This window comes from Setaria viridis, chromosome 7 (assembly GCF_005286985.2).
Source record: "Setaria viridis chromosome 7, Setaria_viridis_v4.0, whole genome shotgun sequence".
NCBI lineage: Eukaryota > Viridiplantae > Streptophyta > Magnoliopsida > Poales > Poaceae > Setaria > Setaria viridis.
Genome location: NC_048269.2, coordinates 16,486,451 through 16,595,060, shown reverse-complemented (window position 1 = coordinate 16,595,060; position 108,610 = coordinate 16,486,451). Strand labels below are relative to the sequence as shown.

The following is a 108,610-nucleotide window of genomic DNA, read 5'->3' as shown; positions in this document are numbered from 1 at the left end:
ACGCTCAACATAAGCTGGTGATATGCGTTCCTTTAGTAATCTGCTGGGTTGCTCCTGAGCCAATGTATTTCTCAAGTAAAATTAGCTTTTTAATTCACATATAAACTATGAAGTTAGATTTATTACAAGAGGCACAGCACCCCCTTTTGATTGATTCCGGCTCCGCTCCTGCCTCTAGTTGATAAAAGAATTCAATTCTAAAATTAGTCAAACTATACTTCATGAATACTGACATTATAAACATTGGTATCTTTTTTACATAAACTTAGTCGTTCTTTAGATAGTGTGACTTAGGATAAAGTTATATAGTTTTATTTCAGTTCACAATCTTATCCATCTATCCGTCATCTAATTGTTCACCTTATTACATACTTAAGGGCGTGCTTGTAAAAGTGTAAAACCATCTATTTTGTTGCTTCCTGACATGCCACAGCTCAAGATTTCTCGCTACACTAATAAAGATTATTTTGTTGCTTTCCAATATGCCACAGCTCAAGATTTTCTTGCCACACATTTGGTGCTGGATTTTTGTGCCATGGTTTTGGTGCCACCGTGTGGCGTGGCTGGATGCCGCCAGAGACCAAGCACGCCCTACATCTCCCTCAGGATGGCCAAATACTATACATTGGCTTTCCTCGTGCCTAGGGGTCGTGTTCCGCCAATGCATGCACATGAATACCCATACTAGCACCATCCAGCCACAGATGATCCTAGATCTTCTACCATACCCCTGTGTCCCAGTCTCCAATCCATAGTGTTTTCTTTTTCCCGGTACATACTTTTAGTTTCATTCCAGTGCAACATCTCCATGTTCTGATAGGGCCAGCAGTAGTTGAGGCTTTGATCACGGTTCAGACGAATCTTGCAAGAATGCAACGCAAAGAAAGGACTTTTCAGTAGCGCGTTACGGACCAAGGGGGAACACCCAAACGTGTGACCCTGTGGCCGGCGTACTTCCAGCACATGCCCTACTCTGCGTTCTGTAGCAGGGGCAATCAAGCTGCAACTGCAAATAGTAACTCAGGAATGTTCAGGGTTCACATGGCAGTAAGGCCACATGCGGAATGAAGCCAGGGAGAGCTACGAGTACCATGGCTAAAGTTTGAAGAGCCAAAGCTAATTGTAACGTAGCATAGCAAGCAAATATGTTCCGGAGTTCAATCTTTTTTAAAAGAATGCAAGTACATGAGAGATGCTCCACCCACCCCCGCATTGCTCGAGCCGGGCGACTCGGGCAGCCACCGCACCTCCCCGCCGCTAGGCCCACCTCCACCGCTTCCTGTCGGAGATACATCCCAATACCTGCGAGGAAGGAAGAAGTCAGACTCCTACTAGGATTCCCCTGTAATCCTACTAGGACTCATCCCGTGTAATCCTACTAGGACTCCTCCTTGTAATCCGACTAGTACTCTGCCCCCTGGAGTATATAAAGGAGGGCAAGGGTACCTAGCTCGGCAGGTCACACCTCAACACCCAAGCGCAGGACGCAATATACGGGTACCTCCAAACAGGACGTAGGGTATTACGCTACTCCGGTGGCCCGAACCTGTCTAAATCCATGTCTCGTGTCCTCGCTTTTACCTTCAAGTTCCAGGTTCGGCGTCCCCCGCTACACATTCTGCTACCTCAGGTACCCCTTGGTAGACGGTCGGTATAAAACACCGACATTGGCGCCACCGTGGGGCAGATCGTCGAGATCATCGGGCGAGCTTGAAGGACCTCATCTTCAAGCCGGCGTTCGCTTTCAAAGCGGGCGCAACCTTCGTCTTCAACTCCTGACTTTGCATCACCGACGGCACTGGGTCCTTCCAACCAGGAGTCGACAACCAGGAGAAGAAGCGCCTTGACGGGAACTCTCTTCCACAAGAAGCAGAAAATCTCGTCGAGAAAATCGACAAATTAAACCTCGGATCAAGGTTCGACTACAAACTCGTACTCTGACGGCGACTTCGGGTTCGACCGTGATTCGAACTCGAACTCCGACGGTGGCTACGGGTCCGACCACGACTTGAACTCGGAGTCCGACGGCGACTCTGGGTTCGACTACAACTCGGAGTCTGACGACGACTCCGGGTTCGACCGCAACGCGGAGTCCGACGGTGACTCCAGCTTCAACTCTGACTCGAAGTCTGACAACGACTCTGAGTTCGACTACAACTCGAAAGTCTGACTACATCGCGAGCTCGCCGACGACTACAGGCGGATCGCCGATGATTTCTTTGACTATGTCGCGGGCACGCCGACAACCACGGTCGGCTTGCTGACGACTCCGTCGACTACGGGCAGCTCGTCGACAACTTCAACTACGTTGCGAGCTCGCCGACTTCAACTATGGGCGGCTCGGCAACGACTTCGACTACTCTCCTCGACTACTTCGCTCGGCAACACACTGACGATTACTTCGTCATGACGCTCGCCGACGACTTCTCCGAGTACGTTGCGGCGCTCGCCGACTACTACGAGCAGCTCGCCGACGACTACTCCGACCACATCACGACGCTCGCTGACAACTACTTCTACTACTCATCTCGACTACAAGGCTAGTCGAGGGCGGACTACTCCAATTCCTCGTCTCGACTAAAAGATTAGTAGGGGCAAACTTCGCATCATCGACAACTAGTCAGAATCTCCTCCGACTAGTCGACTTCGTCAACAACCGTTACGGCTTCATCAATGACCGTCACGGCTTCGTCAACAATCATCTACGAATCAAGCTAAGTCACTTTTCTAATTATTTTCCGGCTTACTTTCCGCTTGCGCGCGACACGCGCTCTACTCGCCGCAAACTCTCATGCACAACACGCGTTCTATTCGCCAGAGGGCAGCAAACTCTTTTCACGCTACCGCGCTCTCTTTTTATCGCAACAACGACTATTCCTTTTTGTCTTTTCTTAAGATCACTACTCTTCTCAAGCAGAACACGCCTTAACTCGTGAAAGCCTCGGGTGCACTTGTGACGCCAAATGCTAGCACACATACACATGCAAACAGCAATGCCCATACGCGTACACGAGACACAGCTCTCATACACGCAGCGGCTACGGCTAAACGGGGACTGAGAGCCTAAAACGTAACATGCTAACTACTCAGGAAGAGTATGACTGGAACAAGAGCATGACACACAATGTTTACATTGATCGCTGAATAAATTTTAGCAGTTTCAATATCCTACAAATATGCTACATAATGTACGCATCTTTTCTTTCAGGTCAAGCTTTGGCGACGACGGTCGTCGTGACACCAAGCGTGCCTCCAGAGGCACAGACTAATTCCCGAACTCGGGGGCTAAGCACCAATCACTACTCAGAATATCTCCAGTGGCTCAGCTAGCTCCCAAGTTCGAGGGCTGAACGCTGCAAAGCTACTCGACGTGGCTCCTACAGTTCACTTGGCGCATAAGCTCGGGGGATGGACGTCGCAAGACTACTTGGATGATGACTTCCATGAAGATTCAAGACCCTCGAGTTGATTATTCAATCAATCCAAGGCTCGGGGGCTGATAAGCTACACCCAACAATCGATTTTTTCAAGTCGAAAGAGGAAGATTCAAGATTTTGACCCTTAGCCTGATTCTACGATTCAACCTAAGGCTCGGGGGCTACTCCATATGGAGTGCGACTTTCGCCGCCCTCCAGACATGAAGACTACAATATCATGTTGATCAAGACTTTGAGCACACCATAGCCTCATGGCATCTTTGAGAAGCATCGAAAGATTTAGCCTGACAAAGTACTCGAAGAGCACCAAGACTAGTCAGCGAATATCTCAAAACTACTCGAAGATTGCTGCATTCGACTATGAAGCGCTCGGGGGCTTGTCGGGGATACATCCCCAATACCCGCAAAGAAGGAAGAAGTCAGACTCCTACTAGGATTCCCCTGTAATCCTACTAGGACTCATCCCGTGTAATCCTACTAGGACTCCTCCTTGTAATCCGACTAGTACTCTGCCCCCTGGAGTATATAAAGGAGGGCAGGGGTACCTAGCTCGGCAGGTCACACCTCAACACCCAAGCGCAGGGCGCAATATATGGGCACCTCCAAACAGGACGTAGGGTATTACGCTACTCCGGCGGCCCGAACCTGTCTAAATCCGTATCTCGTGTCCTCGCTTTTACCTTCAAGTTCCAGGTCCGGCGATCCCCCGCTACACATTCTGCTACCTCGGGTACCCCTTGGTAGACGGCCGGTATAAAACACCGACACTCCCTGCCTCCACCGCCGCTGAAGTCGCGAGTCGGAAGTCCGGTGAGCGGCGAGAAGGGTGGCGGCGGGGCCACCTCTATCTCTCCTGAATCCCACTCCTAACCCTAGATCCCGTGGCTGCCGCCACTGTTGTCGTGGCTCGGAGCGTCGCTCCCCTCTCCGCCGCGCCATCGGCCCTACTGCCCGCCGCCGCCTGGATGCCTCCTCCGGATACCAGTTGCGCGGGCTGATCTGGCGCGGCGGCGTAGGACGCCGCGTGGGGGCGTTGCTACCACGGCACGAGGAGGACACGGGGGGTGCGGCGGCTCGGGCGGCCACGGCCAAGTCCACCATCCCAACTTCCTGCCTCCACCGCCGATGGGTGATGCTCGGCGATCGGATTCCGGCGGGGCCTTGCCTCCGCCTCCCTCTCCCCCTCCATCGTCGCTGCCGCCGTGGGGTGGCTTGCGGGCACGGGAACCGCCTGCCCCTCCTCCGCCACCATGCCTGGGGCCGGTGGCGGGCCATGGGATGCGTGTGTGGCGTGCTATGGGTTCAGGAACCCATACACCGTCGTGGCCGCCTCTACAAGGCTCAGCCTTTTCTTGGGCGCGTTGCCGGATGGTCGCAGGGGTCGCCATTGGTGGAGGTCGCGGGGGTCGCCGGGCGGCCACACGCGGGCATGGAGGCGGCGCCCTTGGTGGGATCATGCTCCGCCCCTGGATCTAGTGCGGCGGGACTCACGGGCATAGTCAATCTGCGCAGTGTGCTCGTCGGTGGAAGACATCCCCTCACCCCACACCATGGTCGTTGGTCGCTCTTCGCCGGCTTGGGCTCCTACCTGCCACACGCGATCCTAACCCCTTCGCCCTACCCTTCCCTTCCTTTCCCCCATCCCTTCACCCCACCTCACCCTCGTCGTGCTCCGGTCGCTCTTCATGGATGGCCCATGGATGAACCACTTGCCGCCGGAGCCTCTACCCTACCGCAGTGGGTCGCTTGCTCTTCTGCCGATGGTTGTCGTCGAGATGGCGGTCGTTGACATGTTCCCCATCATTGTCGTCGTGGATTGCTCGCTACCATCCCATCGATTTGCCTCTCATCCAGTCCTTGGCAGTCGGCTGCGTGGAGTTGGTTTTGGAGGCCTTAGTGAAAGATTTGCCCGGCATTCGCTGGTGCTGACAATGGTTGCGTTCCTTAACGTAGATCACCTCGCTGGGGGCGTTGTTGCGGCCACCAAATCCATTTGGTTTTGCCAGGTGAAGACTTGGTCTGCTCCTCCATGGGCAGACGAACGATGGCGGCGTTGGCGTCGCTTCCCCCTTGGAGGCATCGTCTTGCATGACATTCGATGCCTCGCATGACATTCTTTCTCTACCTCCGCTAGCTCCGGGTTGTTAGGCTATCGGTGATGTGCGTGTGTTCATGGTGTCCTTATCTCCTGCAGGTTTCAGTCGTCTTAGGTCACGTTTAGTGTAGTGGCGATGTTGTGGTCTCCTTTTAGTATTGTTGTTTGTCGCAGGTGGTGGTTGTTGTAACTCTGCGCTTTGGGGTCTCTCCTAAAGTTGCATCGTTGTAATTCTCTTCTTAATGAAAAACGTGATATACACATCTTAAAAAAAAAGAATGCAAGAATGCAAGTACAGATCTGGTACAGATTTAATCTCACAAAACTTGTATTGCAAGGGAGTATCTATGGGCAACCCTAGCATGGATACATAAGGTTGCAAAAACCAAACAGACGTGATATCTGCTGAAACATACAAAAGCATGATCTGTGTGATACTTCTGTTGTCAAACAATGAGGGCATAAACTAAACACATCAAAACTCAATGCTGGAAGGTGCAGCACGGTCTAAACAGCATTTGCCCGGAAAAATGGGCTGCCGGACACTGAGTATTTACAATGCCATGTCAACAAAAACTCACAGCATGGATGAAATAGGCAAGATAGGATGACCCGGTACATGAGGGAAACTTGCTATCTGTACCTCGACCTGCTATAACTGATGGACGCAGGAGCGCACTCGCACATCATCAATCGTCGAAGAAAGGGAGAGAACACCATACAATTGCTGTACAAGGCGAAGCAGTACAAGTGGTCCTTCCCTATCGCCCGTTCTCAGGCGGTACGGTTGTCTGGCTCACTATGCCCTTGCTAAAATAGTCTGCGATCACGGAAAACCCATCCTTCGAACCCCTCAACTGCCTGAAAAATAGGTCATGGTCCCTGGCGTTTTGTTCTAGCTTCTGCTTTGCCTCCATAACAGATCTATATTCAGGTGCACATTCCGGGCATTCTTTTTCATTGTCCCAAAGGCAGCGGAGGTGGAATGAATGCATGCACATGAAATGGACAGCTGGAAGATCAAGGGTGAAAGTACAAGCAGTACACTTGCTGAGTTGGAAAACTTTCGCATTTGTCTTGAGATCTTCAATCTCCCTTTTCATCAATTCCGTCTCCTCCAGTAAAAAAGTATTGTTTGAGAGCATGTTCGATTTCAATCATTGTAGACTAATTCTTGCTTATCACAAATCATGCTACATCTGAGAATGATTATGATAATCCCTCTTTTATACACGAGAAATATAAAAGATTTACTTGTGCATGTGCTTGATATAGGACTATTAATCTTTAGACATGCTCAAATTGCAGTATCAATAGGACATTCTTCTATTCAAGATTTCAAGTGAAACTTTGGAGTGGGTCATCATTAATTTCAAGAATTTCAATGCTACAATGCAAGCAAATTTTTAATCACATATTCTGATTTCAATGTCATACTGCCAAAACTAAAAGAAATGGGAAACTCAACCATCGGGAGAAAATGCCCCCCTTTGTCTCAAGAAAGGGGAGTACCGAACCATTTAGGGAGGTACTCACGTCACAATAAAGGGAGTAGTGAACCACTTAGGGAGGGATACTCACAATAATGCAAGCACCCAGGTTCGATTCAACCCCTAACCATTTAGGGAGGTACTAACACACCTGCGAGCACCCAGGTTTCTGCCCGCAGCGGAAGGCTATAACAACCAAGCTATTGTAACATAACTGTCCATATTAACCTCTAACTGTATGTTTGACATGAGAATCATTGGAGTTCAGAATCATATTTGATATATTATTACAAAAAATGACTGTCTAAAATAAACACGAACAGTTATTTAATATATTATGATGTATGATTAAATAAAAGTAAAAAAATAGAACTAACTTATAAAATATTCCCATGGTGCATGGTATGCATAAGAGAATTTTAAAAATTCAGGGAACTGAGAGAATGTGGTTCTGTACAAAAACCTTTTTTCTATTAAAGAAAACCTAGTTAGTGTGGAAATGTGGTGTTTAGATGCATCCGTACAGTTCATCACATGTAAAGGAGCTTGGTGGTAAACTGAGAGTAGCTGAAGAACAATGTGCTACCTCCAGCTAAATTGTTCGGTATATCATGATTGCAGGGTACAAGGGGAAATTAAATAAATTTACAAGAGCTACATTTGAGGCATCATCTCAGTAACACCTTCATTGCATGTGTTAATGCCAACAGCCAAGCAACAATTTCCCACATACTTATTTTAAACTGATCTGCAATGCATTATACCTAAAATCATTTTCTTTATCTTCTACTTATCAGATATGATGGCTTCTCCTAGATATTTTCAAAGTACAAAGAATGGCAGTGAGAAACAAATGCCGCAATAAATTCACAAAACAAATAAATTATTAACCTGATACTTGTCAATGGATTTTCTGTCATCTTCAATTAACTTCAAGGAAGCCACCTACCAAAGCTTTGCTTGCCTTCAATCACGTGACTGCGGGGCGTTGTTTCGTTTGCCTAGCGACAGACCACCGCACCGCTTCGTGCCAAGACCCCGTGTGTTGCTTCCGGTGCCGCCGCTTCGGCCACAAGGAGCGCACCTGCAAAGCGGCACGGCCTCCGGCGGCGCGAGCCTCCACCGCCTACTCACAAAAACAGGCTCCTGTTACACCCCGCCCCAGAGCTTCCACCAGCCACCACGCCCGTCGCTTAACCACACCCCGCCTCCACTGCACCACGCCCCAAACCAGCTGCCCGCCCACGCACCTCCACGCTCATCGCCAAACCACCCCATGCCTCTGCTGCACCGTGCTCCAGACCCACTGCCCACCCTCTGTCTGCACCATCAGCGCATCCTCCCCCGCCGTCGCCACCAAGCCACACGGCAGCCAACAACATGGCCATTGGGGACCCTCACACGTGGCCAGAGGTGGAAACAATCTTCGTCTCCAACTCCTTCCACCTCGAGCATGACGCGTGGGAGTGGGAGGCCTGCACACTCGTCCCGTGGGCGCTGCACCTGCCACCGGATGCCGGAGCTCGAGACATTGCAAGTCTCATCATCAGAGAGCTTCACTTGCGCCCCGGCGACATCGCCGTCACGCTACATCAACCGGAGCCCTACCTCGTCCGCTTTGACAGCGCGGCCCACACGGCGGAGGCGCGCCGCCACGGACGCTTCACCGGTGGGGGCATCGACATCTACCTCCGCCCGTGGCGCAGCCTCATGCACGCCCTCGGCTTCCGCATTTTTTACAGGGTACGTCTCTATCTCGACAGTATTCCGTCCCACACATGGACATTGGAAATCGTTGAGAGAGTCATCGGCCACAAGTGCGCTCTGCAGCACATCGTCACTGACCTCATCCAACCGGCAGACTCCAGGCACATTGAGCTTTGGGCGTGGACGGTGGACCCGAGCGAGATCCCAAAGAAGGTCTGGCTCGCCTTCACGCACAGTCCGGCGGCCAAATTCTCCATCTTCTCCGTGTCGGCTGAGCCTCCGTCGGCATCTTAGCGACAAGGCACTCGCTACGAGGTCTTCATACATATGCCTCTACTGGAGGACTACACGGCTGCTGCACGCAATCTCCAGCAGGCCGTCGACAACCTGGAGAGCATCACTTCAGTTCGACGTCGATATGAGTGGCGATATGGCCTCGTTGATGGTGCTCCATAGGATGCGAGGTCGCGCTTCCCGACTCGGCCGCCGTGGGAGCCGGAACAATGGAACCACGATGACGACGATGACAGGAACCCCAGTGACCGTGGACGGGGAAGGAGCAGTGCCTATGGAGCCACTGGCGCCAGGCGCGACGCTCCCGGTAAGGGTGATGCTGAAGATGGTAGACGCGGTGAAAGGATCTTGATGTTGCCTAGAGGGGGGTGAATAGGTGAATTGATAATTTTTACCCAAGTTCAAACCACTTAAGTTTCTGCTGCCTGGACAGGCCGGTCCGACCGGTCTGTCAGATCGGTCAGACCGTTTTGGTGCAGTGCAGCTGACTAACAGCTGCTCTACCCCCTCTTCAACTTCTAGCAATCACCAAACTTGAGGAGTGTTACTTGTAGATGATATTCAGCAGAGTAATGATACACCCAAGTAGATCAAGGCGGAAGCACAAGTAAATTGCTAGAATCCAACAAGTAATGCAAACCACAATGAAGACACGAGGATTTGTTCATCTGAAGTTCAGATTCAACCCAATGAATCCTACGTCTCCGTTGAGGAGCCTATTGGAATACGAGTCTTTTCCAACTCCCTTCCAACAAGCCGGGTCTCTTTCAACCACTTTCCTCATCTCCACTAGTTGATCTTTTCCCTTTCGAAGGCAAGATCACAGCCCTCACAAACTTGCCGCTGCTCACCACACCTTGGGAGCTAGCCGGCAACACCTAGCCATCTAGGAGGCAAACCTCCAAGAGTAACAAATGCTTCAAATCTTTCTCAACACGAACCACAAGTGCTCAAGCTATGAATTGCTCTTCTCAGCTCACAATTGCTCTCTATTGGCTTCTCTACCACCCAACTCTCAAGATTTTACTAGAATCACACAACATCACAAAGAGGGGTTGGGGAGAGCTTTTCTTGGCTTTGGCTTGGCTTAGAATGAGCTAGGAACACTGTTTTTGCCATAGGAGCAGCAACCCCCAAGAATGGAGGTCGTGGGGTATAAATACCCCAAAGCACAAAAACTAGCCGTTGGCACACTGTGCAGACCGGTCAGACCGGTCTGACTGGTCCAGATTGAAAACTAGCCGCTGGCCCCTAGACCGGTCTGACCAGTCTGGCTAGGACAATTCCAAGTTTCCAACACTCACTTTTGTTTGACCTAAAGGATAAGCCAACCCTTAAAAGGAAGATTTGGAATCTTTTAATTCACTCAGGGATATCTCTCAGGGTGAAACTCACATAGGTCAACTAACAACACTTTTGGTGTTGTCAATTAGCTAATGTTGCATCCCTCTTGATAGTACGGCATACCTATACTCAAGGGTAAATATAAATATAAATACCATAACATCCACTTGAGCTTGTAAGTCTTCATTCTTGCCATACTTTGATATTTAGATACTTGAGGGCTTTCAACCTAACCTTAAACTTGAGCACATCCAACTTGAGCTAGTGACTTGAGACACTCCTTTGTCCATGATAAAGTGTACTTGGAATATTAAGTCACTCCATTTCACCAACCATGATAGATTAGATGTGTTGCATTGCTTCCCTCGGTAAGGCCTAGAAATGATACCTCGAAATCCCCCGGATACTAGCTACTTCACCCTAGCAATATGCACATGGCACAAGCCATCGCTTATCCAAAGCTTTCTTAGTCCCTCGTCTCTAGTATCTCGTTTGATTTCTTCACCCATTCTTGCCACATTGAGTTTAGCTTTGCTTTTGACATCACTAAATGAAATCTCATTTGAAATCCTCTTCAAGTGCTTGATCTAAGTTGATGAAGAATCTCTCATGACTTGCAAGCTTCACTATTGAGACCAATGAATATATCATATGCTCGTGTCTTTTAGCATGTTCTTATGAAGTCTTGCAATTTTCCTTCTTATGAATATCTCATACTTTTCTTGATGACTCCTTTTCTCTTGGTAAGACAAGTTATCAAGTTGCTTGGAGAGTTATAGATCAAACTATGAAACTCATCCCCAAGCTTCATTCAACTCTTGCTTGTTGTTGTTCTTTTATTTGTCTTCAAGAGATCACATACTTTCTTGTTACCTTCATTGTGACCCATATGATACCCATTCACTTGATGAGTTAATAGTACAACATGAGTATAATAATATAAATCTGCTCACAATCTTAGGCAACAAGTTAGTCCTTTAATCGTTTTGTCATTCAATTCACCAAAACCAACTTAGGGGCCTAGATGCACTTTCACGCAAGCGTGGACGGCACGCTCGCCAAGAGGACAAGGACCGCGCCAAGCACCGGGCGGCTAGACAAACATGCAATCCTGACTTTGTCTGGCCGCCCCACCGCGGGGACAACGATGACCACCATGAATACGACCACCCAGGCCACGGGCGCAAATACGGCGATGCCTACTGGGGTTGCACGGAAGTTGTCCATCGTGACCGCACAAGGTCACCGCCACGCCGCACTATGCGCCTCCACAGGGACAACACCATGGCATGGGTGAACAGGGGTTGAACAACCTTGCTCTGTCTCAGCTACGGACTCTGTTCCTTGCCCAGGTGAACGTGTTGAAGACATGCATGCACAAGTAGGTACTGATGGCTACAACTAACCATCTTATTTTGGATGCCAGGAAGCACAACAGGGAGATCGGCGCCGACGACTACATTCGCAAGGTTTCGTGGCTCGCCGACCGCCTCGGCTTCGATGACACCAGCTCCAGGGAAAAAGCCTGGTCCGCGCCCATCCCGCTGCCTCACGTCTTCAGCACTCTACGGGCAGCTCTACTCCCAGCACCACCACCGTCGACAACGGGCGTTGGACGACATGTACATTGGGCTCAAGCAAGCAGAAGCGGCCTGCGGTGACAAAGGCAACTAGCAGCTTAGGGCACCCAGAGATGGGCCAACGGCCCAGAAGATGGCGAGCCTAGCGGTGGCAGCCCCTTCCCACCTAGGCAGCCAGACGGCCCAGTCACTATGCTAGCTAGACTGGGCTGTGGCACACGCGGGAGCACCTGGGCCGAAGGAGCTGGCCCAGGTGATCGCGGATCAGCTACTCGGGGCCACTACCATCCCAGGCGAACATGGGCTGGGAACTGCGGCGGCCCACTCTCCGTCCCACGATCTGCCTTCAGCCCAAGAGGTGGACGCCACAGTGGGGGCCTGGCTAGGCCTGCTGGCGCACGCCGCCCAGCCACGCAGGCCCACGTCCGACACCCAGGCCGTGACCAGCGAGGCCAACACGGCCCTTGCAGCCGATGAAGCCCAGTAGGAGGGGCAGGGTGGCGTAGACCAGGACCTGAGAGAGATAAACTCTCTGTTTCGCACCCCTTCTCCGCCACTGCTCCAGGAACCAGGACAGCGTCGCCAACGTCGGTGACGCACTTTTGACATGATGGCCGTAAGAAGTGCGCAGCTAGCAAAGAAATCATCCATCCCAACGGCTGAAAAAGTGCAAAGGAATTTATGGCACAAGCTGGGGATCTCCAACGACGAGATGGCACCCATCGATGAGGTTCTGTGTGACTTCCTTTCCATGTTCCGTGGACCCCTCCCGGAGAACATCGTGGCAGCCATGACAGCCATCTTTGACCTCGATGACGAAGGAGCGGACATGCTGGATGAAGCAGTAATGCATCATGCAAGTACGGCCGCGGCGAAGATACAATAGGTAAATGGGGAGGCTACAACATAGAGCTGCGACGACGACTTCGAGCGTAAACCGGCACTACACGTATCATTTCCTTTCGTCTTTATCATCAGTTGTACTCCAAAGCCCTGCTGGCTGTGACCTTCGGGCTCTTAAACCTGCACGCCCTGCTGGCTTGGACCTTCGCGCATCTATGTGTACCGTGACCCTACGAACCACTATGCAATTAGGACGGCCTACTGCCAACGTCAAACAAACGCTACAAATAGCAACCGCCAACGACTACGAACGTACAGCCGCCAACGACTATGAACGTACAGATGAACTAAGCGGTGTGCAAGACGGGAGACAAAACACTGCATCATGTTGAACGACAACATAGATATTTTATCGTGGAATGTCCGAGGCCTAAACACGGCAGCCCGATGCCTAACCGTACACAAAATAATGAATTCAACGCCGTGAAAAATCACGTGCTTACAAGAGACGAAATTACAATCGGTCAACTCCACTTAGGCTACCTTCTTGGGAGCCTACAAACTAAACTGTTTTACATATAAACCGGCGACAGGCACGAAAGGAGGAATCCTCTTGCTATGGAACGACACGGCGGTACACATTCAGAACGTAACGATCGGACGCTATTCAATCTCGGCAAATGTAACAATTCGACATTGCATGCATCCTTCACGTTAACCACTGTATACGGCCCAGCGAGACGACTTGAAAAAGAAGCGTTCCTACGACACATGCGGACGCTCAAACCACGTGACGACACAAAATGGATAATACTAGAGGATTTCAACTTAATCTACTGCGCAAGAGATAAGAACAATATGAATCTCAACCGGAGGCTAATGAATAGATTCATAAATGCCATCAACTACTGCGGTCTAAAGGAGATAAGCCTGCAAAACAGAAAATTCACATGGAGCAATGAGCGAAGGACACCCACGCTAGTTCGTCTTGACAGAGTGTTTTGCAACCAAAGTTGGGACGTCCAATTCGACAATTGCCACCTCCACGCGCTATCATAATCCCACTCCGACCACTGCCCCCTACTACTAACCAACCATGTCACCCTCAGACGCCCTAGACCTTTCAAATTCGAAAATTTTTGGGTACGACTTCCCCATTTCCAACAGGTGGTTTCCACAGCTTGGAATGCCCCGACACATCACACGGAACCTTTCCACAGGCTGGGCCATAAGCTATATGTAACGTCGAAGGCGCTAAAGCAATGCAGCACGTCAATGCTATCCGACGCAAGAATGAAGATGCACATGGCTCAGGAGGTAATATTGTGTCTCGATGAGGCACAAGATGTCAGGACGCTGTCCACTGTAGAAACATGACTAAGGGAAAATTAAAACAGCGACTTATGGGATGGGAAGTCATCGAGAAGGCCCAGAAAAAGCAATGCTCCAGGATCACATATCTAAAAGAAGGAGATGCCAATAGAAGGTTCTTCCACTTAAAGGCAAACGGAAGAAGAAGAAAGAACTTCATACAAAGACTATGTTTTTTGGGTCTTTTCCCATAACAACAAACAACGAGTTGTGTAGGAATATTTTGATAGTATTATGTGGGAACTGCCACTCAGAACGCTCGATTTAAACTGGCTAGCACTAAATTACCCACGGTCGACCTCTCTTCACTTGACAACCCTTTTACAGAAGAGGAAGTCCCGCGTGTGTGACAACCCTGGTCAAATCCTCCGAGTTGATCTTGATCCGAGTCCCGAATCCCACTGACTCAGCTCCCCTGAGCTTAAGTGCTCAACCTCCAATTTCTGGCCCCGACCCCTGAAAACCCAACCAGGACCACCAAATTCCTTCTAAGTCTCCACATCAGTGACCCTTTCAATCTTGAGCAGAGGATAAACCAAGACTGACCGGTGGACCCGCAATCTTTTTCCTGGATCTCCCGAGGCAGACGCACTTGAGCAGCATGCGCCGCTTCAGAGCTTCCCTGCCGCGTGGCTCAACTTCTCCGACGCCCGCCGCTTCGCCCAGTCGCCGGCCGCGACCGGATGGATTCCCGCGCCCTCTTCCCCAATCGCAGCGGAAGCTCCTCTACGACCCTTTTCTGCAGCGCCTCGTCTCGCTCGCGCCCTTGCCGGCCGCGCCATGGTGCCCCGACGCCGCTGTGGCAGAGCTTGCCGCCTGCTGCGTCCAAACTGCCTCGCTGCTCGCGCCCATCATCATCTCACCGGATCCCCGGCTGCAAGCCCCGATGCCTTCCGGCTTTTCCGCCGCCTCTCCACAGTCACGCCGCCCACGAACTCGCTACGCGACGATTCCTCCATCGCCAACCCGACTCCGACCGTGACAGCTCCTTCCGCCTTGCCAGAACTGTGCCCCGGCAAACCGCTATTTCGCGCTCGCCCGCGCAGCCGCAGCCCGCCTGTCTTTTCACCGGTTGCAACCTCGCTTGTAGCACCGTTCTCCCTGTCACACCAATCAGATCTGCCGCTCGACGACGCCCGCCTCCGCCAAACCTCAACCACCAGCAAAACTGCGCCTGCGCCGCCCTGTCTCCAGTGCCCAATGGCCGAAGGCGTCATCTCCGAAGTCCTGTTCCGCCGCCCATCGCCGCTCAATCGCCACCATGGCAACGCACTCCATCCTTTTCTTCCCGATCTTCGTGCTGCTCCAACCCTGTCTCTCCCGCGCAGCTATAAAAGGGAATGCCCAAGTCCTACCGGAGATTCCCTTCACCGTCGTTGCCTTGCCGCCTTTTCCCCTGTTTCGTGCTTCAGCGCTGCCACCTAAGTCTTGAGGAACTCCCATCCCCGCTCAACACCCGCACCTCCCAATCCACCCAGCCGCCTACTCCTCTGCGCAGTGCTAGAGCTTCCTTGCTGCTCACAAGAAGCTCCGCCGCCGCCGGAGCACCGCCGGACATCGCCGCTGCCCAAGTCTTAGTGCTTCAGTCCTTCCGCCCAAGTCTGCTCCTTCCCGATCCCAAAGCTTCACCTATAAACCGAAGGTAAGCTACCGACCCCTTTTCCGTCTCGCTCGACCCTATCTGTTCGCCCGACCCCTTTTCCGTCTCGCCCGACCCTATCTGTTCGCCCGACCCCTTTTCCATCTCGCCCGACCCTATCTGTTCGCCCGACCCCTTTTCCGTCTCGCCCGACCCTATCTGTTCGCCCGACCCCTTTTTCCGTCTCGCCCGACCCTGTCTGTTAGCCGACCCTTACCTGCCTCGCCCGAGGACTCGGCTGTATCCTTTCCTTGACCCGAGGGTACCTGTGTAATAGAACGGGGACTTCTCTACATTAAGTCTGAGGACGCCCAGCACAGCTATTCCTCTAGTCCAAGGGTCAGATCATAAGTTTCTTCCCATCCGACCCTTTTATCTTGCTCTCCACCAACTCAAGTAAACTTCCCCACCTTTTCTATAGCCTTGCTGCAAAATGTCCGAGCTTAACTGCAAGTGTTGTTGAAATAACCGTCTAAACATTAACTCCTGCATTGCATTCGTGTAGAGTTGCACCTCGCTGACGGCGTCTACGAGCTACACCCGGAGCCAGAAGACGGAGCTGTAGCTGAGCTGCCAGTTCCAGAAGCCGACGTCGCCCCAGCTGAAGACCAGTTCTCCTCCCCTCCACTTGAAGGCAAGCCCCGGAGCATGAACCTTTTTTTCTCTAAACTTACACCTGCCTTCCTTCGTTTGTATGTGCATTTACGTTACAGGAGTTGTTTGAAACCTTAGATGCATGACATAGTTCCTTCGATCTGAACACTAGTTTGTTAGGCCGAGTAGTGGCTATGCTTACATAGGAAACGGTAAAAGTCGAGTGATTTCCTGTCACTCGCGAGATATAAGAGTTGGTTGTTTTTCTTCTGCTACAACTATAAGGACGATGGACGGGGCAGGGTTTTGGTTAACTCTTTTGGTGGTCGGTTGATCGCCCCGTCTGTCTATGGAAGCTGTTAAGGCCCGACAGTGGTGGTGTTCGTGATCAAGTGTTTGAAAGTACTAATCTCATACCTAGTATAGGATGGGGAAGCCTAGTACCTGATTGAACTAGGGCGTGGCTTATACCCCTGTTGTCCCTGGAATGAGGTTCCCATGGTGCATCATGTGGGTGCAAGTGCAGTCACAGTACGGTAGAGGCCGGGACTGTGGAGCATTGCATGCCAAGGGAAGTTTGGACCTGACACGTGCTTGGGAATTGATGGGGACGGCCGACACAGGAAGCGACCCTTGTGGTGCGCGGATGTCGTGAGATTAGGTTCGCCATGCATGGTTAAGAAACTCGAATCGATTCGTCTGCCTCTCACAGTTTGAGACTGCTTGATCGCTATGCTACACTGAGTAAAGATGGAACATGATGATGCTATGAACCCGATGCTTGTTCTATACTTTGTTGTTGGAACTATGGTTGTTTAGCATAAGTCGCCAATGTAGACTGGTTAATGAACTTAGAATCTGAGCTAAAATATTGAAAGCAAGGACCCACTATAGTTGCTTTTGGCAAACAAAACCCCTCAGCCAAAGAGCCTAGCATGTCTAGACGTGGTGGAGTAGTTTACCACCGGTCAATTAAGTCTTGTTGAGCTTAGAAGCTCAGCCTTGTTTGTGGCTCTCTTTTCAGGTGAAGTTGCAGCTCCTGAGTTTGCTGCTGTTGGCACTTGGCCGCCCCAGCTCCCTCCGGGTTGGACGGTCGAGTGGGATCCCTCCTCGGATGGCGAGGAAAGGGATCACTGATGTCCTGATCGGCCTCATCAAGGACATCCGCCCTCGGCGCTAGCATCCGCTTGTTTTACCTTCTGTCTGTTTTCTTCAGAACTTGTTAAACTCTGATTTACAACCAAGTGTGTAACAATTTGTTAATCTTTTGGTGGATCTGTTGTATTCTCTGGAACCACTCACCTTCGTGTGAGTTTGCTAAACTCGGTCCTGTTAAGTGGTTTAATCGGATGAAATCCGACGGCACTTCGAGTTAACTTGTCTAAGGCATGAGTGTCGCATGTCAGGCGACTTAACCGTGCTTTAATCAAGGTAATCCGAGGTGGATCCGCCACAGCGTGCCATCACACAGATGCCAAAAAACAAAGCACCGGGACCTGACGGCTACACAGGTATCTTCTTCAACACCTGCTGGGAGACGATTAAGTACGACCTCATGGCGGCAGTCAACTCCCTACACAACTCTCGTTGCGCAGACTTAAACTTGCTAAACAAGGCCACAATCATCCTAATCCCCAAAAAGGATGGCGCGGAGGACATCGCAGACTTCAGACCCATTAGCCTAATTCACGCTATTACGAAGATCATAACAAAGATCCTAGCCCTACGCCTAGCTGCATTCATGCACCAACTGATCTCACCCTGTCAAAGCGCCTTCATCAAAGGAAGAAGCATCCATGACAACTTCCTTTACTACAAAACATGGCACACCGATTACACCGAAACAAACAACTGGCTTTGCTCATGAAGCTCGACATATCCAAGGCTTTCGACTCAGTACAGTGGGACTACCTACTCACGATGATGCAACACAGAGGATTCCCACAGAAATGGAGGGACTGGATCACGGCCATCCTGACCACATCAACATCATGAATTTTGCTGAATGGGATCCCCTTGGACCATATACAACATGGAAGAGGACTTCGACAAGGTGACCCGCTCTCACCGCTACTTTTCATCCTAGCGATAAACCCGCTACAACGCCTCTTGACGGTCGCCACGGAGAAAGGCCTGCTTAACAAGATGAACAGCCGAGCGTCAAGAATGAGAACATCCATGTATGCCGACGACGCGGTAATTTTCATCAAACCCACCACACGAGACGTCACGAATTTGAAGAACCTACTACAAAATTTTGGGGAAGCGACCGGCCTCAAGACAAACATCCAAAAAAAACAAGCGCTGCACCGATAAGCTGCACCAACATTCACATACACGAAGTGCTACGCAACCTCCCGGTCGCGCGGAGGAACTTCCCGATAAAATACCTGGGCCTACCTCTAATGGTCACACGCCTACGATGAATAGATTTCCAACCAATGATTGACAAAGCTGCGAGCAAACTATCAAGCTGGAAGGGAAGGAACCTCACACCGGCTAGCCGTCTATGCCTCACCAAAGCAGTCCTATACTCACAACCCGTTTACATGCTAACGGCGCTCAAAACACCCAAAGAAGTTCTGGAAGAGATCAACAAAATAAGAAAGCGTTTCCTATGGACGGGAGACAGGGAACTCACGGGAGGAAAATGCAAGGTTAACTGGACAAGGACAACTTTACCGAAAGAGCAAGGCGGCGTGGGAATCCTGGACCTCGACAAATTTGCGAGGGCACTCCGTATCAGATGGCTATGGCATGAATGGGTTTCACCCGACAAAACATGGGTCGGAACAGAAACACCATGTGATGACCAAGATAGGCTATTTTTCACCGCATGCACGACAATCCATCTCGGCAACGGAGAGAAAACACATTTTTGGTAGGACGCGTGGATACAAGGCCGCCGACCAAAAGACATCGCCCCACAACTGTACGTAAAAACAAAGAAGAAAAAGAGGACGGTGCACAAGACGCTCCAAAATAACGAGTGGATCAGAGACCTTCATCACACAACAGGCTTCACAATAACTCACTTGAGCGAGTTCATAACACTATGGACCCTGATACAACAATATGAGCTACTACCGAACCAGGAAGACAGGATTACTTGGAAATTCACGCAGAGCGGCCAATACACCACTGCTTCAGCATACAAGGCGCAACTTCTAGGCTGCACGAGGATGACTAACCTCGCAATAGTATGGCAGGCTTGGGCCCCACCAAAATGCAAAGTTTTCGCCTGGCTAATTCTACAAAACAGGGTCTGGACTTCAGACAGATTAGCAAAATGCAGATGGGACCACACCCTAACTTGCACCTTATGCCGATGCACGATGGAGACTGTGCACCACCTTCTAGCTGAATGCAGATTCACAAAACAAATTTGGAAGCACGTGGCTTTGTGGCTAACACAAGAAAGGCTGCACCCAGAACAATGGCAACACAGCATAACGACCTTGGAGTGGTGGACCAATATCACATCGACAACAGGAATCTCGCGTAAAGCGACTAGAAGCCTCACTCTCCTTATTATGTGGGAAATATGGAACGAGAGAAACTCCAGAATATTCCATCACCAAGGTTCATCAGCACCATCACTGATGGCCAAAATCAAATCCTCGGCCAACCTTTGGATCGCAGCGGGAGCAAAAAGTCTAGCGGGCCTTCTTGCGCGAGTATAACGCCTCTGTTTTTTCCCGCTTTCTTTCCTTTCATTTTTCTTTCCGGTTAGCTGGATGTAACCTCCATCTTTATCATTGAAATAGGCACGCTCTCGTGCCCCTTCCGTTCAAAAAAAAATTAACTTTGATTCTTGCTCAAGTTTGCGAGCAATGTAATCCTTGACTACTGAGAGCGTCAAGCACAGGTTTTTTGATAGTGTCTGTAGCACAACAATTGGAGTTACAACATCCTCCTTTTCAATGTAGGTCAAGACCTCTTTAACTTCTTTAGAACAATCTTCCCCAAGCTCCCCAAAATACTTCAACAGGTCACCCCACAGAGATGGATCCCCTCCTTGAGATGAGTCCCCCAGCTTCTTGCAGCATGCAATTAAACCTTGATGATCATGAGCTTGCTTGTAACAACTAAAAACTTCTTTGTAAAGTTTTCGTTTCTCGTATAGAAAGAGCAATCCATCTTTGAATGCATGTGTATTACAAAGAATAAGAGCAAGATCAACATCATACAAAGGATCTTCCATCTCAGATGTCCAAGCAGACTTGAGTAATGCAAGCCCTTTCCTTCTCCTATCAACAATATTCTTTGCTATTTTAGTATCTTCTTTTCCAAGATTTGCTTTCTCCCTTGTTCCTGACTTATAACCATTTGCAGTTTCTTTACCTTTTGTTTCTTTGTTATTGTGATTGTCAAAGCCATTTTCTTGTGAGATAGATGGGAAGCTCAAATCATTTCAAATATAAAGCTCCAGAAGGGTGTTATGAATTTCTGTTTGCGCAGGCGAGTCCTTGACTGCTTTGATATAATTTTCCAGAAATTCCATCAGATATTGTGGGCTGTGCACAAATATATTCACGAAATCCATGGGCGACGGTATCATAAGCAAGTGCATGCTGTTTGAACCTCTTCTTGTCGTAGGATCTCCAACATCCGTGCAGAGCCTTAACAGTATTTCAACTGTTTCAGCAGGTCTATGTTCCACAAGAATTTTCCCATATTCTTTTATAGTAAGACCTGCTTGATTTGCCTCAAGGCTAGATATATATTGCAGTGCCTCATCATATCTACCCAGATCCTCAAGTAAAATCTTCAAGTACAACTCATGCCTCCCAGCCTTTTTTGCCACAAAGCATGTTCATGATATCCAGCAGCACGGCATACTCTTATGGCAGTTTCCACATCAAACTTGATTTCACCTATCCCATCTTCATCTTTGATGAAATCATTAAGTTTCTCCACATCTTTCAATTTGGTATAGCAGTTCAACAGAAGGGTGGTGTGGTCTTTGGATGCTAACCCTCTATCATGTAACTTCTCTAAATAATTTGTCAAGTTGTAGATGCGCTTTGCATCAAGGAACTTCTGTATAACATATGATGGCTCAAGATGACCAATAGTGTGGATATACTGGGACATAACCTCATCATATTCCTGTTTCCCATACAGATGGTCTTCCGCAGCACCTCAGCAGTTGAAGCAGGATCTGCCTGCTGATTTTGTACAAGATTGATTGCAACTGTATAAAGATTTTTCTTGAACAACATATCAAGCTTACTTTCCATGTCTTTTTCTCCAATGCACAGAATTTTGTTGTCAGCCATAATAAGAATAATATAACCCCATTCACAGACCAAGTGCGAAACATCCCCCACAGGCATGCAACGTGCAATAAGCCGATTCCTAAGATCATAAACATTAAGGGTACCCTTCTGAGTCCTCTGATCTTCAATAATGCAAAGTAAATAACCTCAAAACCAACCTACAAACTTCTTCTCACCATCAAATGCCCAGCAAGGATCCCTACCATCGACTTCATAGAAATACACAGCTTCAGGTCTACCAATAATCAGATCCTGTTGATTGAATATGGAATAGATAAGGTTTGCAGCTAAAAAGATCAAATTATAGTAACAAATATATTAGAATAACACAGGTATGATGGATAAAGAAGTACATGAGCAACAAAATAACTGATTGCCCGAAACTATAAAACCAGCCTAAAGTTTTCTAAATTTGTTGTATACATTGTCTTATGGACAAAACCACATGGCCAACGTCTGTAACCAACTGGATAGTGATTTTGTGGATTAGGACCCCGTTTTTAGTACTGAGCCTATTTGGACAATGCACACACGTTACCCGCCAAGGGTTTGTTGTTGCTGCAACAGCGTTGTAGTTGGCAGGTTACAGCAAATTCAAGGCTAGACAAATTAACCACAAAGTTCCTGCTAGTAAAACATCTTTTGGTCATGAACTGCACCCTGGTCTGTCTAAATTATTTGCAAGTCAAGCAACTGACCAAATAAGTCCTAAAGCATATTAAATTGCACAAAAGTTTGCAAAATGAACCGGTAAAGCTACATGATTAGAAAATTAGCAGAGGAACATGTGCAAACCCCTACCATTCGGTCACTCATTGCCACAGCATTGGTCTGGCAACCAATCTGATCAAGTGTTTGCCTCCTTGGTGGTTGAACATGCAAGCTGAACAAGGATACAGAGCTAGGAGTTACAGCAAAGAGCTGATGTGCTTGCCCCTCAACTCGGAAACCAAGACCAGTGATAGGCAAACTAGTGCTGCCATCAGCCTCAACCTGCAACTTGAAGCGTGTAACACGCTCACGTGCGATGTCTCCTTTGATGCAATAAATGAAACCATTGTCCAGTCCAATGGCAATCAACACTATAGGTGGTGCTTCTTCTAGAACCATAAATGATGTAATCTGCAAAAGTCAGCAAAATAGCCAATTAAACTAGAATCATATGCAAACATACATACGTATAATCCATACAAATCCAGTAACAAAAGATCATCTGAAATGCATTACACTGCGGTCAGAATGAACTAGGACAATTTACCTTTGCTTGAGGAAATTGGTCAGTGAAGACGCACAGAATTTGAACACAGAAAGGAGTTGTTGTACTTGATCCCTCTTCTTGTACTTTATCAGGGATATTTACATATTTACCACCGTTGCAAATGGCACTCCTTCATTTGCCACTTTTACGGGAGCTTCTATGTTTTTTCCATCGCGAACGAAACGAAGCAACAGACCGCGACAGCGTGTAAAAGGGGTACCAAAAGACCTGTGTGCCCTCACCTTTCTCCTCCGTTAACCTCCCGCTAACAGACCCGACACCATCCATCTACCCGTCCCCATCTCCACTTCTCCCCCAGGCCTCCCTCCTCCCTGCCTCCCCGACGACAAACCCTAGGTCAGAGCGGCAGCGGCGGAGGCCATCCATCTCCCCTTCTTCATCTCCCCCGTTTCCCATCTCCGTGGTCTCCGTGCGCAGCGGGTCAACAATGGAGCCTCCTCCCTGGTAAGCCGCAAACCATCCCCTCTTCATTAAGTATAGTGTTTGCCACAGAGGAGTTGGATGTTTCTAACTCCGTATTTTCATTATTATACCAGGATTGATCCTGGAAATGCGTTTAGAATAGTGGTTAAGGTTGAAAAGTATAAGGTATTTGCGGAGTTTGGTATTGTAGAAATTGATGAACAAGAACATGTGCTGTGGTTTGATAGATGCAGTGGCTATAATCTAGATAGTTTGGTTGTTGAAATGGCTAGCAAGATATACCGGGGATCTAGTCAGACAATTTCAGTGTGGTCTGTGGATGTTGACAGTGAAGCTGAGTGGAAGGTTAGGAAAAATGCATCGGAAGTAGGCTGCGACACGACAACATCGTAAAAAAAATGAGATCTGGTTTGGGGGCTTAGAATTTCGCTAAAACGGTCTAGGGATTTCACTAGGAGAAAAACCCTTTCATTGGAGATAATATGCAGTGGCGGAGGCAGAACCGAGCGCGCGCTGGGGGGGGGAGGGATGCACCTACGGAGCGTGGGTTAAAGTACCCCGACTCAAGTGCTATATTATCCAAAGCTAAACTAATTATTTGCATTGAAAAGTATGCGTAACGCACGAAGTTGTAAATGAATTGCCGGCAGTCATAAACTACCTTGCATACCAGCAGACTAACCGTGAAGGGAGAGAGATTCTGTATGTATGTGTTATGTTCCAGCCTCTGCTTGGGGTGGACGGGGCAGCCGCTTTGTACAATGTGCAAAATGGTCCTCACGTACATATACGAAAAGTGGTATATGTATTTCATACGGCCTGACAGAAAGTACCATACTGACAGGACATAGGTCCCCTTTGGCAGGACTTCTTGAGCGGCTTCTCCACCGGCTTCTCACGAAACCCTACCCAACGGGTAGAAACGAAACGGCTCCGCTCGAGAAGCCCCACGATTCCCGCTAAGAGGAGCCAGGAGAGGAAGGAGAAGCCTAAAAACGGGCTTCCCGCGGCTTCACCTCCGTCGTGGGGCCAAAGTCCCCATCTTGCCCATGGGTGCACGGGGGCCGGAGGATGGCGCAGGCGCGGGTGCAGGGAGGCCGGAGGACGCCGTCGGTGGCGGCGCTGGTGCGGGGAGGGCGGAGGGTGGCGGCGGCGTGGATGCGCGGGGACCAAGGGAGGTGGGGGCGGGGGTGTGGGGGCCAAGGACAACAGCGGCACAGGCGCGGATGGAGGACGGCTGGTGGCGGCGGGCGCGGAGCGGAGGGGGTCAGCAGCGTGCGCTAGGGCGCAAGGCGGGACGGAGATGGAGGGCGACGGAGCAGAGGCGCGGGACGGTGGTGGCCACGGGTGAATATGGATAAGAAAGAGAGGAAGGGAAGGAAGGGGGGAAAGAATAGGAAGAGAAGAGAAAAGGAGAAAGGAAAAGGAAAAAAGAAAAGGGAGAGAAGGGGAAATAAAGAGAGGAGAAAAAATAGGAATAAAAGAGAAAACTGAAAAATAAAAAGGACAAGGCCATTATAGACATTTCATCATTTTTATCCATGTTACACATCTACGAGAAACCGTTTTGCCAAACGCTTTTCCATCCAGACAAGCTGAATTCAAAAAAAAGCTGCTTCACCGAAGAAACCGCAGCCGTTTCAGCCACAGCCGCAGCCCTATATATGCACAGCCCGCCTGTGACCTACAATAGCGAGATGGTGAGCAAGCGCGAGATGGTGAAGTTTCATGACAGCTAGTAGTTACTTGTAACTTATGCCCTTGTCTGAGAAAGAGAAGCCAAGCAGTGCTCAATCCAAACCTTAAAAACGCGGCTAATTAGACCAACAATCAGCCGTGGGTGAGAGTGTAGATATGCATGCATGTTGCCTTGAAAATTTATTGCAGCTCTGAGTAAGCATGCAGTAGCTTCTTCACCTCTTCAGAACTTTCCATGATAATATGCATGGGCATGTGTTTCTTTGCAACATGGCAATTTTTGTATTAACCCCTCCTGTACTACAAAGAGTTAAATGCAATGCATTAAAACTTTTCTTCAATGGAGCACACTTTTTAAAGAGGAACTAGATCAACATCAGCAACAAAAATTTTAACTTTTTAAAGAGGAATTAGATCAGCATCAGCAACAAAATTCTTGCAATTGGTCAAAAGACTAGGGGCTACCTCAAATCCAGCCATCGCCAAAGCGTAGGGTCGAGTCTCGTGTAGCCAGCATGTTGCGCCTTGTTGTGGTGTTGTCCGATGTTTTATAGGGGTAGGGCAGCAGCCACCTGTGGCCACAGCTGAAGGAGAAAAGGGCATAGAGCAAGCTAGAGCAAGCTGCAGTAGCGGTAAGAGGTGAGATCTAGCGCAAGAATAACTTGGAGGAGTCCTCATTCTGACACATGGGACACCTGTGATGAGTTTCAAAATCCAAAAATTATATTTTGAAAGTTTAGGGAGTCGGATTGTCATCCGGGACAAATTCAGGAACCTAAAATAATTACGAGAGTTTAAGGATATTGGTGACATACCAGGTATAAATTTAGGGTCCTAAAAATGCATTTTGAAAGTTTAGAAATCTGAATGACACCATAAAATAAGTTTTGGGACCCGGTGCAATTTACTCTTCTTCTTAATTTGTCAAATACATGAGGAATATTTGATAACCACATGATGATTACTACCATAAATATGAATTTTATTATATGGAGAAACAAAAAAGGGTCAAAAGGTAAATCAATCTGGTAGCTAGTAACAAATAAATACAATCCCTAATTTGGCGGCATCATCACGGCCGTCCATGCATGCCAAGCTAGCTTCTCTTCCACTATTTAAGCCTCTGGACGATTTGCTTCACAGAGCTGTAAGTCCCTAGCACAACAATGGCCGTTCCGACCACAGCAATAATCACGCAGGCCGCCGTCTCGAGCCACGGCTTCTTGTACCCGACCTTGGCGCGGACCCGGAGGTAACACAGGCTCGGCAGGAGCATTGTCGCCGTGCAGCTGAGGAGCGCGCCGGTGAGCGCGACGACGTCGGCGAAGAAGGGCACGGCGAGCGCGATGACGGCGGTGCCGACGACGAGCGCCGTTCTGACGAGGGCGCGGAGGAGCCGGCTCTTGCGGACGCCGAGCGTCGCCTCGATGGCCTCGGCGATGGGGGCCATAACCAGCGCGTACTTGGTCAGCGGGTTCACCAGCGTCGTGTAGATGGCGACCTTGGAGCTCACCTTCCCTGACGGGAGGTTGAGGGTGACCTGCGACATGAGCTTGTCGCCGTACATGAGGTACCCGATGATGCCCATGAAGCCGTAGCTCAGCGTGCTCACGGCGAAGCAGATGAACAACACCTGCATGCACACGTGCAAATCCATTCATCAGAAAATGAAGATCCTTCATTATACAGAAGGCTGCTGTTAGTTAGAAAGTTGATGAGACCTACCATTGGGAATCTTTTCTTGTCTTTCATGCCATTGTAGATCATGGGGAAGACGGCATGGCCACTGAAGCAGAAGGAGTAGAGGCTGACGGCGCTGGGCATGCCGGCCCAGTGCACGAGCCTGCCCCGCTCGTGGAATCCGACGCCGTCGAACACGGCGACCCACATGACGGCGGCGATGAGGACGACGGACGCCAGCGCGCCGCCGGCGGCGACGTACGCGAGAACGCTCAGGTTGCTGAACCACGTGGTCGGGAGAACGGCGAGCGTGGCGGCGAGGACGAACCCCTGCTTGGCGCTGACGCGGAGGCTGCCGAGCCGGAAGTCGGCGGCCGGGAACAGCTTGTGCAGGTTGTCGCCCTCGAGGATGAGGAAGTCGACGGCGACGAGGTAGAGCTCGAGGTACATGAAGGCGGCGACGGCGAGGCGGCCCCGGCGGCCGAACGCTAGAGCGCCGACGTCCGGGTAGGTGGCCACGACCGGGCTGGCGTCCATGCAGCGCTGCAGGAGGATGCCCGTGTAGCAGCAGATGGCGGCGATGGCAAGGAAGACGGCCAAGCTGGACCAGCCGCCCTGCGACAGCGCGTAGGGGATGGACAGCAGCCCAATCCCTGCAGCATATATACAGTTAAAGAACATCAAGCAATCATCCGACTAAATCGTTACATGTGTTCATGCATGGCAAATTAGGGTTGATGATGATGCAGCCATGATGTGTGTACCTGAGAGAGCATTGACGCCATTGAAGCAGGTCTTGAGAAAGCCCGTCTTGGCACTTGAAGACGACGACGACGGAGGAGGATCGATATCGGTGTTGCTGGTGCCGGTGGTAGTGGCCATTGTTGAATGCAAGGCTTGCAGTTTCTCGAACGAACACGAAGCTAGTCACGTAAGGGAGAGCTAGGTATCGTTGGCCACATGCACATGTACTAGAACCTGTTGGATCACCAGCTAAGCTTCGCCCTCCTTTTATAGGCGAGAGAAGGGAGCTTTATTTGGAAAGGTGACGGATGCGGTCAAATTCTGCGACCATTCGTCGTAGCATCGCCGCCGTTGAAACGAACCTCAGCTCAGCTCACGAGCGAATGCGATCGCCACCTGCAAGAGAATGGTATCGCCAGCGGTCGGTATCGTATGTGCAGTAGTAGTGGTGAGCTGCTCTTTTTAACCGAAGCGATCGATTCGTCGAGATATGGTCGTAAAGGTGTGTGGTAGCTGAGAGTGAGAATCTGGGATCGCAAGAAACCAAGTCATGGTGCTGAGGTGCAACGACTAGGCCAAGCGCGTGTGTTTGGTGAGCCATGTTGCTAGTCACTGCAAGTGTCTAGAACGTTGCTGGTTTCATCTCTGTGCCACGGCAGGGGGCATGAATCTGCAGAAACATAGCAACAGCATATTTAGGGGGAAACAGATTCGAACAAGCGGAGTCGAATTGAAAATGACTCGAACCTGCGAGCTGGTCGAGCTGAGTGTGTGTAATGGTTGTTGGTTTCCTCGATATCATCCTGTAGAGCTGCTGACTAAAGCAGTCAAGTCCTCCCAGTTTGCTGATTCAAACTTGATCAACCATGGATTCGAAGTGACAAGCACACATGTTATCGCTGTGCATCTCACGAATTCATCAAAGAAGAACCGAAAGAGTGAGCTACACGCCCGTCTATACATCGCTGTCACGTTGTGGGAAAAAAAATATATGTGCAGGGAAAATTAAGAAGCCACATCTTGGCCACTACGTACTGATTGATGATCGAATGTTAATGAGGGAAAATCTCACCACCGTTAATTTGTTATATACATTTTCCTTGTTAACGAAATGATAGGGTCATTTTTGTCTTTTTCTTGTCTTGCATTCGGCGAGGAATTCTCTTCTTCTTGCGCTACTTTTGTTTTGTAGCAAAGGTTCCACACGGCTAGCTGCACGAGCGGTCGAATTTTCTTTGATTGGACAAGGGACTCACGTTGATGATGTAATGGCGTCATTGACGAGTAATTACGCGTGCACGCAAAGTCCGAAATTACCGTCAGTTGATACCTGAACAAGTAAACACACTTGTCTTGCGTTGGCTGATGAGTGGCTCCTGTCGTCCTTGACTAGCTTCCATACTATGGAGGCTTCTTTTGATCTCTTCCAAGGGCAAAAAAGAAGGAATTAAGAAAAAACAAACAGCTTTCGGAAGGGGAAAAAAAAACAAAGTGTGTGCGTGCGTGTTGTGGTGTGCTTGTGCATAAGAGTCTGCTTCTGTACTACATTTCTATAAGAGAGTTAAATGCATCCATTATACATGAAGTTGTATCTTTTTTTTCACTTTGTTCTAACAAGTGGCTAACATTGTCCCCACCATACACAAAGTTGTTCGCTACGTGCATATACAGTACACTATACACCAATTATGTGTATTCCGCTGATGTGGCATAGTGACAGCTGACAAGGACACGGAAAGGTCTAGCGAATGCCGAAAGCACATGGGGGGTTAACACAAAAATTGGTATGTTGCAAAGAAACACATGCCCATATTATCACTGGCGGAGCTAGGTGTCGGGCTGTCAGCCAACCTGGGGCCATACTCCAGTGAAAGTTATAAAGAGGTGAAGAGCTCAGGAACTAAGCTACTGCATGCTTACTCATTGGACTATGGGAGTATATATACCCCCATTCTCTACGAACCAACACTGTCAGCTAACCTGGGGCCATGCTCTATTGAAAGTTCTAAAGAGGTGAAGAGCTCAGGAACTAAGCTACTGCATGCTTACTCATTGGACTACGGGAGTATATATACCCCATTCTCTACGAACCAAGGTGTCACACCCTGAAATTTTTAAATTTCAGGATGTGATTAAAAAGAAATAATTAAACAATAATTTTCTCCTAATTTTAAAATTTTTCCTAACAATTATTTTTCTTTACAGGAAATTTAGTATAGAAAAAATAATTATTTGTCTTTCAAAATTTAATAATGTTGTTCTGTGTTTGCGCATTCATGTCGATGCATCTTGATATTTCTTGAGTGAAAAAATTTTTAATATGCGTTTAGACGATGTCCAGACTATTCTGAGAATTTTCCAACTTTTTATAGAATTTGTTCTCCTTTTTCTTAGAGCTAAATCTATTTATTAGAAAGCTCTAGATTCTTTTCCATAAGTTCCAAGTATTTTATTTGGACTCCCCATATCCCAATATATCTCTATCTCTAGGAATTTTTCTGAAATTTTTAGGATTTCAGAGTATTTTTCGCGGATTTATGAATTATCTAAATTTTTCTGGATTTTTCCTTTCACGAGAAATTATTTCTGAAAATAATCTCACCTATCCTGTCCTACCGGGCCGAGCCCGTGGGCCGACCCGCTCCGACCGGCCAAGCCGCAAGCCCGCCTGGCCCATCCGGGCCCAGCAGCTGCCGCCCGAGCCATCCACGACTGGGACTCGGCCGTGCGCCGCCGCCGCCGATTTTCTCGGCGTGCGCGCCATGCTGCGCCGCCCGTGCCCTGCCCTCGCCATCTGCGCAAGCCGCGGCTGCCGTCCGCCTCGCTCGGCCATGCGCCGCACCCCGCCGCTTGCGCCGCCAGCTGCGCCGCACCGCCGGCCGCGCCACCGCCCGCCTAACTGCCTCCTGGCCGAGCCGCGTCGCGCGCCGCACCGCCCGCACTCCTGCGCGCTGCCTCGCGCCGTCCTCACCCGCCGCCGCCTCGTTGCCGCGCCGCCGCCACCCGCGAGCCGCCGGGGGACTGGAGCATCGCCGCCGCCCCTGTTCACCGCCAGAGACGCCCTCGGGACGAAGGCGATCCCTTCTGGAGCTTCGGGACGTCGCCCCGCACGCCCGTCGCTGCACCCCGTCGCCGTTTGACCGCCGGAGCGTCTCCGAGACGAGAGGCCCGAGCTGCCGCCGTCCATCGCCCGCCTCCGAATCCGGCCACTCCGGTTCGTCTCCGCCCCTGGTGAACACATCTTCCTGACCCCCTCGACCTCCTCTATCGTTTCCCTGCCTCGGCCGAGACGCTCACCGCCAGGAGCCCCGGCGACTGGAGCGCCAGGACCGCCCGGCCGCCATGGGAGCAAAAGCTCCAAGCTTTTGCGCTTAGCCCCCTGAAAGGCCCTATAATCTTTAGTAGTATTCTTGTGTCATGCAAGTTCCCAGAAAGCCCCTAGATATTACCAGATCTTTGCAAACCAGTCCTAGCCCTATCCTTTTAACAGATCTAACCTTGAAATTTACCTCTTTCGCGAGAACTATTCCATGTGTCTCGGGAATTTTCCTTGCTAGCCCCTGTTGTCTAGGGTTCATCACGTTAGGTCCTTACAACCTTGTTTGATCCATATCTTTCATGTTTTAGCTCCGTTTCTATCCGTTCAAGTTGCGTTAGATTCATAACAACATAAATTGCACGTTAGTGGTGATATTTTCCATCATTGTGTATCTTTGAAAATAAATTTAAGATTAATTTGATTAATGCTTACTCTCATATACTTTTCTAAATAAAAGCTAATTAGAGCAACACCTCGCCTTTTCATGAACTAAATGTTAATTTGCTTAATGTTCAACATTAAATCAACTTCCCTAAATAAAAGTTGATTAGGATTCTACCCCGACTTTGATAAATAAATATTAACTTGATAAAATCAACGTGAATATGTTTTCAATAACAATTTGACCAACTTGAATCATAAAGCATACGTTTAGATGTTTCATATAGTTTAGCCTTTCTAAAGTCAAATGTTAAATGGTATAAACTATACTTCAATATTTGTAATTAAAATATTATTAAGTTATAACTCAGTTTTTCTTAATTGTTGATAACATGACTAATGTCAATATGAAATGTTTTTTCTAAATAAAGTTGTTTAGTCAACACGACATATGTGTTTATTCGAGTAGTTGTTCTCACCTTTCTAAAGTTAAGTGTGTAATTGGTATAATTTTACATAAACAATTATGAATAAAACTTGACTAGGATTTACCTCGATCTTTGCAAATAAAATATAATTTGCACTAATTCCAACTTAGGGTATTTTCTTTCTGAAATATCCTTTACATATGATAAACCTAACTTACAGTCTTTTGTGCTCTCATAAATGCAAATCGTTCGATAGCTGTTCTTTGTCAGCTTTACCCCAGAATCTTTTCTGTAGATCTAATCTTCTATAAAGATTTAGATCTTTTCAATTTCAGTTCAAGTTCAGAGCCTGTTTCTTTCATAAATCTAATGAAGCTTTTCCCTTTCAAGCAAGGTTTGTGTGCCTTAGTAAACCAAATAGTTTTTCTTAGAGTTTCTGTTCTGCCTAGTAGGTCTCTATCTTCTTGAGTAGTTTGGTGATGCTCATTTTTCCCTGTCTGAGTAATCTCGTCATGCTTGTTTCATGTTCCTCTAAGAATCTTCTTTCATCGCTATCATGTCTCAGTTGTCTCTTTGTGAGTCAACTATTTTCTTTTAGTTCTTTATGCCCCAAATCTTTCGCAACCATATGTTCAGAGCCAATCTTGTTAATTTGTTTCTCCACCAACTAGTTCAATTTAGCTTTGACTAGTTCGTTGTCCCTGCAGCCTAGTTGTTCTCTCCGTAGACTAGTCTTTTCTAAACCATAATTTATGCTTTTCTTCTACGCTCTAGAGTAGTATGTTTTGTTGTTCTCATTCGTTTCACCTTAACTTATGCGCTAGTAGTGTGAGTTTGCCGGTTGCTGATTTTTAACATCAAAGTTAAATGTGAACTTGACTAATTCTTATTCAATTAGTTTTCTAAATAAAAATTGGTTAGGTTCTATCTCATTTTTCATAAACTAAGGTTTAATTGGTTAATTTCTAATTATAACTAGCTTTCTAAATAAAAGATATATAGTGTTAAACATCGGTTTTCATGAATAAAGTTAATATGCTTAATAATATTATAAATGCCTTTTCCACATTAACATGTTTAGTTGAACCCGAAATACAAAATTATTCGATTATATGTCTTATACATGCTCTGAGTTTCTAAAGTTAATTGTTAAATTGGCATAACTTGTACTTGAATATTTACAAATAAGATATGACTAAGTTTATCGTGTTTTCAATGATTAAATATAACTTGCTTAATTCCAAATAGGGTATTTCTCTTAAATAACCTATGTGCATGTTTTATTTAATTAAAATGGATCAAGCCTATAGTCTTTTTATTTCTTTTATAAATCAAACCTCTCAATAGTTTTGCCTTGTCGATCATAGTTCCGTTCTCAGCGTTTCTTGCGTTCGCGTAATCCTAGAATTGAGCTCTATCCTTTAGTACATTTTTTTAAAGCCTTTCTTTTGTTTTGGTGTATGGTTCTTAGTTGTACTTGTTTGTTTGCTTGTATGTTTGTACCGGTGCTTGCTTCGAATAGAAGGATCGCTGTTCAGAAGATTTGAAGAGTAAAGGTTTCAAGAGAGCAAGAGCCGAAGAGCAGTAAGAGTAACTTTTCGTTGGAGAAAGGCAAGTGTGTCCTTGTGCTTTTTTCCCAATAACTTTATTTAATCACTATTGCATATACTTGCATATAATTTGATGGGTCCTATTAAGGTTTGCCTAGTTTTTATGATCATTTCTTGTCAACCTGGGTTTATCTTTCTGTTGGGTAGCTATGCTTAGCTGCTATACTTGGGTTATGGTGGTTTTAATGAACTTAATCATTACACTTGTTTTATTTATGCTATATCTTTCATTAATACAAGATCACAATGCTTAATTGGAACATGGAGAACCACCCAGGAAAATAGTGCAACCACAAGGACTATCATAGATTTGGTCTTGGCTAATTAATTAGAAACCTTAGTCTGGGGTAACCTTACCGAAAGGGCAAGAGGGGTGGTGGCAAATGGGGTATAGCCCGGTCCTCTTGGGAAGTGGGCTTGGCTAAGACACTAAATCCACTAGGGAGGGCTATGCTCTGCTACTGATCCAGAAAACCTTAGCAGGTTACCACTTACTAGGGAATCTTTGTAAAGGCCTCGTAGCATCCCTATGCAATTACACCTCGGAAGTGTGGTATTGTGCCTGATCAGCACAGCATGGTTGGGTCCAAAGTTCTTTGAACTTTTACATGATTTGTGGGTAAAGTTGTGCAACCTCTGCAAAGATGTAAAACTGATCAATCAGCCGTGCTCACAGTCAAGAGCGGCCTAGACCCTCACATGATTAATATACTTGAAAATAGACTTAAATCGTGGTTATGGTTGTGCCATATGCTTATGGCTAATGTTTATGTTAAATGTGGGTTGGTATACACTTATACCTTAGTAATCAGGTGCTAATAAAATTGACCAACTAAAACTTCTTATCGCAGTAAACCAGTAAACTTTTTGTTGTTTAAGCGTTGCATACATATTTTCTCCACACTTGCTGAGTACGACATGTGCTCATCCTTGCTATAACCAACGTTGCTCAGAAGAAGAAGCTGCTATGAAGTTGTTGTGAAGATGGTGCTGAGTCCTAGGCGTACGCAACCTCCATTCGACTGTCTATGAAGTTTGGAGCCTTCGTTTCCAGGATTAAGCATAAATCTCTGATATGTTCTCTTATTCCTTTACGTGATACTGTTACTGTTATTCACTTATGATATCACTATATGTATGAAACTAGATCCTGACATACATATAGGTAGCACTTGGTTTTGTTTTAAAACTGTGTGTGACACAAGGGATTCCATTCGCAGCAGAAGTCGAGGAGCTTGTGGGACAACCATCTACAGAGAGCTGAGGGCCGCACAATTGTCTGGAGGCTAGCTTGGGCTAGGCTCTGGTCAGTGTGATCACCCTGCGAGGAAGATCCACGCTGGAATTCTTGAGCTAGGGGTCACAAGTCATAGGTATGGTCTCGGTGAAGATCTTGTGATGGACAATCATTCATGGTAAAGTAATAGACGTGTTCCAATTCAATAGTGATCCATGTTTCTCCTTTTATAAGTTTCAACTACGAGTTTGCTTATTTCTATAGTCGACATAGATTGTATAGGGTGTTCTTGTAGTCGCAGTGACTAGAATTGCATACCCAATCTTTCATAATAGCTAGACGTGTGGCTTATGTTCATGCCCTTAAACTTACACTGAACGGTATGTAGGATCGTGATAGGGTCTGATGCCTAGTAAGGTACAGTTTTCAGGAGTCAGACCGGAGGTGGAGATATAAAGATGATTTGAATCATGTGTTGCTTGCTATCTAGCTCATATCTGCTATAGATGAGTTACCTCTTCTTCATATATATATATCTGCTCATATCTGTTCATGTCTATTCACATGTCTTTCAACCTAAATCATGATTTCCAGTCCTACGTTAGTTTAGAGCTTGTGATCTTATTTCCGCGGATTGATAAACCTTGGTGGAATACTTTAAACAAAGAGCTACAATGAATCCATGTGCTTGCGGTTCACAAACTGGTGGCTAACTGCTGCTAATAATTGACAAGCAATATTTTCAATACAAAAATATGGGAATGAAAGAGTACGATTTCCACAGATAATTATTAACACTTGCAGAAGTATTACTAATTTGTACAGCTAACCTCGGCACAACACATTTGTATAAGCTAGTACACTATGGGGACTATCGGTAGGTTGGGCTAGGTGTTGACGCTCATTATTGACACACTTTTAGTGCCATTTGAAGAGCTTTTTCATGCATTTCTTATACTAACCCGCCACTTGGCACTTGAAATAACCCCATATTCACATATGTGTTGTGCTTTGGACCATATTGCAAAATTACAGGAAATACGATATAAATGAAGGGCTTTTCTATAAGTTGGATTTGGACCTGGATTTTGGACAATACAAGAAATCTACACGAGAAAGACGAGGACCAGCGGAGACCAAAAGAGGGTAGGCCGATCGGGGACCAACTCATCGTCCAAATGCATCCACATTCAATGAACCATCATTTTAGATGACTTAGAGGCGAAGCATGTGGTGATTTGGCAAGTCAATCTCGTACCCAAGCTCGTCTTTTTTGTTTTTTAGCCCTTTTGTGAAAGATTCTCACAAATATGCTCCTGGTAGAACCATTTCAAAATCTGGACCCTCAGCTTGGCGCCATCCACGCTGACGCCAAGCTTACATGTCTCGACGCCAGCCATCCTAGTGCCAAGGTCAATGCGCAGCTGCTGATGCGGATGCCGACGTGGCGGGGGCTTGGCGCCATGCGTCGTGGATCTTGGTGCCTGGCACCGAGCAATTTACCCCATACCTCTTGGGTTTCGAACGAAACAAGTATAATTATTCCGAGAAGTATGCAACAAATTATGCTGCGGTTCAACTGGTTAGAATGTGGACTTCTTATCTCAGAGACCTAAGTTCCAACCTTTGTGTTGAATTTTTTTTCTACATTTTATTTTTTTCTCCCTCCCAGATCGTGCGGCCCAGTCCTCGGCTCCGGCGGCCAACACCTGTGCGGCGGCCGTGGCCGAACCAATGGCGACCGGTCGTCGTCACACACAGCCCGGATCGAACTGCTGCTGCTCACTTTTGGCACCTCGTTGCTTTCTTTTTTTGAGGACCTTCGTTGCTTTACTAGTCATGCGGTTCTTCACCTGTGCGGCGGCCGTGGCCGAACCAATGGCGACCGGTCGTCGTCACACACAGCCCGGATCGAACTGCTGCTGCTCACTTTGGCACCTCGTTGCTTTCTTTGTTTTAGGACCTTCGTTGCTTTACTAGTCATGCGGTTCTTTTTATTTTTCTCCTTTTAAACAAAATTATTAACGCATGCATGTTCTAAGAAAAAGTGCGGTGTCTGTACGTACCTACCTGCTGCATCAATCCAGAGGGGTTCAAACTCAGGTCTTTGAGATAAGAAGTCCACATCCTAGCTAGTTGAACCACAACGTAGTTTGTTGCATATTTCTCGAAATAATTATACTTGTTTCATTCGAAACCCAAAAGGTACGAGGTAAATTGCTCGGCGCCAAGATCCACGGCGCCAAGCTCCCGTCACGTCGGCATCCGCGTCAGCAGTTGCGTATGGACCTTGGCGTCAGGATGGCTGGTGCCGAGACGTGTAAGCTTGGCGCTAGCGTGGATGGCGCCAAGCTGAGGGTCCAGATATGAAATGATTCTACTAGGGGCGTATTTATGAGAATCTTCACAAAAAGGGTCAAAAACCAAAAAAGACGGTGCCCAAGCTAAGGGAAACTCAAGATTAGAAGGTCAGAAGGTCCGCAGAAGCAGCATACCTTGCATAAAGCATATCTCCCTCGTCTGGACTCCGATTGGAGTAAATTTGGTATCTAAATTGCATGGCTCAAAAAGATCTACAACTTTCGTATAGAAAGTTTTGACGTTTGAGACCGGGAAGGTGGTGAAATTGCCTAGGCTGATCGGCCTTCCAATTTTCACTTCAAACCACTTGTATTGGGACTTTGGAAGAGAGTGGAAGTCCTAATCGGGAAATTCCGGTACCACCTAACCTTACCTTACCATAATGTCCACCCAGCCATGACATCCGCAAAAGCTTACACGGCAACAAAAATGATAAATCCTCACAAAAGTGCACTTTTGTCAAAGAAATTATAAACCTTTGGTGCTATAACACTCTAGTATTGCCACGACAGCATTCAAAAGCGTGGCAAGGCAGTCATGCCGCATTTTTGTCCCAATAATGTGACAGTGTTGAATTGGCCAGCACAAGGAGCTCACAGAGTGGTGAAAATGATTCAAATATGGAAACATAAGATACCGGTGAGCATATTTTTGCATACCATAATTACCCTTTATGCATGTACATATGCACACAGACATAATAAGGTCCCTTAATTAATATAATGGTATATTACAGCCCTAGTACCTCAAGGAAGCATGGCCCATGGGAACAAAATGCACGGGAAAAAAAAAGAAAAGATCCACACGTACGGCACTGTGGAATCCTGGCTTGATCACACTTTGCTTGAGCGGCGGTCCAGTCGTGATGAGTCACGGTGCTTGATCAGAATATCCAAAAAAGGGGAGGTCTGAACTGCGTACGTGTACGGGACTTCTGCTACGTGCGCACGCACGTGTGCCTTTTTTTCTCAATATATATGCTCCATATATTAGATAGACCATGCATGCGCACGCACATATATGGCTCTAATGAAGCGTGTGTATGTAGTAGGCCCTGAACAACGTACTCGATCAATCAGCTGCATGCTTTTGTAGATGTGTTCGTACGTACGACCAGCATCTACAGTCTGCCTGCGACAGTGAACATTTTATCTGTTTTCCCTCTGGGAAAGTGATTGTTATTCGCTAGAACTTCGAGTCAGCGAAGCATGTGCCTACGAAACAGAATTGTTGCAAATGTGTGCCATGCTTTGAGTCCCAAATCCATCAAACCTATGCATTACGCTTACGCCCTACGGTCATGAAAAAATGCGAAGATAATTCCTAGATAGCACGTATTTAATTTCTATCGTCTTGAGTTTTCCGGCCTGCCTGTTATATTATATTATTGAAACACACGAAAAATGTAGAGGTAAATATAAATCCTAATAAAGGTACTATTGTATTGTCCCAAGCGATGAGTACTAACATGGATTTTTGTATTTTTTCACTCGGTTAGCAAGTTCACATGGAGTAATAAAAAGATTCGCATCTGCTCTTTCGCAAGGGTAGGCTCTCTGATCGCTTTATTCGCATCCACAGAAACTATGGCCTTTTCCTGCTCCGGGATGCTCCCAAATGGGCACTGGGCCACTGGCCGGCCATTTGGCGCGGTGGAGTGGGAAAAGGCGCGCGCGCGCCGCGCCGCTGCGTGCGTGACCACGGACGGAGGGCAGCGGCTGCGTGGGGCTTTCCGATGATCTGAGCAGCGTTGGCTGGCTGGCTGGCCGGCTGCCCACAGGAGCCTTAGCGGCGAAGGCTTTCCCTATGCGTGGAGTAGTGACGCTAAGCTAGTCCGGCCATCCAGTGCCACTGGCACTAGACGTTGGGTACCACTAGTGCCTTTTCTTTCTTTTTTTTTTGAAACCACTAGTGCCTTTTCTGTTTGTTATTTTATTTAACAGCCAGATCAAAGCTAGGGAGGGCCAAGTTACTGGTTCATTTCATCTGCACAGTCCAGTGAGTTTCTGAAGCATTTCACCCCTGCAGTTTCCAGAGCAGGATGGCTCCATCTCCATCTGAATTGTTATCTGCTTCATTTTCTCTGAAATTCGCACTAAGACGAAAGGCTATTTTGTTCCTTCTTGCCAATGCAAGGAATTTACGTACCATGCATATCCTCGGGAAAAAAAAAACACACGCATATCGCGCGTGTGAAACTATCGAAGCAAGACAGTCCTGCGATGGCATTTGCATCAAAGTAGAGATGCTAAATATAATAGTAGATACCTCACCGAAATTGCTAAGAACAAACCAAACATGGAAACCAGAAAGGATAAAAGAAACTCTCTTGCCCGCTTTCCTTGCCAACTGTTGCGCACGAGCTGGCCGCCGCCGCCACCGGCCAGCCGGCCGTCCGCATCACAGGGCCAGGATGAAATCGGCCGGCGACCCCACGGCTGGGGATCGGCTAGCTTAGCTTCTGGTCCTCCGATATTTTCTCACAACACAACAACGTGCAGGCACCACGCATCCATCAACCTTAGCTTTTCCCATGCATGCACGCGTAGGTGCCCACAGCCACCTTTAGTTACGGCTGCCTTTTGCTTTCGCGAGTTTTTGCCAGCGCCTTTCCTCGATTTGCCCGTTCCTTAGCCGCCCTGTAAACCTCCCTGCTGGCTGCTGCAGCTTTCGTCTTCCTTCGCGTGACGATGAAGCTTCTGGAGCACATGCAACGCAACCCTACTTGCTGACCTCCTCCTCCTGGCTCTCCTGCTCACCGGCCACCACACCGCCACCCTCCTCTATATAAACCCCTGGCGCCCCACAGGCCAAACTCCATGCCCAACCATCCAGCAACGCTCACCTAGAAAACTGTTACCCACCTCTCGATTAATTTGAAGATCATTTGTAGACACCACCACACTCCTCTGCTGTTTCTTAACAGCTGCAATTGCAACCTGCATATACCCAGTGTGAGATTCTGAGCGAGCGGCGTCGATCGATCGCATCGTATCGCAAGCAAGCGAGCAATCAAGATGAAGACGAAGGCCTCGGCGTTCTTGAAGCAGATGGTGTCGACCATCGTGGCGGCGGTGAAGGCCAAGTCCACGGCGGTGCGCGTCAAGACCAGCGCCCTCAAGACGCGCCTCCTCATCCTCGGCATCCTCCGCAACAAGAAGATGCTCATGGCCGCTATCAACCACAAGATCCACGCCATCATGGGCAACCAGCACCAGCAGCAGCTCGCGGACAAGGACGCCGCCACCGGCGACGGCGACGACAGCGCCAAGAAGGCCATCGTGCTGTACGCCGCGCCGAGCTTCTCCGACGCGGAGCTCGTCGCGCACGAGGTGGAGGCCCAGGACGAGGAGGACAGCGACGACTACCTGACGCACACGCTGTTCGCGGAGGAGGAGGACGAGCTGGTGAGCGCGCCGGGGTCGGTCATCGACGTGATGCGCGACGCCAGGGAGAGGGAGGCCGGCGAGGGCGCCGAGTTCCGCCTCGAGGACGAGATCGACCACGTCGCCGACGTCTTCATCCGCCGCATCCACCGCCAGCTCAAGCTCCAGAAGCTCGACTCATTCAAGCGCCTCTGCGAGATGCTCGAGCGGGGCGCCTGACGATTGATCAATCAAGCATGCATGGAGGCCAAGATTCGTACTGAGCTGAAGCTAAGATCAAGTTTATATAATTATCAGTTACTTAATTCACGTGCATGGAGTGGTGGATTAATCCCGTGCATGTAATTAATGTAAGTAGAAGGAAGAATAAAGGCGGGCAGGGCGAGAAGATGCTTTCCTTAAGCAAGGGTTTACATAAGTAGTAGAGGGATGGCAGCTGGGTTTAACAACTGTAGTCATGTTCTTTGGTTCTTTTGGGGGAACATTGGTCATGTGCTCAAAGCTTTCAAGGAATCAATAAAAGCGAGAAAAAAAAAGAGAGAGTGTATAGATTGGACAAATGTGATTGGATGAACCTGAGGGAGTTCTTTCTATTTGTTGCACCTAAATATTTGGATGCACTGTCACAACTCACATCAAGGCACCGAGTCATCATCTATCGATTTATCTGAAGAGGGACAGCCGGATACAGATATTTGTTAGGGAATATTCTTGCAGCATAGTAACATGAATCTCTTTTTTCCTTTAAGAAGCAAAAGGAATAAAGCAAGCACCAGTGAGCCCACCAGAGAGCTTCTGATCAATAATTGGTTAACGCGCGCGTATTACTGTGGGGAGTTTTATTTTGCTACGTGTCTAACATAATATATATATACACACATATACATATATATATATATATACATGTAGATATATACATGTGTGTGTATATACACATACATGTGCGTGCATAGCAAAAGCTGGGTATTTAAAAAATCCAAAACGTTTAGTAATTTGGAAGAAAGGGATTAATTAACAATCTCCTGAAGGACCCTCTGGCTAGTCACGACGAACATGACAAGCCTGTTCCAGTTGTGTTGAACAAAAACAAAACCAATCATGGAAGGCATAAAGCTTCAAGATAGCTGCTGCACATCGCAAAGAAACCTGAAAGTGCCCCTGTGTTCTCCCCTGCTTTTGGTACATCTCCGAGCACTGCTCATAGCTGTACGCCGGCCTGTACGATCGAAGCAGCGTCGGGTCCTGCATCGCACCACACACAGCTCACTCCATGTCCATGGGTCCACCGACACGTTTGCATTATTGTTTGTTCACTAGGGCCGGAGAGAGGAAATAAAAAGAAAAGATGGAACTTTAGAAAAATGGAGAGAAACCCTTAAATCGAAATAATTCATCGTGAGGAGTGTCAATTAAATCGAAATAATTCGCGTGAAGAGTGTCAAATATTGAAAGGTATGCGAATTGGATATCAAATCCAGTGAGGCGTGCGTATTGAGTGTCAAATATCGAAATTTCTCGATAGCCACTCGCTGCTACACACTTTTTATCGTTATTTTACTTCGTAGATGTCTGTTACAAAATCTAGGCCTTGTTTAGTTGCCAAAGTTAGTAGGTGCCAAATTACTGTTACAGCACTGTAGCACACTGTAGCGTTTCGTTTGTATTTGTGAATTATTGTCCAAACATTGATTAATTAGGCTCAAAAGATTCGTCTCGCAAAGTACAACAAAACTGTGCAATTAGTTTTTAATTTTATCTACATTTAGTACTCCATGCATGTATCGTAAGTTTGATGTGATGGGGAATCTTCTTTTTGCATAGTGTTAAAGTTGGGAGTTGGGGTGAACTAAACAGGTCCCTAGAATGTGTGTGATAATAACTAGAATCCGACACATTGCTGGCGTGTCCATCTGATGTGATGCAGCCGACGCCGAGCCTGAACCTGCTCTCGGAGAACGCCCGGGTCACCTGCCGGGAATAGAAGCGGCTGCTCGACAGCGGCGAGCCCCACCTCCTGCTCGACGTCCGGCCGGCGCACCACTTTCGGATCGCCTCCATTCCCCGCTCTGTCAACATCCCGCTCCCCGACCTGGAGAAGAAGCTGCCGCTGCTCCGGGAGGGTCTGAGCAAAGCGGCGGCGGCGCGCGGTGGCAAGCAGCAATGTCAGTGTCCTCTGTACGTGGTCAACCGGCGCGGCAACGGCTCCCAGGTCGCCGTCGCCGTCCTCCGGGAGATTGGGTTCCTGCACGCCAGCATGTCGTCGGCGGCCTCGAGGCGCGGGCGGCGGAAGTCGATCCCAACTTTCTCGTGTAGTATTGGTGAAACTCGAGTACTGTTCGTGTTCATCATGTGTGCTTGGCTCTGCTCTGATCCTTGTCTATCATGAATGAACATGTCGGAATTGAACACGAACGTGCACAAGAATCAGTCAAGTGTTATACGCAGGCACGTCCTGTCCAATTTTGAGTTTTCGACGCAGCAACGTGTCGAAATTGAAGCAATTCATGGATCAGAATATATACAGTGTTATCTATTTAATTTCACGCAAAAACACCTAACGTGACACGGTGTCAGTGCCGGCGGCGTTTCCCGCTGCCGGAGGCCGCCGCCCTCCATGCCGCCACCTTGTCGTAAATCGCCCTCAGGTCGGCGTCTACCTCGTCGTCGGTGAGCGGCCGCCAGAAGTGGAGACTCTCCTCCTCCACGGCTTCCGCCTCCTGGTTCCTGTCGATGTGCTCTTTCACCATCGAATGTAGGGTGGCCATGTCCATCTTCGAGGCCACCTCGAGGCCCACGCGGAGGAGCTCGTCCTCGCTGGGCTCCTGCGGCGGCGGGGGGGCGGAGGACGAGGGCGCCCCGTGGTTCTTGTGCGGTTTGGGAGGGCGATGATGCGGCGGCGGCGGGGCGGCCGGTTCCCGGATAAGCCTCGAAGAAGAGCTCGACGCGGCGGCGTAGTAGGCACCGCCGCCGCCGCCGCCGCCTCCCCACGAGCTGCCGACGGTAGCCTGATGGTATCTGTGCTTGCCGCCGGTGACGGTGCCGTTGGACCTCGCCGTGACCGACGGAGAATCGTACCGGCCGAAGCCACCGGTGAAAGCCCGTGCAGGAACGCCATCCGCGGCGGCGGAGTACGCCCCGTTGGGCTTGGTCGGCCTGTGCGGGCGCGGCGAGGCAGGTCGTCGTTCCCGGACAAGCCTCGACGAGGAGCTCGACGCGGCGGCAAGGTGGTCGTCGCTGGCGTAGTAGGAATTGCCGCCTTCCGTCGTCGAGTAGCTGCCGGCAGCACGGTGCTTGCGCCTGCTGCCGATGACGATGACGGCGGGCCTCGCCGTGGCGGGCGCGGACTCGGAGTAGTGGACGACGGCGCTGAAGCCTCGTTCAGGCCGCACGGATGCGGCGTCGTACATAACGGAGCCAGATTTCGTCCCCTCCGTCGCCGGCGCGCGCGGCCGACGGTGGTGGTGGCTGCGGCGCGCTCCGTCCGTGGCGCCCCCGTCGGCGGCGGCGGCTTCGATCTCGGACAACCGCGCCGCGGCAACCACTACTCCAGAACCACCAGCATCATCGACCTCGTGCTTCCTCCTCCTCCGCTCCTTGCCGTGGCCGGTCACTGCCGGTGCCACCACTGGCAGCGAGTGGTGGCCGTGGACGACGACGGCGGCGTTGTTTGTCGCGGCGGCCGCGTGGCCCTGCGTGGGCACATCCTGCGGCGGCATTCCGATATACCTACCGATCGGCGGCGCACAACACGGCGGAGGGCGTCGATCTCGCAGCTTCGCGAGCAAGAAAAATGTACTCGATCGGGGGCGTGACGCGCTGCAGTCTCTTGTTCATTTATAAAGCTTCTCCTCGCCGACGCGGTGTCCGATTGCGTCTCGCGGGGCAGGCGGGCGGAAACGAATCCAAGGCAGGTATGTAACGGAACGTGGACGAGAAGCCACCGAGTCGCGGTCGGAACGGGAGACCTTGTGGCCTGTGGGGCTGTGGGCTCTGGGGGATGTGGCCACGCGCGCAACGCGCGGTCTTCGGCCCAACGCGTACGTGTGTTTCGGCCGAGCTTACAAAGGCCCACTAATATTTTTCTTCGTGTTTGAATTCGGATGGGCTGGCGCGTTGTCAAAATTCCAAATTCCTTTAAGAAAACCAAACATTATAATAGTCCTCTCGTAATAAATATATAAAATGAAACATGAAAGGAATTGACGTGAGATGTCGTCGTCTCGGCGTCCATTATCAGTCCATCCTTTGATCGTGTGATGGGAACATGGAGGCAGCACCGCAGCAGAGAGATGGGAGATATTTTTAATTAGAGAAGAGGATAAGCATTAAGCCGCCGATGACGCTGCAGATGGCCCACTTGCCCCAGACTGGCCCATCTCACCCCAGCACGCACGGATATACTGCTGTTAGTAGTTACTACGTGTCCATATCAAAAATAAAGAACAGAGAGAGAGTCTAAACTCCTATCGAGAATTGAGATCTCGGGGAAAAAATGTTACGTGTCTGACAGGCGGGGCTTTCTGTTTAATTTTGGCTATGTTCGCTTCAGCTTATCAGCCACCGAATAGTATTTTTCTCTCACAGCAAGTCAGCCGTTTCAGCTTTTCAGCCGGCTTATAAGTCCAGCCGAACAACCTCTTGGTTTTCTCTACGGCGCTTCGCCTGACTCTTTTGCAGTTCACTTGTAGCAATATTTGAAACTCTGTTGTTTCCGACTTCCGAGCATTGGTTTCAAACATTTGTATCGTGCCTTCATACAATACTATTTGCTTTATTGCGTCTGTTAAGTATTTTAAATATAACACTGGCTGGTGTTGATGGGTTCTTCGACAGTGGATACACTAAGATAACATATATGGGTTTTAGATTATGTATATTAATTAATTTTACGTATTTTGGCATATTAATGTTTAGACGACTTAATATACAGGCTTGTGCTATCAACAAAGTTACCTTGTACAGTAGTTAACTCTGTAATCTCTTAATTTGTTCATAGATAAGAAAATAATGAGATCATAACTTTGTAATAACACAACAACAATAAGTTATTAGGACGTTTCAAAAAAAAATTCCTGCAGCAGCTAATTGTTGCCTTGCAAAATAATTTTACAATATGGTAAAATTATGTCAATATTTTAGGAAAAGTATTTATTGTCGTGAGTCGTGATGAGGTTGGAGGTTGGTGTTCTTTTTTTCCCCCGAAGGAACATTGTAGATGCCACTGATGCATGTACCGAGAAGGCGAGAAGGAAGCAGGAAAACCAGCAAACCGCCACGTCGTCGTATACTGCACTCGTATGCCGGGGTTTAGTTGGTGCCGCAGCGGTTTTCTTTACTCCTACCGGGAGGAAACCTGCCGTGCGCTCTGCCTTCGCGTCTACCGCTTCAATGACACGTGGGCCACACCATCAGACGCCCCGCGCTGTCAGTGACGGTAGCTGCGCAGCTCCCACGCGAGCAGCCCCCGAGGCCGAGGGGCCCTGCCCTGCCCCGCCTTCGTCAGCTCGTCCCCCCTTCCGTTGACGCGGACAAGGACAAGCGCAGAGAGAGCACACTCCACCTGCAGCCTGCGCACTGCCGAGAGCAAAGGCGGCTGGTATTTTTCCTAGCACCAGCAGTTGATTGCTTGGCATCGTTATCACCAGCGCACGCTCGCGATTGGGTCCTTCGTAGTTATCTCTAGAAGTTGGAGGTGGAACAGCGGAAGCAGCAATTGAGAGAGAGAGAGAGAGAGAGAGTTCTTGGACGAATCCATCCAAGAAGTCCAGAGGGGACAAGGAAGTAGGGGAGGGAGCAACCATCGTTTGGAGCTGGGAGTGGCCGAGTGGGGCAGGGGATCGATGGAGATGGAGAGCCCGCGGAGCCCCGAGGCGGAGATCGGGCACCGGGTGGAGGACCTGTGGGAGGTGGCGGAGCCGCAGCTCTCGCCGTCCGAGAAGCTCAACTCCTGCTTCGAGGACATCCCCGTCGCGTCCTTCCCGAGCACGCACCCGTCGCAAGGTATTGCCTGCTATCTTCCTTATCAGTTTCACCTCCGCTCCGTTCCCTGCCTTGGTTCAGAGGTCAATTCCAGCTCCATGCGAATTCGACCAATTTTTTTTTTAAAAAAACTTTGATGCAGCGAAATTCACACACCCAATTTATCTTGCTTTATCATCTTTGATCCGCTCCCATTCCGGTCCTGGTTACAGACCGTTAGTTCGCTCTTAGTGCAGCGGAACGCAGAATACTGAAAGTAGCACTGCGTGTGAGCTTGGATGCAACTGGATGCAGACGAACAGTTCTCTCGGTGCCAATTGCATTTACCTCTGTCTTATTGTTCCTATTATCTTGGTGGTGTTAAGATCCCCTTGCTCCATCTGTCGCTGGACACTGGAGTTCTGATAGATCCAACACATGAAAGAATCAGTCCACTTCTTGAGTTCTGTCATCATCTTTCTTTTCATCCTTTTCTAATAACTTGCACTGGACAAACAACTATATCCTTCTTTGTTGCCTTATGTGGCTCTTGTGTGATCAATTTAGTGAGTGTGTCTTTTCTGAAGCAAATGCACCATGTCGAACTATTCTTGATAGGGTGAATCGTGAATGAGTGGTAGTTCTATTTCTATGAGATCAGGATTGCAAATGTACTGTTTCAGTCTGACAGAGAAAGTTCTATTTTCTTCCCGAACCTCTACAGCAGTTTCACTGAACCTCAGAAAGAAAATAACTTTCTTTGTTGTCACGATATGTGGCCGAACATTGTGATTCTGGTTGTTGGTTGAGGGGTCCTTTTCATCTCTTGACCAACTAAGCAAGTGCCGGGGATCACTTTCTTTGTTGTCATGATATGTCTCCCCACTTTGTGAGTTGATGTGGATAATTATCAGCTTCCTCAGAAATGGCCCAACTGACATGATTGCAATAGATATCTTCTCAAACAGTCAGGGTCCATGTTACCTTTTTTTTTTCCGTCCAAGTTGTGATCTTACCTGGTGAATTGTCTTAAAAGAGATCTCATTTGAGCTTTTCTCACCCATGTTCTTTTGTTTGCATAGAAATGCACGTGCTTATATATGCTGGTCGGCATGGATCATTTTGTATGTGTTGTGCCGATACAGTCATGCAGAAATGTACAAAGATGTGTAGGTTTCATGGTGTTAATAATCAACTTTTTGCCTACCTGGTCCCACATCTGTTCCTTTCTTGGACACACTCTTCTGTGATCAGTTTAGTTATTCTGGTGATGCTAGCCTGAACAACTCCCACTCAAAGTCCAAGCAAGTTGGCAATGACAAGGCCGGACCCCCAAAACGAAACTGAATAGCACCAGTGGCCTGCCAAATGTTCTTAGGTGTTGCTGTTCCATTGTATGTCCTAGAGCAAACATCTTTACTCCTTGATGTCCATGTATGCACTTATCTTAATTGATAATTTTCATGCATTTGGATTACCTATGCATTCTTATCCGTTAAATAAATGCATGCTTTCTTGAGTTTGCACTTAAAACTTCCAGATCCTTAGATTTTCTTCAAACATGATTTCAGCTTCTTAGCTAAAAATAATCAAGTCCAAAGGAACAAAACTATTAAACTTCAAACGTTGTTTATGGTACTGGTGGATATCTGGGTGAATATTCTAGGTGATTATTTTGAGGTGATGGGGTACTGGAATACCTCAATACTTTTTTTTAAAAAAAAAATTCTTTATGTAGCCTATGCTATTATTTTTACAGCGGTGAATTTATTGATCATCACACAATTGTATATACTCCCTCCATTTTTAAATATATAATGTTATTAAACATAATCAGATCATAATTTCTGGTTTTGAATGTCAAATGTGATGTTTTTCGTGCAGTAATTGAGATACCTTCAGATGCCAGTCTTGCTGAAACTGTCGAAATATTATCCAAAAACAAAATCTTGAGTGCACCCATAAGAAATGTTGAGGCTCCAGAAGATGCTAGTTGGATGGACAAGTACATCGGTATTGTGGAGTTTGCTGGTATTGCCATGTGGCTGCTCAGTCAGGTCTGTAACCATGGCACTGGAACATATATAAGCGTTCTCAGCTCACAAAGTAGGTAGATTGGCCAGATATGTATAATTAACCTGGTAGTAAGAATATGTTGATCCTCTGGATCTCTCTATGATTTGATGCATTTCTGTTCAGTCCGGATACCATGATTTCAAATATTGGATTATGGGCTAAATTTGAAGAAAATAAGTTCAACGTTGGACTGCATACACGCAGCTAAATTAGATATAAGCTACATAGAACTGTCCATCAAGTCATTCTCTGCAGCTTAGCCATTCTATGGTCTTGTTAGTATAATTATTCAAGTTGATAAAATCTTGGGCCCCCCTTTCCTTTTCTAGGGGAAAACAGTAAGGGACTACTGTATGTAATTCTGACCATTGGCAAACATCACATATTTTGAATGAGAACACAGCTCAGTAGTGTAAAACAAATAGCACTTATGATGGGAGCAGCTATTATTTTTAATAGTATCACCATCACCTATGTAAGTATGTAACTGATATTTTATTCGACACTCATCTTTCTGAAATGAATTGTTCTTCTGCTTGGCAACAGTCTGATGCTGCAGCTAATGGGACGACCGGTTCTGGAAATGGAATAGGATCACCTGTCTCCAATCTAGTTTCTAGACTGGGCTCTTTCACATTCAAAAGGACATCATCCGGCAGGGTAGAAACTACTACTGATTCAGAATCAGATGAATCTGCATCGGTTGGTGGAAGCTTTTTCGAAACCCTCACTTCCTCTGAATTCTACAAGAATACAAAGGTGATTTTCTGTTGCGCCATATTTAAATAATTATAACCTGAAAGCTTGGATCAATCCTTGACACAAGTTCTGCCATTATAGGTTGGTGATATCTCAGGGAGCTTTCGGTGGGCACCATTTCTCGCACTGCAGATGTCTGACACATTCCTTACCATGTTGCTGCTTCTATCCAAGTACAGAATGAAGAGCCTGCCAGTTGTAGAGGTTGGCGGAGATAAGATTGAGAACATCATCACGCAATCTTCTGTTATGCACATGCTTGCAGAGTGTGTTGGACTTCCCTGGTTTGAGAGCTGGGGGACTAAGAAACTTTCTGAGCTTGGACTCCCTATCATGAAGCCATCGAAACTTGTCAAGGTGCCTTTGAATGACCTTTGTTTTCAATTCATACAACTGTCATACATCTTGATCTGCTTTTTTCGCATTCACTTTCCTTTCTGCTCACTATTAATTCAATTGGAAGTTATCCAAATCTAAAGGAAGATCAGATTCATTAAAACCATGCTGTGCTAACAAACCTGCCTGTAAACAAGCACGACTCATGTTTGTGTATGATATGAGACCTATAACTGTAGCCTCCTCTTTTACAGGTAAATGAAGATCAACCGGTTCTAAAAGCCTTCCAACTGATGAGGGAAAAAGGGGTTGGTGGTCTACCAGTCATGGACACAAGTGGAGCAAAAGCAATTGGTAACATCAGTATCAGAGATGTCCAATATCTTCTAACTGCCCCCAAGATATACAAAGAGCACAGGTTTGTAATCCTGATACATCCTTTGTGGATACGGTTGTTGATAGGCTTCCTTGTGTATGATAAGCAATGCCAAAAAAGAAACCCTTCGCTGCTGTTATTGCGCACCGTGCACACTTCACCTGCATTGTAGGAACTATGAAAACCATTGCAACTGATACCCGTTTGAACTGTTGAATGCAACACAGGACGATCACAACAAAAGATTTTCTCACTGCGGTCCGACACCATCTTCAGGAGCAACATGAGGCCTCGCCCTTACTGCACGATGTAATCACTTGCAAAAAGGACGATACGATCAAGGACATTATACTGAAGCTGGACTCTCAGAAGATTCACAGGATCTATGTCGTAGATGACAAAGGAAACACTGAGGGGGTCATCACATTGAGGGACATAATCTCAAAGCTGGTGCATGAGCCGCGCCACTACTTTGGGGATTTCTTCGATGGTGTTGTTCCCCTGCCTGCAAACAGCACTGTATGACACCGCATCACGGTCCAGTTGCACTGATATACCTGCGCAAATGTACATTATGAACTGTTCTGGAGGTTCCTTGCTGTGTAGTCCTTTTCTGAACCTCCTCAAGTAAACAGAGTATTACCGACAAGGACGTACAAAAGACTAAAGCGTTAATGAATGGAAGTGGTGTACCCTGAATAACTAGGGGACTACCTGAGCCTTTTTTCATTTGTTTTTGTACAATCCTGTCTCCACTCTTCTGTTTTGCTAAAGATTTTCACTTGATTTGCCTTCATCTTCATCATGCTGCACGCCAAAGCAAAATTCTGTAGGGCAATGTTGCTTTTAGTGTTCTTTTTAACCATTGAGCCAGACTCTTTCGCTGTGACATGCTTGGTAAATTCATGCTGCTGGTAGACTCCAGCTTGATCCAAAATAAAAATATCAACTCCATGCTTACTCCGATATTCAATGCTCCATTTCTGTTGCCTATGCATCATAACGAAGTACTTTACAAATTCAGGACCCCAAGTAACTCTAGAAAATTGAAATTCAGTATCAGTATACAACACTGGAGATTGTGGTTTCAGTTTCACTAAGTTGTTACTCCTTAGTTTTAGTTTTAGAAAACATTTGAATACTGACTAGAAATGCGAATCCGCAAGCCGAAGAGCAAATAATGCAGCACTACAGTACTTCAATATTAAAGAACCAGTGAACCACCAAGGAACCAAGCATTGTGCTGTGTGAAATTCAGACATTGCTTTGCAACTGGTAGCTAGTTCATACTAAATTGAACCCCAAACAGACTTGCATAATCAGGTAAAACCCTTGTACATTTAACTCACATCCACATTTAATAAATGATAATCAAGTTTACTTGTTCAGTAAGGATTAAATTTGCATTGTTGATACTCAAATTCCTCGCTTCCCCGCATAATGGTAATGCCAGAGAACTCAACCTCCATCTGTCTCTTGCTTGGGAGTCATGATGCGCTTGAGAAATATGAACTGGAGACAAATTTATTTGTTGGTGCATATTTACATGGAGATTCAAGCCAGAAAGTGACAAACTGTGAAGCTGCAATTAACTAAGAAAGCCCTTATTTGGATGGTACAAGCCGAGGGTGAACAATTCAAAATTATGTGGAAGAAAACTGAACAGAACTAGGTGTAGGTTACAATTTTGATGGGCAGTAACTTGCTGGTTTACATTCAACTCATCTTGCAGTATATATTCGAAGGGAACATTTGGAGGTATCCAGTGAACTGGTGATCGTTTAACTTCTAATTTTCTGTCAGAAAAAAACTGGCGACGAATTTTCCTGCAGTGAAAACAGTCAAAGCACTAATATTGTCAATAGTTCAGCTCCATCCTTGTCCTTTCAATATTTAGTTCAGAAGCAAAATACGCTGTTCTAGCATACACAATAATAAAAACAGAACAATATGGCTCACGTGCATGAAAAAAATGCAAAGAAGAGAGCTTCTCAACTCTTGAGTTCAGGCATAAAGGGCTGGCTACCAGTATGCAGCAAACTGATGAACTTATTGATATCTCAGAAGTTGAAAACCTCTAGTTCTAGTTGAACTTACTAATATCCCAAAACCTCAAGTTCTAGTTGAATTAGAGCCTTCTTTTTTCCAGAACAAACTTGCTGATGTTAGGCATGGTTAAGAACAAACATTAGAATTAAACAAGAGTACATGAAGATATGGACTAGGTATTTTTGGCATAGAACATTAGCACTAACAGTAAAGCTAGCCAATTTATAACATTGGCAAACAGCTTCCAATAATTATATTTCCATATATAGCCTAAACCAAAGAGTAAAATTTAGCAGACCTATAAGTTGTCAATGGATTCTTAGAAGAATATCAAATGGGAGCACCTTAATGACATAATCATCCAAAAATTGTCCATAATCCTTTAGACGAGGGAAGGAATTTTACTTGGTCTTGTCTGCAAAAGGCTAAATACCGAGGAGTTCCATACAAATATATAACTGCACGTAAGATTTATCTTGGTCAATACAATAAGAAAAGTGAACTACATAGGAGAGTAATGGTAAGATTGTAAGAATATATGTTATCTTTAATGCAACAGGATCTTGCAAAATATAAATCCAGCTTAGCACTAAACCTCATTCCTAAGGAAGCAATACAGCCTTGCATAATTGGTACAGATTAGAAGGGGTTTCGCTGCAACAGGATTTTTGCAATATAAGTTGCTAATAATGGTACACTTCCTAATTTTGGAAGCTCAAATCCATAAAAGTCACCATTCTCTCGTTTAGTCAATTTCTACCAGATCAACAACTAATGAGCTTCCATTTAGGTAACTGTTGTCAACATTTCTCCCATTGGAACATGGGATATCCTCTGCTGCAGGAGTCGACATTTCTACTCACACATTCATTTAATAGGAGCAATATCGGTGTCCCCATAAATTTTCTATATAACATGGAAGTTCATAAGGACCTGATTAATCCACTTAAGTAAACTGCAAGTTGACTTAGCTGAGGCTGAGGCAAGGGCAAGCATAAGCAAGGAAAACAACAAATGGATGAGATGCTGCAAATGCTGTCTACTGTCTTCTCATTTTACATAACAGTTTCCAACAAACATATACAAACATTCAGACCCCAGAGAACAATCAAAATACATAATTTTTTAACCTTCACTTGACTTATGGTAAGAATGTGTATGTTTAATCCTAATAGCATTAACAAACTAAGAACAGTTATTTTCGTTTTAAATAAAGAAATAGTCTGATGCAGTATGTGGAATGCTCAAATACAGATTTAAGAGACACCAACAAGCCAACTCTTAGGTTTGCATGATATTGGCACCAGAAACAACTAAAACAACAGAGCATTTATTCCCTAGCAAGTTCAGGTAGGCTAGAGGTGAAATGCATTAAGAGGCACCAAAAATAAACAGATAACAGAGTAAAAAAGATTAAAAAAAAAGTTAGTAGTATCAATAATAGTAGCAGACTAGCTAGTAATAAGGGGACAGATAATCTAGGCCATGGTTTGAGCACCTAGGTTGCTGATTTCCATGCAGACATATCTGAAACTCTCAAGTTTGCAATATCTTGGTACTAGAAATACTGGGAAAATATCTATCTGAATGTTGCAAGGGATGCCAGCCAGCCATGCAGGTGTATGAATTTCATTTCTATAAGTTTACTGCCTTCATTAACCTTTCCAGGGAGCGATTTGACTTGGCACGGTCTTCAAATTATATTTGGAAAGCTCATTTCAGGCCATAAAGATATGGCCCTAATAGATATTTTTTTAATATGATAAGTGTTACCATCTTTTTCGTTTGTAAACTGTGCTGTTAAAATATTATTGATAAACAATTACAAAGTTTGAATATTGAAATGCACAAGCACCTCATATGAAAGGAGGTGGTATGGTATTAAGAGATTAAAGACCACCGTTCCTACATAGTAGCCTGCAGTCCAACCACACTAAACTTTGTTTGTGGATCTACAAGATGAAATTAACTAATATCAGTATCTTGCAAGAGAAGACTTGGAGCCCGCCTTAGGCTTTATCATAATAAATAAACGCAAGTAGATTTAAGACAAGGTATTCCACTGAATGCTTGTCATTACTTTAACATGACAATGAAGCAGATTTAGCAGACCTGTGTCAATTATGCAATCCATAATTTCAAGGGTTTTATAAGATTTGGCTGTTTCACTTCATTATTCTAAAGGAATCTTGCAATCTCAAAATTCTCTTCCTATTTCAGTACTAAATAATCCATTTTTTGCAATATGTGAGTCCAGAGGTAGAAGCGCATAATATTTCTGATATACTCTAATAGGCAGTACCTTCTAAATGATGTAAAACTAATATAGCTTGGGGCCTTGGACAAACAAACAAGAAAATATAAGAATATACTGAAGACAAAAAACATGTACATCCTTTAGTAGTACACATAAACCAATTGTGAAACAAAAGGGTCCTGTTTTGAACTACATCGCAGTACATCTAATGGGACAAAAACCAATTCAGCACATGTTCACTCCAGCATTTGAGCATCATGGTGTCCCTTGTACCAAAAGCATACCTGTAGCCAAATCCCTTCATAGGAAATTCTCATCTTCTCCTGGAATGGTTGGCAGAACCTAGTGACCCCTCAAATAGATCAGACAAATGATTTTCCAAGTCCTCTGGGGTGTACTTTATGTACTTTCCTGAATTCCTTCCACTATCCACTAGACTGCCGTATCTTCCCGTAAAAGCACGATAAGCTGGGATCACATTTTCAGATATAGATATCTTGAGTTCTTCTCGGAGCTGAGGGTCTGGTACCTTCCACAGTGTTTGACTCCTGTATATCTCATCAAAGGCTAAGTTGAAGTTCTTAATTTTTTCTTTGATCCTAGAGCTAGAGCTCCCACTGCTGCCGAAACTTCCACTCCCGCTACTTCCATGACCATCGTCCCTCAAATAAGATAAAACTCTGGTCCATGAAACCCTGAGGTAGCTCTTCGAATTTTGCCGAATCTTGCCACGGCGCCTCCGGATCCAATGATCACCCAAAATCCTACCAAGCTCGGAATCCTTCACCTTTTGGACAATATAGAGTATATTATTCATGGAAAATATGCACTGCAACGCAGGATCCTCATAGAGTTTGGATTTTTCATCCAGATTCGCCTCCAAGTAACATATCAGTTTGACCATACGGCGTCCAAGTGGGGTCAAGCTCTTGAGATACTCCTCATCCTCATCGGTGCCATTATGTAAAGGATTATGATCTACATCTCCAGCACCAGTGTCATCCAAAAGTGTGTCAAGTGTATCACTGTAAACGACCAACAACCTAAGATAGTTCATCACATAACGCGTCATTGGGTGGATCTCACCAGCCATCATTGGCCGTCGTGATGACTCCTGCTGTAAGACCTTCCCAAACTCAAGAAGGGTACCCTTCACTGCATCACCAAGCCTTTCAAGAACCCCCTCTAAATCATGGATGACATCATCACCATAACTCCCAAAGAAGAGCTCCTTCAGTTCAGGGATCACCTCAGCAAGCGCCTCATACATGTCAAGAATCCGGGAAAGCTTCTCTGGCGAGCGAGTGCACACAGCCACCGCATCCCCAAAGTTGCGGATCTGCATAATGCAACCCTTGGTGGACTCAACAAAGCACTCATCCCGGAGATCATCGGACGCAGCAAGCACCTGGTCGCAGAGCCGCCGCTCACCGGTCAGCAGGGAGCGGACAACCGTCTTGACCCCATGGACCCACTTCTTCATCTTGTCATTCAGATGCCTCCACTCGATGCGCTGCACCTCATCGATGCTGAGCCGCTCGACACCGAGCACGTTGAGGCACTCTTCAAGCAGGTCGCGGCGGATGGCACAGTACACCTGCGCGAGCTCGCTGGCGTACCCCGCGCGCACCATCCGGTCCGCGATGGCGCGCAGCTCGTCCACGGCCTCCGGGCGCACGAGGTCGAACACCTGGTCGTCGAAGGGGTTGTTCCCCGCGATGCCGGCGCTGCGGGCGGTGTCCGGCCCAGCGCCGCCGTCCTGGCTGTGCGGGGTGGCTGGGTCGAACTCGGAGGAGGTGTCGAGGTCGTCCATGGATCCGAGCGAGAGGCGGCGCAGCGAGCAGAAGAGTCCGCTGGCGTCGAGCGGGACGGCGTGGCGGAGCATGAGGTGGCGGAGCTCGTCCTCGAGGCGCGCCATGGCGAGCTGGACGGCGACCCCCGCGCGGCCGGAGACGGCGGGGGAGGAGGGGGAGTGAAGGTGGTCGACGGCGACGTCGACGGCGGCGAGGTAGTGCGCGGCGTCGTCCTCCGGGGCCTCGAAGACGAGCGCCTCCGGGGTGGTGTCCCAGAGGTGGATGAGCTGCTCGGCGGCTTCGAAGGCCGCGAGCGAGGCGGCGGGGTCGGCGGGTTCCTGCTCGGCCGAGGCCTCCGGGTCGGAGGCAGGGGAGGCGGGGGACGGGGACGGGAAGAGGTCGGAGGTGATGGAGGAGAGGCGGTGGTCGAATCCCGAGAGGATGCGGATCATGTCGTCGGCGGCGTTCTTGGACGTGGCGAGCGACTTGACGATGTGCTGCGCCGCCGCCAGGACCTTGTCGTCGCCGACCACGGCGGCGGGAACCGGCACGGGGAGCCCGCCGCCGTCCCCCACCCCCTGCTCCCCCTGCGGCGGTGGGGGCGGGGGCGACGAGGGCGCCGACATCGCCGCCGGCGGCGGCGGGTTAGGCTAGGGTTTGGGAGCGCCGGCCGGGTAAGTAAGGCAAGTGGATGGGGTGGGTACGGTGAAGCGAAAGGAATTGCTGGTGGTGGTGGAGTAATTGACGGCGGGGGCGGACGGATTGAGGCGGGGGCGGCCGGAAGCGGGCGGCGGCACGGCAGTCGGCGGGCGAGAACAAATGGGGGGCCGAGCTGAGCCTGAGCTGTGCCGCGCGGCGTGTTGTCGTGGGAATGCCGGCGGGGGCGGGGGATCGCCTGCCGCCTGTTTGTTTGATGGGAAGAGGGCGCCTCCCAGAAAACTAGTACTAGTCAATGGATAGAGAGCGCCAGCCGCAAGAGTGGGGGAGTTCTTGCTCCAAGCAACCCGTCTTCTAGAATAATTGGCATTTTCTGATAGAGTTGGATCCTTTTTTCGACCTGCTCGCTGAAAATCGGCTTATCAGCCATCAAATAGTATTTTTCTCTCACAACAAATCAGCCGTTTTAGCTTTTCAGCCGGCTTATAAGCTGAAGCGAATAGACCCATTTATCCCCAAATTCGTAGTAGCAAGCATATTGGGTAAAGTCCTTACATTTCTGAACACATTTTATGAAGAAAGTCCAAAAGCTAAGATTCATTCAGTATGATGATGATGATGATGATGGATGGGGCACGCACGGCCTGCACTTTTATAACGAGGTCGATGACGCCAGCCAAATCTTTTCTACTCAGGCGAGGGCTATTCCATTCCATCGGATTGGATCGGATCGGATTTTGCAGCGTCATGGAATTGTCCGAGCCGAGCCGCCGGATGAGCTCGTCGTCTGCTACTTTCAATTATCCCAGCTCGTGATTCGATAATCAGCAATCACAGGGCCTAATGTCTCATTAAAAGGCACGATTATTAGCCCATGATTGATCGCCGTGCACCTGCTCTAGGACGGTCAGATGAGGCATCTCGTGACCTTGGACGGAGACAACAGGCCGAGCTCAAGGAACACGGGGATTGTAATAATAAGATGGCGTGATGAGCTGGCACCCGCGCATCTCCCCTTCACAAGGCGAGGCAGCAGCTGTGAGCCGGGTAACTAGCGAGTGTCGTGTGGTTTTCATGGGAGCAAGTTCCGGATCTTGCGGGTGTCGGTGGGGGCATCCTAATTAGCGCGCGCCAGGAGTGCTGACCATCGATCCTCGACAGTCCATTTCCATCCGCACTTTCTTTTTTATTTTTGAAAATTAAAAATCCTGCAACTTTCTATTTGTGAAATATCATAACTTATATATATAACTTCGATGCATACCTACATAATATAACTTATAACTTCATAATATAATTTTTCATGAAATAATTTTTTAACACAACTTTAATATGTACAACTTCTAGGTACAATTTGTAAGAATAACTTCGAATTTTATTTTTTAGAAAGTTGTAACCTATATGCACAATTTGCACACATAACTTTTTTCCTAATAACAATTTAGGTGATAAATTTCGTAATACAACTTTCATAATATACATAACTTATATGCGTAATTTTTATCATAACTTTTCAAAGAATGGTCTTAAAAAAATTATGCACATAATTTTTAAGGCTTATACGTATGTATAATATTTACATGGTATAGAAAATTTTGAAAAGAAAAAACAAGGCGCAGCACATGGGTGAGGTCCGCGTGGAACCCACCGGCCCAGCAACACATCGTGCTAGAAAGCATGCGGGGGCTAAAATTAACAGGCGTGCTCACTTCTGCTTCTGCTGCGGCTGTTGCTGCAACTGCACAGCTGCTCGGCTGCAGCTTGCAGCTCATGCAGTTCCAGCTAAGAAAACAACTACGCAACTTTATCTTGAGGCATAAAAAAATTGCATGGTAAAAAGTAATTTTTACCCGCATGCTAGCTGCAGCTGCTGTTGGCTTTTTGTTACAGCCACGGCGCGCAGCTGCAGTCAGCTGTTCCGAACAGGCCAACATTGCGGTGTCGGTTTTGCAACCATTTTTTTTTAGAAACCGAGATGTACGGTACCAGAGCCGTTCAACGGGATAAACTAAGGTTTTGTGACAGCAGGTCTGCGGATGCACACCATCCATGTGCAGCAGCTCAGCTGCTCCTGAGATGATCTTCCAGCCTTCCACACACACTAGTGCTCACACGTAATTTTCAAATGGACATGCTTCATTTCAATATGTTTAAGATAGTAGGCCTGCAAAGGGAGCGGGTCGAGCCATTTTCGAGTTCGCTCCGAATCCTGAAATTAGCGAGCGGATCGAACCGGTTCGACCCCAAACGAGAGAGGGGCAACAGGGTCACTGACTCCATCGAGTCCAATCGACCCTAGGTTCTAACCTCGCGGCGTCGCTGCACCTGCCGCCTCGGTCCCCTCCCGATTCCTGCTCGTCGCCGTCCACCAGATCGGGCTCGCCGCCGTCTTGAGCGCGAGCGGCCTGCCGACCACCCGAAAACACCTCCCTGCGAATGCACACCATCCATGTGCAGCAGCTCAACTGCTCCTGCGATGATCTTCCAGTCTTCAACATCACTAGTGCTCACACGTCATTTTCAAATGGACATGTTTCATTTCAATATTCTCGTCAATTGGTTAAAATGCACTCGATACAGAATAGTAGTTATAAGTCTTCAGAAGCAGAATAACGGGACCTGGTAGCATGGCTGCTGAAACCCGGCCACATTCCTGTCCAGAAGCATACTTCACTGAAACCGCATCTGTCTAAAGAAAACAGAGGACAGAGAGGTATTGTATCATCAATCGCTGTTTGTATTGTCTTCTATTTGCAAATAAAATGGAACTGATAGTTTGTATCCTAGCTATTAACGTGGAAAATAGAGTAAAATTTAGTTGATGACACACCTAGCTGGAGTGCTTGCCTTTCCTGCTGATTGCAGATCTTATTTTTGTTGCAGCAGCTGGAAGTGGATCGGAGGATTTTTGCCTGCCCTGAGGAATCAAACAAAAATGCAGGAAAATAGTTAACCGCGCTATTTTCCAAGCATCATAGCTAGGGAACACACTTTGAGCTATATTCAAAAGTATACCTTGGATAGAAGTAGACTCGTCAGTAACATAGTTTTTGACTTTGACGATTACCGGAGCTTCATCACCTAATGGCGACTGATCGGCACCATCCTCAAACAAGAAGTGGCATTTTATGCATAAACGTAAACTGTGTCAATAGAGCAGTCCATATTATCACGACAAATGAAGATCACGGACCATTTCATCCTCATGCCTTGGCTGCTATATCAGAAGTGTTTCAACTCTCTTTTCTCCAGCTTCAGCTGAAAATGCCAGGGCCTTCTTAGCTGGAATGCCTTGCAGTTACATATGATCATCAATTTCTACAATTCAAAATATGTCAGCATTGTAGATAATGCAGAGAGTAAATGAGTGATTCAAATACTTACAGTTCGAAGTAAACGCTGTTTCTTAGGTGATGGTGCATCACAATCACCAGATATGGTCGGCAGAAAAGCAGCAAGGGCAGATACATCTGAAGGAGTAGATACTGTTTTTGGAATATATGACTGTTTTCCAAAAAGAAGGCAGTAACCGAGTTTAGTTGCAAAGAGACATTTGTCTGAGTCAACTTCTCTGTGTCACTGAAACGGAGAATGTATACTTCTGGGATGCAGCAAACTGAGGAAGAATATGTACAGGAGAAACTTAAGAGCTTCCACTGAATCACTGATCTGGCTCTTATTTGCAGGTTGAAGTAGAGATATCAGTTTTTTCCAACAACTTGTCTGGTTACTATCCCAAACAGAACGATTTCAGCGGTACCTGATCCATCAGTTCCAATCAGGCAGCATAACCTATATATGCAAAATCTAATACACAAACTGTTTATAAAAAAGATAGTAAATGTAATAACCGAGGTGCAACGGGGTAATATGCTATAAATAAATATTATACTTAGGTTCAGCAGTAGTAGATGGACAGCCTCCTGAGCATTTGTATTCAGAGCCGCAGAGAGTAGATGCTCTATGACATTTTGTGCAAGAGAACCACCAGGACTAATTTGGACTAATCCTTGATTAGTGACGGTGCATAGCCAGAGTTCTGCACAAAAAGTCTAAAATACAAAGAAAATAAAGTAGTAGGATACTGCCTCTAAATTCAACGACATTTTTTTCCCAAAGCCATTTCTGCTGCTCAAGTGCCCCGAATTAACAGCAAGAAAAAAATTGTTACCAGCATATAGGGATAGAAAGTGGATACTGGATACCCAATGGGTAGTTCTGAGACACAACTTTAGTTCATGGATTGTGTGACAAAATGACCTAGATAAATCAAATTGCATCCCTACTAGCAAGGGTTGTGTGGACACACAGTTGTGATTAATTATTAACCCCCCGAGGCACTACTAAGGACAAGGACAAAGACACCGCAGACATCTCTTTCCATTTCCCTCCACTTCCACATTCAAACACAAAAGGCAGACTCCATCAGTATCAGGTCCCCTCCACCAAACTATTTCCAGAGTCAAAACCATCAGCACCACAAGTAGCAATGGTCACTTACCCATTGACAAGTGGCAATTAGTGCAGCGCCATTCATAGCAAAGTTGTGGCCTGTCATCCGTTCAGTCGGTACAATGACCGACTCACAACAATACAACATCATATGCTCAGTTCAGCACTTGACATTATATTTCCACAACAGTTAAGCAATATAGAACACAACATACAGTGACTAGCCCGAACATACTTTCACCGCACCGAACAAATCTCCTCACTAACACCGCCGACTTTTACTACTAATAAAGAAAAGACAATTTGTTCCTATACCAAAAGGGCACTAGAGAATTCCTCTCCTCAAGAACCACCAGCACCACCGCCTGGTCCCTCGCTAGCTGGTTTACGGTTCAAGTATCTTATAACGGCATCCTCGACCCTATTTCATTGTGGAACCAAAAAACACCTTGTTAGAGCATGGATACATGATGCTCAAGTAAGAAAAAACCAGGTAAATCACAGGCACTATTAGAGCTTACCATGGTTGGTTGTAGAAGTCTGCACGTCTCTCCCTTTCAACGTTCCTATTCGCTTCCCCAGCAACCAGCTTCAAATCTTTGCTCTGAGAAGCTATCAGGGCGTTGATGAACTCCACAGGGGACTGACTGAAACCCAGGAAGAATGCTCTCCTCCTGAGGTGCTCATGGATCTTCTTAATCGAGGTGGATATCACCTCGTCGCAAGCCTCAATGTCCTTGTGCTTCTCTGTGTTGGCGAGGAATGCCATCATCTCCTTCTGCAGCGGGAAGGGTATATCCACCAGCACATCGTAGCAAGCACTTCCGGACGCTTCATTCCCTGAGAGCTTAATCTTGTGCTCCAAGTTGATGGGCGGTGGGGCAGACAGATGCTGAGATATCTTCTGCGACAGCATTGCAAACTTCAGCTTATCCTCCCCAAACACCTTCTTCAATTGAGGGTCGCACATGAAGAAGGAAGGGTCATTTGGGTTCTGAAGCTTCTTTGCCTTGATGTACTGCCAGAGGGCAGCAATCACCCGCGCGCGAGTGTCCACCTCAACCCCGAGCACCTCCATCAGTGGCTGTGACAGCTTGAACTTCTCTGGGTTGTAGTTCATCTCCAGCCGGATGTTAGCAACAAACTCCTTATCCCCTTTCCTCTTCACCTCGAACCCTTCCTGCTGGGCGGCAGACCGCGCATTTTCCCAGACGATCACTGGATTTTCAGGATACAGGGACCGGTCCAGCGCAATGGTCACCCTCTTGAAGAATTGGGAGAACTTGGGATACACCGGGTTGTGCTTGGGCACAACGCTGGCGGGATCTAGCTCGGCGCCGTCCTCCAGCACGCGGCCGATGATCTTGAGCGACCAGGTCGGCGGGTCGGCGTTCTGGGGCAGCGGGTTGCTGAGCGGCCTCTGGTTGGCGAAGGTGTTGAAGACGTAGATGCGGAGCGTTCGCTGGAGTGAGGGCGGCGTCTTGAGCGCCTCCTGGATGTCCACCTTCTTCCGCGCCAGCGCCGCGTCCACGCGGGCCTCGAACTCGAGCAGCTGCGTGTAGAGCGCGGACTCCGGGAGCAGCGCGGCGACGCGGTCGGGGAGCTGCTTCTCGGGGAGCTTGCGCTTCTTGTTGCGTCGCGCGGCGGGGGTGAGGTCGACGCCACCGGAGTTCGCCACCGCTGCCGCCGCGGCCGCTGCCTTGTACGCGGCTGCCGCCGAAGCCGCCGCGGCAGACCCGGGAGCCGGGGGCCGGACGGGGGGCTTCTGCGGGGGCCGCTTGGCCGATTGCGCCGCCACGGCGGCGGCGGCGGCAGCCATGAGCGGGGTCTGGGGAGAGGAGGAGGCGCCCATGTGGATCTGGAAGGCGGGGTTGTGGGAGGGCGGCGTGCGGAAGAGACCCTGGAACGGGGAGCCCGCGAGGGAGGGAGGTCGGAGGTGGGTCATGGGCGTCGCCGGAGAGCCGCCTGGCGGCGGCTGCTGCTGGGGATGCGGCGGGCGCGGCTGGGGCGGGGCGCCGGTCGGGTTGGGGTTGCCGCCGGAGGCCATGGCGGCGACTGGCGAGTCCGCGAGTGACAGGAGGCTGCGACTGCGACTCGGAGAGGTTGGAGGGGGTAGTTGGGCCTTAGTTGTGGGCCGGGCTGAGAAGGGGAGCCTTTGTAAACTTAATTTCTGTGCTGTTTATATGCTTCGTTTTTTTTTTTTGCAAATTGTTCCTCGGGAGATATGAATATATTTGTGCTCAGGGAAATATAAACGGTGGATATTATCATATGATAAGGATAAAATGAAGTAAACTATAATTTTCCATTGGTGTAGTGATATTTTATGAGCTAGCTCCAGTTTTGAATAACGTATTTAAATGGGTTACTCAACGCCATGAACCAATTTATACTGAGTTATTGTTTTTAACGAATATGCTGAGTAATTGTAAGCACAGCTGATTACACTCGAAAGCAAAAAAAAAATCAGTGAAAGAATATGTAAATTGCTATATTATATATTCGGTCTTCTTTGATGTAACCTCACTGAGCTGGCTGCGATCTACCCAAAGTTTGGATAGCGAAGTCAAACATGCACCGCTTACGTAATTTTCAACGTTGGTAAAAAGCAGTGTCCAAGGACGGGGAAGTTTGCATTTAAAATACTCCCTCCGTCCCAAATTATAGGTCGTTTTGACTTTATTAGATTCATAAACTTTGTTATGCACTTAGATATACCCTATGTCTAGATGCATAATAATATCTATGTATCTATAAAAGCTAAAACGACCTATAATTTGGAACGGAGGAAGTACTCAAGTTTTGTGGCTCTTCAAACAGATACTACCTTCGTTCTCTATTATATGATGTTGGTTAGCTTATTTTTTAACTAATTAACGTCATATATTACGTCATATATTAAAGGATGGAGGGCGTATATTGGAAGTTTCAGGGTTGAAGTACTCGTACTTTGGCGTTGAAAAAAATCTAATTTACACCCTCCAACAATAACAGCAGTTCTTTTCAACTTTGAACTACAAAAATGGGACACCAAGCAGCATTCAATTGTTGAAATCGGACAAGAAATTCTAATTTACATCCTCCGACAATAACAAGTTAACAACAGTTTGACTCGGAGAGGTTGGACTTGGAGGGGTAGTTGGGCCTGAGTTGTGGGCCGGGCTGAGAAGGGGAGCCTTTGGAAATTTAATTGTTCTGCCGTTTGTATGCTTTGTTTTTTTCCTGTCCAAATTGTGAGATGTGAAAATATTTGAACTCAAGGAAATAAGAAAAAAGTCCATTTTGTTCACTTAACTCCCTAAGAAAAATTTAGGCTTAACTATTTCAGTTGGCTAAAGTACTCCTAATGAGTGTTTTCTTTTTTGTTTCTCCATGTATGAGTTAAATTTTAAGTTCAAATTTTGTGAGCTGACACAGAACATGATGTTTTATGTTAAGTAATTTTACTGTAATTTTTCATGGTTATTTTCATAGGCTAAGAACATTTAATACAAAATTGATTTTAGATATACAAATCTGTATGAAAAATAATTATAAAAAAATTCTAAAATATTTTTCTACCGTAGGGTATCATGTTATAAGTCAGCTGGCAAAATTTGAAATTAAAACTCAACTTGTATGCGAAGAAACAAGAAAGATAAATCTAATTATGGGATAGATTGGACTGAGTGAAATAGTTTGAGGGTGTAAAATGAGTCTAAATTTTGTTCAAGGGGTTAAGCGGACAAAGTGGATTGGTGAGGGGAGTAACATGGATTTTCTTCGGAAAATAAAAAGGGTGGATATTATCATATGGTAAGAATAAAATGAAGTAAATTATATTTGTTCCATTGTGTAGTGATGGCTCCAGTTTTGAATAATGTATTTAAATGGGTTATTATTTAAAGGCATCGAAGCAGTGAAAAATCAAACATTTGGTTACACCTGACACCGAAAATTCAGTGAAAGCATGTGTAAATTGCTAAGATCTAGCCAAAGTTTGGATACTTGGGTAGTGAAGTCAAACATGTACTGCTTATGTCATTTTCAACGTTGGTAAAAATAGTGTCCAAGGACGGGAAAACCTCCATTACTCTAGTTTTGGCTCTTCTCGCTATGAAGCCATCTCGTCCAGGGTCCATATTGTAGTTACTGTAGCTTAAGGTCCAAGGTCCAGCTAGCTCCAATTAGTCCATTAGTGACCCTAGGCGTCAGTCTGGCCCAGCTCTGCTCCTAACCTCATCCACCTGATCGACTTAATAAAAGTCAGATATAATGGAAATTTGTGTTTCAGGCTGAAGTGTCCATACTTCGGCGTAAAAAAATCTAATTTATACCTTCCAACTATAACCCTAAACTATAAAACCAAACACCAAGCAGTAGGTAATTGTTGAAACTAAACAAATTTGATCCTCTAGCTACTTTCGAGGGTGGTTTTCTATTTTTGAAGATATAAAAAAATAGTTTAATTTTTAAAAAATCATAACTAATTCATAAATAAAAAAATATAAAAACACTGCCAATTGTTTTCTGAAAATGAAACCTATCTATTGGTGGTGATCTATTTGAAGTTAATTAATTGGAGCTTATTTATTCCCACGCATATTGTTTTTTTTAAGCCTCTGCCCATTTTATTAGACTTGCATATCGACCTAAAGGATCTAATGGAATGTAATGCAATGCACCAAAGACATGGAAGACGATACCAACGTCACCAGATGCCATGCCCCACCTGTCCACTGCACCACATAAAGTTAGGAAATAACAGGCATGACTAGAAACAATAAAACGTTAGGAAATGAATGAAGAGTATCCAAATATGCACCAGCAGGTAGAGGATTTCTTGTCAACGTAGTGGTGCTAATCGAGTATCAATGGGACGGAGGACTGAAAATCAAGGAAATGTACAAATTTACGTTAGGCAGGGGGGCCATAGCTCCGCCCATGATCCGCTCATACACGAGTCACATGACGTACGAATGCATCTGCATTTCTATTTCCCACTCCCCATTGTGTCGCAGAATATATGCTACGGTACCATTGGTTTCAACAGGACACTGCACACAGGTACCGGGTAGGTGGACGGTCCAGATCACACAAAAGGGTTGGACGAACGAGAACACGTGTCACATCACCCTAGAGCACGACTGAGAGAGGGGAAACTAACAAAATCAGTTGACACTTAACTTGTTTTACAAGCAAGAGTCTGAACATCAGTTGATCGGTTGACAAGTGGACCGCAAGGAGATCTCGACCGTCGGTTCGGGCCGGAAGCCTTCCTTGAGCAGAGCCGCCATCACCCAGAGCTTCACCGAGTTCTCGCCGATGGTCGTGTCCCCTACTCGCTCGCTCACCTGCACGATGAAATCCACTTGTTCGTAAATGATCAATCCTTGATTAATTAAAACCAAGTACTATTAAAGGGTACGTTTGGAAGAGCTCCAGTTCTAAGAATAATTTGGAGCTGGATAATCCAAACTCTAAGGTTTCATGGAGCTCGAGCTAGGGATACATTGAGATTGTTTATGTTAAATCTTTTTTTTCAAATTTAAAGTATATTATTTTGATTAATAAAACTTCAAACTTGACTTGGGGGCAGAGAATTGGAGCTTAATTGTTAGTTAACGGAAAATTAGCTACTTGGCGCCAAGCAAACTTGAACGTGTACAGCAACAACAATACCTTGAGCGTGAGCGTTGACACGACGCGGTCCGGTCCTGACCGGGCGAGGCTAGAGCTCTCCACCCGGAAGCACGCCAGCGACTCGGCGGCCGCGCAGAGCGGCGCCGCCACGCCGTCCCGCCGCTCGCACTCCACCGTCACGAAGAACCGGCCGTCGCCGACCTGCACCACACCCACGTGGCTCAGCCGCGCGCCGTGGCCGGCCGCCGCGGGGCGGTGGTGGCGTCGGCCAGCAGCAGCCGCCGCCGCCGTGCGGCCGCCGTGCTGCTCGTGCCCGGGCCCGGCGGGCGACGGCGACCTCGGGCGCACCTCGAGCGCCGCGACCTCCTCCCTGAGCTTCCTGGCGTGCGCCTGCAGGTTCTTGACGTACACCACGGCGTCGGCGATGATGGAGGCCTTGTCCATCTTGGTGATGTTGGGTACGAGCGACCGCAGCTCGTAGAGCTTCTCCTTCATCCGGACCCTCCGCTTCCGCTCCGACACCATCGTCTTGGACCGGTCCCTCCGCTTCCGCGTCACCGGCGACGCGTCGTCGCCGCCGTCCTCGCGGTGCGGTTCGGCGCCTTGCTCCCCGGAGGGAGGAGGGCTCCCGTAGCCGCCCGGCGAGACGCTCGCCGGCGGCCCGTCCGTGGACCCCGACCCGCCGCCGCCGTCGTCTTCGTACCACCACGGCTCGTGGTCTCCCGTGCCGGCGACGGCAGCGACATCGCCGCCGCCGAACAGCTCGTCGCCGAGCTGCATGAGGTCCTCCACCCACGCGCCGTCCTCGATGCCGGTCGCCACGACGCCAACCGGCTCGACGAACTCGCCCGTCTGGAAATGCGCCGAGTATCCGGCGCCCACGGCGAAGAAGCCCGGCGGGCTGGCCATGAAGTGCTCCTGCGGCGAGAAGAGAAGCAGCTGGTGCTCCATGTCCATGGTGGCCGGTTGCGATTGCGATTGCGATGCGTCTGATCCCTCTCTCGGTGGCGTGTGAGTCAAGAGCCGCGAATGGTGAGCTCATTAGTAGATTATATAGATCGAGCCTCTCTCTCGAGGTGTGAAACCACTAGGATTCCATTTCGCGATGTGTTGTCAGCAATTAGGATGATGCTGACTGGAGGGATGTGCACAGTACACATTCGTTGCTATACTGTCGAGAGATGCTACATTATTAAAGTATAAAGCATTGGGGAGTGCTAGTTAAGACCTGGCCGAGTTATGAACGGTAATAGCTTGTCACGAAGCAACCGGGGAACCTTAATAATTTATTTAAAAGAAGGTCGACGGGGATTTAGATAGTCAGTGGCGGCATGCAATGAGCATCTCCAGTGGCCGGTGGGGGTCGGGATGTTTTTTTTTTTTTTTTGATAGGAGCCAACCTTGGCTAGCTCTTACCACTGGGCTGCAAGCCCATTCGCGGGGTCAGAATGTTAATTTGAAATTTTTTTATACTCCATCCATTCCTAATTGTTGCTCATTTTAGATTTCCTAGAGATTGACAGGGCCAACAGCCAGTGCACATCTTATCTGCCACCACTATGAAAAGAGAGAGATAATAATAAGAGAAGATTTCAATCAAACAAACAAACATGGGAACTAACTTTTAAACAAAGTAAGATCAGACAAGGGAGGTGCTGCTCTTCAGGTGCTTGATTATGCGCTTTCCTTCAGGCCACCATTGTATCCTGCCAGATTATCTTTGTGACAGACGACGCCAATCATGGAAACAACCAGAACTGATTACGCTCACAACTAGTACAAAGAACCAAGAACGAAAAATTACATAGAAGTTAGGTTTATCTCAACAAAAGGAGAAACATTAAATTGGAAAACGGAGGCGTGCAGGCAGGGCCGGGAACAGGGACCTCTATGGCCTCTTAGCTGTTTGTGGCGGTTGCAATGGTGCTATACCATGATTGGTGGTAGCCTTGTGCAGCTGAAGATCGAGAGGCGAGGGAGTGAGAGACTTTGGATCGGAGGAGGTGATCAGGTAATTCGGAATTGTCCGAACCCGGTCCCGGAATACCAAGTTCCTAAATTGTCAAATTTTCTTTTTTTAGGCTATTCTTGGGTGCCAATTTAATTATATTCTTATATTTTACGTTGATGGAAGTTGAGAGAGGAGGCTATTTCTTAATCCTCCACTGAAAAACTGAACAAACATCGGCCAATTTAACTACTTTGCATATTCAGTTTTTCATATATTTACTTTGCAGTTGTGATGTCTTTTTTGAGATGAAATAGGTCTAATCTAATTTTTCTGTGCATGAATCATAACTTTCAGTTGATGATGTTGTAATTTCTAATTGTATCACACACGAATCAATTGCTGGTGGCACATGGAAAAACCAAATAATTATATGTAGTGGAGATCATTAATTAGGTCACCTCTAACCCCTTTTGAATGATACAGACAAGAATTGGGCTGAATCCAGGTCAGTAGGACCCACGTGTTAAAAGATGGTTCGCCAGAAGGAGGATAATCTTTCAAATTAACGAACCTAACTGCCGCGCCCTTCTCTGTTTCTGTTCCAGTCTGCATGTGGTCGTCCGGGTCCACAACAGTGGATCACATGGTGGGCAAGTGCAATGCAACAAACAAATGGTACCCTACCGGTTCGTGTTACAACGGGAAAAGGGGTGCCGATGAGTCATAAAAAGAACAGATACAAGTTACAATTTTGAAATGTTTCTCTACTCACATCGTCCCTAAAAATTTACAATTTACACGTCCAGTGGAATCTGTCCACCACCTAGGCTCTATTAATTGGTGACGAATCATGGTTTTGTTTACGTGGCACTGAAATAGTATACAAATTTACATGAGGTACGAATCATGGTTTAATTTCTCTCGTGATCACTACTGTGATTTGAAATTATTGTTAAGTTACCTTCCAACCTCGTTTTTTCCAAGGAAAGAAGAAGAAGAACCTCGTTTGACTAGAACCGGAATTCAGTGAGATCCAGGCGTCAAAAGATGAATCGCCGCTGAAGGAACAATGGTTTTAAATTAACGAACGTAGATATCAAGTGATTATTTAGTTACCTACCAGCCGTGAAAAGGAACGGAACGGTTAACGCGCGACGCGGACGGCGGGGTCCCACCATGTGCTGGCCCGCGCCTGTTTTTTTTATTTTCAATTTTTTTTCTATAACATGTAAATATTGTATATGTAAATATTGTATATATATGTATAAGTTATGTGCACATTCTCTCAAAAGTTATGACAAAGTTATATATATTATAAAAGTTATATTACGAAATTTATCACCTAAATTGTTGTTAGGAAAAAAATTATGCATACAAATTGTACGTATAGGTTACAACTTTCTAAAAAAATAAAATTTGAAGTTATCTTTACAAATTGTACCTAGAAGTTGTATACATAAGTTCTGCACGCTATTTAAGTTGCGTTAAAAAATTATCTCATACAAGTTATATCATGAAGTTATGCATTAAAGTTATGTGTATAAATTATGATATTCTGAAAATGGAAAGTTGCAGGATTTTAAACTTTCCAAAAAGAAAAGTCGTGGCTGTCGGGGATCTAACGCGCACTGATTAGTAACGCCCACGGCTAATGTATTCATCTCTCCCCGTGTTCTCCATGGCACTTCCCTTCGTGGAGAACACAGATTCTTTTGAGCCATCAAACAGTGATGTGCTCACAAAGCCAGTGCGACATGCTTCTGTTCTGTACCACTGATTCCAGTTCCAACACACACACACACACGGATCCACGGTACGGTATGGTACAGTGATTTTATGCTTAGACATAAAGTGGCAGTTGCAAGAGCTGATCACATGGCGTTGCATCTCACTCGCTGGTACACAGGACGGATCGAAACCGAACAACGAAACCAGCGGGATCGATCGACATTCATGGCGAGATCTAGACAGAGAGAGCGGGTGGATGATGATCTGAGACCTAAGTTGGAGATCTAAAACCGAGCCTGAACATCAGCTGGTCAGTTGGCAGGTGGATCATGAGATCTCGACCGCCGCTTCGGGTCGGAAGCCCTCCTTGAGCAGAGCCGCCATGACCAAGAGCTTCACCACCGAGCCCTCGCAGACCGACGCGTCCCCTACTTGCTCGTTCACCTGCAGCATCCACATGGACGATGGAATCATCAGCAACTATACTACTATTTGCACAAACATATAATTAATTAACTGATCCACAACAACTAGCTCAAGTTAATTACGATTATTAGTTGTCCACAGGCCAAAGCATTCGTGTAGCTAGAACTAACGGTACCTTGAGCGTGAGCGTTGACACGACACGGTCCGTCCCGGACCGGACGAGGCTCGAGGTCTCCACCCGGAAGCACGCCAGCGACTCCACGGCGGCGCAGAGCGGCGCCGCCACGCCGTCCCGCCGCTCGCACTCCACCGTCACGAAGAACCGGCCCTCGCCGACCTGCGCCGCGCCCAAGTGCGTCACCCGCGCGCCGGAGGCTGCCGTGCCGTTGTCCTCGTCGCGTTCCTGGCGGCGCCGGCCGGCCGCCGCAGCCGCCGCCGCCGCGCGCCGGTTGCGCTGCTGCTGCTGCCCCTGCCTGGGTGACCTCGGCTGCGCCTCGAGCGCGGAGACCTCCTCCTTGAGCTTCCTGGCGTGGGCCTGCAGGTTCTTGACGTACACCACCGCGTCGGCGATGATGGAGGCCTTGTCCATCTGCACATGAATTAAATTTGTTTGCAAATCAGCGAACGAGTTTCACAAGATTAATTCCAATCAGGACACAGGACTTTTTACAATGAATAAACGTGCAATCCATCATTTGCAGAAGCTCTGGCTGGCTGGAAAGAAAAACAAAATCCGTGTTTCAGCAGACCGTACCTTTGTGATGTTGGGGACGAGGGATCTGAGCTCGTAGAGCTTCTCCTTCATCCGGACCCTCCGCTTGCGCTCCGACACGATCGTCTTCGACCGGTCCCTCCGCTTCCTCGTCACCGGCGACGCGCCGTCGCCGTCGCCGCCGTCATCGTCGCGGTGCGGCTCGGAAGCGAGCTCCCCGGCGCCTTGCTCCACGGAAGGAGGGCTCCCGTCGCCGCCGTTCCACTGCCACGGATGCCGGTTGCCCTCGTCCATGCCGGCGGCATTGTTATCGTCGCAGCCAGCGCCGGCACCGCCGAACAGCTCGTCGCCGAGCTGCATGAGGTCCTCGACCCAGCTGCAGTCGTCGTCGGCGACCGCCCCGGCAAACCCGCCGCCGCTGCCCGGGAAATGCGCGTCGCCGTGGACGTCGAAGAAGGCCGCGCTGACCGTGAGGTGGTCCTGGCCCAGCTCATGGGGCGGCAGGTGCAGCATCTGGAGTAACTCGTGCTCCATGACCGACGAGTTGTTGGTGCCTGCTGCTTGGTGGTGACTTTGCTGCTGCTGGTGGTGGTCCTGCGAGAGCAATGGTGGCAAGTAGAGAGAGGTCTTTATATAGCTTGGAGCAGCCGAATTACCAACTCTCGGCTAAGACGAAGCGAATTGGAGGGAAGCAATGTTTATTTGAAAAAATAATCTATTTTAATCTACCATTTTATAACTAGCCCAAGCTAAATGACTTTTAAAAACAACCCTTTTGCCGCGGCAATCATCATAGTTAATTTTAAGAGAAGTTTTAGAGTGCTCGGAAAAAATGAAAGCCGTCTTAAATATATCGAACGGTGGAAACAAATGAAGTATCATGAAATACCTAAAAGAGAAGTACTAATTTGGTGGGACCAAGTAAAAAATAAAGTGAAATTACTATAATACCCTTTTAATTATGTGTAAATCTATTTAATTTTTTTTTTGTTAAAAATGATAAGAAAGGAAAGTACCTGTGGTACTTTAAAAGCATTGTAACAAAGCTCTAATTTTAAAGTATGTTAGATAAAAATGATTTTAAAACTCCCGTCCACATCTCGTCTGCCATCACTGCCTGAAAAGAGATAAGAGTAGCTTAAGTTAAAACATTAACTTACAACTAATCATCACTAGTAAAGACAACTTTGATTAGTACGCTTTATCATAAGATATTCATAAAATATAGTAAGACACTGTACTTTTATGAGACTACACATTTCTAATGAATAGACGCCATACCATTTTTCAAATATCCAAACACGACATATTAAAAGTAATTTACAACTGCAGTTTGAAAAGATTGAATTAAGGCTGGGGTAGCTAGTACTATGAAGTTGCCGATTTAGTACTCTCCTGGTGTGCTTTGTGCCAGTTTTTTTTTTAGTATAGTTGTTTTGCAAGTTTTTAAGTAGGCAACATTTCTTTTACCTAAGTGTAGCCATTCTCAGCGGAATGTCTCTGTTAATGACGATGTAAAAGATTATTAGGTAGAGGCATGCATATATTCGAATATGCCATATGGACATCTGCATCTCGAAGGATCCTGGCAACTCTTCAGCTCATTAGATAAAACTCTATCGATTACGTAGATACTAAGGTCAGGGTGTGCTAGTGTGTTTCTCTCTTCTTCTTTTTTATCCGACGTCCTGTAATGCGTATTATCAAAACCAAACAAATAATTGATTGGAAATTAATAAGCAGTATTCGAAGTTACATCTCTTGGCAACATTAGAAAATAGCAACGCGTTGCAAGGAATCACGATTTGTATTTCCCTTCCTCATTTGAGAATTCATACTAGTATTGCTTTGGCTTATTTATTCTCACCATAACGAGGAAGAGTAGATTTTGCACAGAGACCTTCAAGCATTCCCCATTGGCTCGCTTAGTGAGGTCTTCAAACTATCAATAAACTATACTGTACATGTCACGAAAAACTATCAATTAACTATACTCATAAGAGTAATTAACGTACTGTAGTACTGAAGTAAAAAGCGCCACTTGATAATCTAATATATTAATTTAATTCTACAGTCCTTTTTCTAACCAATATGTCCTGATTTCTTATGAGAACATATCAGGTGCTCCCTTTTCATTCAAACGTACTACGGCATGAAAGCAGCCCAAAAAGTCATAAAATTTCTGGAAAAAAATCACAAGATTTCTAAGGCATGTATTACTTCTCCATGAAACTTCAAGACAAAGAAAGAGGAATCAGGCCCAAAACGAAGTAAAGTGAGCGTTAACTTTTCACTGAGTGAGCAATTTCTGGATGTGTTATGATGACTGATGCTGATTCAAGGAAGCCATGCAAACTCACTTTTATATGGCTTGGGATCCTTTTCGTCCAATTTTTTAGTGAGAAGATTGTTGAAAGAACCGAGCTTGCTAGCAATCCTTTTGTCTGACCCAAATAAAACTTGAGTGGACTAGACGTGTTTCATCTAAAAATGTTGCATGAAACTTGAGTGGACTAGACGTGTTTCATCTAGCGGTGGGAATCTTCTTCGTAAAATCGGTTGCAGCAGTAAGCTACTTTCGATACAAGCTTCCGATAGTTTTTCAGAAAGTGACTTAGCTTTATGGTAAGAACGGAACAGAAGATGTGCGAAAAGAGGCCGTAATAAACTAAACTCGTTGCATGGATCGGAGCTGCGTGACAGTTACTTTAAAAGGAGGCAACTGAACGGATAAAAAAAGGCCAAAGCTAAGAGATGAACGTCTGTTGTACATGTTAAAGACCAGTGATTTGGTAAGAGTAGTTCTCCTAGTTTGACCACTCTGACCTAGTTGGATGCTAAGAGAAGTGACAAAGAATAACTACGCTCTGACCTTGAATCGATTGGGCCATTTCATCTCCAGCGAGAAGCAGCTCAGGACAGGAAATGAAAGATTAGGCACTAAAAATAAGGGGTGTTTGGTTCCACGAACTTAGTTCTATCACATCGAATATCACATCGAATATCTAGATACTAGTTAGGAGGATTAAACATGAGCTAATTATAAAATTAGAAGCTAATTCGCGAGATGAATCTATTAAGTCTAATTAGTTCATGATTTGACAATATGATGCTGCAATAAATATATACTAATCATAAATTAATTAGGTTTAATAGATTCGTCTCACGAATTAACCTCCATCTGTACAATTATTTTTATAATTAATCTATGTCTAATACTCGTATCGAGAAAAACTTATTTAGTCCGTGGAAAACACCCCTGCATGTCACCGTCGCCACTACGTTGGTCAGAAGATAGTGCCATGAATATAAAACACTCGACGCCAACCCGAGGGAATCTTTGGTTTGTTTACCAAAATTTTATTGTCCTTGCCATCGTACTATTAAGTCAGTAATTAAAAACTTGTGGGCAAAAGTGCGTAACAATGTCTGTGTTGCCGATCTGCGTAGATTGACTGTTAGATAGAAACATACGACCTCTCCTGAAATAAAAGGGTACTTGTTAAAATCTCTTAATAAATTGGGAGAAAACACTAAGAAAGACATGCATATATATGAATAGTCTGCATATATAGTCGTCCTTGTCTCCTTAGGCAGTTATGCGACTTACATGCTAAGAAAAACATACCGCTCATCCTAATAATCTAAATAGCTAACTATATGTGGTCCTATTTGAAACAGCTTAAATCCTGCTTATGGTCAAAATAAGCTGAAACTAGTAGCCAAACAACACGCTTTTTTTCAGCTTGTCTTGGCTGCGCTTCTCCCCACAGCTTCCATTTATATTAAAACGTAGAAACTGAACTAGACCCACTTCTCATATAAACGCTTTTCCCATATTAGTGCATCTTATTTGAGAAGCGCTTTTCCCATATTAGTGTATCTTATTTAAGAAGTACTTTTCCCATATTAGTACATCTTATTTGAGAAGTGCTCCCCCTGCTATTGTGCCAAACAGGGCCTATAATGCATCTCAGGTATGAGCTGTTTGGAACAAGAACCACGAGATAGATTATTTGTCTGATGTACATAACTACATGTAGTGATGTATATAACAGTTCTTGCTTAGGAGAGAACAAACGCTACTAAAAAAATCCATTTTTGCAGACGGGTGGTAACCCATTTCCACAAGTGTTCAGCCATCTGCCTGTGAACTAAGGTATATGGAAATCTACGCTTTTCACATGCACAAAGCTTCCAGTTGGCAACCAATTTTTAGATCATATTTTTCTAGAGATGGGGACTAGACATGATATGTTCCCCCATATAAAATTTTATTAACAAACTCAACCTAATTAAAAAAGGTACAAATAAGAAAATTTTACCATTTCATTTTCACTAGTTCTAAAAGTTTGCAACCATTTTATAGTTTTTACTAGATATGGGGAGTAGACATGATACATCCCTCCATAAAATTTAAAATTTATTTCCCAACTCAATGTAATTAAGAAGATACAAAAAGCAATTTTTTTACCATTTCCAAATGAGGTTCCATTTTTGCATTTCCACAAGGGGCTCAAGATGAGGGCCTCCATCAACTTCTCAGGTGCCTGTAAATTTTATTCAGTAGTAGTGAAAAAAACAGGTGGGTAACTGCGAAAATCATTTCTTAGTAGTGGATTGAAGGTACTTTCTAAGACCTTTATATAAGTGGTTGTGAACTGATAGATAAGTTGAATTGCTCTCTCCACTATTTTATTCAGTAATATGGACCAATAGCACAATCATTTTCTTGAGAGGGAACTGAATCCTAACTACTAATTGCATGGGTTTACTTAATTTGGTTGGTTCATACATTTTCTCATAGTTTTGCTCCTTTTTAAATTGTCTTGGATGACACTATATGAGGTAACCACATTTAGTATAGGCTAACATATAACTTCAGGTGGTAGTGCATATGCTGGACTATATACATCCATCTCTAGGTTGCTACCACAACCAAAACGCGAAATCTGCTTAACAACCGTGTTTGTTAGGGTGTTCCTATCAAGGGACACCTTGTTATTCATATTCTAAAAGGTGAGACCTGGCTAGCTTGGATTATGAAATCTTGCAACGATGGGGCATTATCATTTAGTGGCGCTGCGCATTGTCCTTGTACTATTCAAAGGTCATATAATTAGGTCTCACTTATAAAATCTTGCAATGTTTTGTCTCGTATATAAAACTAAACATTGCAATGCTGACTCACTGTTTTCAATATCTTGTGGCTCTGCGCTTATTGTTCTCATACTAAAAGTAGAGAGCCTTGGCTACAAAAAGTTTGCAGTGCTGAGTCAGTTCATCCTTGTGGCTCTGCGTTTTCTGATGATTTTATACGACACTGCGGTATTGGTACTAGCATTTCGTGTTGCATTGTGATAGATCACGCTCATCTTCTGTATGGTGGAAGTGATGGCTCATAACAGTCGACCGATTAGCATGCATGAATCGTCTGATCACACTTAACCTAACCATGATGTTATATATAGTCCCAAAAGAACAACGACGATGAGCACCCTGAAAATTTCCAGGATATTACATTTCAACCACTATATTGACGCTAACATTTGCAATAATAATAACCTCATTAAAAGGAGTATTATTCCAACTTGTTTTTCCAAAAAAAACCCCCCCTGTACATTGGCTTTACTATTTACACTGGCTGTACTACTTGTGACTGGAGGGCTAGGACGAGGTTAGGAGGATTGAAAAGATTCAGCTGTGGAACGGTGAAGAGCTCCACTTTCCGCATCCTTTCAACTTTCAAGGCCCGCCCGCCACGTAGATAGGGATGAGCATGCATGCATGGGTACCGTACCAGTCACCATCATCCGACCATGTCATACTCTGGCCCTTCCTTTACATTTTCTTTCTTTCGTTCTTTCTTGCTTAAATGACTCAAGGCCAGATGTTCCAAAACTAGAGCTCAACCACTTCAAACAACGATATGGGCCGGGGGGTGTACGTCAGGTGCGTGTGTGTGACATGGGGGGAGGCAGAGACCAAACTTGTGACCAGAAGCTTCCGGAACAGTTCCCGGTGCGGCGCACATCGCACTGCGACCGTGCTAGTTTAAGCTTACAGCTGAAACGACAGGACATAAAGATTAGAGAGATGCGTGAGCTCACGCACCTGATTGACTACTCTTTAATTTCCATGTCGCCAAGCTCAAGAGAGCCAGCTGGCGAACACCGCCGGAAGGCCAACTTTGAGCCACAAGATTAGGGCTGTCGCCGTGCCAACAAATTAATCGCCAGGGAACAATACATAGATCAGGAATTATACTATTGCAATCAATAAGAAAAGGAAAGGAGAGGAGCGCTGGATGGCATGGCATCACCGGGTTGGCCGGATCCATCATCCAGCCGGAAACAGGGCCGGATGCAGTGGCCGGTCGTCAGGGGGCTTTGTTTAAGTGTGCGCCCCCTGAAAGCGATGGGCTCGTGCCGCTACACCCAGGGCACGGGCCTCGCACGGGCATGCCGCAGGCGCGTCCGCGGCGTCCGCCGGCCGCCGGGGGGGTTGACCCTGCGCGACACGCGGCCGGCCAGGGGAGGCGCCACCTGGCCCTGCGCGTGCAATTCTTTTCTTCTCCTTCCGGTGGCAGGTAGCCAAGGCCAAGCAGTGGCAAGCTGGTAGCGGCAACGGCAGGGGCAACAGATAGAGCCTTGGCGAGGTGACGGCTGCTATCTCGTCTGTTCGGCGTCCGGTTACCACGGCACGCGACAAGAAAAGCTATCTAAATCACCGGATGTTACTGACTATTTTATTTACCATACCTGAACTCCTGAGTGCTGGACTCGGGCAGGTCCTGACTCGAGCAGGCCAGTAGATAAGGGGAATGAACCTGGCACCGTGGCACGCTCGATTCAAGCCGTCACAAGCCTTTTTCTCGTTCGTTTGTGTCATTGTGTGTGTACACAAACGAATCTTCATAGAACCTGTTGGATTCCATCTAGGTTCCAAACGGAACCCGACATTATATTTGAGCAACTTCACCTCCAACAACGATTATATTAAAAAAATAAACAAATTAAAGGAGCCGTGGAAGCCTTCCTCTTCTTTACCTGCTCCAGAATTTCCTTGCGGACCGTAGACTCTGCGCACAGTTACATGAGTTAACCTTTTGTTTGTAAATGCTAACTTTCACCAATCAGTTCAGTTTCTTAGAAATAGGAGAGGTGGCCTGGAATCACCGGAGCTGCACATTGCACAACTCACAACTGTCACACTCAGCTCCTTGGTCAGGCAAGTATTACTTTACTGGTTCCTTAATATCCTCACAGCCAACCTCTAGGCTCTACTAACGGAAGTAATGCGACTCTTCAGGTGAATCAATCATATTTGCACGGCTAATGCCTGTCAGCGGGTGTTCCTGACGCAGGCACAAATCCCTCAAACAATTGGACAGACTGATGAAACGGTGCTGCTGCTGGAGGCACGAAACCATGAGCCTTCGTAACATTCCTTCCCACTGTCTTGCCGCGATGAAATCAACAAGCATGTTCATCACCAACATCAGGAGCACCCGTCTACTATCAGGTCCCCTGCCAATGCACTTCAATTTAAGCTGAACTGCACAAGGGCCGGTAGCACCACAAAACCAAAAATGTACAGCACCCATATGTTCCTTCGAGTAGTCATCAGGTCATCAGATGAGAACCAGTTATCATTTCCTAGAACGTTGCTTGACATCGAACCAGTAGTCATCATCAAGGTCATCAATGTCATCTTCAATCTCATCGAGAATCGATTGGCTAATTTCTTTCTAGACACAATCTTCTTTCTAGACACCATCCTGTGCTCCGCTTGCTCACGCCCATAATACCTGTTTTGTACCTGAATCAAGACGTATGTGTTTTGATGTTAGGAACTTAAAATTTAGCATCCATCTTGGCACAAGCACTAAACTTGTATGAAAATATTCTCAATAAAAGATATTAACAAATATCATATGCAATTTAAGAAAATATTTCATCGTTTAGTACAATAATCTTATGTCACTACTAGTTACGTAGTTAAGGCTAAAAGAAAGATACGAATAGAATGTTATATATATTCAATTTAAGTAAATAAATGACCACATGAGTACATGACAAGCGGTTAATCAGATAGTGTATTGGGAAAATAACTTTACTCTTTACAAAAGTATTTATCAACAGAATCATCAAAAAGCAAAACCCTACAGTAGTGTTCCCTCCTTTTCAAAATGTAAGACGGGTCTGACCCGGTGTTGTCTCCAACAACACACTTTCATCGTAATCTTATAAACTATAATGCTCAAGACCATGAAATTGGCATCATATGAAAGTGTTTTCAAATATGAATCCTAACTTGTAATCTACAAATTAATACTCCATCCATCCCAAATTATAGGTCGTTGGCTTTTTCAAGGTACATAGCTTTTGCCATGCACCTAAATATACACTATGTCTAAATACATAGTAAAAACTATATATCTAGAAAAGCCAAAATGATCTATAATTTGGAATGGAGGAAGTATATTAGAAGATTTGAATCTTTGGTTGCTTGTGTGCCTTAACAGAAGAAAAGGAGGGAGTACCGTATAACTCAGCTAGTGGCCATTATTGCCACGGGCATCACCTGAGGATAGTATCATATTGTAAACCCATTGAGCCTGAGCAAATTAAATACTAGCTCAAATAGAGAACACGAAAGACTCAGCAGACCATTTTCTTGCTTTCCTCAGTCACTGTCAACCCCAGAAAGAACCTACCAACCTGTCCTTATTAAAAATATCATTTGTTTGATAGGCTGTACAAGGACAAATTGTCAAGTACAGTAACAGTGCACATTTTTTAGGACACAGTGCACAATGCTTTATTAAGTTAAGAAAAGCTTTGTCACTTACCAAAACAACTGACATTTCCTTAAGGGAAGTAAACTTTCGAAAACGTAAATATGTAATTTCCAAAAATCCTCAACTCCTCATCTAGTCTTTAGATGTCTAGAATACAGTATAGTGCTTGTAAGCAGCATCATGATAGCATACCTATCACCTCCTTTTGTTCCAAATGTTCGTAGCTGGAATGATTCTCTGATCTTGATCTGATCAAGCATCTGCAGATAGTATGGTACCTTTCAGAGTCACCTTTCACCACACATCCATACTCACCAAGGTGAACAGTCATTAAATAGGTACTTGGAGGGCTCATTTTCCTCGAGCATCTTTCTTCACTGGAGTACCAAATGAACATTACAAGTAAGAAAAAGGCATAACAAACAGAAATGCTGCTTTAAAAGCAATGTTGTACACGGTCAGATGTTACAAATGAGCCCACTCTCCTTTTATTTTCATGGGCATATTAGGATTTGAAACGGTCTTCAAAAGTATGCTTTTACCATTAATTTCTGCGACAATATACCATCAATTGCTACTAAATCAATATTCATGCTAAAAGGTTTGTGAAACATGAATCTATCTATTAATACAAAATTCTCTTGTAAAAAGGTTGACCTTTTTCAAACCCTAATACACCCTGTAAAAGGATAAGTAGGGAGTAGTTACTAAACAGAACACAATTAAAAACAGTGCCTGACAAACCTCTGGAAATGTTTCTGCAAGGAGAGTATCTGTTTGGTCACTTTCAGCAGGCTAGGTTGGTTAAATCCAGGTGTATCAGCAAGGAAGCCTCCACCAGTTGTAGGAAGCAGCGAGACATGGCATGTCGTGTGCTTTCCTTTGCCACATTCCTTGGACATAGTTCCAAAGCGTTGCTCACCAAACCATTTACTATTCTGGAAAGCGATGTGCACAACCAAAGACTTCAGTGTTGTCATCGATACAGAAATTAGCAATTTGGAATTTACTGCAAAAACTTGTGAAACTTTGTGATGGAAGCAGTGAGACGCGGCGTGGCGTGTGCTTTCCTTTGCCGCTTTCCTTGGACACAGGTCCAATGCATTGCTCACCAAACCATTTACAATTCTGGAAAGCGATGCGCATGACCAAAGACTTCTGTATCGTCATTGATACAGATATTAGCAATTTGGAATTTACTGCAACAAACTTGTGAAACCTCATGACAGTGACAAGAGTTTTCGACGAGTTCAAGCACAAAAAGTACATAATAGTGACGTGCTTTGAAAGAAGCAACAAACACGTGCATATCAGGACCTAATAGACCAGACTGCCCTTTTTTCGCTTTTGAAAGAAGCGGGAGCTCTGCAAATCACATTAGAAGGAAAGAGTGTTTCAACATGTTCATTACCAGCCAGTGCCCTGGATTAAGCACAAAAGCAAGACAACTAAACAAAACTCAAAGACAAAGTTGACCAGAGCAAAACTCTACAGTAGTGTTCCCTCCTTTTCAAAATGTAAGGCACGGTCTGACCCGGTATAGTATCCAATGACACATTCATCATAATCTTATAAATTATAATGCTTAGGACCATGAAATTGACATCATATGAAAGTGTCTTCAAATATGAATCCAATGATTCCTAACTTGTAATCTACAAATTAATACTCCATCTGTCCCAAAATCTAGGTTGTTTTGGTTTTTCAAGCTACATAGCTTTTGCCATGCACCTAAATATACGCTATGTCTAGATACATAGCAAAAACTATGTATCTGGAAAAGCCAAAACGATCTATAATTTGGAACGGGGGAGTACATTAGAAGATTTGAATCTTGGGTTGCCTTCACGCCTTACAAAAAGAAAAGGAGGTAGTACAGTATAACCAGAAAGTGGCCATCATTGCCACGGGCATCACCTGAGGATAGTATCATATTGTAAACGCATTGAGCCCGAGCAAATTAAATAATAGCTCAAACAAAGAACATGAAAGACTTGGCAGACCATTTTCTTGCCTTCCTCAGTTCACTGTGTCAACCCAGAAAGAACCTTCCAACCTGTGCTTATTAAAAATATCATTTGTTTGATAGGCTGTACAAGGACTAATTGTTTGTTTAACAAAATCATGTACAGTAACAGCGCACAATGCTTTATTAAGTTAAGAAAAGCTTTCTCACTTACAAAAACATCTGACATTTCCTTATGGGAAGTAAACTTTCAAAATGTAAATATGTAATTTTCACTATGAAACTACAAGAGAGAAATCTTCAACTCTACATCTAGTCTCTAGATGTCTAGAATATAATATGTTGCTTGTAAGCGGCATCTTGATAGCATACCTGACATCACTTCTTTTTGTTCCAAATGTTCGTAGCTGAATTGATTCTCTGATCTTGATCTGATCAAGCATCTGCAGATAGTATGGTACCTTTCAGAGTCACCTTTCACCACATATCCATGCTCATCAAGATGAACAGTCATTAAATAGGCACTTGGAGGGTTATTTTCCTTGATCATCTTTCGTATCTGGAGTACCAAATGAACATTACAAGCAAGCAAAAGGCATAACAAAGTAACAAACTGAAATGCAGCCACGGTCTTCAAAAGTATGCTTTTAGCATTAATTTCTCTGACGATATACCATCAATTGCTACTAAATCAATATTCATATTAAAAGATTTGTGAAACATGAATCTTCCTATTGATAAAAATTTTGCTCACTTACAAAGCTTGACCTTTTTCAAACCCTAATACACCCTTGTATAAAAGGAAAAGTAAGGGGTAGTAACTAAACAAACATAATTAAAAACGGTGCCTGACAAACCTTTCGAAATGTTTCTGCAAGGCTCTGTTTGGTCACTTTCAGCAGGGTGGGCTGGTTAAATCCAGAAGTATCAGCAAGGAAACTGTTTCGTGGCGGGTGGCCTGCTTCTTCCCTGGCATTGCCTTCCTGATCCTGACCACACTCAACTTCTACAAGTTCTACGACAACTAGCAATCTCCAGAGCTCAATGGTGTGACATCTTTATCAATTCATCACCCGAGCAAAGGGCATCAATAAGACCACGTTCCTTCCCTTCCTTTGCTGTAATGAACTTTGATTGCTTGGAATTCAGGATTATTGAGATGCTAATAGTGGAGACATATATATAGAGAATATGTGGGCCATGGGCCTATAGTATATGGGCTTTAACAGAAACCTCCACCAGCTGTAGGAAGCAACGAGATGTGGCATGTCGTGTGCTTTCCTTTGCCGCTTTTCTTTGACACGGTTCCAACGCGTTGCTCACCAAACCATTTACTAATCTGGAAAGTGATGTGCACGAACAAAGACTTCAATACCATCATCAATACAGATATTAGCAATTTGGAATTTACTGCAACAAACTTGTGAAACCTCATGACAGTGACAAGAGTTGTCGACGAGATCAAGCACAAAAAGTACATAATACGTGACGTGCTTTGAAAGAAGTGACAGACACGTGCGTACCAGACTGCCCTTTTTTGCTTTTGAAAGAGGCAGGAGCTCTGCAAATCACATTAAGAAAAGAGTGTTTCAGCGTGTTGATTACCAGCCAGTGCACTGGATTAAGCACAAAAGCAAGACAACTAAACAAAACTCAAAGACAACTGATATGTAGCTGTCCAGAGCAACTTCTACTAAATACCTTCACACAGAACACCAAGAAAGAAAGGAGACCACTACAGTACCACTCTCACTCTTAATTCTATCTCCTCCCTGATCCCGTGGAAAGTTCAGGCACACCCTAAGTACTTATGCTTAAATTCAGAAGGCTACAGTACAGATCCCAAAGGCTAACTTTTGTATCTTGAAAATAGAATTAGTCCTCAGTTCCACATGAAACACTAGTTCAACATACTATTAAAAAAAAATCCATATACCACAGGGTCAAAATGGAAAAGGGAAAATTCTATAGGAAAGCTAATAAAACCACATAACTAAGAAAACAACTGCTAAGTAGCTGGCTAGAACACCTTGACAGAAGACACCAAGAAACAAAGGAGGTCTCTACTGTTGTGCTCCCACTCTCAACTCTATATCCTCCCTGATCCTGTACAAAACTTGGTCACACCTAAGTATTGATTCTTAACGATTCACTTTCTTTGACAGCATTATCCACCACTTCTTCAAGCCAAACCAAATTGCAACTACAGTACAAATCCTGAATTTTAGGCTTTTGTATCTTGTAAATCAGAAATATTCCTCAGTCCCACATGAGAGACTAATGTAATATACTATCAACCAAAAAATTCATATATCAAGCATCGACAATAAAACGAAAGTGGGACAATTTTATAGGAACGCCAACAGACCACAAAACTGAGAAACGTTGGGTACAGATCTGGATGCTAATTAAAACTCCAGAAAAATGGTACAAAAATGGAATCATGAAGAGAGGCACAAATTATATATTGATTAGATCACCTGCACAAGAAGCTTATGTATTGGATCTTCTGAAATGTTCTGGCTGTGTCTCAACGCATTGATTAGACTGGGCTTCCCAACGCCAGTTGGACCAACAACTACGGTTGTTTGTCCTTCTAATATCTCTTCAAGAGCAGCGAATCCAGATTGCTGATCAACACTTAAAAAGAGTGGATCATAACCCCCAACTCTTCAAACATCTCTCCAGTTTTTCATGGTCTGTAGGACAAGGCGCAAAAGCTATCACCAAACCATATAAATAAAGAATGAGGAAAATGTAAATATGATACAAAAGATTGTACAAATTAACATTAAAAAATATGCAGAAAATAAAGGATGGATGGATGACCATCATTTTGCTTTAGCAGCCTCTTGAAAGCTCGAAATGCATGCCATCATCCTTGATGATGATTTTCTGAAACATTTGTGTAGTATTATGCATCAGTTTTTTCTGAGAGTACACGTGCTTGTATTTGTATGTTTTACCCATGACAGAACTGAAGCTAATGCCTAGAACTTATCACAACGACTATACAAGTAGAAGGCAGATGCTCTTTTGTGTATCCAAAGGGAATGGTCCCAAGGGTATTCACACATTATACTGTAGGACAAATAATTTAGTTATCTGCAGTAGGGGAACTGTTCCCAATTCATGCACCATTAGTGGTGTTATCGACCACTTAATTGACAACAGGGCCTCAAGTGACAGCTTCAGGTTGGAATCCTTCTTAGTTGAGAGAGATCGCTCCCTTAAAAGAATTAGTTCTTGAAAAGGGATGCTCAATGCTGGTACTTGATACTGATAGAAACACTGCTGTGGAGGATAGGTTAGCCCTGCAAGTTAAACTGTTTTTTCCTGATACCATTACGGAATTCGAAATTCGTTCATAACCTTCAATTTTTCACAAAACCATTTGTGCACCCTTCCCCCCTTCACTAAGCACATGACATTGAATCGTCGATTGAGCTTTAAAGAACCTTATCCACAGACCAATTCATATCCTAGTGAAATGGATAATGTGCTACACTAGAATGTACAATCTAGGCAATCGAACTGGAATGAAAAGAATATACGTACCTGTTTGTCGACAAGCTCGATCTTGTCGAAGAAGAGCACGAAGGGGATCCCAGTGGCCTCTGCCTGGGCGAGATAAATGGCATGCACGAATAGACTTCATAACAACTTCAAGAATATGTTTTTGAATTTTTCTATCAATGAGTTTCAACTTTACACAGTAAAACATCTATGTGTTGACATTTTGTTTCCGATTTGTTCATGCACACATCGGTACCATCCATTCATCCAAACTTACAATCAAATATATTCTTTCCATGTACAATCACTGTGTGCCATTTTAATGGAGTAAACCACACGCGCACAGCACATATCACAATTAGGTTAAAGGCTATGCCACTGACCTCGCCAGCAACATGGCAGTGCATGAAACCAATTCGTGGGAGATAAGTTAACTAAACTTTGGTCTTACTGTTCTGCCACGGGCCAGGAAACAAAGCACTCAACATTAAGGGTCAGGTGCAAATGTCTACGGTTTCCCCACTAGACTGCTAGTGTGCATCTATTTACAGTGATCAGCTCAACCACTCAAGGGCACAGTACAGCACCGCAAACAAACTATGACAGCACCCATAGATTCCTTCATGCCAATGATTAGACTTGTGTAGTCATTAGATCATCAGATGAAAGACGATTATCGTTTCCTAGAACGCTGCTTGACGTCATCAAACTGGTAGTCATCATCGCGGTCATCAATGTCATCCTCAATTTCATCAAGAATTGATTGGTTAATCTTCTTTCTAGACACCCTCCTGTGCTTCTTGAGTTCAAGACGAGGCTCTGCTTGCTTCACTCCCATGACACCTGTTTTGTACCTGATTCAAGATGGATACACTATATTGTCAGTTACAGAAAGAACCAACAGATACCTACTAACACTAGGTTTTATTGTATCAGAGATGGTTGTTTATTTACCATAATTCAGTCTTAGTGTTCACCAGTTTGAAAAGTAAAAGAAAGCAACATCTCCTACAAAGTTGCCAGCATATTTGCTTATGGGAGTAAACTTTCTAGGAAACTGACTTTCCACAGGTACAAAGTTAACAACTATGCAACTACAGGAGAGGGCTCTACCATACAAGATAATGCTCACAGTGACATCTTTGTAGCATACCTGACATCACCTTCTCTTTTTGTTCCAAATGTCCGTAGCTGGATTTCTTCTCTAATTTTGATCTCATCAAGCATCTGGAGATAGTATGGATACCTTTCCCAGTCACCTTTCACAACACATCCACGCTCACCAAGGTGAACACAATCATTAAATAAGCATTTCGAGGGCTCATTCTCTTTCAGCATCTTTCTTATCTGGATTACCCAATGAATATTACTAGTAAGAAAACGACATAACAAACAGAAATATAGCCTTCACAACACCATGCTGTGACTTGTGAGTACGCAGACGCTGCAATTGAGAATTTATTAAACAGAACAAAATTAAGAACAGTGCAAAACAAACCTCAGGAAATGTTTCCGCAAGGCTCTTTTTGGTCACTTTCATCAGGCTAGGCTGGTTAAATCCAGGTGTATCAGCAAGGAAGCCTTGACCAGGTATAGGGAGCAATGAGACATGGCGTGTTGTGTGTTTTCCTTTACCGCTTTTCTTGGACACAGTTCCAACACGTTGTTCACCAAACCATTTACTATTCTGGAGAATGATGCACACAAGAAAAAGAAATCAGTACCCTCAACAACACAGATTCTATATTTTACTAGCACTATGTTGTGAAGCTTTGTAACAATGAAAAGAGAAGACATGAAACACAAGCAATATTCAGATTGCAAAGTGCTTTCGAAAAACAAAGAACATGTCTATATCAAGTAACAGACCACATTGCACATCTTTGGCAAGTCTCGTCCCACCAGTTCTTCAAACCAAAGTAAATTGCAAATACAGGCCAATCACAAATGCTGTCTTCTCAAGTAAGAATTAGTACTTGATTCCAATTCCACATAACATGTACTAGTTCAATGCAATATTAACCTAATAAGCCGTTCACCATCCACTGCTAAGAAGTTATGTGATGAAAGAGGGCCAATTTCCACAAAACAAATCAAAGTTTCAGAAAATGATTAAAAAAATTAATCATGCAAATGGTATATGTACGATTGTGTATAATGCGTGGGTTGTATTGCTTGAGCCCCATGGGCTGATTATATAGGAGTACATGGCTTGGAGGGCAAGTAGCCTCTCCTAGAGATAAGGAAGGTTATCCCGGGATTACAATCAATCCTAAACTAACCATATCCAGAGTTGCCTAATATACTCTAACAGTATAAATGATGAAATGACTAGATCACCTGCTCAAGGAGTTTATGTATTGGATCTTCTTCTGATATGTTCTGGTTGCACCTCAAAGCATTGATCAGACTGGACTTCCCAACACCACTTGGACCAACAACTACAGTTGTTTGTCCTTCCAACATCTCTTCAAGAGCAGTAAATCCAGATTGCTTATCAACACTTAGAAAGAGTGGATCATAACCCCAACTCTTTAACCTATCTCTCCAGTAAGCTATTGTCTGCAGCAAAAAGCAAAAGAATACCAATCAACCATATAATATAGAAAACAGAACACATAAAGAGTGCATGCAATGAATGCAATAATCTACATATCTTATTACACATTTACAATTGAAGAACACTGAAAGTCGAGCAACTGCACATGCAGACATGCTATTTGTTCAGATCAGAATAATGGACAAGGAAAACAAAATCATGAATGCATAAGTAGAATGGCCCTTGCTTGCTTTACTAGCTCCAGGTTAGCTCCAAATACAGGACACCAACCTCGATGATGGGGTTTCTAAACGATAGATATATCTTCAGGTACGTATTGTGTACCAAGTCTCTGATAGTTGATTGTTCAATAAAAGGTAATGTGCTTGGATTTGTAAGTCTTTACCCATGACAGATTGAAGCTGGAGAATACTGTCAGCATTTAGCATTACTGCATATACAGGTGACCTTTTCTGTATCTAAAGGAGAATGTCCCCAAACATATTTACAGTGTACAGGGTGGATCAACTTAATGAGTTTTATGGAGGTCTAATATGAGCACATTAGTGGCATTATTGACTATTTGATTGACAAAGGAGCCACCAATAACACCTTAAAGCAGGAATGCTGACCCCTATTATCGGGGTTGAAATTTGTTCGGCATCCTTTTTTTTTTTACAAAACCATTCTCCCCTGTTCCCACTTGACCGAGCACATCACAGCAAATTGTCAAATGAACTAGGGAAATCCTTATTCACAGCCCACAATTCGTATCTCCAATGCAATGTGCTATGCTACGGTCCAGCCAATCTGATCCACAGTCAGTTGCAGGGGCGGAGCTACAGGGTATGCTGCATATGCTGCAGCATACCTTGTTTTTCCACCAAGGTAATTACTATACATACATATTTTATATAAAGAAAAAAGAAAATGGAAGCGAGAGAGCAGGTTGCAGGACAGCAGAGGAGGCCGACTCGTGCAGACTTGCGATTCCACCGTCAGGCCCACGCGGCCCACACGGATTGCGACCTCCTCACGCAACGGACTCCAGGTCTCCAGCACACGGCAGTTCGGCTTTGTCTCTTGTGCGGCTTGCGGGGCGGCGTACAGCGTGCCCTACCCGGAATCTGCAGACCGCCGACTGCTGAGACGGAGAGACGAGACGGAGACGCCATCACACGACGGCAATACTACTTAGTCGATTGCCAGCCGGAAGCAGGCAGCAGCGAGCCAGCGGCCAGTCCAGGCATCCAGCAGCAGGGCGCAGGCCAATAATCGTTCAAGATCTCGAGAAACACTGGCATCTGGTGAATTATTTGTTCTACGTTCTTTGGCTTTTATAAAAACATCTTTATTCGTGTATGATTTAATTACTAATTGCTTAGCCCTAAATTATAGATTCATCTAGCACGCAACAAGGTGGAGGATTTTACCCTACAGAAAAGTCGATCTAGATTGATCTTTTGTTCTGGACTCGTATAGTCGTATCATGTGAGTGATCCATAATCACTTGTGTCAGTTCAATCGTGTACAAGCACAATTTATTTAATTGTTTGGTGTTGTGTTCTTTGTAATATTTAAACAGTTATGAAGAGAGACGGGAACATTGCATCTCTTTTTCAGAAGCATGAAGCAAAGAGGAAGGCAGCAACAGCTGCTACTACTTCTAATCGTTCTTCTGATCCGGTTGTACCTGTGGTGGAAGAGCAAACTCGTGAGAGAGTAGTTGAGGAAATTGAAACTCATATCCTAGCGCCACCACCACCGCCACCACCGCAGCCGTCTTCTGTGCCACCAGTTTATGACATCAATCGCCTTCCACAAGATCCAGGTGAAAGACGTCCCATTCTTAGTTATCCTACTAATGATCAAGATGCAATTCGAAGAGCATATATTACTAAAGGTCCATTCAAGCCTTTTGCACATGATTTTTCGAAAACAAAGATTTCAGGAATAAATCGTCAATTCAATTATTGTTGGATGTACAATCATGAATGGATTGAATATAGTATTAAAAAGGATGCTGTATTTTGCTTTATATGCTACTTGTTCAAGAAGGGCACAGGGTCAGAGGCATTTACTGTTGATGGCTGGAATAATTGGTATATAGGAGAGAAGGCACTTCTCAAACATTTGGGTTCCAAGTCACATATCGCAGCTCAAGAGAGATATATTGGCTTTACAAATCCCAAGGTAGCAATTGATTATAATATTCAGAAGTGGAGTGATGAGGATCTTCGACTTTATAAGAAAAGGTTGACTTATTCACTTAGGTGTATCAAGTTTCTTTTGCATCAAGGGTTGGCGTTTCGTGGACATGATGAAAGTAAAGAATCTAGCAACAGAGGGAACTTCATTGAACTTTTGAAATTTCTTGCCGGAAATAGTGAAGAAGTGAATAAGTATGTTTTGGAGAATGCTCCAGGTAACTGTACCTTAACTAGCCCAGACATACAAAAGCAAATTATTCACTGTTGTGCCCTAGAAACTAGAAAGAAAATAATTGAAGAACTTGGTGATGAGCCTTATGCAATTTTAGCTGATGAGTCTAGTGATATATCACATAAAGAACAACTAGCTCTTTGCTTGCGTTATGTTGATAAATTGGGAAGGCCATGTGAGCATTTTATTGGAGTTGTTCATGTAGATGATACTACCTCTTTATCACTGAAGAATGCAATTGAAGCTTTACTTTTAAGTCATGGCTTGAGTTTGACTCAAATCCGTGGTCAAGGATATGATGGGGCTAGCAACATGAAAGGAGATATTAAAGGGTTGAAAACATTGATCATGCAAGAATCACCTTCTGCTTATTATATTTATTGTTTTGCTCATCAACTCCAATTGGTTCTTGTTGCTGTTGCTAAAGGAAATACTGATTGTAGCTTCTTTTTTTATCAAGTATCTATCTTGTTGAATATTGTTGGAGTTTCTTGTAAGCGCCATGACATGCTTAGAAATGCAAGGCTTGAGAATGTCAAGAAAGCACTTGACTGTGGTGAAATTGAATCTGGAACTGGATTACATCAAGAGATGGGTTTGCCTAGACCTGGAGATACTCGATGGGGATCTCATTACAAAACCATATGCAGCATCATTACTATGTATGAATCAATCCACGATGTACTGGTTGATCTTGGGGATGATTCGACATATAAGGATGATTGGACCAAAATACATTTTGTGACGGGAGCATTTGAGACCTTTGAGTTTGTTTTCTTTGCACACTTAATGTATATTATTCTTGGATACACAAATGAGTTATCTGAGTGTTTGCAAAGAAGGGAGCAAGACATTCTTAATGCAGTATCACTTGTTAATGTGGCAAAGAAAAGAATGCAAGAATTGAGGTCAAATGGCTGGGATAATTTTCTTGAGAGGGTCACCTCATTTTGTGATAAACATGGTGTTGATGTTCCTGCTATGGATGGTGATTATGTTCCTTATGGAAAATCAGCAAGGAAATCTCGTGCTCGAAAGCAAACCAATGATGACCACTTTAGAAGAGAAGTATATATTGGCGTCATTGATCAAATAAGTCAAGAACTTGATAATCGGTTTGATGAGATTAACATGGAGTTGATGTCTTGTATGGCAGCCTTCAATCCTTCTAATTCATTTGAGTCTTTTGATGCACAGAAGCTACGCAGACTAGCTAAGTTCTACCCAAAGGACTTCTCAAATAATAATTTGCTCAGACTTGAATTGCAGCTAGATAATTATATTGATGACATCAGGAAGGATGATAGATTCAAAGGTCTAGACAATATTGTTGACCTCTCATTTAAGCTTGTCCAAACAAAGAGGCATAAAGTGTATGATATGGTCTATGAGCTTCTTAAATTGGTATTGCTTCTACCTGTGGCAACAGCAAGTGTTGAAAGGGTGTTTTCTGCAATGGTTTTAGTGAAAACAAAGTTACGAAATAAGATGGGAGATAGTCTTTTGGATGATTGTCTAGTCACTTTTATTGAGCGAGATATTTTCTTTGAAGTTGATGAAGATGATATAATTGAGACATTTATGTCCCTTCGGAAGCGTCGAATAAAAACGTCATTATAGTAACGTTGTAAGTCTCTGGTACTCTATGCATATATTTCAATTATCAGTTTGGCTTTGAAACTATTTATATTGTATTTAATGGATATGGTTTCTACTTTATCCATGAATTTAAACCTTATTACCGAATTGGTAAATGGATTTACCGAATTGTGTATCATTTTTTTGGATGCATACCTTGACCTAAAATCCTAGATTCGCCACTCAGTTGAGCAACTATCCGAGTGAATAGCCACACGGGGCACCGGTTGAAATGGTACCTGTTCGTCGACGAGCTCGACCTTGTTGAAGACGAGCACGAATGGAATCCCCGTGGACTCGGCCTCGACGAGGAACCTGGTGAGTGTGGCGGGCTCGGGGCGTGGCTGGTCGAGGGAGAAGAGCACGACGAGGCGGTCGACGTTAGCGACGGGCGGGTCGGCGACCTCGGACCTCCGCTCGAAGACGTCCTCGATCATCCCGCGGCGGTCGGTCCAGTCGACGGCGCCAACGAGGACGCGGTCCCCGACGAGGACGCGGCGGCGAATCTTCTTAAGCAGGGCGCGGACGACGCAGAGCAGGTCGGAGCCGCGGTGGTGCTCCAGCCCCGGGGCCGCGGCGTCCACGATGACGCGCATGAAGTTGGCCTGCGACGCCGCGACGAGCCCCGTGGCCTGCGAGGGGAGCAGCTCCTCGGGGGGTGGGGGAGGGAGCGCGGCCGCCAGCGGGAGGAGGCGCGGGTGCGGGGAAGGGTGGTGGTGGCGGCGGAGGGGCACGAGGGGGTGGGGGCAGTGGTGGCGGGGCGCGAGAGGCGGTAGAGGGAGAGGTAGCAGCGGGATGCGGAGGCGGAGGCGGAGGCGAGGCAGCTCCGCCGCCGCCGCGGCGGTGGAGGGGAGGGGCGGCATCTCGGAGAAGGTGGGGGAGTGGGAGCAGGGGCGCAGTGGATAGACTGACTGGTGGGCGGTTCCCCGTGGGCGCAGGCGCAGTGCGGTGGACACGCGGAGGGCGGGGGGTTTCTGGAGGTCCTGCTGCAGCGAATTCGCGTGGGCTAGTGGCGCGAATTCAGCCCAAACTTGATTATTCCGTGCGCGCCTGAGCCTATCTTGGCCCATATGCATAGCTGCTAGCACGCTACAGAGCGTCCACCACGGGCTAGCCGATTTGAGCCTTCACGGTTCTTTTCCCACCGGAAAAAGTCGTTTCAACGTCCCTCAACTATCGGCGTCGTTCAATTTTATTCCTCCATCTACAAAACCAGATATCTTACACTCCAAACTTTTCAATACTGTGCCAATCGCATCCCTTGCTGTTTTTGGTGGTTGTTTTACATGACGTGGCAACTGGGGCTCACATGTCAGTGACATGTGGTGGTGGACCCACATATCAATCGTTCATCTCCCATCTCTCCCTCATCTCGGCGGTGGCGATGGCAACGGCTCTCGAGCTCCTTGGGGCCGGCAAGGCTGGAGCTCCTCACGGACGGGGCGAGGCCCAAGCTCAGGGCGGCGGTGGTGGCTCCCAAGCTCCTTGCTGCAGTAAGGTTGGAGCTTCTCGCGGCGACGGTGGGGTCACGGAGATCTTGCTCCCCGGGATCCGGTGGGATGGAGCTTGCTCGTCACTCCCTTCAGGATTGTTCGCTTCTTCGCCGGCGCTGGAGTGCAATGAGATCCAACCTAGCGGCACCACCGTCGACCACTCCGTCTTGACGCAGTACGCCCTTCGATGAACTACAGCGACATGAAGTCGTCATCATCGTGCTAGGAGCCATGGCGGTGGTAGTAAAAGCTACCTACCTAGAGGTTGAGCAGCGTGCAGGCGGTGGTCAAGAAGCATTCCATCTTGGTCATGCCCGCCACAACTAGGGTCGTCACTGTCATAATGAGACCGGTGTGCGGTCCTAGGCACTGGTGGCTCGACTGACCGGTCCAATGAACTATCAGCTCAAGAAGTTAAGCTTCACTCCTCGATAGTTGCCTGATATATGGGCCCATGCCACGTCATGCAAATTCAGCGTCAAAACCAGTGAAAAACTAGCGGGGACGTGATTTGCACGGTATTGGATAGTTGAGGGTATAAAACATTTGGTTTTGCTGTTGGAGGACTAAAATCGGATTACATTGATAGTTGAGGGATGTCGAAAGGACTTTTTCCTTTCCCACCAGCAACAGTACCATGAGGAGCCCAAGGGTCCAACCAGTCTACGATTATTTTTCTTGGAGATCCTATCTATCTTACGAAAGAAAACATTGGAATGATCTTCCAGTGCTTGAGATTCGTATGCTAGCGGAGACCGCATGATCTCTATCATCTCCCGTCGCCTCCCTGCCTTTTCTCTCAATCACTCGTTGTCAGATTTAGTGACTGGTAGTCCACTAGGGGGTTACCCAAGTGGTAGATTTGCAGGCGGGGGAGATTCTAAGACCCAGAACTCGAATGGTAACACAGCGATGCAAGGTTTAGACAGGTTTGGGTCTCCGGAGAGTAACTCCCTACGTCCTGTGTTCTGGTGAATTGTATTGATGATCGTAGGTACGAAGAGTTAAAGTGCCCTTGTGGGGTGGGGTGCCCCTAGCCGCCTTATATAGGCTGACGACCTAGGGTTACAAGTCAGATAGGATCTAATCCTAGTCGATTGTTATAAGGAAATCAATCTGAGTCGGTTTACAACAAGTATCTCGTGATATCCGAGCTGAATCAGTTTGCCCGGCCTCCAAACTTGTACTTCACGGAACTTCACGCCTTGCCCCGCATGTCATGGTCGGGCAGGACCCACTTGTCAGGTCGGCCAGTATCCTGGTCGGTGGGGACCCGTGGGTACCCTTATCCGTCAAGCCCCCAAGCAATGTGAAGTCAAATAGGAGCCTGACGGATGCACAACGAAGCTTGTAGTTAACTCGGTTGAAGTTGCGATTTCGTCATAATAATGGAGAGGCTGCGCAGTGCTCAAAAAAGAAGAAAATATTGTGTTTTGAGCAAGCGTATTGCCAAATGCGCGTGACGCAAACAATTGCTGAGCTTCAGGATGTCAAGCATCCCGGAGATTGAAGGGAAGCACATGGAGGGCGTCGCAAGACGCGTTCCATGTGGAGTAGCCTCTGAGCTTTGAAGCGATTAGAGTATTCGGTCCAAGGGTCAAGAAATATTATAAAGCACCGAGTAGTTGTATCGTTGGTCACCAAAATGAGGTGCCTAGCCCCCGAGCGCGAGGACTGGCAAAGCCTAGGAGGCACGCCAACTTGAAATAGGTGCCTAACCCCCGAGCGCGAGGGCTGGCGGAACCAAGGAGGCATGCCGACCTAAAATAGGCACCTAGCCCCCGAGCGCGAGGACTGGCAGAGCCAAGAAGACATGCTGACCTGAAATAGGCGCCCAACCCCCAAGCGCGAGGACTGGCGGAGCCAAGGAGGCACGTCGAAAATAGACGCCCAACCAACGAGCGCGAGGATTGGCGGAGCTAAGTAGGCACGTCGATCGGAAATAGACGCCTAGCCCCCAAGCGCTAGGAGTCGCAGAGCTAAGGAGGCACGCCGACCTAAAATAGACGCCCAGCCCCTAAGCGTGAGGACTGGCAGAGCCAAGGAGACACACCGACCTGAAATAGGCACCTAGCCCCCAAGCGCGAGGACTGGCGGAGCTAAGTAGGCACGCCAACCAAAAATAGGCGTTCAGCTCCCGAGCGTGAGGACTGGTGGAGCTGAGGAGGCAGGCCAACCTGAAATAGGCGCCCAGCCCCTGAGCACGAGGACTGGCAGAGTCCAGGAGGCACGCCGACCGGAAATAGATGTCCAGCCCCCGAGCGCGAGGACTAGCAGAGCCACGGACGCACGCCGTGAGACTTAACGGAAAACCTGCAGATTCCATCCACCGCGTGTGCTGTAAAGGGGGATCCGCAGATTCCGTTGCTAGGTTTACACCGTCAACTCCTTCAAAAGCTGAAGGGGTGCCATTTCCTTTTCATTTCCACTCCTCTTGCCCCCAAACACCGCCACCGCCAACGCCATTGCCGCCGCATCCACGCACCCTAGGTCGCATCACCGCGGCCTCAGGCCACGTCCTCCACCTTTCACCCAAAAACGCCAGCCGCCACCGCCGCGCCGCCATTTCACGTCACATGCGAGCCAAGAGACCCACCTACATCCGATCTGCACCTCGAGGAGTGGAGACCAAAGAGATGGTGGTGGAGCAAGCACCACATCCATCGACGTATTAGGTGAAGTCCGTGATGATGGAAGAGAAGATCTAGGCCCTTGTGGAGTGTGGCCTTCTTGGCCCCAAGACGCTGCTAGAGTGGAAGGCAACCGCGGGCCAAGAATTCCCCTCTGAGGACCGGACCGAGGCTGTTGTCTTCGCAACATTTTTCGAGCGAGGATTTGGGATCCCCGCTGAAGATTTCTTCCGTGGACAGCTCGACTACTACAAGATTGAGTTAGTGCATCTCAACCCTAACTCAATCCTGGACATCGCCATTTTTATCCATCTCTGTGAGGCATTTCTTGGAATCCCCCCTCCCACTGAAAGTTGTGACAATGAAGGGGAAGATGAGAGTGATTGGCGGTTGTGGATGTTCACTGCGCCCCAAGAGGGTCCTCGACTATTTTGATCTCCAACTGAATGACACAAACAAGGGGTGGCACATGGAGTGGTTTATCATCGCCAACCAGAAACCCGAGCTTCCACCCCACCTCGAGTTCGCACCCGTGACAAGGCCGGAGTGGTCAAACTAGCCGACCTCCAAGGAGATGGTCCAGGTGGAGCAGCTGTTGAAGGAGACTGCCGAGTTGAAGGGGCGTGGGCTCACAGCAGAAGCTATGAGTATCAATTTTTGCCAAAGGTTGACGTGGCCGATCAAGGACAGGGTCCATCCGACGTACGAGTACTCGGGTCCATTGGATCCAACCCGGGAGGTACAACTTAAGGTTACCCAGGAAGAGGTCACTAGTCGGGTGTCCGAGTTCTTTTGCAGCATGAGGGATATAGGTAACCCATGGGTCCCCACCGACCAGGATACTAGCCAGACCAAACAAGTGGGCCCGCTCGACCAGGATGTGTGGGTCAAGAATATGAAGATACTTGGAGCACAAGTTAAGAAGGTCGGGCGATTCAAATCACCCCGGATATTGCGGTACACGTATTGTAGTCTGACTCAGATTACCTTCCATGTAACTATCAGGTAGATTAAATTCAAACTGACTTGTAACCCTAGATCGTCAGCCTATATAAGGTGGACAAGGAAGCCTCCCGAGGGCATCGAATTTCTCAAGCAATACAAGCCACCAAGCATACAGGACGTAGGGTATTACTCTATGGAGGCCTGAACCTGTCTAAAACCCTTGTGTCCCTCGTGTTCTCATGATCACTTTCAAGTTCTTGGTTTCACAATCACCTCTACCTACAAATCAACCACTTGGGTAACTCCCTGGTGGACTGCTGGGCTTATAAATCCAATAGTTGGCGCACCAAGTAGGGGTGATTGTGAGATCCTCCCTAGCGAGCTCGATGCATCCCCCCGGGCGTTGTTTTACTCGAGAGCATGAATAACTTCCTCGCCAACCCGATCCGACTCCGCTTCGGGAGCATGCTCGTGGACTCTGACTCCACCACCTCTTCCGTCGACTCGACGCCAGCCGCTAGCTCAGCATCCATCGGATCTACTCTAGCGGAGCAAGTTCTCCATCCAAGAATCATCACGCCGCTTGCCCAGCAGGTCGGCGATCTCTCTCTCCGAGAGGGTTCCACACATCCTTGCAGGACCTGCCCATCCACGCCCTCTGACCTGATCATGGGGCTAGATCGCATCAGCAACACAATTGCTGAATGCATTGATCTCTCTGAGGTGGCGCTACGCTCAACAAGGTCGGCGCAGGGTCCTTCCCGCGTCCCATTCGGTCTATGGAACTCGGCAGCTGTGTATTCCGCCAAACTCGTGTAGTCCTTCCAGATCCAATCTGGAGACCCACCCGCACCCGCCCAGTTTCCAAACTGTGGCGAGTTCCAAGTCCCCCGCATTGTCTTGACGCTGAATCTCTATGGAAGCAACAACGAGAGCAACTCCTCCACTCTAGATCGCGAAGCTTTCATGGTGTCCGCTGATGAGCCACCCAGGGATGGCGAAACTTCTTCTCAGGAAGAAGGCCACAACGCTAGGATCCAGGATCATGCGGTACGGCGCCAACAGGAGCAAGCCAACGCCCAGCAGCAACCTGCTACTAACGTGGAGGCAGTAGGCGACTAGCGCCAACCACCGTGCAACGATGGTAACAACGCCGACCAGGACGGTGCTCGGGATAGGCGCAGGCGCCCTGTGCGCGCGTGCAATCTACAAGCCGACCTCGAGCAGGCCGGCTAGAACATCTTCACCACACCCCAGCCAACCTGGTGGCTGTTTTCGCTGACTTGGAAAACCTTTCAGACTCGGAGCAACTGCAGCGGAGTCGGGCGCGTCTCCGCTTCACCAACACACAGATCAAGTAGCGGACCCACCGTAGGTCCGCACACTCCCGGTCCACTGCTACCCGCCTCTCCCAGAGCCGATCCAGGCATAGCAGTTCCGACCCCACCGAGGTGACAACCGCGCGGGAGATTAGCTGGATCCAGTTCATGAATAAGAGGTGGAGTAACCCGCCAACAACGACAACCATAACAACCGCCGCGGCGGCAGGAGAGGCGATGGTGAGGACCATGGTAGAACAGGTTGGCAATGTGATCTCCGCGAAGAACTGCATGACCTACATGACCGTTGCGACCTCCGCCCCGACCTTAACAACTATCACGAGGAGCGGGAGGAGGCCGAGCTTCACCGCCGCACCGAGTATGACCGCGACTACGATGTTCCTGGACTCAACTGTGACGTGGAAAGCGAGGACCGCCGCTAGAAGATGAGGTGAGTCGTCGCGCCGACTACGACCGCATGTACAGCGCACTTGAAGACGCCTACGCACCGCCTTAGCGCGACAACTACAGGTGCCCCAGGGCTCCACCTGTTGTATACAACCTCGACGACGACAACAACACGGCGATCGACGGCTTTACCGCCTTCACTCCTCGTCTTTGGGCTGTTGAGTGGCCGGCCTCGTTCAAGCCAGCCATCAATGAAAAGTATGATGGTCGCTCCGACCCTACCATCTGGCTCAAGACGTACAACACCGTGGTGAAAGCCGCCCACGGCACCTACGACCAGATGGCCGCCTACTTCCCAATGGTGATGGGTCCCACCTCGCTCCTATGGCTGGAAAACCTCCTACCTAACAGCATTGATAGCTGGGGTCAGCTCGCTAGAGCTTTCTTTGAGAACTACCAAGCTACATATAGCCGACCTGGTAACACGGAGAACCTTGGCCAAGTCCGCCAGCGAAAGAATGAATCTATCCACGAGTACACCAACCACTTCTTCGAGAACCACAACAGGCTAGCTGGCGTTGAGGACCATGACATCATCATGTACTTTCGATCTAGTCTCACGAACTGCAATATGTTCTGTAAATTGTATGAAGCTACCCCCAAGATGATCGGGCAGATGATGCAGGTTGTCAACATCCAGGCTGACATCAAGGAGGCGGCGCAAGTACAATTCCAGGACAACAAGCAGCACAAGAATAACGACCATGACCAGCCGACCCATGATGAACACCAAGCGCGGCTGGAATCCTCCCGATTTCGAAAAAGGGCCCCTGAGGTCCTCCCCGCTGAAGCTGACCCGGCCTGACCGGCCATCTTCCTCCGGGAAGAGTTCAACTACACCCTGAACGCTCTGTGCACTTTCCACAAGGATGCACGTCATAATCTTCGGGGCTGCATAGTCCTCAAGAAAGAGCTCAGCGCCCCGATGGAGTACAAGCGGCCCCGCCGCAACGACTACCACAGGGACGATAACCGTCGCGACTACTGCCATTGCGATGACCGCAACGATCATGATGACCGTCGCCGCGACGACTGCTACCACGACGATCGCAACCACCGTCGTGACAACCGCGATGACCGCGACAACCGCCAATGCGACGACCGCAATGACTAGCACCAAGAGGAGCGCCGCAACCAGCCATACCCAGACGCCCACCGGCCCGGCGCCGACCAGAACGGGGAATTCTAGTGACTGGAACGGCAGGTCAACATCATCATGGGCAGCCCCAAGGCTTTCTGCAGCAACTGCAAGCGGAAGCTGCACCAGCGAGAGGTGCACTTTGTCTCCATACAGCTAGTCCAGTATCTGCGCTGGTCAGAGCAGCCCATAACCTTCTCCAGAGAAGATCATTGGGTCAACATTCCAGATCCCGGGTCCTACCCGCTGGTGGTCTGCCCAACCATAGACCGGGCCCTACTCCCTAAGGTGTTGATCGATGGTGGCACTGGCCTCAACATCATCTTCACCGAGACCTTGAAGCGCATGGACTTCAACTTCGAGCGGTTCCATCTTTGTGAAGAACCTTTCTATGACATTGTCCCCAGCAAAGGATCCTATCCGATTGGCCGAGTTGTTTTGCCCGTCACCTTTGGCATGCAAGCCAACGGTGCACGGAGTACCTCACGTTTGAGGTGGCTAACTTCAAGATTTCCTACCATGCCATCTTTGGCAGGCCCATGCTAGCGAGGTTTATGGCGATCCCGCATCACACCTACCTTGTCCTAAAGATGCTGACACCAAACGGTATCCTCTCCATCTACGACGATGTCGAGACTTCGTCCAAGTACGACACAGAGGCGGTGCAGCTCGTTGAAGCCCTGGAGTACTCAACCAAGGCCACCGCCATGGTTGCCGAGGTCCAGAAGATGGATAAGGACCAGCTCACGATCCCAGAGAGGAGCTGACGCCCACAACGCTGCAACCTAACCCTAAGGTTAGGAAGCTCTGCCTCGGCCTGGAAGACCCGACCAAGATGACCCTCCTAGGGTCCAACCTCTTTGCTAAATAGGAACTCACGCTCACCAGTTTTCTCCGAAAAAACTCGGACATATTCGTGTGGAAGCCATCTTATATGCTCAACATCCCGTAGGAGCTGGCTGAGCACTCTTTGGACTTGAGCAAGACTGCAAGACCGGTCAAGCAAAAGCTTCACCACTTCACCCAAGATCGCAAGGAGGCCATTAGGGTAGAACTTAATAAGCTTTTAGCCACCGGATTCATCCGTGAATGTAAGCATCCTAACTGGTTGGCAAATCCAGTCCTTGTAAAAAAGAAAACCAGCGAATGGAGAATGTGTATTGATTACACTGACGTCAACAAGTACTGACCTAAGGACCCCTTCCCTCTTCCATGCATCGACCAAGTCGTAGACTCGACGGCTGGGAGCTTCCTTGACTGCTACTCAGGCTATCACCAAATCACCCTCAATCTTGCCGACCAAGACAGGACGGCATTCATAACGCCCTTCGGCATCTATTGGTACAACACCGTAACCTTTGGGTTGAAAAATGCTAGCGCCGATGATGGTGGTTGGCATCTACAGGAACATCGAGGCCTACGTCGATGATGTGGTTGTCAAGACAAAGGATGTGGAAAGCTTCATAGTCGACCTTGCGGAGACCTTCAACAACCTCCGAGCCTATCATTGGAAACTCAACCCGGGCAAGTGCGTCTTCGGTGTCCCGTCTGGAAAGCTCCTGGGCTTCATGGTCAGCCAGCACGGCATCGAAGCCAACCCCGTCAAGGTGGACGCAATCAAAAATATGGCAAAAACTATCCAACAAGAAAGACATCATGAAGCTTACTGGCCTGATGGCGGCCCTTAGCCACGTCATCAGCAAACTCAGCGAAAAGGGTCTGCCCTTCTTCAAGCTGCTCAAAAAGGCAGACAAATTCGAGTGGGACGACGAGGCCAGCAAGGCACTCAAAGAGCTCAAAGCTTTTCTCACCACTCCTCTCATCATGACGGCCCCGGCCGACCACGAAACGCCTTACCTGTACATTTCCGCAACGACGCATGTTGTCAGCACCGTGCTAGTTGTGGAATGCGAAGTGCCCGACTATGCCCACATGTTGCAGCGGCCGGTGTACTACATTAGCGAGGTCCTCAACGACTCCAAGATCTGCTACACTCAGGTTCAGAAATTGCTCTACACAGTTCTGATTTCCTCTAGAAAGTGGCGCTACTACTTCCAGGCGCACAAGATCTGGGTAGTATCATCGTACCCCATCAGCGAAATCCTTCACAATAGGGATGTCAACGGCCGAGTTGTCAAGTGGTCCATGGAGCTCGGCAAGTTTGACCTCGATTTCTACCCACGTCATGTGATCAAGTCGTAGATCCTGGCTGACTTCGTGGCCGAGTGGACGGAGATCTAGAAGTCGCCCTCTCTTGAGAGGCCAGAACACTGGACTATGTACTTTGACGGCACCCTCAACCTCAAAGGAGTCGGCGCAGGGGTCCTATTCATATCCCTCCAAAGGTGAGCAGCTCAGGTATGTGCTCCATATTCACTACAAGGCCACCAACAAGGGCGCCGAGTACGAAGCTCTCACCCACGGCCTATGCATTGCTGTTTCCCTTGGGATCAAGCGCATCCTTGCGTACGGCGACTCCAAGGTCGTCATCGAGCAAGTAAAAAGGAACTGGGACTACACCAAGGAGTCTATGGACACTTACTGTGCAGAAATCTGAAAACTTCAGACCCACTTCGATGGTCTTGAGTTCCACCATGTCCCCCGGGACCACAACATCGCTGCCGATGTCCTGTCCAAGCTCGGCTCCAAGCGTGCGTAGGTTTTGGCTGGCGTCTTTGTACAAGATCTCTGGAAACTATCCATCAAGGTTCTGGACCCGGACTGGGGCAGCGCTGGTGCCCCAACTCCCACTAACGTCATGATGACTGAGATAGAAGAAGACTAGCGCGCCCTGTTCATAGCCTTGATCACCGACCAAATGGCTCCAGAGGACAAAATAGAACACAAAAAATTAGCTCGACGCAGTGCAAACTATGTCGTCATCGGCAAGTAGCTCTACAGAAAGGCTACATCCATAGGTATCTTGATGAAGTGCATTCTGCGCAACGAGGGTATCGACCTCCTTCACGAGATTCACTCGGGAACATGCGGGAACCACGCCACCTCGAGCACTTTGGTCAGCAAGGCGCTCCGCTCTTATTTCTATTGGTTAATAACGGTAGCCAATGCAAAGGAGCTCGTCCAAAGGTGTAAAGGGTGTCAATTCTTCTCCAAGCAGCAACATATACCAACCCAAGCCCTGCGCACCATCCCACCATTCTAGCCCTTCGCATGCTAGGGGCTGGACATGGTTGGACCCTTCAAGACCGCTCCGGGCGGCTACACCCATATCTTTGTGGCAGTTGACAAATTCACCAAGTGAATTGAGATCAAGGCTATCACCAGCATCGAGTCGGCTAAAGCCGCTCAGTTTATGGAGGAAATTACACACCGCTTTGGAGTGCCAAATAGGATCGTCACTGACTTTGGCAAGTAGTTCACAGGCTCCGAATTATGGGACTTTTGATAGGATAACCTCATCGATGTGTACTACTCCTCAGTAGCGCACCCACGCTGCAACGGTTAGGTCAAACACGAGAATGGGATGGTCCTACAGTCCCTTAAGTTTTGCATCTTTGACAACGCGTCCAAGTACACCACCAAGTGGCTACACGAACTACCCCATGTCATCTAGGGCCTACGAACCCAGAAGAGCTGGGCTACCGGCTACACCCCTTTCTTCATGGTGTACGGCTCAGAGGCCATCCTGTCATCCGACGTGGTCTTTGGCGCCCCACACATCCAATACTATGAGGAAGGCGAGGCAAAAACAAGTTGGTGGGTCGACATCGACAGCCTTGAAAAGCATCGCATGGCGACCCTGATCCAGCATGCACGCCACGAGCAACAAATATAGCACTACCACGGTCGGAATGTCAGAGAACGCTCCTTCAATGTTGGTGATTTGTTGCTTTGCCGGATCCAGTCCACCAAGGACATGCACAAGTTGGCCGCTCCCTGGGAGGGCTGATTCATCATCAAAGAAGTCAAATAAAGCCTCTTAGGTTCTATGCGTATGTACCACCTTACTGTTCCTATGTTTGAGTTGTTCTTGATGCTCGGGAGTTGTCTAACCTGTTTGACAGACCACTCGCTCTGAAGCTCGGTGGCTTCCCGCAGGCACCGACCTTCGGGTCTCGCGTTGTTCTCTTCCCCCTGTCAAGCCAATATGACTAACGCGTGTGGTTGGCATCCTAGCCCGCGAAACCTAGACAACCTTGAGTTCACCCCTCCTACAAGCTCGAGATTCGCTCTCAGCAAGACGCTGGTCAGGCAAGGCTAGGTGCTTAGCAGATACAGGCCTCAGCTGCACGTTGTCCTATCATATGTACCAAGGGAGGGATGGAGCTCCTTTCTCCACATGCGATTAAATCAATTACATCAGATAACCTGTCATACAATTTAATAGACCACAAAGTTTTATCTTACAAGTCTAAGTCATTGATAATGTTCTCCACTACATCGTGGTACTAGTCAACCAGTTCTTGAAGCAAATCAGAATTGAAGTCGGCCGTGACTCCTATTGCAGCACGCTCCAAGAGAAGCCGCAGGAAGTGTGTCGCCAATAGCGCGAAGATATTCTTGACGCTCTCCACCGCGGTGTCCTTCAACAACGCCTTTAGCCGACCAGGTGCGACCTTAAGACGATCGATCAACCGCGTTGCTGCGGTTAGGTCGACCTCTAATTGGACCATGTCCATCACATAGCTGGACGCCTTGCGAAGATCCTCCAGCTCCACTTCCAAGCCTACAATCACATGTTGGTCATGCTAAAGACTATGTACAACAGCCTCTAAGCAGCACTCAGTTTCCTTTCACACGTTGGCTTCATAAGTTAGCTTCTGCGATATGGTATACTCACGATGGACCATCACATCATGCTCTTTCTGAAGGTGCACATTGGAATCCTCGCACTCCTTAAGGTGCTGCTTGAGGCTTTGCTCCCTCACCGTGGCATCTGCTCATCCGATAGGTCTACATCAACACCAAGGCCTCAAGGACGAACACGATTCAACAGGTCGGCATAACGTACCTCTCAGGTGCGAAGTGAGAACCTCTTCCTTCAGGGTGTGGTCCAGGTCTTTCCGCACGGCATCCTCCTTGGCCTTCTTGAGGTCGTCCTCAAGGCGCACTGCCTTCAAGCGGTAGTGCTTGGCTTGGTGGATCGTGTCTGCCCTCTTTTGTGCATGCTCGGCTAGACCCTGCACACATCCTAAAATTCAGGGCTTGACAAAGAAAATGGATTTCAGATACAAGTTCTCCGGCTAGGTTGGTAGACTTACATTCAAAAACTTGGTAATCTTCAAGGAAGACTGTCGTAGCTCGGCAAGAGCTTTCTGGTCTATCGCTGCGTCCCCAACAAAGCGTGGCTCGGAGAAGTTCAAAGTATCAACATCATCTCCACCTTGCACGCCGATGTTAGCGTCCTCGATGGACCTCTCCGGCGGCAGATCATCACTGGGAAGCTCTTCCTGGTGAGGCTCAGCTCTGGCTCCCTCATCAATTACCTACTTGACCCCGGAGTCGATCATGTCTACATCTGCAGCACTGGAGTTGGCTGCGCCTTGTTGCGGCGGTAGAGTTGGCACAACTTCTCCAGCACGACCTTATTTATCAGCACCGGCCTCCGGAGGTGGCGGCTGTTCCACGGTGCGGTTGCTCATCCCCTCGGTCTGGGCTAAGCACTCAGACAACTGCACGCTAGATTCGACATTTAGCACGACAGTCCTGCATTGTCGATGCGAGTTGTCATTCAAGCAAAATAGGCGGCAACAATAACCACAAGACAGACAGTATAAGCAGACCGCACTTACATGGTGCTCTTCTTCTTCACCTGAAACTTTGGGCGTAGGGGCGCTGGTAGTGTTGATGCATCTTTGCTGGACCCCCCGTGGATCTTCGCCTTCAATGCTTCCTTGACACGCTCCGCATCGGCTGCGGTCATCTCAAGGAGCTCGGACTTTGTCTTCTTCGTGGGAGGGCTCGGCGTGTCAGACTCCTCGTCCGCATCGCTAGCCGACCTCGCCATGGAGGTTGCGCTCGAGACAACTTTCTCCTTCTTCTTGCCGGCCATCTTCTTCCTTTTGCTACTCGACTGCTATGACTTGAAGGCAGGTTGTTTGTGCACGGCTTGCTGTGTCCGACGTCCAACCAGTGCAGCGTCTATGGCTTGGCTGACCTCTTTTGGCACGTTTTCATCCGACCCAATGGAGGAGTCAGACTACCACTGAAGGCTGGCAGACAGCTCGTTGGAATCAAACCATACCACCCTTCACATGAGTTAACATACGGAACCTGCGCACGTATGATAAATGTGGGCGAAACAACCGCGATGATAGGGTCCTTTGAATAGAACTCCCTATCAACCCTCGCATACTTGTGATGCGGAACTCGGCACACGTATGATACACGTGGCGAAGTGCTGGAGGTTAGCAAAATAACCAATAAGTAATAGCCACCTAAAATACCCCAAAATCCCCTAGGGCCTCTCGTACTAAGGTCATCCTTAATGACCGTACGAGATTTTTCAACACCTTTCTTGCAAATTTTATTTAAAAAGAAAGTGTTTATGACCTATTGTGTTCTCTGTCCTGCTAAACCTGCTCTGGTACCAGCTGTGGCGGAACACCTCGGATTAACTTAGCTAAAGCACGGTTAAGTCACCTAACACGTGAATCACATGCTTTAACCAAGTTAACTCGATGATCTGTCGGATTTCATCCAATTTAACCACTTAAACAGGACCGGGTTAGCATAGCTCACACGAAGGTGAGCGGTCCAGAGAATACAACAAATCAAATAATTAGTTCAACCGTTTATTACACACTGGTTTGAAATCAGAGTTTTACAAGGTTTAAACACAACGGAAGACGAACATAGCGGTAGCTAGCGCCGGGGTCGAATGTCCCTGGTGAGGCCAAACAGGACATCAGTGATCCCACTCCCCGCCATCCGAGGAAGGATCCCACTTGACCGTCCACCCAGGAGGAAGCTAGGGCATCCAAATGCCAACAGCAGCAAACTCAGTAGCTTCAACTTCACCTGAAAGAGATGCCACAAGCAAGGCTGAGCTGCTAAGCTCAACAAGACTTAACCGAGTAGTGGGGAACTACTCCACCAACATCTAGACATGCAAGGCTCTTTGGCTGAGGGGTTTGTTTTGCCAAAAGCGACTATAGTGGGTCCTTACTTTCAATATTTTAGCCCAGATCCTAAGTTCATTAACCAGTCTACATTGGCAACTTATGCTAAACAAACATAGCTTCCAACAACAATGTGTAGAACAAGCATCGAGTTCATCTCATCATCATGTTCCATCTTTACTCAGTGTAGCATAGCGATCAAGCAGTCTCAAACTATGAGAGACAGACGAATTGATTCGAGTTTCTTAACCATGCATGGTGAACCTAATCTCATGACATCCGCGCACCACAAAGGGTCGCTTCCTGTGTCGGCCGTCCCCATCAATTCCCAGGCACGTGTCAGGTCCAAACTTCCCTTGGCATGCAATACTCCACAGTCCCGACCTCTGGTCGTACTGTGGCCGCACTTGCACCCACATGATGCACCATGGGAACCTCGTTCCAGGGACAGCAGGGGTATAAGCCATGCCCTAGTTCAATCAGGTACTAGGCTTCCCCATCCCATACTAGATATGAGATTAGTACTTTCAAACACTTGATCACGAACACCAACACTTTTCAACCTTAAGCAACTTCATATAGACAGACGGGGCGATCCACCGACCACCAAAAGAGTTCACCAGGCCCTGCCCCGTCCACCGTCCTTATAGTTGTAAACAGAAGGAGAACAACCAACTCCTATAACTCGCGAGTGACAGGAAATCACTCGACTTTTACCAAGTCCTATTACGCAATGCAACTACTCAGACTTATCAAACTAGTGTTCAGATCAAGGGAACTAAGTCATGCATCTACGGTTTCAAACAACTCCTGTAACGTAAATGCACATACAAACGAAGGAAGGCATGTGCAAGTTTAGAAAATTGGGGTCATGCTCCGAGGCTTGCCTTCGAGCGGGGCGGAGGCAAACTGGTCCTCTGCGAGTTCTGCTTCAGCTCCTGCGATCGGCGGCTCAGCTACTTCTCCGTCTTCTGGCACCGGATACAGCTCGTATGTGCTGTCGGCGAGATTTAGCTCTACACGAATGCAATGCAGGAGTTAGCACTTAGACGGTTATTTCAACACCACTTGCAAGATTTAGCCCGGAAACTTGTAGCAAGGCTACGGGAAAAGTGTGGAGGTTCAAGCTTCAGTTGATGGAGAATAAGACAAAAGAGTCAGGTTGTGAGAAACTTCTGATCTGACCCTCAGACCTAAGGAATAGCTGTACCGGGGTCCTCAGACTTAGCACAGAGAAGTCCCCGAAATTTTACACAG

At 46.9% G+C, this 108,610-nt stretch overlaps 9 protein-coding genes, 1 long non-coding RNA gene and 1 pseudogene across 16 annotated transcripts; 4 read left to right on the top strand and 7 right to left on the bottom strand.

The window, feature by feature from the left end:
* Positions 1–26,019: 26,019 nt before the first annotated feature.
* Positions 26,020–28,222, bottom strand: LOC117864668 (amino acid transporter AVT1I). The gene is made up of 3 exons (XM_034748786.2): positions 27,521–28,222; positions 26,802–27,409; positions 26,020–26,709 (listed from the first exon to the last, which is right to left on the bottom strand). The coding sequence occupies exons 1-3, from the start codon at positions 27,636–27,638 to the stop codon at positions 26,188–26,190; spliced, it is 1,248 nt and encodes a 415-aa protein (XP_034604677.1). The 5' UTR covers positions 27,639–28,222; the 3' UTR covers positions 26,020–26,187.
* Positions 28,223–30,140: 1,918 nt separating this feature from the next.
* On the top strand, positions 30,141–37,079 carry LOC117863015 (uncharacterized). Of its 2 annotated transcripts, none has more exons than XR_011898843.1 (4): positions 30,141–30,714; positions 33,151–33,239; positions 34,192–34,611; positions 35,511–37,079. It is a non-coding gene; the product is annotated as an uncharacterized lncRNA (long non-coding RNA). The 2 variants fall into 2 exon arrangements; XR_004642118.2 differs by having other exon boundaries at positions 30,143–30,731.
* Positions 37,080–39,449: 2,370 nt separating this feature from the next.
* Positions 39,450–40,815, top strand: LOC117862876 (uncharacterized). The gene has a single exon (XM_034746422.2). The coding sequence runs from the start codon at positions 39,854–39,856 to the stop codon at positions 40,439–40,441; it is 588 nt and encodes a 195-aa protein (XP_034602313.1). The 5' UTR covers positions 39,450–39,853; the 3' UTR covers positions 40,442–40,815.
* Positions 40,816–45,753: 4,938 nt separating this feature from the next.
* Positions 45,754–50,456, top strand: LOC117865958 (SNF1-related protein kinase regulatory subunit gamma-1). The gene is made up of 6 exons (XM_034750235.2): positions 45,754–46,222; positions 48,065–48,237; positions 48,803–49,015; positions 49,097–49,372; positions 49,606–49,769; positions 49,955–50,456. The coding sequence occupies exons 1-6, from the start codon at positions 46,063–46,065 to the stop codon at positions 50,250–50,252; spliced, it is 1,284 nt and encodes a 427-aa protein (XP_034606126.1). The 5' UTR covers positions 45,754–46,062; the 3' UTR covers positions 50,253–50,456.
* A 769-nt stretch (positions 50,457–51,225) lies between these two features.
* Positions 51,226–56,759, bottom strand: LOC117865957 (exocyst complex component EXO70A1). 6 transcript variants are annotated; one of them, XR_004642694.2, is made up of 4 exons: positions 54,318–56,759; positions 53,632–53,728; positions 52,121–52,234; positions 51,226–51,553 (listed from the first exon to the last, which is right to left on the bottom strand). XR_004642694.2 is itself a non-coding variant. In XM_034750234.2 (2 exons), exon 1 carries the CDS (start codon positions 56,450–56,452, stop codon positions 54,347–54,349), a length of 2,106 nt encoding a protein of 701 aa, XP_034606125.1. In that variant the 5' UTR covers positions 56,453–56,759; the 3' UTR covers positions 51,226–51,553; positions 54,318–54,346. The 6 variants fall into 6 exon arrangements, 1 of the variants encoding a protein (XP_034606125.1); XR_004642697.2 differs by having other exon boundaries at positions 52,182–52,234; XR_004642695.2 differs by lacking the exon at positions 53,632–53,728 and having other exon boundaries at positions 52,075–52,234.
* Positions 56,760–60,967: 4,208 nt separating this feature from the next.
* LOC117865412 (SWI/SNF complex component SNF12 homolog) lies at positions 60,968–63,016 on the bottom strand. Its single transcript, XM_034749609.2, has 2 exons — positions 61,457–63,016; positions 60,968–61,356 (listed from the first exon to the last, which is right to left on the bottom strand). Exons 1-2 carry the CDS (start codon positions 62,980–62,982, stop codon positions 61,278–61,280), a joined length of 1,605 nt encoding a protein of 534 aa, XP_034605500.1. The 5' UTR covers positions 62,983–63,016; the 3' UTR covers positions 60,968–61,277.
* Positions 63,017–65,766: 2,750 nt separating this feature from the next.
* LOC117863261 (transcription factor BHLH156) lies at positions 65,767–67,691 on the bottom strand. The gene is made up of 2 exons (XM_034746897.2): positions 66,597–67,691; positions 65,767–66,268 (listed from the first exon to the last, which is right to left on the bottom strand). The coding sequence occupies exons 1-2, from the start codon at positions 67,512–67,514 to the stop codon at positions 66,128–66,130; spliced, it is 1,059 nt and encodes a 352-aa protein (XP_034602788.1). The 5' UTR covers positions 67,515–67,691; the 3' UTR covers positions 65,767–66,127.
* A 2,575-nt stretch (positions 67,692–70,266) lies between these two features.
* On the bottom strand, positions 70,267–71,975 carry LOC117865332 (transcription factor BHLH156). Its single transcript, XM_034749499.1, has 3 exons — positions 71,417–71,975; positions 70,838–71,251; positions 70,267–70,680 (listed from the first exon to the last, which is right to left on the bottom strand). The coding sequence occupies exons 1-3, from the start codon at positions 71,906–71,908 to the stop codon at positions 70,564–70,566; spliced, it is 1,023 nt and encodes a 340-aa protein (XP_034605390.1). The 5' UTR covers positions 71,909–71,975; the 3' UTR covers positions 70,267–70,563.
* A 6,325-nt stretch (positions 71,976–78,300) lies between these two features.
* Positions 78,301–85,840, bottom strand: LOC117864007 (small ribosomal subunit biogenesis GTPase RsgA 1, mitochondrial-like; annotated as a pseudogene).
* An 81-nt stretch (positions 85,841–85,921) lies between these two features.
* On the bottom strand, positions 85,922–93,187 carry LOC117864006 (small ribosomal subunit biogenesis GTPase RsgA 1, mitochondrial). The gene is made up of 5 exons (XM_034747965.2): positions 92,518–93,187; positions 88,000–88,221; positions 87,158–87,346; positions 86,813–87,006; positions 85,922–86,513 (listed from the first exon to the last, which is right to left on the bottom strand). Exons 1-5 carry the CDS (start codon positions 93,139–93,141, stop codon positions 86,333–86,335), a joined length of 1,410 nt encoding a protein of 469 aa, XP_034603856.1. The 5' UTR covers positions 93,142–93,187; the 3' UTR covers positions 85,922–86,332.
* On the top strand, positions 89,723–92,750 carry LOC140223291 (uncharacterized). Its single transcript, XM_072294917.1, has one exon. The coding sequence runs from the start codon at positions 89,786–89,788 to the stop codon at positions 92,258–92,260; it is 2,475 nt and encodes an 824-aa protein (XP_072151018.1). The 5' UTR covers positions 89,723–89,785; the 3' UTR covers positions 92,261–92,750.
* Positions 93,188–108,610: the final 15,423 nt, after the last annotated feature.

Excerpts from the sequence above, each read along its gene's own strand:
- LOC117865958 (XM_034750235.2), top strand. The coding sequence starts at position 46,063 with ATGGAGATGGAGAGCCCGCGGAGCCCCGAGGCGGAGATCGGGCACCGG. Across the intron at positions 49,016-49,096 it reads AATTCTACAAGAATACAAAG|GTTGGTGATATCTCAGGGAG; the intron begins GTGATTTTCTGT and ends CTGCCATTATAG. Across the intron at positions 49,373-49,605 it reads AGCCATCGAAACTTGTCAAG|GTAAATGAAGATCAACCGGT; the intron begins GTGCCTTTGAAT and ends CCTCTTTTACAG.
- LOC117864668 (XM_034748786.2), bottom strand. The coding sequence starts at position 27,638 with ATGGCCACTACCACCGGCACCAGCAACACCGATATCGATCCTCCTCCG. Across the intron at positions 27,410-27,520 it reads TGGCGTCAATGCTCTCTCAG|GGATTGGGCTGCTGTCCATC; the intron begins GTACACACATCA and ends TATATGCTGCAG. Across the intron at positions 26,710-26,801 it reads ACAAGAAAAGATTCCCAATG|GTGTTGTTCATCTGCTTCGC; the intron begins GTAGGTCTCATC and ends GTGTGCATGCAG.
- LOC140223291 (XM_072294917.1), top strand. The coding sequence starts at position 89,786 with ATGAAGAGAGACGGGAACATTGCATCTCTTTTTCAGAAGCATGAAGCA.
- LOC117865412 (XM_034749609.2), bottom strand. The coding sequence starts at position 62,982 with ATGGCCTCCGGCGGCAACCCCAACCCGACCGGCGCCCCGCCCCAGCCG. Across the intron at positions 61,357-61,456 it reads GACTTCTACAACCAACCATG|GGTCGAGGATGCCGTTATAA; the intron begins GTAAGCTCTAAT and ends ACAATGAAATAG.
- LOC117865332 (XM_034749499.1), bottom strand. The coding sequence starts at position 71,908 with ATGGAGCACGAGTTACTCCAGATGCTGCACCTGCCGCCCCATGAGCTG. Across the intron at positions 71,252-71,416 it reads TCGTCCCCAACATCACAAAG|ATGGACAAGGCCTCCATCAT; the intron begins GTACGGTCTGCT and ends ATTCATGTGCAG. Across the intron at positions 70,681-70,837 it reads TGTCAACGCTCACGCTCAAG|GTGAACGAGCAAGTAGGGGA; the intron begins GTACCGTTAGTT and ends TGGATGCTGCAG.
- LOC117863261 (XM_034746897.2), bottom strand. The coding sequence starts at position 67,514 with ATGGACATGGAGCACCAGCTGCTTCTCTTCTCGCCGCAGGAGCACTTC. Across the intron at positions 66,269-66,596 it reads TGTCAACGCTCACGCTCAAG|GTGAGCGAGCGAGTAGGGGA; the intron begins GTATTGTTGTTG and ends TTCATCGTGCAG.
- LOC117864006 (XM_034747965.2), bottom strand. The coding sequence starts at position 93,141 with ATGCCGCCCCTCCCCTCCACCGCCGCGGCGGCGGCGGAGCTGCCTCGC. Across the intron at positions 87,007-87,157 it reads TTGCGGAAACATTTCCTGAG|ATAAGAAAGATGCTGAAAGA; the intron begins GTTTGTTTTGCA and ends TGGGTAATCCAG. Across the intron at positions 86,514-86,812 it reads AAAAGAGAAGGTGATGTCAG|GTACAAAACAGGTGTCATGG; the intron begins GTATGCTACAAA and ends ATCTTGAATCAG.
- LOC117865957 (XM_034750234.2), bottom strand. The coding sequence starts at position 56,452 with ATGTCGGCGCCCTCGTCGCCCCCGCCCCCACCGCCGCAGGGGGAGCAG.
- LOC117862876 (XM_034746422.2), top strand. The coding sequence starts at position 39,854 with ATGAAGACGAAGGCCTCGGCGTTCTTGAAGCAGATGGTGTCGACCATC.